Source organism: Lathamus discolor, chromosome 22 (genome assembly GCF_037157495.1).
Source record: "Lathamus discolor isolate bLatDis1 chromosome 22, bLatDis1.hap1, whole genome shotgun sequence".
In the NCBI taxonomy this organism is placed as follows: domain Eukaryota; kingdom Metazoa; phylum Chordata; class Aves; order Psittaciformes; family Psittacidae; genus Lathamus; species Lathamus discolor.
In genome coordinates, this window is record NC_088905.1 from 4,291,665 (window position 1) to 4,413,560 (window position 121,896).

The 121,896-nt window shown below is 51.2% G+C and overlaps 5 protein-coding genes and 3 long non-coding RNA genes across 12 annotated transcripts; 6 read left to right on the forward strand and 2 right to left on the reverse strand.

Annotated features, from left to right (window-relative positions):
• The first annotated feature begins 49,711 nt into the window (after positions 1-49,711).
• Positions 49,712-61,183, forward strand: STC1 (stanniocalcin 1). Its single transcript, XM_065659274.1, has 4 exons — positions 49,712-50,085; positions 52,336-52,478; positions 53,512-53,723; positions 57,177-61,183. The coding sequence occupies exons 1-4, from the start codon at positions 49,968-49,970 to the stop codon at positions 57,463-57,465; spliced, it is 762 nt and encodes a 253-aa protein (XP_065515346.1). The 5' UTR covers positions 49,712-49,967; the 3' UTR covers positions 57,466-61,183.
• A 13,469-nt stretch (positions 61,184-74,652) lies between these two features.
• NKX2-6 (NK2 homeobox 6) lies at positions 74,653-77,001 on the forward strand. Its single transcript, XM_065659187.1, has 2 exons — positions 74,653-74,799; positions 75,956-77,001. Exons 1-2 carry the CDS (start codon positions 74,691-74,693, stop codon positions 76,543-76,545), a joined length of 699 nt encoding a protein of 232 aa, XP_065515259.1. The 5' UTR covers positions 74,653-74,690; the 3' UTR covers positions 76,546-77,001.
• Positions 77,002-77,742: 741 nt separating this feature from the next.
• Positions 77,743-82,451, forward strand: NKX3-1 (NK3 homeobox 1). The gene is made up of 2 exons (XM_065659088.1): positions 77,743-78,108; positions 79,935-82,451. The coding sequence occupies exons 1-2, from the start codon at positions 77,835-77,837 to the stop codon at positions 80,321-80,323; spliced, it is 663 nt and encodes a 220-aa protein (XP_065515160.1). The 5' UTR covers positions 77,743-77,834; the 3' UTR covers positions 80,324-82,451.
• A 1,225-nt stretch (positions 82,452-83,676) lies between these two features.
• LOC136003501 (uncharacterized) lies at positions 83,677-89,388 on the reverse strand. Its single transcript, XR_010608113.1, has 2 exons — positions 88,809-89,388; positions 83,677-84,377 (listed from the first exon to the last, which is right to left on the reverse strand). It is a non-coding gene; the product is annotated as an uncharacterized LOC136003501 (long non-coding RNA).
• A 1,652-nt stretch (positions 89,389-91,040) lies between these two features.
• On the reverse strand, positions 91,041-103,015 carry SLC25A37 (solute carrier family 25 member 37). Of its 3 annotated transcripts, XM_065659104.1 has the most exons (5): positions 102,707-102,766; positions 100,354-100,507; positions 96,265-96,493; positions 95,127-95,183; positions 91,041-94,236 (listed from the first exon to the last, which is right to left on the reverse strand). In XM_065659104.1, exons 3-5 carry the CDS (start codon positions 96,485-96,487, stop codon positions 93,719-93,721), a joined length of 798 nt encoding a protein of 265 aa, XP_065515176.1. In that variant the 5' UTR covers positions 96,488-96,493; positions 100,354-100,507; positions 102,707-102,766; the 3' UTR covers positions 91,041-93,718. The 3 variants fall into 3 exon arrangements, with proteins under 3 accessions (XP_065515176.1, XP_065515174.1, XP_065515175.1); XM_065659102.1 differs by lacking the exon at positions 100,354-100,507 and having other exon boundaries at positions 102,707-103,015; XM_065659103.1 differs by lacking the exons at positions 100,354-100,507; positions 102,707-102,766 and adding an exon at positions 101,321-102,515.
• Positions 103,016-106,910: 3,895 nt separating this feature from the next.
• LOC136003499 (uncharacterized) lies at positions 106,911-109,405 on the forward strand. The gene is made up of 3 exons (XR_010608111.1): positions 106,911-106,982; positions 107,638-107,781; positions 108,794-109,405. It is a non-coding gene; the product is annotated as an uncharacterized LOC136003499 (long non-coding RNA).
• Positions 109,406-109,920: 515 nt separating this feature from the next.
• ENTPD4 (ectonucleoside triphosphate diphosphohydrolase 4) lies at positions 109,921-118,456 on the forward strand. 3 transcript variants are annotated; one of them, XM_065659172.1, is made up of 13 exons: positions 109,921-110,015; positions 111,028-111,145; positions 111,416-111,613; positions 111,824-112,029; positions 112,604-112,754; positions 112,840-112,943; positions 113,516-113,575; positions 113,804-113,958; positions 114,817-114,983; positions 115,187-115,511; positions 116,229-116,314; positions 116,539-116,700; positions 117,374-118,456. In XM_065659172.1, the coding sequence occupies exons 2-13, from the start codon at positions 111,138-111,140 to the stop codon at positions 117,600-117,602; spliced, it is 1,851 nt and encodes a 616-aa protein (XP_065515244.1). In that variant the 5' UTR covers positions 109,921-110,015; positions 111,028-111,137; the 3' UTR covers positions 117,603-118,456. The 3 variants fall into 3 exon arrangements, with proteins under 3 accessions (XP_065515244.1, XP_065515246.1, XP_065515245.1); XM_065659174.1 differs by having other exon boundaries at positions 113,804-113,934; XM_065659173.1 differs by lacking the exon at positions 109,921-110,015 and adding an exon at positions 110,036-110,155.
• Positions 118,457-119,160: 704 nt separating this feature from the next.
• On the forward strand, positions 119,161-121,346 carry LOC136003592 (uncharacterized). Its single transcript, XR_010608159.1, has 3 exons — positions 119,161-119,687; positions 120,140-120,255; positions 120,880-121,346. It is a non-coding gene; the product is annotated as an uncharacterized LOC136003592 (long non-coding RNA).
• Positions 121,347-121,896: the final 550 nt, after the last annotated feature.

Below are 121,896 nucleotides of genomic sequence, written 5' to 3' on the forward strand. Positions count from 1 at the left end.
CTGCTCTCATTCCCAGTTGTAGCCTCTACTCACTAAAAGTTATCACAGACCTTAAAGACCGTAAAATTTGTTCATCATTTATTACTGTGGCTATAAAGCATCAATCTTGCTTGCAATGGCTTTGGCTAATAGCAGTGGACATTTCAAATAGAGACATGTAGCTGGAACAAAGTCTGGGAGACGTTCTCTGCCTTGTTTATTTTAGCAGTCTTTGCTTTCTTCACTGTAGGTGGTGGAGTATTTTTACACCCACTTGCAAAAGGATGTGAGTATTTAGATTTTTCCCACTGTAATGGGGCCATGTGTAAATTTGTGAACTGATTCCTTAATCCTGAACGTGCCACAGACTGCAGAATCCCCAAATCCCCATCCTAATCTCCTCTCCAGAACTGCCTGACCTTTGGAGACCAATGGCTTCACCTTCCTTCTGTAACTGGTCCTGGGTTGGCTGATGCTGTGTCATTCGTCTGCTCTGACTGACCAGTGACGCTTGTTGCTTGAGGGTGTTGCTTGATGGTGGTACCATCAGGTACTCTGATGGGACCTGATTGCATTCCGTGCTGCATCTCCTTTGTATCTTCCCCGGTCTTTAATGGTGGTATCACAGCTATGCTATTCTGAGTTACAAAAACGCAATAACCCATGTGGTACCTCTGTTGTCTCAATGCTTACAGTGTATATTCATCATCATCTTGGCAATGCTGAATATTGTGATTATACTTACACAGGGCTTATAGGTTTAAAGGCATGCTAACAACTGATCAACCACTTTTAATGCTGGAAGGCAATTAATCACCTAAGCCTACTGGCAAGGCCTGCAGCAATGAGTGTATGGTCATTAATAACATCTTGAAGGGATGTGTTCTTAGCGTGTGATGTACATTGAGATTATACTTACACAGGGCTTACAGATTTAAGGCATGCTAACAACTGATCAACCACTCTTAATGCTGGAAGGCAACTAACCACCTAAGCCTACTGGGGAGACTTCCAGCAATGTGTGTCTGGTCATTAACAACATCTTGAAGGGACGTGTTCTTAGCGTGTGATGTACATCGCTGTCTTTAGTGGGCTCATCTTCAGTTATTGTCCTTTTGCAAAGCACTTCTATGCGCAACTGTACTATAAAACGCGGCTGGAATAAGACGCGGTCAGAATCACCTCCTGCAATGCGTCCTACGAGGAGCTGAAATACCCTGCTCTGTCAGAGGGCTTTGAAAGAATTCCCCACTTCCTTTGGCTTTGAGGAGGGGAAGTTGTAAATCTGAGTTTGGAGTTGTTCAGCTCGGGAGCTTTTTAAACATTTACTTAAGGTTAATCACAGTTCCAGGGGAGAGCTATTGTGATTGCTTTTGCATGCACTCGGGTGCTTCTTCCTTAGGAGGATGGAATGAGGGGTGGTGAAGATCCATCATAAAACGAATTCATGTTTTCAAAGCTCTTCTCCTATAATGAAAAGTGGAGCATAAAAAAAAAGGCCCCTCAAAGGCATCTGCCAAGGAAAAAGCTTTCCATTCATGCAGGCTTCAGCATATGCTTTCTCATTTACTGGCCCCAACAGCTGACTCTATCTCTTAGCTAATTACTTAGTGACATTTAATTGAGACCTAAAAAAAGCCCAAGGGGCTAAAAATACTCCCAAACCAAAAGTGCACACACCACTTGTGTGACATTAGCACGGAGCAGCGGAGCGATTCCTGACATACGCTGATGGTACCAACGGGGGTTCGGAATCTCATAGGTGGCAAATATCTCTCTACCTGTCTGGGAACATCTTGTTTTGGGGTACCTTGGGCTTAGTCTTGTAAGGCCTGTAAGTGTTCAGGATCGTACTTGGGACCAGGCTTCCAGTGCAGAGCATGGATTCAATGTGCTATGTACTTCATGAGCATAAATCAAGGCAGTGGCCTCCACGCCAGGGAGATTAACGGCAACAATGGGTGGCAGATGGATGCAAGCAGACAGAAAACCACAAGGAAACAATTGTGCGTGTTGCTCGATCTCATGGCCAGTGGTCTCAGCCCAACCGCTGCCTGGCTGGCTCTAGGAGAAGAGCTACTTGCGCGCTTCTGTACCCACAAGGTCAAGGCCTGCTCTCTCAAGGGAAGCTTTCACTCCCACCAGCCCTGCAAAGCCAGCTCCACTTGAGAGAGAACCCCTCAAGGCCCTTCTGGTCCATGCCTCCCTGACAAAGAGCGTCAGCAAAGCTCCATCATCACAGGCTCTCATTTAGTAACAATAGAGATGGAAAGATGCCGCTCTGCTTGGGCAACGCTTGCTCTGACGGGGAGGATGTGATGAAATCACTGCCTGATTTGTAAACTAACCCAAGGGGAGCTGGAATTATGGAAGAAGAAGAAGTATGAATGGCCCTGAACAGTGCCACTTGGCTGAATATAACCAGACTTGGAGCTGTTGTGCTGAGATCCTCCTTCCAGATTCATATCTGCATAGACAAGGCACATCAGGAAACAGAGCTGGGGAGGAAATAGCTTTCCTGTTCCGCAGAATGAAGATTTCCACCTTCTTCTCTTTCACAACAGGATGAAACTGAGGCATTTTGAAATATTTCATGGAAAAAACTGAGAGGGATTCCAAATGAAATGATAGTTTAGGGACGAGATCACCTGGGATGTAGAAATCCCGCACCCCGCTTTTGCCTGGAATACACGAGGAACCTGAACCTACTCTGTGCATCTGAGTTGAAAACTCAGACTCCTCACCTGCATAACCCACCGGTCACCCTCTTGCCTTGAGCCTTCCTGGTCTGTAGCAACGCAGGAATGTCCTTAGTGTGTCACTTGTCAGCTGCTGATCTTTGCAGTCACCGCGGATTAACTGCAACTGAAAGGTTCCTGCTGAAATGGGAGAGATTATCCAATGTCAGGGTAAAGCATCCACCTTGAATCACTCCATGTTCGAACAATGGCCATGCTTTGCCTCTGAATCCTGTCCTTTGACGCGTGTCCTGCCACCAACCTCCTGTAATCCAGTACCTTTTAAAATGAAGAGTTGTTCTATGCCTGGGGCTGTGTAAGTATGGATGTTATGGATGTAGCCAAGGCAAACCAGTGGGTCCTGCTGCAGGAGAAGAATGTGGAAGCTTACAGGTATCCTTTGGGCACACAGTCTTGTACTTCTGCTTTCCCATCCAGTCTGATTATAGGTGAGCAATTCCTTATTGCTTGGGGCAAGAGTGTGCAGCCGGATGCAGCAGTGTGCATTAGGTCATCCAGGATAACCAGATGAACCTTGACTGCTCATCTCATGGCCGGAGGTACCTTTGAAGTCCAGACAAATGTTCTAAGCAAAAGCCAGCCTTTCTGGCCAACAGGGTCCCTTGTGTGGGTATTTGTGGTTTGTGCTCGGGACAACGCGTGAGCCCTTCACAGGCATGGTCAGTCCAAAGGGAACATAATGTCATTTGTCAGCCCTGCAGAACTCAGCGCTTCAAAAGGACATCGGTTCAGACCAGGAAAGGGCTGAGGATTCAGATCCTTCAAACAATGCTCTCGGACGATTTGCCAGTATTGATTTTCCCACTTGCCTGGCCTGAGGATTAAAGGGACTTTCCTCCCTGCTCAGCTTCAGCTCTGCAAAAGGCACCGTTCTCTTCACAGATAGGACGTCATGGACAGAGGTCCAGTTTGAGCTATTTCCTTTCATGCAATATCACTGACTTTATAGTTTGCTCTGAAAGCAATGTGCTTTTTAACTTGATCCACAAGGCAGCTAATGAGCTATAGGCATGCAACCCAAGCTGGCCTGAATATGAAAACCAGACACCCCAGCAGAAAGCTCCCAGGGCTCCAAGCCTGCAGAACCTATTTAATCCCCTGAAACTTCTATTTACACTTCTTCTGCCCTTCACCCATCCCCTCTGCAACTGAAGGATGTGTAAGGGCTGCATGTTAGGAGTTAGATGTGTTTTCAGCTATCTGTGGACCTCTGCAAAGGTAATGGTTGCATCCATAGAGTGTAATTTGCTCTAGCGGTAGTTAGTGAATGAGGCTTGGGCCATTTCCGTAACTAGCTTTGGGTTTAATCCTTGTTCAGTTTCTGAGTCTGGTCTGAGACTTCAAGATCTTTCTGACTTTCCCCTTTGCCTGCTCAATAGAGAGCAGCATCTGCCATGAGGATGGGGCAGTGTTGGTTAAATTCCCCAGTCCCTGATGCAGAATGTGTTATCAATAGGAGAAGGGAAAAGAAACCACTGTGCTGTCTGGACCAAACAGCCTGTCTGTTGTTTAAACATGGAGCTTGGAAAAGCTCCGTTTTGAATCAGAACCTCCAATGCAAATAAATGGCAGCTTATTTCTGGTGAGCTTCAAGTTCCTGCATTCCCAAGCAGAGCATCCTCTTCTCCATCCTGAAATGCTTCATTGCAGGTTTGAATTCAATACACAAAGAGTTCCACATCAAAAGAGCTGTGATCTCCCCTTTCCATTGCAGACAGAGGAATTGTTGGGCTAAAGTTTTAGGGATACAAGGAGTCGCCTGAATTCTGCCAAGCTTCTTTTGTATTACTGGATACAGGATAAGAAAATCGGTGTCCATTTTAAGGACTCCATAGGCCCCAGCGTGTTAAAGAGTAGGATAAGTGCAGTGGAGCACCAGGCATGTGTCTTCCAAAGCAGATCAGCCCAGTTCTAGGTCATTTTAACCTAGGTCCTTTGTTAATTGTCTATTGCTTTAAATTTGCCTGTTCCTATGTGGGTTGTGAGAATGGCTGGCATCTCCAGCCCATTTCACTGTCTGCCTGTCTCTAGTCAATGTTCCAGCTGGTTTTTATCATAGGCATTTTATAAAAGCCTAAACCAAATAAATACATGGCCCTATCCCTTCACCTCTCTTAAGATTCACTATTCCCAGAGTGTTATTGGTGCTAATGCACATTTTCCTCTCTCAAAGAGCAGCCTCAGTGAACGGCAAACTCACACAGATCCCATTGCAGGCTCGCACATACCAGTGCTTGCGAACCATGGGTGTAACACAGCCTGGATTCTGCATCCTCTGTCCCCCACTGGGACCCTGCCCCAGTGTGTGTCTCACAGCTGATGTAAGGGGCCAGTGTGTCAGCATGGAAACCGCTGCCCGAAGCCCTCGGCCAGGCTGGATGTGCAGCACATCCAGTAAACCAGATCTCCTCTCCCTCCCCTGCATCCCCTTCCCACCAGCGCTTACAGACAGGATGATTTGTAGCTGCATCAGTGGAACTTTAAACCAAGCATTTCCCTGGCAGACCCCTTTGAAATGCCAAGTGGTTTTATAATGGGAAAAGTTAACCAAGAGCTCTTCCATTGCTGTTGTTGTTTATAATCGGGGCCGACAGAAACGTCATCTTGTAATACTTCGCCCACTTATCTTGCCACATGCTTATTCGTACCAGAAGTGGGGATGGGAGGAAAAGAGGCTTCTGTGATTGTTGTTTTCTGACCTCTTCCTATTTTTAAAAGGAATAGCATCCGCAAAGCGAACGGGATGGGTTTAACTCAGCCCAACGTCACCTCATTCCCTTTGTTAGCTCTCCCAGGTTTTGTGTGTACAGTTAAAATAGCCTTGGAGCTGGGATCCCAGGGATTAATGGTGCAGAGCTCTGCCAGGCTTGCAGCATCGTGCTGCCCTCTCCGGCCAAACTGTGCTGGGAAGGGAATGGGCTGCTCTCCATCTTCTTCCCAGTGGGGAATTGCTTTGCACCAGCTCAGGCTAAAGCTCCCGGTCTAGTCATAGATCATCCCATGCCTGATGGGTTCAGCTATAGGGGCAAGGCCAGGAAGTGTGAAGAGTCCTTTTCTATGATGGGTTAGAGTGTACCAGAAATGAAGTAGGAGATGAAGGCAACTCTTGTTGTAATGAGTGCAGGCACATGAGCAGGGTTATCTGCTCCTACAAAGAATAAGGGGAATGATTTGCTGTCGTGGTCTAACAGCCACCCCAGGGGTGACCTTTAGGCTTGGAAACTTAGAATCTGATTCATCCATACGTTGCTCTGACGCAGCCCAAATTCCGCTCTTGTTTTCCAAGGAATCCTGCACCAGCTGGTCACTTGAGGACTGTGGAACCCTACTTCTGAGCTGCACAAGATGGTAGAAAGAGAGGCAAGACGCCTGACACCACAAACATGGGCTATGCTAACGTTGAGTCAAGTCCTCAGGCTTCATCTATTTTGCTCTGGGTCTCATCTACAACACTCACCCAGGGTCCTCATTAGTGCCAATGGAAAAAAAGAGCTTCAGTGCCCGCTGAACCACAGGAACAGATTGAGCTTTCCCAAGCAAATGCAAGGGAAGCCAGCGAGTATAAATCAGTTGTTGGAAAGCTTAGCCAAGTGCAGTGGGAGCTGCTTTGAAGCCAGTCTATACAAACAAACATATATCCATCATTATTTACCACCGCGCTCCTCCGGAATTGCGATGCAAGGGAACACCAAGCTATTCAAAACACATTTCTTCCACTTTATTCTTGTTTATAAATATCTCCTCGAGTTCTCAGGCAAGCTGAAACCCCATCACAGCAGGGATCATGGAACTACATAGAGGGAGTGCTCTGCTTCGGGAGATAGGTATAACATGGGAGAGGAGCAAGTATGAAACGAAGTCACACGCTTAATCAGTTGCAGGCTCATTAACACAGCTCATTCCCATTAGTGCCTTGCCATTGAGAAATTCTTCTTGTGGCTGCATTTACAGGCACGGGCAGCCTTCAAGCTTCGGCCTCTTGGCTTCCATCACTGAGTAAAGTCGATTGTTTCGCTGAGCCAGCAGTCCTTGAGAGGTCAAGGAGAAGAATTAGGCTGTGTGCTTTGATATCTCCCCTTGAGGGACAGGGGTGGGACTGTTCCCAGAACTTTGAGGGGGGTTGCTCACTGAACACTGAATAACCTCTGGTTTACTGTGCTGTGAGGGTCATTTCGATGGCGTTGGTTGCTTTATGCGTGCTGGCTTACGCCTCTGCACCTCTTGCGAGCAGCCAGTTCCTAATCAGTGGTTCTTGCTCCAGGCAACTCCGTGGCTCTGCAGTTCTTATACACCTGGTAATTCTCAACAGCAGCATCCGGCTATCTGCAGTGGGGTTTAATGTCTTGTGTATAAATCCAGTCTTAAATTACACCGACCATCCACCCTCCAGTGAGAAACAAGACCAGTGCGTTATCTGTGTCCTGCGCAAAGGATGGAGTGTAATGTCTGCAGTGATACAGAACAGCCACAGCTCTGTCGTGCTACTGCACCAGACAGATGTGATTGCGGCATCATTAGTGGACAAGCAAGAAAGCAGAAAAAGGTAATTAAGGGAATCTGGAACGAATTCTCCCCATAGGACTGATGATGTGATGGTGACTTAGGCCAGCAGAAAAGCTCAGCTAAGATTTGGGGGTTATTGAGTTAAAATCTATTAAAGGTGTATTTTCACCTCCAGCTGATAAGGAGATGGATGCTCTGACTATAATTGTCCTGACTGAAGTGCTTGTTTGGAATAAATAGATGAGCTTTCATAAATCTGGAGTTACACATGAGAGGACCGCCACTGGGGCACTCGGAACATTATGTTTCCAGCATTTTAAGGTGTCTTGCTTTGATTTTAAAGGAAACGTTGTAGTGGAAATTAACATTTCTTCAGTACTCCAGTTCTGGGGGGGGAAAGAGGAAATTTATGTTCAGTTTGAAAAATTGAAAAGAGGAAATTCAGAAATTGTGGGTTTTTTTCAGGCAAAAAAGTAAAATTCAGATTTGAAACCAGAAATGTAATGAAAATGTTTTCCATTAGGTTTGCATATGTGCTGAAAGCCAGTTTTTAACCTGAAGGGACTTGGTAAACGCAGACTGTCCCAGGCAGGCTGTGACATGAATCTGTAATTATCAAATGGAAATCCATGGCAGCCTGGGTTCTGCGAAAGGAAAGGATGCTGCCTCACAAGCAGGACATGGGTGTTCCCTGGAGAGAAGCAAATAACTGAAAGAGCTCCAGCAAAAGACGCTTATTAGGATTTTACACATAATAGGAACCATTGCACGTTTTTTAACAGGGCACGGTTGTGGCTTAATGGCAGAGACCTTTGGGTTTGTGAGGAGGCATGTTGAAGTGAGACATGGAGAGAGGATCCCTCCAATCTGATGGACATTGTGACCTGCAGAGTCAACGCCAAGCTCCTCTTGGAAGGTGTGCTGCTCCCTTCATGTTTTCCACTTCAATTGCATCTGATAAATAATAGAATCTGGAATGGGTTGGGATGAAGGGAGCTTAAAGCTCCTCCAGCTCCAACCCCTGCCACGGGCAGGGACCCCTTCCACTGGAGCAGCTTGCTCCAAGCCCCTGTGTCCAACCTGGCCTTGAGCACTGCCAGGGATGGGGCAGCCACAGCTTCTCTGGGCACCCAGTGCCAGTGTCATCCAAGCCCCAGGTAACTGAATAAGTTGCCACATGTGCTTATTGCTGCTCTCAAACACCACCCCCCTTGTATTTCTAAGTAATAACTAAGACTGTGGCTTCCACCAGTGCTCTAGATGCTGGTGTCAGAGCCAGCGCTCTGTAGACCTGTTCAGGCTTGTATTGCATTTACTGAAGCTCCTGTGTTTTTCCAGCAGTGGAGATGGAAATGGCTTTTCAACTGTTCAGCTTTTAATAGTAGCACCAACACTTTTCCACCAGGGAAACACCCTGGTGTTCCCATTCAATGGTCCTATGTGTAACTAGACAGTTGTGCCTTGGTTTGCATTGTGGATTTCAACAACCTCACCAGCCAGACTTGAACTGTTTCTCATTTTCATTTCTGCCAGGAATCACAACCATCTCTCTGAACGTTCAGCCTGAAGGAAGCTGGAGGGATCCCACATTGTGAACTGAACCACCAGGACGATATCCATCATCCTCTGAAAGGTAACATGAAGATGTAGCTTAAAGCACTGTCAGCAAATGGCTTTTGCAATGTACAGCTTTCATCAGGTCTATGAAACATGGGGGTTTGATGCTTCTATCACTCTACTAAGCAATAGACAATAGCAAGTTAAGTGTTGTAAAACTGCAGTGCTCTGCTTTTACTCCTCTTTCAACTTTCCTCTGTCTTGTCACCACCCAGGGGAAAGAAACACCTAAATTTAACTTGCCATCTCCTAAAATGATTTCCAAGACTGGAAAAGGGAACTACAATAACTACCATTAAAATAACCTTCTCAGGACAAGAAACACTTCAGCCTTCTTTCCGAGGGCTTCCAAACGATACCCAACTGACGCCTTGCTTGGAAGGGACGTTGGGTTCATTGGTTCGTTCTTTCCTTCCCCTGTGTTCTTCATGCTGGAGGTAGATGTGATGCCTGGGTGAGCAACTGCTCGTGGAACTTCTTCAGTTCAGAAGGATGAGTTAATTGTCTGTTTCTTCCCAGTGCTACTTCATGCATCATATGACGAGGCACATCTGTTCAGTGACTAATGGAAAGAGAATATCCCATGCGTGTAAGCGGCACAAGGCTGCCTCACACTCAACCCTTCTGAGCCTTTTTCGAGGGCTGGTTATGCAATAGATAAAAGGGGACAAATTCATCCCAGGGAAGAACTCTTTTAGTTCAGCTTTGAAAGCAATAATTTGCCTTGGAAAAATAGCCAACATCAAAATAATAACGAGTGCATGTTACTGCTGACAGTCCTGGAGACAAGAATTCTCCATGCACCCAGAGCCAACTTCTCAAGTCTTCATATCTTAGCTCTTACATATGGAAAGCCCTCAGCAGAAGAGGTGGAGAAAGGGAGTGGGAAGGCTTTGTAACACGAAATGCCTCAAGATTTGGCTTTCAGTGAACAGGCATGCCAAGCCTTGATCACCAGCAATGAGGACATTGATGGCACCTTTTGCTGTGTGCTCCGGTGCTGAGCCCAAAGGATCCCGTACAGAAAGAGCAGGGTAGGGAAGAGGGGCCATCAACATCTTCGTGCTGGCTCGGGTGCCAACAGAACACCAGTCATTTGCCTTTTGCGCTCCATATGCAGGTTGTATAGGACATCTCTAGGTGGTGAGGTGAATGGCATTTGGTCTGTGTTGTCTGGAGTTGTCAGTTTAATGATGTAGGACTCAGGGAACAGTTTAATACATAAATCTAGCCGGTAGCCTCATTAGTCCTTGGAGCTTTGCAATGCTTTGCAACCGGTGTGCAATAAAGAGGAAAATAACGTATTGAAAAGGAGTATTTCATCCACTGGAGGCTGGGGAATAAATCCGAGAAAACCATGTATTGAAAGTAATGTATCCGCAGGATTTGGCTGGACTTTGGGATTTGTTTTCCATCTTTTTTCTAGTCACAAATCGTTCCTTGGCAAATTGCAGCTTCAGGTGGGGTAGAACTGCATCATGCCGTTAAAGTTTATGAACCAGTGTCACCAGTGGAGCTCGGTTACTTCCACCAGCTGCAGTGTTGGCCTTCTGCATGTTTTTATGACCTTTCTCATTGTTCTTGATTGCTTGATGAAGACAATATATTCCTTCCTTTGTGTAAGTGACCTGTGATGTCTTTTGTTCTCCTTTTTAACAAGTTAAAATCCAGAACAGAAGTCATCACTGGCATAGCAGCTCCCTTGGGATAAGGGAGGGGAGTACTCCAGGGAGAGAGAACTGTTATGGAACCACAGAGTCATAGGATTGTTTGGGTTAGAAAACACCTTTGAGATCATTGAGTCCAACCATTAACCCAGCACTGCCAACCTCACCACTAAGCTCTGTTCCTAAGCACCACAGGCAGGCTCAGAGCTCATCACTGGGTGTTCTGCACGTGAATCCCCATCCATTGCATGAGGAATTTGGATCTATGGGGTTTATCTCCACCATCTCACCCTCTGTACCACTGGGAACTCAGTGAGCATCCGGGCAGTAATGGCAAAAGCAGAAGAGAGTGACTATTTTCTAACAATCTGCAGTCAGCTCTAATGATTATCAGCCACAAGCTTTAGATTAAGCGACTGCCGTTCTTGTGTTAGCCTTTAACTGAAGCTGTAGCTCAGTACTTGCTGATCAGTGCTATGGAGTTATCCTGCCTGGACACTCCTTTGAGGCACGCAGGCAGCTTCACCGCGTCAGTGGAAAGATGAGGGTAATATTGTGAATGGCGAGATTCCAGTTCTTCATAACTGCAGCCGTGGGATGATTGCCTTTTGTTTAAATGTCAGAGGATCAGAGATGTCAGAGACGAGAAACGGCCTTTTAGATCATCAAATCTGCATCATAGCATGGGAGTCATAGAAAACTGGGGGAAGTGTAGCATTGTGTGAGCATCAGCGTTATCCTGTGTTAGCACTTCTGACTGACATCCCAACCGAACCCAAGTGATGGAGGGGCACATGGCATGAGGTATTCGCTGAAGAATTTGACTGCAAAACACATGTGGCCATACTTTATATTTCACTGTTAAAGTAAGATGAAATATGTTAGGAATGAACATGAAAGAACTTTGGAGGCCAAGCTAATCACAATTATTTCAAGTATAAGCAATGAACCAGAACCTGGATATAAAATATTTCCCAATAGCTATTGTAGTACAACCAGCTGTACTCTGATTCACTTACACTAGTTAGTTCCTGCGCTGAAAATAGCTTTAAGATCGATGCTACTGCTCAGGAAGGAAAGGACTGTGTTAGGTACTAACCAGCACAGCTCTGTTGGCAGCCACACATCCACTCCTACCAGCTGAGAATACAATCAGTATTTCTTTAATATTGATGTGTAGCCCAGAATATCTGTTACCCCTCTTTCCTTACTTTTACAAACCAAGAATACATCTATATCTTTCTCTTCCTGGGCGTCGATCAAGTACAATCTAGACTGTGAAACTCAAGTAGCTTCAAGCAGATAAAGACCTAAAGCAGCCCTGTGTGGCTGCAAAGGTCTCCTGTCCCTGTTGCAGAGATAGTAAGAAGGAAGCACTGGAGAGTTGAATTGACTCAGTTTGTGAGTTCTCGGGCAGAGCAGGAAAGAAAACGTATTCTTCCTCACCCCTTAGTTCACCACCAGATGAGCCTCCCTGTTGCTCGACACTTACCGTGTTCTCCTCATTTTTCCCTGGGTTTTTCTTTTTTTCCATGGGTTAAATCTACTTGTTTTTTATTCCTTTTCATTCTGTGTTTTTTAAAACTGTGCCTTGGCAGGAGCAGGGATTTTCTGGTTAGTAATCCACTTATTTTGTGGTCGAGAAAATAGCTCAGCTAACAACTTGGACACGTTGTTCACTGTCAGTGCTGGCCGCTCATGTGGCCTGAGGAACATGCAAGGAAACATGTCCTTTCGTGTTTAACCCCCCCTTCCCAAACGGAAAAGCGACCCACTTCCGACCATGTGCATACCTTCAGGCTTGCAGGGCGGCTGCACATTTCATATAAGGGTACTTACAGGTACGTAGACTTGACAGATACAACCACAAACACATGCGTATGATTGTCTTTGTCTCTCTGAGGTTCTATAGATGTAGGTGTAGATCTGTGTCACAATCAGACATTAAAACCTTTTAGCTGAAGGTATATTTATTCCTGTAGGTAGATTTGCTTGTAGACTGCACTTTCATCCACTGGAGCTGCCGCATAGCTCAAGCATTGGTTAGGCAAAAGCTCCCTTTTTCTTTTCTCCCAACTTGTGAACTGATGGGAGCATTCTTTTCATAGGCCATAGATTGAGTCAGTATGCCTTTTCCTCAAGGATGAGGAAAAGAAGCTGAACAAATAGCAGCTGTCTGTCAGTACAGCGCACATGATGGCTGTGGGATGTTTGAGGATGTCAGGTTTCATTGGAAAGAACAAGTTTATTTGTGTACATTGTGCTTGTGGTTACCAGAATAAAACTTGCGCTGAAGATGAAGGCTTAAAGAGCAGATGTATCATGGAGTTGGAGTAAGCTTGTCATATAGACTTATGGTGCGTTCTGTAGGTCCTAGATCTTGGCTCCCTCACGCTAGGCACTGCATAAACAATTTGCAGGAGCCTGACTCTTCTCCAAGGAGCCTAAAAAGACCAGGGAAGCAGTTTGACAGAGGCAGAGTTATTAGTTCCTTTCCCCAAGTAGAAAACCAGGCAGAGGATGAGGAAGTGGCTTGCCAAAACTCATATGTAGACAGGGTGACAACCCAGATCTGCCAAGTCTCAACCCAATGCTTTAGAACAGAAGATCAGAGGAAATGGGTGCATATACCTCTGTAAGTACAAGTTTGGAGTCCTGGGCTTGGAGAGCGATGGAATTTGAGTGAGGACAGAATGTGAGGGCTGTAGAAGCAGTCAGGGTTTATCGGCCTGTTGGATAAAAGATGACCAGGTATTATTAATGGCAGTATCATTGGTGAGTGTTGCCTGACTAAAGACCACAGGGCACTAAACCCACTGTCTACACAGGCCATTGCAAAGTGTTCCATGGAAGGCGCGCTGCCACCCGGCATTAGACCTGCTTCGCTTCCTCAGTCTGTCCTTCCCGTCAAAGCTATCATTCATGTTAGCACGTAACGGGGGAATCTCGGCCTTGAATTCATTAGGAAGCCCTTGGAATCCAACCAGCCTGGACAACCAACCTTCTGTTTAGCTGTTTCAATGTACATTTTTATTAGGGAACCAATATGGACTTCCTACAGAGTGATTCATAGGTCATCCCCCTGAGCTGCTGGGGTGAGCCCAATGGTTTCTGGCTTTTCAACCGCATTCACTTACGGACTGTCATTCAAAGACTAATAAATCTGGCTCCAGTCACCAGACTCTGTGGTGTATCTAAGGCGACTGGGGAGTCTAAATTGTTCAACCACTGTCTTGTTTAGAGGCTGGTTTGAATGATGCTTTTCCATTATTGCAGGCTTTACTAATTAGTTTTATTGCAGCGATGCCAGCAAGGGCTGATACTGCAGCGGGACAGCACTAGGCAAACAGAGTCAGAGGTCTGTGCCTGAATCCTAACCCTATTAAGACACAGTTAAATAACTCTCACAAAGAAGTAGAGGGGTGCAATGCTTATAGCGCAGTTGAGGTTGGGTTGGACCTCAGTGCTGGTCCTCTTGCAGATCTTCATCAGAAGCAGCAAACTCCACTTTAACAGAGTGAAATTCCTTAGATTCAGGCAGAAAACTTTGATGTGGTCTTAAAGCAAATCCTCACGCTTGTTTCTTTCAAGGCTTCTCTATAGAGGAACTCACTTTGATACCACCTTCTTGGAGACACAGTAAGCTTTCAGACACACTCAGGCCATGTTAAGTTGTTAAACATTGGAAGTTCTCAGTATTAGTCCTTCTACCAATAGCTGTTATCTTCAGGAAGATAATGAGAGGGCAATAGGCACTGCTTTGGCTTGAAAGCCAGCTCTTGCTCCTTCCAAATGAAAGAAGGCTCAGAAGGTCAGCAAAGCAACAGGGAAGAAATGCCTCTGATCTAACGCTTCCTGTGATTCCCAGAAACGAATAGCTCCCTGGTGCGGCTCAGAGCAGTTCATCTGCCAGCAAGGTGAAACGGAACACTGGAAGCGGCACAAAGGTGTTCATTAAATACTCTACAAATATAAAGTAAAAACCATAAAAAGGAAGAACGCCCCAAGGGCACTCTTAGGAGAGATAAGCAGGATCCCAGCTCCTCGTGGTGCTAGGTATGAGTTCAATTCCTCAGTCACTCAACATTTCTCTCCTTATGCTTTTGACGAACCCAGCTGGGCATCTTAGAAGTTGTATTAAATGAAGCCTGGAAGAGAGCCTGAGGTGTAGCACAGCATCGGGAGGGCGAGCTGGGTGAAGTCAAGTTGGCCATTGCCCTGCGCAAAGGCATTTCAGGTTCCATACGGAAGTTCAAGCAAATACTGCAATAGACACAATTTATTGTAGAGGGATGTTGGGGAACGGGGGGGAGAAGTAACTGGAAGTGACTCGAGAGGCAGAGCATAGAGCTCCTGACATGGACCTGGCCGACCAACCCACCATCATATCCTTTTTTTCCATGTAAATAACATCTGACGATGAAGACAATGGAATTTTACAGTGGTTCACAAGCAAACTAGATTTTCAGGTTCAGTAACATTGCAGATCAGTAGTTGCTGTTTTCAGTTCCCAGGTTAATTTTATGGAATATTCTGCCCTGTGCCAGACTCTAATGAATTCCAAATGATTCCTGCTTTCCCTTCTTTTTTTCCCCCTTTCGCATGTTACTGTCTTACAAAGGAACTAAACTCTCAATTTGCTCTAAGGCCGGTAATTATATGCATAAGCGATGAGAAATCTCAAGCATTTTTATGCAAACCAATTACAGACCTTTCGGAGCAGGATAATGCACTTCCTGAAGAAATACATTAAAAGCTCATTTGAACAGAAGTAAATGAAATAACATCGCTGAGCTACTAAAGGGGAAATTCAAGGTACGGGTTTAGAGGAGAAAAAAACCCTTCTGGTTTCTTTGCGTGGTGTTTTCAGACTGGTTTCTAACGGATCTCGGGGGCTTGTTTTCAAAGCAAACCCTGATACATCAACTTGTTGAACTGACTGTTGGTCTGTATGCAGACTGCCTTGGGTGAAGCACTTTGTAGTTTTAGGGTATGATCTTTGCATTCGGTTTTGCTAAGAATACTTGGGATGAAAGTCAAGCTGATAGGAGGCTCTACAATGCAGTGTTGAGTTTCCAACGCTTGGGAGCATACGCTTAACCTAATGTAGACAGTGCCAAAAGAAGCCTAAAACCTCTGAGCAGATGAATCTGTTCCCTTGGGCATCAGACAGGTAGAACTGAGGCAGAGGTTAGCTCATGTAGGGGGAAAGATTTGCACGTGCATCTCTGTAGGTGCACAGAGAAGAGCCTACAGATGCTTTCCTGAGCACGGTGCTGCTGATGGGTCTGTCCTCACTGTTGAGGGATGAAGAATGTGTAGAACTTCTGCTTGTTGCCTCTGGGTCCATGCCAGGAAAGCCCTTTCCCATCTCCCCGCTTCATCAGGGCATTCATCAACCAGCGCGTTGCTCAGATCGCCCTCTCCACCGCGATTCAGCCTCGCAGCTTGGTTTAATGCCCTGGTAATACGCTTGGGTTTATTAAGCTCCCACATCACCAGGCCCCTAGGGAGAGGGCTGAAGGAGTTGCTGGGCCATTCCTTAGAGGCAAAACACTCTCTCTGCCCTTGTGTCAGGTCAGCAAATGGCCCGGGTTGGTCCTTTTGTGCCATGGTGGCAGCAATCGGAGCCAGGCTGGGAGGGTCTGCAGGGCTGGTTCATATCCTGACTTTGTGGGATCGCAGACCTATGCAGAAGGGGGTCAAGGGCTTTTGCTAGAGGTGGTGCAGGGAGGTTTCTCTGCTGCCTGTGTTCTTCCCTCTGTTTGCATTCCCGTATTTATCACACCAGCGATTTCCTTCGCTCGCCTCATTTGTAATAACGATAACATTGTAGGATCTTGCCCTTTGCAAGAGCAGGAGCCCTTTGAGTCACAGACCTGCTCTGCTGAATCAGAGCCCTTTTCTTCCTTCCCAGTGCTGTCTTCTTCCCATCCTGCCCCCCTGTTCAGGAGCCCTGCCAGGTCCCGAGCGACAGCAGGAAGCCTTTGTGCAGGGCAAGACTTTAAAGGGACAAAGAAAGGAAAGAAGAAAAGGGGGGAAAGTTGGGAACGCAAAGGCAAGGGAAGCAAAGCGCTGCTGCCCTTTTGTGTGCATCCCCCCCTTCCCCTGGGAGTCAGGAGCAGAGGAACCCAAGTAAATGCATGAGGCTTTAACTCGAGCAAGTTGGTGGCATGGCCGGGGGCCAGCAGCCCCCCCTGCGCCGGCTCCCAGGCCCCCCCGGAAGGAGCAAGGCGGGGGTGAGGGCTGAGTCAACAGCTCGGATGCACTCTCTCAGCAGGCAGCTGGGAAGCCCGCTCGGGTTAGCGCGTCCGGGTGGGATCTGTGTCCCCCCGTATCGATCTGTTTTGGATACCAGGCACCAGTGTTTTCATATCCAGTCATGGAACGGGAAGCAGAGGGGTAAAAGGGCTGAGGTGAAGGAGAGTGCAGATGCTGGGACAGGCAGGGGCTGCGGCATGGAGCACGTGAGGAGTCTGGAAGAGGAGAGGGGAAACCTGGAGAGGGTAGAAAATGATGGGGGAGGTGGAGAGACATCAGAGACGAATGGGGCAATGGAAGAGCTGAAACAGGAGGAAGGGAAGAAAGAGGAGAAGAAAGAGACTGCAAGGTCCAAAAGGCCCGGGGTTCATGCCAACAAATTGCTGCGGCAGGGACTTGAGGGACCCTCTCCCTGTGTGCACTGTGCAAGCAGCAGGATTCCAAGCAGAGAATGCTTAAGCCAGGGAGGAAAAAGAATAAGGGGATGATGCAGCAAAGGAGCAGGAGGATGACGCAGTGGTGGTGACAGGCACACAGCATGGGTGTATACGGGCAGTGGACGCAAGCGTCAGCCCCAGGGTGGTTATAAACATCCTGCCTCGAAGGAATCTGCCTTTTTCAGACATTTCAGTCTGAAACTGGTCCAGCTGACATCCCTCCGCAGAGCAAACCCCATAGGGGATCTTTGCCCCTGCTTCCCCCCATGCACACGCATTGTCAATCATTATTGTGGCTCAACACTTTCATGGGTACTCCCCCTTCCCTAAAGCCGTGTTTGTTGTCACAACTGAACAGGGAATTTTCTAACAGCCTTTTTAGGCCTCCTTTTAAACCTCTCCTCTAATGATGCAAAAGAAACTGTCACAAACTCCCCCTTAGCAAGAGAGGGGTGAGATTGCTCGGGCAGATTAGGCAGGCACATTCTCACTGTGTGTGTGTTGCAGAATATGGTCATCAATAGCTAACGCAGGGCTAGAAAGCCATGAGTGTTTCACGAGACACTCAGCTGCTAAGCTTGGTTGCCAGCAACTTTATGTGCGTGTTTATGTATCGGGACTGAAAGAGCACCCTGGTTTTTATTGCCTTATAACTTCTAGGCAATGGAAAGGGTTTGCTCTTAAAGCCGTGGGTAAGGGGTCTGAACATCTGGGGATTTAAGGCATGACCATAGAGAGCAGTAACTCACGGAAGCTTTAGCACTGACATCTCCAAAAGAACCTGCTTCTCTATTGCTTCGCACTGGACAGAGTCACTGGTACTGGTGAAAACTGCTGCCGTAGAGTAGGAATTGCCCACACTCGGTGTTCACAAGCCTGACGGCGTATTTCCTGCCAGAGGTTAACAGCAAGGCACTGACCTACCCGCTCAAACATTGCCCTTACGTTGTAAGGCGGAAGAAATCAGAATGCATCCTCATGGGCAGCTGTGCTCCACAGCGAGAACTGGAGGTCCAGTTACGTTTGTGGTCATAGAGATGCCATCGGTCTCTAATCACATCCTGCTCTGACGCTAAATGGGGTTTGGTTTCCAGTTCTGGGAGCTGGGCACTCAAACCCCTTTGATCAGGGATGTTGTTTGTGTGTCCTCTGAATGCTCGTGTAGGAAGCTGCCTTTTGATGAAGGAATAATAATAGTAATGATAATACTATTGGAGATAGTATAATACAGATATACTAGATATAGATACTGTAAATACTATAATATAGGTAATACTGTATAAATAATGCTATTATATCTGTATTATTGATACTGGGTCCTACAGGTACTTTCCCAAGTGTTTGATTTTACAGTCAAAGTCCTTAACTAAATCCCTGCTGTAGACAGAGCTTCGCCCTTCAGTCCCATGATGCACACTCGGGAAGAGGCAGGACTTGGGATAAATCCTAGGAAAAACATCCCAGCAATACAGAAACAAAGTTTTCAAAGCAGCTTCACACAAGTTCACCAAGAATTTACTGCTTTTCCAGAGCAATTTCCAGCTCTCCGGAGCAGGCTTTTGGAAATGACAGGGATAAAACTGTTCCCCTCTTGGAAGAGGGTACTGGGTGTTGACCCAGAGTCCCCTTCTGACTCTGCTTCTATGAATATCCCCACTTTATACATGGGAAACGAAGGCAGAGAAGACCGAAAGGCCATATCCAACGTCATGAAGCGAAACTGGAAGTAGAACTCAGGTCTCTTCTCTGTGGGGGGCAAGTGAAAAAGACGGAAAACAACAGCACAAGAAAAGTAAATAAGGGATTCGCTCCAGGCTTTTCCTGCCTCTCAGTTCCAGGCTTCCCTGGTTTCTTCGGCCATACTTAAAAGGGATCTTTATCTGCAGCTCAAGAGCAGACCAGCTTTCCCAGCCCAACATCCCTTCTATCCCAGCCCTTCCAAACCTCTCTGTATGGGGCAGAACACCCAGAGGAATGCTTGTTTTGGGCCATTTCACCTGCGCTTGCTTGATGGGGAATGTGCAGCACTTGTGCTGTGGTCACAGCAGCTTGAGGCACTTTGCACTGGGATGGCAGAGAGGAGCTGCCTGCACATAAGAGATTCTTTGAGCCCCATTTTTGCCAAGCCAACAAAATCTGGTTTATTCCCTTGGTCAGTTACAGAGAGTGATCGAAAATGCAAAGTCTATAGACGGAGCTGTGAAGAGTTAGAAGGGAATGTTAGTCCTTGGTTATCACTCAGAAAGAGTTGCAGCCCAAGGTGAAAACAGACTGCAATGGCAAGTTCTGGTCAAATTCGGGTTCTCATTTTGAGGTTACAGTCGCTGTCCTCCAGTTTTAGCATCATTTGGTATTGAAGAACTTGAAATGAAGGCAAATGCTGGTGGTTTAGAGCTGGGTTTGAGCTGCTTATCCCAGGGATGCTGGTGAGATCCTCAGCTCAGGTAAGTTAGAAACCATCACTCCATCACCTTTATACAGCCAAGCCTGATGTTCGTGTGCAGCTTCTCAGGAATTCATTGCGATAACTAAAACCTTCTTGTCCCCGAACCCACAATTCTATTGCATTTGGAGGGGAAAGCAAGAGGATATTGAATGCAATTAGGATGAAATCCCTACTGAGATATGCCTGAATCAAACCCCGGATCAGTGCACCCCTAGGTGTAGAGGGGGAAGCGAAGAGAGGCTCAGCCTGGTCTCCTGACCTGGATCTGGTTTGGAATCGAGCTGTACCCCACCCATGTAATGGGCTAAACCAGAGACATCCAGGCCTTGGGACTGGTAGAAAATGCTTTTGAAACGTTCTTCTCTCATTTTCTTGTATAAACTTGAGTTTTCCAACTAAATTGAAAACACTCATGGAAAGCATGTTTGCCTCAATGTTTTTTCATCTTTTCACCAGAAAAAAAAAAAGAATGAATCCAGTTTTATCTGCAAACAAATAGCGTCAACTTTTTGTCAAAAAATAATAATCACAAACTGGAAAATAATCAGGTTTTGATGCAAAAGTCATAATCTGCCATGGGAAAACCTCCAAATTCCATCTCAGGGCATGTCAACATTCTAGATGAATAAAACAGATACAGGCGAGCTTTAAACTAGCTCGCTCTGGTACCAATAAGAGCGTAGGACTGGCAGTATGAACTCACCGTAGGCTACCCTACCTGCTCCTTCAACAGATACCAGGTACATGCACAAGCTCCTGTCGATACCCTGTTGGAGAATGGCTCTGAGCCATCTTTTCCTTTGCCTCTGGCCAATATCTGCAGAAATACATTGATAACTCAGCAATTAACTTAGTTGATCATCTCCCATTCTGCCTTCAGGACCAGACGTTGCGTGGAGTTGGAGAGGGAATGGTGCCAGTGAAGAATACTGATGGTGTTCACCCTGTTGGGAAGCTTCATTCTGCTTCCAGTGATCTTTTCTTTGCAGCTTCTTCAGTGCAGGGAATCAGCAGGAGGAAGGAGCCGCTGGTTTTGCTTGGTTTGCAATGAGGAGCAGTAGTGCCCCTCTTTTGGGGAACCTGAACCCGACCGATTTGGAGACCATCAGGGGGGAAGTGCTTGAGGAAAGCTGAGAACAGGGCCCAGAGCTCCTCCACCTCCCCTCACTTAACAACAAAGTGGTATTTTCTCTGTGCAGGAAATTGGATCTTAGGCTTTAGAAGCAAGACAGTCTAGAGAGCAATTGCCTCTCTCCTGGCCAGTATGCCGGTAAGTGTTGGCATTAGGCACAAAGAGAAAAGGACAGGAGATTTTCCTATTGACCTTTGCAGGCCTTAGAAAGGCTCCCATTGGTAATGCTAAAGGCAACATACATTATTGTTCAAAAGAGAAGTCCCTCTAGCAAGTTCCTGGTGGATAATAGTGGTGTTTACTTAAGGAAACGGGGTAATCACCAAGGTTATTTTTATTGGGTGCCATCCTTTTTAGCATCCTCGTCCGCAGCCGACGTCAATGTGTGTCATTAACAATGACTTGTAAAAGGATACAGCAGTTGCTAAGGAAACCTCTGTTGCACAGGAGCTAAACAAATAACAGCAAATGAAGCAGGGAGCAGAGGCCACCAAGGGCCTGGTTCTGCAAGTCTTTACCCAATACAGGCAGGCTCGGGCTGCAGAACTGGGCTCTGGCCTTCGTTGGGAGATGCTCAGCCCCTCGCGTGAGAAGAAGTTTGTAGACGCAGGTTGCTCGTCAAAGACTCCTCAAACTTTAATGCATTCACCAGAGCAGATCAAAGGCAGCCACAATAGAAACAGCAGGCAGCTATTCCTGGCCTCTGAATATGATTAATTGTCATTTGAAAGCATCCGTGTAATCTTTGTTGTGATATTAATTTCACCGAGAGATGCTAACAGGAAACATCAATGTTCGTGGCCTTCAATCCTCCGCTTAGTGTTCAGGAAGCGTACAGCAGCGTAGACACCTTTAAGCATTAGAGATGTGTCCTTAGGACGTACCCAGTAATCCCTGTGTGTTTCAAAGAGTGAGAGGTTTTCAAGGCAGGGCGTTCTTGGTGGTAGTGGTTGTGCTTTGATTTATAGGCTGGATGGGTAAGTCCATAGGATCCGTGTTTCCAAAGACACCCTGGTTTAGAGGAGTTCTGCAGAGGCGCTTTGAGATCCTATTGCCTTTGGGAGAGAAACAGGAATATTGGCTCAGCAGAACCTTTTCCTTACGCAAAATCCTGTTTTCTCTGTTTCCGACTAGACAAGAGAGCCGCGAGAGTCAATCTTACACAAGGACCCAGCAAACCCCCCCAGAGCCTGTGGCAGTGAGGAGCAGCCTCGCTCAAGGCAGCTCAAGTGGTTTATTGGAGTTGGGATGTGAAACCAGTTAAGTTAAAGGACTGCAAATTGCTGAGTAAACGTCGATTCCTCAACTGCAATCAAACTTGTTTCAGCTCAGCTCAAGCCAGGAAGGGGAATATTGAGCCTGTGCTGGGATAAGCCCCTGCAACCAAACTAATAGTGACTACTGCGCATTAGCATCAGTGTAAGGCAACCAGTGCTATCAGTTTAGGTTCACCACTGCAAAAGTCTGAAGCAGGCAGCAAGATCTTGACTAAAGGACTCTCTCTTTGCACGTTTCCACTGAAGCCAGGACAATGGGACCAGGATTACAGGGTGTTACCATGATACAAATGAGGCACAGTATTAAGAAAAACAAGTGTTTCCATAGAAACAGCTGATATATGGGCACAGGCAAAAAAAACCCTGTGGCTTAATTTGCTTGTTTAAATGGGAGGGGACCTATTTTGATCCTGCTTAATTGCAGCTGATCTTCTTGCATTGTATTTTCTTCCACCAGTGTCACAGAGCAGCAGGATAAAACTCCGGTGAGCTGTAATCTCAGCTTTGGGAAACTGAGGCAAGGAGCGAGGACTGTGCAGGCTCCCAGCAGCTCATTGCCTTCTCCTTGCCTCAGTGTCACGCATCCACAAAGGGGGTTCTATAGCAAGGAACCGAAAACTAAGGAATGCACGAGGGGAAAACCATTGCCTCACCTGCTTTGCTCGAATAGGGATAAGATCAGGTCCCGTGGCTGCAGAGAAGGGAGGTTGTCTCTTCCCGTTTGCCCTTCGCAAGGTGCTAATGCTGATTTTAAGGTCGCAGGCGAAAGAGCTCCACATTTAGCAAAGCGGAAAAACAGCAGCTAAGTGTGGAGAATCGGAAACCTGATTTGAATAAGAGTAACCAGATTGTAGGAACTTTAAATAGAATGGCAACTAAGGCAATTAAAATGGAAAGGTTCAAGGCACATTAAGGGCATTAATATGCAATAAGGAAATTCTTAACTTGCTCTATCTCCTGAAGGTGAAAGGAGCAGTGCCCATAAAAGCCATTCTTTTAGGGAGGGCGTTGGGTTCATGCATGAGAAAGGCTCAGCTGCAAAAGCATTCCATGGAAAGTTTGGTTACTGCAGGACATGGAGCACGACAGAGGCTTGATAACGAGTAGTGGCAAAGTCATGGAGCAGATTCACATGGAGCTAGAAGAACCTTCATCAGACAGTGATGCGCAGGAGCAAAGTCATACATCCAAGGCAGATGTATAGAGCACAGATAGGGTTCAGTGGTCCATTGCTCTCCAGGGCTCTCCCCTCTAATGGCTGGTACCAGCTAAAAGCGTGTTCTGCAGCAGCTCTGAAATAACCCACCTTCAGGGAGTTTCCTTCCCAGGCTCCCTTGTTAGATGCTAGCTTTGGCCCTTAGACCAGATTATGCCCCTAAATTTAGCCGTGTTTCAGCAGCACATTGTTTGAGTTTCGCAGTTGAAATGGAGATGACGCTTTCTTGGCCCAGGGACCAGCATTAACAGCATCGCGAGCCCAGCAGTTCTCAAAGCCTTCAAAAACCAAATGAAAAATTCCCATTACATATTATCCTTTCTGCACTGGAGGGATTAAAAGCAGCTAGTCAACACAAGCCCTCTATGTCCTAATTAACTCCTTTTCTTGTAGCTTTAACCGAGCCATTTAAGCTCCCAGCATAAAGATGTATTTCACCTAATGCAGCTGGAGTTTTGCCATGGGTACCACGCGGAGCCGGATTACACCTCTGGGCATCAGCAGAGCTGGGCAATGAGAAACCGTGTGCTTGAAACTCTGCAAGGCAGCAACAAATGCTTAGAAGAGGAGCAGCAAAAGGAGCGGGGAGCTGGCAAATTCTCCTTGTTGGGAAAGCAATGTTTCTGTTTGGAGGTGTCGTGGTCACCTCTGGATGAGGAGCAGCGACCACGCGCACTCGTTCTTACCTACACACAGGCTCCAATCCTGGAGTGCTTTGGGTTAGAAGGGAGCTTAAAGCTCCTCCAGCTCCAACCCCTGCCATGGGCAGGGACCCCTTCCACTGGAGCAGCTTGCTCCAAGCCCCTGTGTCCAACCTGGCCTTGAACACTTCCCATGGGAATACGCTCATAGGAACTATTCCCAAGCATATGGTTAACAGGTTAGGTTTAGGCAGCGCATCCCACCTACAGTAACTGTCTTATGCCAGATCCCCCAGATGAAACACTTGTATTTCTCCTGGTGGTGACAGCGCAGGAATCCCCATGTCCCTCCTCAGGTTGGTGTCCAAGGAAAGCTCTTTGGCAGCTTTCTGCACTCATTAGGAGCTGCTGGGACAAACTGTTCTCCCAGCGCTGGTGTTTCAGCTGTGAGATGCAGCGTGCTGAGTGCCTGGCTTAGCTACCAGGACAGGGTTGTCCTGCTCAGACGGTCCAGCTGACTGCCTGCCTCTTAAACATTATGGTTTCTGTGATCTCCTTTTACTCTTTCAAAGGACCCAAATCTGAAACCCCCCAAACACTGGGTTTCCACTCGCAGTGGAAGTTGTTTCCTCAGAGAAACAAAGAGATGTGAGAATAGAAAACATTTACTCCTTCCAGTTGCATCCCAGGTGTTTATTCTGTTGCAGGCTATTGCTCCAGGTTTAATCCTGCACGATGGGAGATGATCCTCCTAGGGATCAGAATTAGGCAGCAACCATAAGATTCCATCCCCAGCTTCTAAAGCATAATAGCACCATAGTTGAATCTGGGATTTGCAAGTGCCTTTGCACTATTGGCCATTCGGTTGCTCCAGAAAAGAGAGTGTTTCCCAAGCGAGGAAGTATCTTCTTGCTACAGCAGGGAAATACATCCCTCCTCTTCCCTTTGGTGTTGATTCCTTTGCTGAGGCTCTCAGTGAGCCTCATTGGGACAGTAAAGACGGAGGGAGGCTGTCCGTAGTGAGGGGAAAAGGGGCTTGGACACAGCCCCTTGGATGTTATGAGTAGGAAGAATGAGGACGGTGCCTGCAGCCCTGCCCTGGGCAGCCTGTTCCACGCGCACCCTTTGGGGCAGGAATTGTTCCTCAGCTCCATCTAAACCTGCCCTGGTGCAGCTTGAGGCCATTTCCCCTTGTCCCATCCCTTGGGAGCAGAGCCCAGCCCCTCCTGGCTCCATCCTCCTGTCAGGCACTTGTAGGGAGCGACCAGGTCCCCCCTGAGCCTTCTCTTCTCCATCTGACCCCCCCAGGTCCCTCAGCCGTTCCCCATCAGTGCTGTGCTCCAGGCCCTGCCCCAGCTCCTGCTCTCGACTTGCCTGCTCAAGCACACGGGTTTCTCCTGGTTTATTATGTAACTTCATTGCCTCGAAGCAAGGATGAATCCCAAAGGTTTTCCCTCTCCTCCCAGCTGCCGTTTGCTGTTCTCTTAGGGAACGCCAAAACCCAAACACAACCCAGATGCGAATGTGAATTCTAGAGACCCTGCTAGGATTCTGCATTGCAGGTTTTAGCTGAGAAACCCGAACGTTCCCATCCAGTGATGGGAATTGTAACTGAAACCATTTCCAAAGGGAGGCACAGTAATGCTGAAGGAGTGGGTAACTAGGAAGTTTTTATAATTGCATCAATTACAGATGCAACCGCAGTCCATTTTGTATTTGGAAGGAAACAAGATAGATGCTCGGGGTTCAAATGTCATCGCATACTTGATGTGAAAGAAGTCTTTTTTGGCCCTGAAGGCTTTACAAAAGTCTCTTCTGGATTTGTCAGGGCATGACATGAAGTTCCTGCTGATTCTAAGCATATAGAATCATAGAATAGTCAGGGTTGGAAAGGACCTCAAGATCATCCAGTTCCAACCCCCCTGCCATGGGCAGGGACACCTCACACTAAACCATCCCACCCAAGGCTTCATCCAACCTGGCCTTGAGCACTGCCAGGGATGGAGCCCTCACAGCCTCCCTGGGCAACCCATTCCAGTGCCTCAGCACCCTAACAGGAAAGAATTTCCTCCTTAGATCCAATCTAAATATCTTTATCTTTCTATAAATATCTTTCATAGCCCAACACTGCGTATAAGGCTCTGAAAATGAAGATGACACCAGGCTTCTCCATGTCGTATAAAGGAGCGACCTCCTGGATTCCGCAGAAGCTGCTGAGATTTCAGAGGGGATGTATTTGTTTCTAATGAGAAGCCCAGCCCAGAAGTAGGAAACTCGTGCAACAGAGCAATTAAACCAAATTCCTCTCAGTCCCTGCGTGCCTCGTGGCAGGAGCTTCCATTTAACCACCCAGGGTCTCATGGTGGGTAACACCATGAGGGGCTACAGGTTTGCGTTAGCTCACGCCGGGTGAGGACGCATCTGGGTGACACCAGAGGGTGAAATGCCAAGGCTGGAACAGAAAACAAGGCAGAAGAATCAGTGCGATATTGAGTCTGAGAGGTAAATTCCATGCTGTGGAGTCGGTGCGTTATGAATCCCCAGCGGGACTGCAGTACTCGCACAAACTCAGGGTGCTGCTCATCAGGTGGAGAATAAGTTCATCGAGCTCAGGGTGTTTGAAGTGTGATACAATTGTGCCTTGAATTAGCCCCCTCCCTTCCAATGACCTTTCTTGCAGCATAGTTTGGATGCTAAGGAGAGCTGGGTCTGGGGCAGAGCAGTTCATCCCTCAAGCCAGGAAGCTGAGATGCAGCCAACTCCGAGGAACTTCTTTTTGTTGGGGGTATTTTTGTTCTTTTTTGGCCCGCGCGTGTTGCCAAGAGATTAGAAATGACCATCATCAACAAGAACAAGAGCCAGGGTAGGATGGGGCTGCCTGCAATAACAGAGGGAGCCCCTCTGGCTGAGCTGGACGCGCTCCTTCAGGGGTCACAGAGGCCAAGGGCTTCTCAACCCTTTGCGTTGGGTGGATGATGTTTTAATGCTGGGATCCTCTGCTGAGAGCATGATCCCACGGACCCCACCTCTCCTTCCACTGGAAAGAGAGAGAGCTTCAGCCGCTGCTTACGTGGGAAGTGACGGTAATGGGAGAGAATTGAATGGAGCTTTAGCTGCCTTTAAGTGATTTAACAGCTGGATAGAAGGAGATGAGGCTGCCACTCAAGTTGTTCCATTGGGTTTAGGGGCTGGCCTGGCTTCCAAGCAATGGAGCTAATTAAAGGGATGATTTATGGTGGTTGTGGGAACCCCAGAGCACCACTTTGGGACCGTTACCTTCTCCAGGCCCCCTTGGGTACAGGAGGTCCAGCCAGCCCCACCATGCGCCATGGGAGGTGGGGGGGCTCATTTGGAGCTGCCATCAATGACACTGGCTTTGTCATATTCACACTTTGCTTTCATTTAACCTGCTGGGGAGACTTTTGGGGCAGAAACACCGTTTTAAACGTCCTGTAGCACCCCAGGGAAGCTGGACAGTGATCTGGGTAACCTTTTGCTCTGACCATGGCCTTCTTTATGTAAGCTAGTACATCCCCATCTGCATGAAACCCTCCTTGTTCCTATGCATTGTAAGTGGGTAGAGCTTTCAAGCAAAGGTCTGAGAAGAATGTGAACCTGCCCAAAGTGAGCCTGCTGGGTGCTCCTTGGGGTGAAAGGTGCTGGAGGAGCTAGTAGTGAATGAGTTCAGTATAAGCACTGTTGGAACAAGTGTGCCCCAAAGCTCGCTACAGGGGGAAACAGCCCTGAAATGGCAGTTTTCATAGAAATCTGGCTTCTCCCTTCACCCCAGTACCTCCATTTCTTGCATTTCTCTCTTGGAAAGCCCAGCCCTGTCCATTCCTTTTGGTGTGGGCAATCACAGAGCTTCTGCTTATGCATCAGAGTTGGGAAGTCTTTGTCCCTGTCTCAACTTTGCACTACAGGCCTTGTCTATGAGCTGTCTGGAGGAGGTCTGTGAATCAATGGAGCATTGTTCAATAAATAATGAAAGCCAGGCACAAGTAGGTTGCTTTTTATAGGAGCCTTTTCCCATAGGAGATAGTATATAAAAATATCTGATGTGTAAGAACAGGGGCTCTGCCTCTACAAAGTGTAATTGAAACGCAGAAGTTAATCACCGCTTTGACAGCCTATCACTTGAAGTCATCTGTGATATCACACGTGAAGCATAAAGTCTCTGTGTAAGATGGGACCTTGTTGTGATTTAGATTCCTTTATGAGCATGCTGGAGGAAGCTGTAATTAACTGCTGTCAGTGTGATATAAAAGTGGCGCTTTGCTTCACGTTTAATACGACGAGATTAAACCAGACCTTTCTGGCGCTCCTCTCTTGCGTTGAAGAGCCAGATCTCTCTTATCTCTTCCATCCTACCCTCAGTTTATCAGAGGTATTGCAGTGCTAGAGCAAGATGTGGTGTCTGTCTCATTCTCAGTGCCCACGCAGTGGTCAGCGTGAACGTAGCAGATGTTCAGATCTCATTGGTACTTGCGCAAACCCCGCAGGAGATGGTCCTGCTCCGCAATCACTGTTTGCTTCTGGTCAGTAACACTTGGTTTCCTCATCACTGTGAAACCAGAGGCAGGTGGATGCTTGCATTTCATGATAAAGAGAATCAACCCTCTGGCCTTTCTAAGCGCCAATGGTGACAAACCCATTTGCTCTTCTTTTTCCAAGCAATTCCTGGTTTTTTATACAATACATCTCTCTTTCAATCCCACCATGAAACTGCAGCCTGTGCCCTGGTATTTACGGCTTTTTCCAACCTTCCCTGAGTCAGCGGTACCCACTGCACATATCCATCAGCTGCAACCTCCTCATTAGTTCATCTGTTTGAAAGATTTAATGATCAGGTACGAAAAAAAAGCCTTAAGATAACACAGCATCGTCTCTGGGAGTGTAAGTGATGTGAGTAATGAAATGTTCCATAAATCATCTTTATTTGCACAGCTGGATGGGACTTGAAGGAACCGGGTCAAAAAGACAAGTACACGTCTTCACCTTTGCCTGAGTCAAAGTGCCTGAGGCCAGACTGCAGCTTCACCTGATACAGCTTTCATCATGCTGCCTTGCAGAGCCTGTCTGGCTAGAGATGCTCTCATGGTACCGCAGCGTTACTACTCCCCATTGCAACAGTGCTGTGTCACTGGCCTCCTACCTTGTCTGTCAAGACTCGATGTTAATGCCAACAGAAAGCTGGAGTTGTCTGTCGTTGCTGGCCGTGTGTCTTGCCATAACTCTGTCTCTGTGTGTCTTTTATACGTTTAGGAGGAGCTAAACGGAGCATATCTGCAGGAGGGGGTGATGTGGCAACGCTCACTTCAAACCCTCATCACCGCAAGTAGGACTTGGGGACCTGCGCAAGTCTCTTTCAGTGATGTTTTGACCTGGACATCACCTATGGCTGGGGGAGAAGTGGAGAGCAGACACATACGAGCAATGGGCAACCAAGTGTGTAATTTCCTTTAGTGACTGAGCAGTGAATAAGGCCTCTGATCGGGGCATTCAGTGGCCGGATCCACACGTCCGGTCTTGTTCAGTTGGCTCTCAAGAAGGCAATTGCAGGTTTGTGGCAGGCTTTAGCTGGGAAGACTTCAGCCAAGCCTGTAAGTGTCTGTTCTGCTCTGCCACCATCCCCAGCAGAAAACATCTGGTTTTTAACAAGCTTGCACTGCACATTCCCATATCTCCAGAGTAAAATTGCATCCATGGATGCGGGAAGGAGGAAAAAGAGTCTGAAAGGAAGGCAACCGGGAAACCACACAAAGGAAGGTCTGCAGCTGACATCGGTCTCCCCAACCCAAGCTGGAGTAGAAAGTCCTGCTCCAAGGGCAGAAACTGGAGAGAGCCTGTGCTGTTTCCAGTGCTGAGCACTTTAATGCACTGGAGCATCAGGATGAATCAAGGACAGGAAACAAGCTGCCAAATGGGGCTCCAAAGTCTTCAAAGGAAAGCCGGGGCAGATTCTCCTCACACCTCTGGTCTAGTGCAAGAGCAGCTGAAGTCAGTGGGTTTCGGTGGATGAGGCCTCGACCACAATGGGCTTTGAACTGCATTTCCAGAAGGGTTTGCAGAAGGGCAATTTCAGCATTGTGTCCTCCTAAATGAGCACAAAATCAGGCCTAATGATGGAAACTTTGCTGAGCAACCTGATACTCCAGAGCCTCCTAAACACAAAAGTAGAGGGATAATGATGGTAATGAAATAGGAGCCATCCTAAAGGCACGATCCAGACTGTGACCAGTTTCATCCGGTCTTTTCTGCCTGCTCTTCACCCTGAATGACTGCAATTCCCTTTAAAAAGGGAACGTACCTAGGAAGTACCTTTTATGTGGTGATCATATGGAGCGTGTGTAGCGGAAGGTGGGACTTCTCTGAGTGTCTTACACAGCAGGTCCCAGGTGAGCTGCTCAAATAAAAGGAGACTTCATGTGAGAAGGGCACTGAGGTACCCCTGAGATGGGCTGTGCTTGGGGGCTCTCTGTAACCCACATAAAACCTACAGCGCCTGAGAAGTGGCTCTGTTTCGGAGCAATAGGAGATGACTGCAAGAAGCCCTTCACGCTCCTCTATCTCGCTCAGGACTGTGTTCAACTCCTGAATTACGCTGGGATCCTCAGTTACCTGATTTACGTTCTCCTTAAGGAAAGGAGATGAAGCGAAGGAAGAAAGGAGAGTGAACGACGGCAGCAAAGCGAAAGGAAAGGAGGTTCCTAGCAAAATGTTTTCTCAGGTGTAAGGAAGGGTAAGACTGTTCCTAGCCAAAGGCATCAAAGGCAGGGAGCCCCCTCCCCAAGCTGTTGGGCCGGTTGGGTTTGGTTAGGCTTGGCTCAGCAGCTGGGGAGTGACTCAGAGTGACAGGGAGCAGTGTTTTGATGTGTAATCCGGAATGGGTAGGAGCCTTTGTTTGGGAACCTTTGCAACTCCCTAAGTGAGTTCATCCCAGTGAGGTCAGTGGATAAAACATATCAGAGACAGGTGAAGAAATCACCCTGACCTTTTAACACTTGTGTTTTTAAGCACTTCTTTAGTACTGCTGGGATTAGTCCTCTGCTGTGTCTGCGCTCAGCTTGCTCCTCTTACCAGCAAGAGGATGCTCAACACAATCAAATGGCTCTGTGGTACCATGGTGGCGAGTCCAGGACCCTTTTCCACAGGCATCCTGCATAACTCGAGTCCTTCCATCTGAGACCCTCCTTTGTCAACTGGCAACAGCTACAGTGTCCCCAGGGAAGGGACTTGCCTGGGTGTCTGCAGTCCTTGTGCTTATGAGTTACTGCAGAGCCAAGAATCAAGCACAGCTCGTTGCTCAACAGTTAAGCCCCACAAATGTACGTGGTTAGGAAGGGAATTTCTCTCCCACATGCGACAGAGGGAGGTTGGTTTGTGCAGGAGATTGGATGACACAGCTTCCCCATGAGCAGGGAATAGACAGGGACACAGGAGACCTCCTCCTTATCCCTACATCCCGTTGACTGAAGGACAGGGACCGACGGCACTTGGAGGGAGATGAAGACTTGTGAAGCGTGGGGCTGCGATTTGGAGCACTTTGATGTTGCTTGGGCTAATGAAGAGAACAGTTTGTCCTGGAAAATGGGAAGTCGGGGTGGGACTGCTGGCTCTCGCTGACCTGTTGTGTAGCACTGGCTAATTTGCCCATTGTCTCTCCCGTCTATTTAAATCCGAAGCTCTTGGGGGCACCATATGTATTTACACAATGGGGCCATGATTTCCATAGTGCTCGTGCTAATTATCCAACACAAATAATTAATGGATGGAACAAGTTCTGGCTCCAGGGTTGAGCTTCAAACCACCTGCCCTCCTTATGACTTGGGGCCAATTTGATTGCAGCAGGGCGAACACGATGCTGTGAAGAAAACCCAGCAGATGATGGAAAGCTTTGCTAAAGAGAAAGGCTCAATACCCACTAATCCCAAACCCCATCAGCCTTCTCCTTCACCTGGGCTGGCTGCATCCTCCTCCAACTGCAAAATGCAATGAGTTGACTCCAAACCCCAAAACCTTAACGCTGTTAAACCACTGCTGGATATTTACTGTGTTGCAAGACTGAGAGTGGCAGCAGCAAGCTCCTGGCTCGACGCCATCGCTTTATTACTTATTACTTATTTTTATATAGCCTTTGGCATGGCGAGAAGTCCTTCTTTAATTATAAACAGGAATGAAGAAGCCACAAGAGGAAATCATACAGTATTGTAGCCGGATAACTGGTACTGCGCTGATTACACAGGGGCTCTTATCAAAGCTGACACAGTGCTGGGGCTGTGCAGATATTGTGCTGGAAGCCACAGGCTGTGCGTGGGAGAGAGCCTCGGAGCGGACGTAGGAGCGGTGTAATCCTGCTGAATTGAGTTCTCCATGGGGAACGTTTGTGTTTCCTTTTTCTCCCTTGCTCCCTCTCTCCCCCTGCATGAAGGAAATAGGGGGAAAGTGAAGGCAAGTCCTGGGAGACGGGGAAACGAGATAAATGTGCAACCTTTTCACTCCTTCCAGCGTGTTGCAGGGCCGGGGAGCGGGGGAGAAATCTCAGCTCCACACAGGGATGAGCTATGGATAGCGACAGTTGTTCATGGAGCCATAACTCTTGGTTCTCGTTTAAGCCTCTCCCAAGCAAGTCCTATGGGCACCTACAGGTCTTCCAAACCCCCTTTATTTTGTAGGGATCTCTATCAGCAAGAAGAAACCTATTGAGCTTCATTGTCTTGTTCTTCCCCTCTCTTCCCACTCCTGGTTACTTTTCCTCGTTGAAGGTCCATAAATAACGGTGTCAGAGCCGCAGGCATCTCCCAACCTTTTCCATTTTTTTCCAGTAGCTCCAGATACCATCTATGGTGGCTGAAGCCAAGCGTTGTGGAGGGTTGGTGATGCTTTCATTGCCTACAATCTCGAAAGGAATAGAAAGCCAGAACATAGTTTTATTGTGCCCAAAGGGGATTCAGATCAAGGGGGTTGGATGAACTTCCTTGTCTTTCTTTGCTCCAAGTACTCCTTCCTTAACACAAAGTAGATAATTTGCTAGCGATTCGGGTGATGATGTGGAGCCAAATTCTTGGTGGTTTCCTTCACTTGGTTCCCCCTGCAGAGAACTGTGTCCTGGTGACATTTCAGCTCCTGCTGAGAGCAAGCGCTCCCGCTGCTGTACCTGGGAGTTCCGTCAGCTCAGGAGGCCCATCAGGATGGAGCAGAAACACCAGGTAGGAGAAGATCCTCCTGAGATTGAATGTGGTGGCCGGTAAGGGATGGGGGAATCACCTGGTTCACAATGGGAGGATTTCAGCAGCTTGGCCCTTCCTCCACATAGAATCATAGAATGGTTTGGGTTGGAAAGGACCTTAAGGTCACCCAGTTCCAACCCCGCTGCCATGGGCAGGGACACTTCACACTAAACCATGGCACCCAAGGCTCTGTCCAGCCTGTCCGTGAACACCTCCAGGGATGGAGCATCATCACAAAGACTTTAGCTCTGTGGCGCTTTTCCCTCTCATCCTCTTGCTTTTAGCATGGGGACAAGGCAATGACAGGCAGAGATTCTGCCGTAGGGAACAAAGTGGGCGCAGAACAAGGGTGACTTTCCATCGCACCACTGGCTCTGGCGTGACACTGGGATGAAGGAAATCTGTTCCACTCCAAAACCATCTGTCCAGAGGTTGAAGCACAACTTCCACTAGGACAGGAGGACACATCCACCTGGGCCCAGCATCTCCAGTGAGGAATGCACCAAGCTGGCAGCGTCAGGAAAGAGCTCCAACTCCAGGCTCAGTAATGGCTCAAGAGAGCAGAGCAATGTCTGTGTGCATTCACCTAAATACTAAACCACTTTCCCATTTCTGCTCCTCTTGGACTGTCCTCCCCTAGCACAGGGGGATGTTGCAGTATTTGGGATGTGGAGGAGGGAATAACGGGAGAGGAGGTGGAGCAATGCAGAGGGCTCAGCACCAGAGGCTGGAGTCAGGAGCTGTAACAGCAGCTGGGGCCGAGTCCATTACCCTGGACCACAGCTTGTGATCTGCACCCTGAGGACGGCAAGTACCCTCTTCGCTGTTGTTCAGGTGATGCAGAGCAAAGCAGCTCAGGCTTGGTGTCATCTCGTTCCACCTGACACAGATCCTCTGTTAGGGCTTTTGTATTGCTACTTTTACCAATGACCATCATAAAATACGAGGTTGGAAAGGCTCTCAAGCATCATCTGGTCCAACCTCTATAGGCAAAGCATGACCTAGCTGGCCCAGCACCCTGTCCAGCCCAATCTTCAGTGTCTAGCACTGAGGAGATTATTCCAGTGCTTGATTGTTCGCATTGTGGAAAACTTCCCTTGGTTTCCTTCCAGCCTCCCAGCATCACTACAGATGTAGGGATGGGATTGGGTCCCAAAACTCATCTTTCTCTCCAATCTTTCTTTTCCAGGGGGATGGAGGGTGTATGGAAAACATCCCACAGTGATGCCTTGCAAGGTTGGGAGCTGGAACTGGAGCTCTCAGTCCCGCACAGTGGGATGCTGTGAAGCTCAGCAGTGCTGGTAGTGCCTAACAAGCAGAAATCAGGCGTGCTGTGGGGAGCGTTGTGTGGCAGGGCTTTATGTAACGTGGGAGAATAGGGGAGCCCAGTGTCTGAGGAGGGAAAATTGCTTATTCCATAATGACTGTTCCGCTGCCTAGTACAGAGTGGAATAATTAGGGTTTCTTTTCTCTTTAATTAGAAAATGGCAAACATAGATTAATCAATTACAAATGCCTCTTTATACTGCAGTGCACTGCAATTAACATTACTTAAATGTGTTAACAAAGTAGGAGGCCTGTATTTGTAAAGCGACTCCTTACTGCTTTTTCTTCCCCCGGATTCCCGGCTCCCAACATGTCTGAACCCTTTCCGTTTTCCCTTTCTGCTCTTGCCCCTGCTCCTCCTGCAGAGGTTGAACCGTCCGAGATGAGATTTGTAAACCATTATGTGCCACATAGTGTTAGTGAAACTGCTCTTTCCAAAACAGCCCTTTCTGCCAGGCTCGGAGGGCTGGAGGAATTAACCCAGGGGAAGAAGTGGGATCGCCACATTCACTGGGGTCGCACACTACAATAGCAGAGTAAAATCCAGGGAATACAATAACTTGATTCATTACTTGTTTCTTATGCCACTGCCAAAAGCGTGATTAAGTCACAAAGAGTTCGATTAGGGACACTTGGTAACAAAACCCCAGCTCCATTGACACGGTCTATGTTCAGAGTACATCTAGTGCTTGTGCTCGCCGCTACAGACCTCTTCCTCATTCGGCATTTAATAGCCTGCGCCACAAAAGTCGTGGAGGACCGGAGGAGGGAGGGCGAGGGGAAGGCTTTTGGGGGGGAGGAAGCTGCCTGCATTCAAGGACACGAATGAAGCAGCAGCAGCAGCACCGCGTGCTCTGGATGGCTCCTGCGCTGCACCCCAAGGATGCTGCCTGCAGGGTTTGCCTCTGGGTGCTCACCTGCGCCCGAGGCTGGACCAGGGCTGGGAGCAGCACCCGTGTCCCCCATGCATTGCTGCCACCTATTGGGAGGAATCGGCTCGCTCTCCCCCCGATTCCCGAGCAGAATTTCGGGAAGAGCCGGGGACTTCCAGCCCCGGCCGCTCGGAGCGTGTCGGTGTTACTGTGCCATGGTGAGGGTTCTTCAGGCTGCACCGTGTTAGGGCATACCCTGTCTATGCACACTGCGTTCATCACAGCATGGAGCTCATGGAAAAACAGGCCCTGCTGTCAGGTCACGTCTTTGTCCAAGTGAAGACTAAGGCAGGGTTCGGTGTTTCGGGTGCTGCTGATGGATGCAGTGTGTTGCCGTGGTTGGCAGTGATCACTCCAGCTCCTGTAGGTGGAACCCCCCCTTGTTCATGGTGACACAAACATGAGCGTCCCCATCTTGCCAAGAGAATCCCATTCTCCAAGAGGTGTTCCCGATCATCTCCCTGAGATTGGAGACAGATTGTCCCCTAGATTGTCCCCTTTTGCACTGCCCTTGGTGGTGGCTGGTCTTTCAGGGGGTGATGGGCACTGCATCAAGTGAAACAGATGCTCCTTCCCAGCAGCATCGCTCAGGAGCAAGCCGAATGCTGTAGCAGCAGCATTCTGCTCGGTGACCTGACTGCCCAAATCTGCCCTACCCAATGGGAGAACACCTACAGTCATGTATGGAGAGATCTCCCCCACTGTGGGTGGCTTCTGGTGAAGGAGATGGACTCTCCAGAGCCCAGTGTTGGTAGAAAGCAGGAGCTCCTGTGCTGTGCTGCAAGCCTGGCCCTTAGGATGCGCTTGGTTTCCACCTGATCATAAAGCTAAGCACACCCTGAGCTACCTGCTGAACCTGGCAGTCCCCAGGGAGGAGCCCTGCCCTCCCTCTGCATGGTTCTCTTTGTTTAACAAGCCAAGATGTGCTCAGGCTGAGATGCAGCTCCTTCGGCTTCTCGCTATCAAGCGCGTGGTTTCAATTTGGGATGCGCTGGCCGTCCTCCCGGGAGGGATGCTTTGAACTGGGGCCGCGGCATGCGGCTCACCGCAGCTCTGCTGCCGCAGGAGTCGCCGAGCCTTTGAGAGCAGAGCAGAGCTCGGAGCTGCCTCCCTGCTCCTGCCCTGCCCCGTTGCGTTGTGAGGGACCACAGCAGCGCGCTGGCTGGGAGGCCAAGGCGCTGATAGCGGCTGGCTCGGGACAAAAGTGTGTGTGGGAGCGGTTGTGTCTTCCGTGCTCAGGGATGCGAAGGCAAAGAGCTTGGTTCGAATGTCACCAGCGATGATCGTGGAATCGATAAGGCCGAGGCAGCCGGTGCTTCACAGAGCAGTGGGGAGTGCTGCCATGGGGGGGAAGGAGACCAGAAGTTGGGATACCAAGTGATGTTCCCACTTTGGAAGCAAATGCGATGCAGTGGTTAAATGGGAGGGACTGGGAATGGGGCACTGGGGCTGTTTGTGCCTCTAGGACTTTGACAATCAGGGCTGCTGTGGTCCTCATTGTGTTCTGATTACATCTGTGCATCAGGGGGATGAGGACAGAAGGCTTCCCCTTGGGAAAAAAAGGTTGTGGAGCACCATTAATGAAGTAAAATCAAGTGCTGGAGGCAGAAAATGTACTGTCCTTGGAGAAAATACACTCCCCTTTGTCTTCCTTGTGTTCACACAGGTTAAGATTAACTTGTCAGTGGGGCTTGTGTTTATCCCCTTAGAAAGAGCAAGGCAAACGGAATCAACACATGCATTAAAGGAGGGTAAAACCCAAGTTTACTGCGTGTTCAGCAGGAACATGTGCTCCCCATCTCATGTAGCTTATGTGTGTTTAAGTAGCTGCTTAGTGTGCATTTCTATAAGAGCTTAATTGGCAATGGGTGATGCTCGGGGAGATTAACTTTGCAGTGTTGAACGCCTTCGATTTCCTGGAAGCACGTTCAAGGCACTAAGTCCTGGTTAGGCCTCTTTCATTAAACACAACCAACAAAGCAAGGGCTATTGAGGATAAAATCTCTCGAAGATGCTCGAAGATGAGAAGGGCTGGATCTGAGCAGCAGGACCTGGGAAGTGACAATCGCTGCTCGGGAATAGGGGCATTTTCCAGCATGTTGAGCCGAAAATCTGTGTTTCTTAAACAGGAAACGTTCACTGAAGGAATAACTCGCATCCAACAAACATAAATAGCCTTGCGCATAGCTTGAGTTCCAGCTCTGTCTGCTTTGTTTACCAGGAATTTGTCAGACAACTGTCTAGGGCTCTAATATAGAGCTGCAGGCAGCTCCGTAATGTACTGCAAGGGAAACTTCATGCCAGGCATCCCTTGCCCAGCGCTCCGCAGCCTGGCCCTGGTGCTGCTTGCTTCCAATTGGAAAACTCACCTGCTTTAGCAGCTTGCAGAAGTGAGTGGGCAAAAACACCGCCGAGGTCACCTGGGGAGTCTGCGGTGGTCCCCTGGCCCTGCACGTGCTGTCACCAGCTCACATCCCATTGCAAGAGGCAAATAGTGCAGAGAGCAGCTCGTCAGTGCAGTGACTTGACACTGAATGTAGGTGTGGAGAAGAGAAGGCTCCTGAAGGGGAGACCTGAGAGCAGCTCCGGTGCCTGAAGGGGCTGCAGGAAAACTGGAGAGGGGCTTGGGACAAGGGCCTGTAGGGCCAGGCCAAGGGGAATGGCTTGAACCTGCCCGAGGGGAGACTGAGCTGAGCTCTTAGGCAGAAGCTCTTCCCTGTGAGGGTGCTGAGGCGCTGGCACACGGTGCCCAGAGAAGCTGTGGCTGCCCCATCCCTGGCAGTGCTCAAGGCCAGGTTGGACACAGGGGCTTGGAGCAAGCTGCTCCAGTGGACGGGGTCCCGAATCCGTGTGGGGTTCAGCAAAGCCTATAGATTTTAAGCCATTTATTCTGGTGAGGACACATGTTTAGAGCTATCCATAGGTTTTAGGATGAATTTTACTGCTGCTGGGTTGCAGGCATCCCCTCCACCCTCCCCAAGACAAGTGATCGTTGTCTCACAAACTGGTTTGTGTTGAAAGGGACCTTAGAGCTCATCCAGTTCCAGCCCCTGCCATGGGCAGGGACACCTTCCACCAGAGCAGGTCACTTCTGCTATAACGAGAAGCCTCTTTCCACGCAGGTAAAGACCCATTGGATAAATGCGGGCAGAGAGCAGGGCTGCCCGGATGCTGAGGCTGGTTTTGCTTTGCAGGCAGAAACGTGTAACAAGTGCAGCTCTATTCAGGCTGTTTTAATGAGGAAGCTGAGGCTAAAAGCCTGCCGGGGGGCTGGGAAGGCAGGCACAGGCCTGGCACATCCTTTGAACCCTTTGGACCAGCAACTGAAATGTACTGAAACCGTTAGATATGAAGCTCCAGCCTTTCTTCCTCCCTCCCTCCCTCTTTTCAATTACCACTTGGTCCCCAGGCTAGCAGCCTGCTGATTCACTCCCAGTGGCCATACAGCTGATGCTTCACAAAGTCTCTGTGTTAATCTAATCCCTAAATAGCTCTGGACTCCATCACAGTCACAGCGGCGATTTCGGTTCCAAAGTGTAATGTTATTCCTGTAACCTCTGAAAAGCCAATGGGCTCCTGGAGGCGTTGGGCAGCTCGGATGGAAAGGGGCTATTGTGAACCCAATTTAACATGCCCTTCGGTATGGACAGGGCATGACCCAAAGGCTGCTGAAGTCCGGGAGGCTTTGGGGGAGCTCGGAGCAGGCTTTTGGAGCAGGGCTGGCGCAGGCTATTCTCAGTTTGTGGCTGTATATTTAGTTGGGATTCTCTGTGCCTCTATTAGGGCCTTTCGCTGCTGCTTGGATCCGGAGGAGCTGAGCAACTCTGCATTCTTTGCATCCTTGCCCGAATGTGCGCTTTTATTCCCGGAAGCCGTGCCGAAGCGCATTGCTGGGGTGAAGGGAATGATTCTGCACATTCTGCTGTGCGAGCCGGTGGCATTGTGCACGGAAAGAACCAAAACTCCAGCCTATATTTAGACCTGGAGCGTTCGCTAAAGCTCCCTGCCTTGATTTCCCTACCTCCCCCTGCTTATTGTTCGCTGCTTGGGGCTATGCCGTTGCTTCAGGAGGAGCCCCAAATGCATACCTGCCCCAGAGGAAAAGCATTCCAACCTCTGTGATGTGAGCTCCTATCTGAGGCTGTTGCATCCATACCTTCCTCAAGTGCTGTGGATTACCCAGCCTTCGTCTTAGGTTTTTGCTCCCCTGAGCGGTTCCAAGTGAGACCTGGCTTCTTGATATGATCTTTGCAAAAGATCTAAGCGGTTTTCACTGATTATTCCAGGCCCTTTTCTCTCTCCTGAGCCCTCTGTGGCAAGCAGGAGGCTTCCAGCATAGCTCTGAAATCCCTCGAACTAATACCTGCAAATACCTGCCATCCACCGTGAGACCTTCTCCGTAAGAAGAGACAATCTCAGCTGAGAAATCAGGAGCTTCCTGGTATAAGATCGCTAAAAGCTTTTCAAAGCTTTGGTAAGCTCTTTGGATTAGCTGTTCAGTAGCTATTACAGCGGTTGCTGTGGAGCAATTGTCTTGATCTGGGGCGGACTGGCCACCAGCCAACCTGGTCCTGTAGCCCCAGTGATAGTTCCCTGCCTATAGCAACATCTGAGATTCCAAAGCCTTGCTCCTGGATCAAAAGCATGGATAGTGTCGTGACAGACAGGGTATTTGTGGGGGGAGACTGAGGGTTTCCAAGCTTGCCAAAAGGTGGAAGAATGAAGATAAAAGTGATGGTAAAATCCCTGCGGTCCTTCAGCCCATCGTGCTGAAGAGTGCCATTGGATTCCAGTTTTCCCCAGGCTTTGTCCAGCCGTGTCTTAAATATCACAAGAGATTAAGCTTCGAATTACTCGTGTAGCTTGTCCAGCCAGGTCTTAAATACTTAGATCCTACCTAAGTGATCGGTGAGCGGCTGGATGCTGCCGCGGTGGGTGCCTACGGGGGTCTTGAGCAGCGGTGGTTGGGGATGGAGACACCCACCCGGGTCCCCTGGGTGGGAAGGCAGCTGGCAGGAAACAGGCCCCTTCCTCAGGGTACAAATAAGCATTTCCTTGAGCACAGGGATTAACAAAGCCTGGCTCCCCACAGACTTGGGCCTTGGGGGCCGTTGTTCATTGCGATTGAAGTTTTTCCATAACAGGGGCATTTGACATCTCCCTCCTTCCTCCCTCCCTCCCTGGAGCTTCTGGTACCCAGTGAGGGGTGATGAGATGCTCTAGGGGTTTGAGTGAGGTTTAGGCTTGTCTTCTAACAACTGTCCTTTCTAACAGCCTGCTTTTGACAAAGGTGATGGGGCATAATGCCCCATGGGGCATTTATGCCCCCATCAAATGCAGCTGAAGGTGCCCAGAGATGCTGATGTGCGCACATCCATGCAGGTACAGTTGGTTTAACGTCACCTGGTTAAATCAGGCTAAAAATGACGAAGGATGGAGTTGGAAGTCATTGCAGACTTCATAAACTTCATTGGGGTTTGATTAACTCAGTGCTTTGGAAGGTTTTGTGGTTTGTGGGTTGGGCTTTTTTGCTTTGTGGTGGATTTTTGGCTTAGGTAGAGCCCAGTCCTGAATTTTTCAATGAGAAGCAATGCAAGGTTAAACTCTGCTATCTTGAAGTGAGGACCGTGGGTGTTGTGACTTGCTTCATAGAGGCAGAGCAGGACCAAAGTCCTGATTTGTGGATTATGATCTAGCTGAGATGTTCATTTCTTGCTATTGGCCGTCCGCTTGTGGATCTGTATCAGTTTCCCAACTGTTACATGGAGAGAAAAGATCTACTTTGTTCTATTTAAAGTGGAAAACATTGGCTAAAACAGTAGCGTTCCCCAGAAAAAGGCCTTTGGTGTTTGTGATGGATAAAGCTGCTGTGCTGGGATACATAAACTAGGAATCTCTCCCAAAACCCTTCAATGTGCTGGCTTGGACTAGGGCAAATTCCCAGTTCATATAAGGCCTTTAGCACGCTTCTCCTGATGGCTGCGCACCAGAGAAGTGACAATCAGAAAAGCCAATCAGTTTGTGGCTGCTCTGGTTTCAGTTTCCATCTGATGCAACTGCAATCTGGAAGACAAATCTCAGTTTGGGACTACAAAGGGATTGTTCTCTCGGGAGATAACACGCTGCTGGCTGTGAAAATTGACGGTCCCGTTTCGTGATGTCCCTGCTTTCCCGTAGCTGGTTTAGAAGCTGCTGCCAAGCAAGCTCAACGGGGGTTGGGGATGCTGTGGTTGCTGCTGAGAGGAGCGATAATTACCCCACCTCTGCTCCTTGCACCTTTGTAAGCTCCCTGAGACTCACCGGTTTGCCTGGACCTCATACGGGTGTTTGAAACTCTGTTCTGTACAATCTGCTCTCCTCTCCCTTTCAGTGAATGGTGTGAGAAAGGCAAAAAACCCTCTTTTAGAGTGTGGGCGCTGGAGCTGGGATCTCTTCTGTATTGGTGTGTGCCCGGTTAGGAAATGGGTGCAGGTAAAAGCTCTCATGGCAAATATATAAAGCACGTAGGGACAGGGCAAGGGGAATGGCTTTACCCTGCCCGAGGGGAGACTGAGATGCGCTCTTAGGCAGAAGCTCTTCCCTGTGAGGGTGCTGAGGCGCTGGCACAGGGTGCCCAGAGAAGCTGCGGCTGCCCCATCCCAAGGCCAGGTTGGACACAGGGGCTTGGAGCACCCTGCTCCAGTGGCAGGGGTTGGAGCTGGAGGAGCTTTGAGGTCCCTTCAACACAAACCATCAGGTCCTTACTGCCCTGACAAGGATCTGTCCTGAAGGATCAGGTCCTTCTCTTGTCTCGCTGGTTACGGCGCTAGCCCGAGAGCTTGGAGCAGCTGCCAGATATTTATGCGAGCCCTTTTCCTCTTCTATTTTAAGACCCGTTTTGATCAAAAAGAGGGGGTGGGGATGGCGGGGGGGGGGGAGAAGAAATCAGCTTGGAAACCACAATGCATTATTCAGAGCTCCCTGCTGCTTTTTCCTGCTCCTTTGCAGATGCCGGTGCGAGGTGCAGTGATGAAACGCGCTGTTCCAATGGAACCTGCTGTAGGAGACGGCAAGCAGAGGACCGGAGATGCTGACTTGTTCTCTACAAAACTCAGCCCTTCTCCCTGTGCTGTCAAGTTAATCAGCATCTCCCTTGGAGGCCAACCCGCAGTGAACTTCAGCCAGACAACACACGCGACTCCTCACGGCACTACTTGCTTAGCAGTGTTGCGGGTTTCACGTCCAAAGCAGCAGATGGGGAGGATAACACGAGTTCTAGAGGGTGGCAAACAGAGCAGAGTTGGGAACAAGCCGTTCGAGGCCTGTTTCCACTTGGATTTAACCTTCCATATGAACTGAGGTAACGCTGTGCTCGCTCCCAGCTCGGGATGCTTTGCATCCCAAGTAGGATTTCATAGGGGTAAAGCACGGCAGAGGAAGCTGCACCATTAATCTCTGCACAGGCTTGGAAAGAGGTGTGCGGTGCTGCCTTTCCCCTCCAGTTACTGCAATGAATGTTGAGTTTCCACAGAGCACGAAGCAAAATCCTTGTGGTTGAGTTCACAGTGAGTGAGGGTACGGGGGATATCTTCTGAGAGCATCACTGGGGCCGTGGTTGCTGTCAGGAGACCTGAAAGGACAAGAGCGGCTGTGTTCCTGATGGCAATCTCAGAGACAGACAGAAAACTCCCATGGTTTTCCAGGTACCGCAGGTGGGTATCGCTGTGACTAGCCCAGACCCCCAGAGATAAAGTGACTTCAGGCATCCTCCAGCCTCTGCAGTCCTGGGGTTGCTTTGCCTGCCGGTCACCCCGTGGCACAGAGACCGGAGGCTGTCATCCCCAGGGACCTTTCCCATTTGCGTCTCTATGTTTCGAGCTGTGCTCTGCTCACTTCGCTGCCCTCACCTATGTGTTGTTCAGCCCTCGGCACTGAACAGTGATCCTACTCCTGACACATCACAGCGGAGGAGCGACTCTCACGTTGAAGGTCCTTGCCAGGGCAGTAAGCTGAAGGTTCAATGCGCTTCGCTGTAGGACCTGTGACTTGGGGGGGTCATAAGGGGTGAAACCACACCACGGACCTCTTGCAAAACGAATCCCAGTGACTATGGGCTGGGAGAGCTCCTCAAGAGCGGAGCGAGGAGCTGCCGTGTCCTTCCCTTCCCCCTGCGAAAGGGCTGCCCTGCGAATCGCCATGGGCATTGCTGCCCCGCTCCTGCTCGCCTTATATCACACCTCGTGCCGAGGTCACCCCGCAAGGGGCTGAGCAGGGAGCGCTCTGTAGACAGGGGGCAAGATCTGCCCAAGGCTTCCTCCACAGCACGCGCACGAAAAAGCAGATTCATGATTCATGAAGGCTCCGGCCGTGGATCTCGCACAGAAATGCTTGGCAGCTTTAGAGAATAGCTGGGTTTATTTTAACCTTTAAGAATGACACCAATTTCACAGCTGTTAATGCTATGTGGCTCCTACGCTTTCCAATGCAAATTACACATGAAGGGCTAATGCATTTTGATGAAGGGGGGGGGGAGAGGCAGAATCTCCATATTAATGTGCCGATAGCTTTGTTCTGAAGTGTTTCATTTTATGCTTTAATGAGAGATCCTTTCTCTGGTTAAGGCAAGCCTTTGCAAGAAACTCTTTAGGTATTTGCTGGTGTCATCAGGCTCTGCAGAAGGGGGAGGGAAATGCTTCTTGCACGTGCGGGATGGGGGGTGCCTCTGTGGCAAAGGCTGTTATGGGAGTCCCACGTAGATGGGGGAGTCTCTGAGTAAAGAGACCCTCACAGTGGGGTTTGGGGTTCACCCTTGCTGCAGCCAAAAGGCTTGGGGGTCTTGATGGAGGGTGGATGATGGGGGTTATCCAACCACTGTTCCTCCCTCTCGTCACCAGTGCCAGCATCTCTGAGCTCTGATTGCTTTGACTGCAGGTGAACAGCCCTGTCACTGTGCGCAGGAGCCCGGCGTTCCGTCCCCATCCTCATCGGCGTGCTTTGGGGTAACCTGCCAAAGCACACGGCCCGGTGTAGATGCGACCTCCTCGCCTCCATGGGCCACGTCCTGTTTCTGTAACTCCTTTTGGCTGGGGCTGGGGCTGGCACATCTGCCTGCTGGATGGAAGGATTAAAGAGCCTCTGACTCTGTTTTTCAGGTACAAATCCAGTCCAAGCCCGGGATATCCATGTTTGGTTAGAGTGGAGTAAAGCTGCCAGCCTGCGACAGCAATGCTTTTAAAGGCCTGTTTCACCTTCCACATATGGGGGTTTTCAGTGCCTGCATAGGCCAAGGTACCACGAATTGAGTGCTGAAAGTTCTTTATGGATGTGCTACGTGATGCACATTTGGTTTTCATCAAAACCCTGCTGAAAGAGGCAGTTGGATTTCCAGCGTAGGATTACAAGTAATACCGGGTTATTATTAGTAATCACTTTTCATCATGCATTGCATTTACAGGATACAAAGCAACCCCAGCAGAAATCTATTGAAATACATAAGTCCTTCTATTAGAAAACACCCCAGCGTTGTGTGAAGTGAATAAATCACGTAGCGGAGTAAAACGAGAAGACCTTGAACTTCCTTCCTTTATGTTTCTGATTAGCTCAAAGCCAAAGGAAGGCAACAGCCGTAACCTTCTGTTGGGCATTAAACAACTGCACCTTCGACACCGAGCGGGCGCGATGCAGTCCAACCTCTTCTGCCTTCGTGCATGTGAACCAGAGGTAACCAACCTCGTGGCTGAATAAGACGATCCTAAGCAGGGGTTTTGCTGTTGCTGTTGACAGGTTTCTAGAGCGAAGGCCAAAGCCTGCAGACGGATCCAAGCGGCTGTGTTGGGGCAGACACCCAGGTAACTCCTCAACTGAATCCTGCCTTTTAGAACAAGTTCTGACATCACTTGCACCGGTGCAGCCAGGGTTATTCATTTGGGCTAAGCAAATTAAAAGGTTCTGCTTTGCCTCTCCCTTACTTTGCTTTCATTCTGTCAGTGTAATTGAAGCTACTCCTGGTTTATAACCCTACGCCGGGGGATTGCATCCAGACAGCGTGTAGTGACGCATCGGAATAATGGTGCAGATGAAGGGCTCATATTGAATTCGGCGGTTATACTAATGTACACCTGCTGAGGATCTGGTCCAGCGGGGTGGATGTGTGCAGGCGGCTGGCGAGCTGTCAAGGCCTCGAGACAGCGCGGGTTTGATCCTTACATGTTTCCCACCTGGAAGTTGTGGCAAGGAGGGAGCAGAGTGCCCGGCACGGCCGGCTCCCTACATAGGTGCGGTGGTGGAAGGGGCTTGGTTGAGGTGTAAAAGCCGCATTGAGGTGGAGGTGCTGTCTGCAGTGGGCTGGGATAGAGGAGTGGGTGATGGAGGGTGGCTCAGCCTGGAGTCCTGCATCCAGCTCTGGGGCAGCAACACAAAAGGGACATGGAGCTGTTGGAGTGAGGCCATGGAGCTGCTGCAAGGGCTGGAGCAGCTCTGCCCTGGAGCCAGGCTGAGAGAGCTGGGCTGGGGCAGCCTGGACAAGAGAAGGCTCCTGAAGGGGAGACCTGAGAGCAGCTCCAGTGCCTGAAGGGGCTGCAGGAAACCTGGAGAGGGGCTTTGGGACGTAAGGGATATAGGGACAGGCCAAGGGGAATGGCTTGAACCTGCCAGAGGGGAGACTGAGCTGAGCTCTTAGGCAGAAGCTCTTCCCTGTGAGGGTGCTGAGGCGCTGGCACAGGGTGCCCAGAGAAGCTGTGGCTGCCCCATCCCTGGCAGTGCTCAAGGCCAGGTTGGACACAGGGGCTTGGAGCAAGCTGCTCCAGTGGAAGGGGTCCCTGCCATGGCAGGGGTTGGAGCTGGAGGAGCTTTAAGCTCCCCTCAACCCGAACCGCGCTGTGACTGCTCTCAACCCCTTGCAGGACCCGTGCCCAGCTCCACGCGGCCCCAGGCACCTGACGCTGCCCCGCATCGCTCGCCCCATCCATCCGCAGTGCCCGGCGCTGCGTGCGGAGCGAGGAAGGGGTGGGGTGGCTGCGTACGTGTGTGCCGCGGTGTCACCGCGGAGAGGAGGCTCCTCTTCTGCTCGGCGGCAGCAGCCGAGCGTTGCTAACTCCCGACGTGATGCAGTTGCTCACGTCCCTCCGGCGCGGAGCGAATGGAGGGGTCCTGAGCCGGCGAAGGGGGGCTGAAAGGTGGGCAGGGATCCAGTTACACAATGGCGGAGGGGGGGGCCTCTGCCCTGCCAGCGGCTTCCAGCCAGGGAGCAGCTGAGCACAAAGCAGTTGGGGATTGACTTCAGGTTCGCTGCTTCTCTGTTCCTTCTTCTCTTTCATCCCCCCCCCCCGCTCCGTATTTCTTAGCGAGGTCGGACACAAACCTCGACACCTCGGGAGCAGGCGAGCAGCGGCACAATAGCGCGCACTGTTCGCTTGAACGGGATCTCTTGATGGCGATGGAAAGGAGGGGACGGCTCGCTAACAGTGCCTTTCTTTTTTCTCTTTACACGTATCAGCCAGGAAACAACCCTTCTACTGGAGGGCAGCGCTTATCCTGTAAGGGGAGCTCCGGGGAAATCTGTTCCAGCGGGTTGTGCTGAGCCTTGAGTAGCAAATAGTGGGGCTTCTCTTGGGGTTTAGTTTTGGAGGGGGATTTTTCCTCTTGTGAGATCCCTGTGGCGTAGGCCTGCTGTTAACGAGAACAGGAGGAAGGAAGATTTTAGGGAAAAGCTTGTCCCTTAATGGGTATTCTTGTGTCCCCATTCCCTCTAAAACATGCCCCTGGAATGGGCAAACCCCCAATCTTTCAGCAGTCCAGTGATTCCTGTGCTGTTTCTGCTTTCCTCCGCCATCACACGGAGTGCAGGGTGGAAGTTACAGGGGGATTGTGGAGTTCCTGATGCCTTCGTTACGGAAAAGAGCAATGGGAATAGGCTCTGGTACCGAAGGACTCAAATGTCTCAGGCAGAAATCAGCTTGAACAAGTCCCCTGCCAAATCTGAGAGCAACTCAGTGTGGATCCATCACTCCTGAAGTCATTTTCCCACTTTTCTTCCCAGGGTCTTTCTGGAGACCTGAAGCCTGATGTTATAACGTTTGGATGTGTCCTGATCCAATACATCACACCATGTTGTAGTGCCCCTCCTGTTACCAAACTGAGCCTCATCCTACAGCTCATCTCCTGTTGTGGCTGTTGGGAATTAAAACAGGTTACTTGGAAAACATGAAGCAGGTACAACTACTCCATAAGGGGGTAAATCAGCCCTGGAATAATGCTCTGGAAGGATTTTAGTGTCTATAGGAGCTACTCGCTACTGATTTTGCCTTCCACTCGGGCTCGGATCAGGATGCAGACGTGCTCGAAGGGCCAGGGCAACGCGGTTTGGTTTGCAAACTACTTTTAGTTCAGCTTGAGCATTAAAACGAGCCGAGCAGGAGGAACGCTCACCTTGGGGGAATGGGGCTCAGAGCTGGGAATTCAGTCCTGTGGAAAATGCGATGTTTCCACTCCAGATAGGACCTCGCTAGAAGGGTGATTCGTCCCCCATTGAAGTCAATGCCAGCGTTGCTTTGGGGTTAATCAGAATCAGACCTTTAGGGGTTATTCCCCCTTGCAGACCGGACCGGTCCTTTTCAGGAGAGAAACCAGAGCGCTTTTGGAGAGCTGCTCCTCTCCCAGGTTCTTTTTAATGGCTCCTTTTCCTCCATGCAGCTGGCTCAGTGTCACCGAGCCGGGTGGGAAGCCGCGTCCCTCCTGTTTCAGTGCATTGGGAACATCTGGCACAGCCGTTGTTTTGACCCCGAGGCAGGAGCACAACCTCACTCCTGTTCCTGTCCCTGTTGAAGCTGACCCCAACCGTGCCAACACGAACGGGGCTGGCGGCTCCTCTTTGGAAGCCATCGGAGCTCAGGGCTGGGGTGAGGAGCCAGAGTGGTCCCATTGCCGTCAAACCAAGGCAAAAGGAAGACAGGGATGAGGTAAAGGAGTGGGCTCTGCTTCTGGAGCTCCACTAAGGAAGAGGCTACTTGTGTTCTCTTTAAATTGCTTCCTTATTGAGTTTAAGGTTTAGCTGCCCATAAACCCGAATGCTGCCCATGGGACGAGGGGGATTTGCGCCTCCACTTCCATGAGGTTTGTAGGCATGGTTCATCCAAACGGACCTTGTGCAAGTGGATGGATGTGGGAATCTGTTCAAGCTGCTTTTCCTTGCCTGGCCCCACAGGGACAAGAGTATTTCCCCTTCAGTAGAGAAGCCCATGGGGATGGCTGAGTGAGATCAAGGTCCCAAAGCAGCTCTCTTGTCTCTGATCTATAATACACGATTTTGAACTCTTTTGGCTTATTCTAAGCTGCAGGAACTTACAACTTTTTATCTAGAAGTCTTCTTTCTCTGCACCTTCCCAAGTTCCTTTCAGCTCTGAGGCTTAATACCACTGCTTAGACTTTCATCCCCTAAATGCCCAGAGCCTTAAGTTGTCTCTGGTATAGAAGAGAATCAGTTCTCTAGTGTGTTAATCCTCATTATGTGCCTGTTAACATGAAGATTAAATCAAGCATTAGGGTGCCTCCTCCCGTTATGAAATCTAAGAGCAGGATTGAATTTGGGGGGGGGGGGGGGGTTGTGGAGGGAGGAAAACCACCTAAAACACCTAAAAAATTGGTTCTTGAGCCTCACTGGGAATAAGAAGCAGCAAACCTCCACTGAAGGCCAGGGTAGGGAGGCATGGCTTTATCGGGAAGGGGAAGATAAGGAGTGTGAGGAATAAGGATGTAGGCACCGAGAGGGTATTTGCATGCGCCTACGTGAGGTGTAGTGTGTTTGGACGTGGGCTCAGGGCTGTGCACACGTGCTTTGGCAGGCAAGAGGCGATGCCTCCCGTCCGCACGCACACAGGTACGTCCCCTTTGCCTTTCCGGGGGGCCAGGGGCAGGCAGTGCGCGGGGGGGCTCGGGCCCAGCCCTATACGAATGCCCCTTCCCAAGGGCTGGAATAGCTGCAAACGGATGGGAAAATCTCTCTTCTTAAAGGGCAGGTGATTTGTTCTTTTGGGGGGGGGGGGGAGATTTCGGGCTGCGCTGTCATTTCCTTGACTCAATTATCCATAGGAAGTCATCCCGCCCCGCTTCCCACCCCACAGATTAACTCGTGGGTTATTGTTGTTTGGCAGGTACTTTTAATTGGCTGGAAAATATTCTTCCTGTGAAGTTGCAGTTTTCTGGGGCTTGAATGAGTCCACTCTGCCATTGGCTCTGCCCAGCGCCTCCCCATTGGCTCCGCAGCCCGCGGGGGGACCGATAAGGGCGGCTATAAAAGCCCTCGGCACCGCTCCTGGTCCCCCAGCGAGCAGGAGCCAGAGGGGCCAGACAGAGCCGGGCTGCAGCACGTCCCCGAGCCTCAGCCGACTCCTTGCTGTCTCTGCCTGGGAGCGCGTATCCAGATCCACATCTTTGCTCGAGCCGAAGTGGAAGAAGAGAGAGGGATACACACATAACACCCATATAAAAAAAAAAAAAAAACCAAACCAACCCAAAAAGCCAAAAATCCCACCCCCAAAAAAACCACACTTAGCGGAAACTTGTCAGAGAATGCTCCTAAAGTCTGGCTTTCTCCTGCTGCTGGTGATCAGTGCATCCGCATCCTATGAAGCTGAACAGAATGACTCTGTGAGCCCCAGGAAACCCAGGGTTGCAGCCCAGAACTCAGGTAACACCCAGCAAGGAGGGCTTTGAGCCTGAACCCTGACGTGTTGAACTGTCTCAGATCTCTCTGCTGCTGATTTTTTTTTTTCCTTTCTTTTCTTTTTATTTCCTTCTTTTTTCTCTCTTTTTTTGTGTTTTTTTTTTTTTTTTTTTTTTGCTTATAAACTTAATGGCTGGTCGGAAGCAATCTGAATTTAAGGGGCTGAATCAGGAGGATATTGGTGCATAGCTTGGAGAAGGAATCGTCCTCCTTTCAGGAGCTGGGGCAGGGAACCGGTGTGTGAGCTGCTTGCAGGATGCAATCCATTCTCTCCCTCCTCCTCCCCCAGCTCCTAAATGAGTTCCATGTACTTTTTCCTCGCCTGCTTGCATGTCTCTTTCTCTCGTCTCCAATTGCAGCCGTACTTTGGTGTTAAATTCCTTGCTTTTGAGGAAGTTGATACAAATCCGTGGCAATTTGACGGAACCATTGTTCTGCCACACATCTGCCTATTCAGAGAGGGGGGCAGAGAGAAACGCGACTTTGAAGAATGCAGTAACCTAGAAACTGTCCCTTGCTAGCGTTTCTTCCCGAAGCCTGCTTGCTATCAGTTCGATGGTACCATAAAACAAACCCGATGGTGAGCTTTAACAAACTTGCTTTTACAATGGAGAGAAAAATTGCTGGCAAGTCGGCTCTGGATGGCTCCACTTTGTGCACTGGAGATGCTTAAGATAAGTTGGACACATTGTCTTGAACAATGGGGATTAAGAATGTGTCTCCTACTATACAGCAAAGATATTAGGGCTCTTAATTTGGAGCTTATTTTAGCTCTGCAAGGCTCTGCAGCATTATCCTAGGGTGTTTGCTCAATTTCCTTTTGTATTTGGTTGCTATAGAAACATAGGGTCTCACTATTGCACCGTGCCTAAAACAATAAAAGCTTAATGCAGACTAAGTCTGCTGCAAGCAAAGTTCTAATTTGAACCTGTGGAAACATAATTACTGGAACGGCTTGGGCGATGGGGAGGTTATGAACTGGGGAAGAGGATGAGCTGACTCAATATTTCTCCCTTCAGGCACGTAAGCAGGAGTGGAGAATGAGGAGGGGTTAATGGGGTGATCCCTTCAAACGCTTTCTGTTTTCTCCTGCGTTCTGTGAAGCTCCCGGTTGTCTGGATGTGTCTTTAGGCTACAACTTAGCTCTCGGGGAGGTGTGTTCTCTTCCGCTGGATGCAAGCCCTCACTTCTCCTACACCTCGGATCGCGACAGGAGACACGGGCTTTGCCTCTCTTCCTAAAGGATGCCTCGTAGCACGAGCTGCAAAAGTCACAACCGTGCCTTGCACAGGCACATAACGGGGAGGGATGCTCAGGAGGTTAAATCCCTCCTAATTTCAGGGCAATCATGTGGCAATACTGCTGATTCATTGTTAAAATGCACGATATCTGCACTAAAAAGGGCAGGGTGACATGGATACCCTCCTGTTCAGACTAACCACTGCCTCAAGGGGGTGAATTGTACATGGTCAGCTTCATTGCCTTTAACTTTTCCTGCCCAAATGCCCCTTCTCTCTGCGCATCTTCAGCGATGTGACCCTTCTAGGCTGTGCTTGCAAGCTGCTGGGTACCAGCTTAGCGTTTAGCTGCTCATTCAAGCCCTTTGTACCGCTGATTGACACACAAACTAAGATCTTATTTTCAGCTGCTTTATGCTTTTTAGATACCTCCAGGGCCACAACCCCAGCACTTCCTCGCCAGAAGTGCACGATTTGTGCCAGTTTATTGGCAGTTGCCGTCACTTCAGTCTCATTTCTAAAGGAGGTTTGTGAACAGGGTGCTGCCAAGCTGCTCCGACCTCCCTTTGGTCTAAGACTGCGGAGAAGACCTCACCACGCAGGGCTCTTCATGGGCCCATCCTCATCACTTCTGCCTTCTTTAGAGGGAGTCTGGGTGGATGCATGCAGTCAAAGTTAGCTTGGGATGGGCCTGTGAGCCTCCACTGAGACTCTATCAGATGTTGCCTCTCTGTTGATCTGTACATAACTGATGGAAGATGTCGGTAGTTGCAGTTTCCATCCCTTGATTTGGTGGTCTTCACTTAATAACTCCCTTTAGCAATGTCTTTGTGCTCTTTTCTTCACCTCTCCCTCCAGCCTTTCAAGGCAATCAGGCTGCTGCTTGACAGCATTGGGCACGACCTTCCGAGCATCGGAGAAGGGGTCGATGGCATCGGGTGCGTGCATCATGTTGTGCCTGTTCCTCTCTCCACAGCCGAGGTGGTTCGCTGCCTGAACAGTGCCCTTCAGGTGGGCTGCGGGGCCTTTGCCTGCCTGGAGAACTCCACGTGTGACACGGATGGCATGTATGACATCTGCAAGTCCTTCCTGTACAGTGCTGCTAAATTCGACACTCAGGTACGGTGTAAAGGGGATGTAATATTGCCTTGCGCCTTCATCTGTGTGTTCTCATGGGGATGGGGTCTATGCAGGCTTAACCCTTCCTTTCTTGCAGCCCTCCCTGCTGCTCAGCTCCTCCTCTGAGCCATCGCTTTGATTTTTGGCTACCAACGCATCCTTCGGGGCTATTTTCTGCAGTACATTTTCCACGTGCTGTATGCTGTGTGTGAGGACTTGGCAGGGAGCGTTCCGTGGGGCGGAGAGCGAAGTTTCCTCTTCAGGAGGAAATGCAGACGTTCCTCTAACAAAGTAAAGCTCCTGACTGTGTGACCTGGCACGGGGCTGGGGTTTGAATTGGAAGTCTTTGGGCCTGGGAATGCACGGCCGCATCAGCCTCTCCAGGGCTGCAGTAGCTCGCAGTGGAATAAATAGGATCATATCAGAGGGACTGTGGCTCCCAAGGGCCCTCTTCCTTTCTGCTTTCTTCCCAACATGTGCTCTCGCTCCCAAGGACAAACCTTAAGAGCTCTTAAAGCATCCTGAGGTCTCGGTGAACCAAGTGCATTCAGTTGCTGGTGCGTGGTGAGTGGTCCAGCCCCATCCCAGCAGCCAGGATTGCCCCATCCCTGGTGCTGGCACTCTTCATGCAATGACTTCCATTGCCTAAATGTTTTGGGAACATCTGTCCTCTCTGGGCTTGTGCATCCCGACTGAAACTGCTATGGATGATAACGGTGCAATAATTCTCACAGACTCATGGAATGGTTTGGGTTGGGAAGGACCTGAAAGCTCATCCAGTTCCAACCACAGACAGGGACACCTTCCACTGGGGCAGCTTGCTCCAACCTGGCCTTGAACACTGCCAGGGATGGGGCAGCCACAGCTTCCTTGGGCTTTTAGGGTCCAGTTCCCTGCCCTGCCTGGTAAGGGACCTCCAGCAAGTCTATGATTGCCCCAAGGGTAACCAATGGCAGGCAGGCACAGGGCAGTATCTCCATACATCCCTTGCTGTGAAATCTGCTGTAGTTTAAGGTTTTTCTTCTGTTTCCAGGGAAAAGCTTTTGTGAAAGAAAGCTTGAAATGCATCGCAAACGGGGTTACGTCCAAGGTGTTCCTGGCCATCCGGAGGTGCTCCACGTTCCAAAGGATGATCTCCGAGGTGCAAGAGGAGTGCTACAGCAAACTGGACATGTGTGGCATCGCCAAGCGGAACCCTGAAGCCATCACGGAGGTCGTCCAGCTTCCGAATCAGTTCTCAAACAGGTACGTGGAGCTTCCCTCAGCTGAAACCCATCAGATGCAATAATGGGAAAGAAATGAGAGGAGCCAAAAGGACTTCACTTCCTAAAGTCCTGTTATAGCTCAGGCCAAGCAGCGCTCTCTGCCTTTTCAAGCCCTTGTTCAGTTTTACCAGCATTCCCTTGATTCTCCCTTTGGTGAATACATTGACAAACATCTCCAGGGGAGAATCCCAAAATGAACTGGACATCCATTGCTTCGAAGCCTGGAGTCTGTTCAAATGTTGGTTCTTTCGGTCTGAACACAGGATAACAGTAAGCAGAGCTCTCCAATGCCAAACCCAGTTCTATCAATGTAGCATCTCCGGCAGATTGAGCACTTCAGAGCTTTACAACCTCTTGCAACTTCCTTCACTCCTTCACATCGCAGCCACCCCCTGCCTTGGGTTTATTTGGCACCTGGTAAATGAGAGCTTGCCCATGGCAGAATGAAGCACAAGGAAAGCTTAAAGAGAATCAGCAAACATGCTCCTCTGTAACCTTATTCTGCCGTGGTCCGGTAGTTTGTATTTCTAGGGATAGTCCTGTGTTCTTAAAGGCCTCTTTTTGGGTTGCCTTCAGCCCTGTTCCTTCTTTGCCTGCAGAACCAGGCACGTCATGCTGCTCTCTGGCACCTTTATCTGAGCACTGAACTGCCCTGTCCCCGTCCTCCAAGGACAAGGGACAGAGAGAGGCTTCAGCGAGCTGCTGCAGTCTGCGCAGTCATGCTGCAAGGGCAGGGATTTCTTCCTCTAAACCCTGGAACAATCAGTGCTGAGTCTTGTGATTGGGATAAAAGGGATCTTCTTGAGCACTTTGTGTAAATATGCTCTAGAATTTGAGTGCAAACAGACCAAGCTGCAATTTAACATGATGGCTGGCTGCGGCCAATGCTACAGCTCCTCCGGGGTGGCCGATTGACTTGATCTAGACACATCTGAACACGCCGGGCCTATCCTAGGACAGATATGCAAGTGATAAATGGATGTTGCATCTCTGACCGGTACCAGTTTATTATGGCAAACTCTACTGTTATATCCAGCAAATCCTGCGTGTGGGAAGGTGAAGATTACTTTTGCGTCTTTCCCCTCTTCCCCCAAGCGAATCGGGAAGAGGTTTGCTTCAGCATTCACCTGAGGGCTGGCATGAGGAGCAGGGAGCCCTGTGGCATCGGAAAGAGCAGTTCAGGTTAATCTGATGGGCTGCAGCATGAAACCAGCCTTTGGTGGGGCCATGGGGGCACGCGTGGCCACTTGGGCGAGGGGGATGCAGCGGTAGCAGCAGCAGTGTTGTGCCTGTTGGTCCGAAGGAGCAAGCCTGAGCAGGAGCTGCTGTGTCCCCAGGCAGAGGGACCTCCTCCCCCACCGCCGCCAGCCCTTCTTGAAGCCAGAGGATATTATGACATGTTGAGTAACAAAAGCAGCAGGATTTCCCAGCTAATAGTTTACATTGAGGTCTCCTAAAGCATCCTGCTTTCCCAGCCCCTGTCCCAACATAGCCACAGAATAAGAATGTGCCACTTGGCCTGGGACACTGAGAGGAAGTAGTTAAAGGTCATAGCATCTTCCTGTGATTTAATCTCATGGCAGGAGCAGGAGGAGAGGAAAGCCTTGCTGCCTTGGCTTGCAGTCTTAGGCACTAGCGAGCTGTTTGATTGCAGCTCCAGCTATGGAAACCACCAAGCTTTATCCGTGCGAAGGAGGTGGAGGCAGCGCAGCAGAGGAAGGTGGATGGGATCTGCTCCTCCTGTCCTGTTAGGCTGGAACTGAGTTGAGCTGGATGTGCGGCTCGCACAGATGTATTCGTCATCAACCACTGCGCACGCTTCAGACCTCAGTGTCAGCCCTGCCAAGCCGTGCTCGCGCTGTGCTCCCCCGTGCCAAAGCCTGGTCCTTTTGTGCTTCAAGAGCAGCAGAAACTTTAACCTCACCTGACCTCCACCGCCTGCTCTAAAGGCCAGAGCTGAGAGTTAGGAAAGAGTTTGAATGTGAACTCTCATTTCCCTCTTCCTTCCCCTCCTCCACCTGCAGGTTATTCTCTTCTCTGCTCCAGTGGAAAAATGTCACCGTGACCTTAAAGGCTTAAAATAAGTTTCCCAACGTCCTTCCAGGCAGGAGCAGCCCAGCAGACACGGGACCGCTCCTCTTCTCCCCCCTTGCCCTCCCTAGGAAGATGCTCTCTTGTATAGGAAAGTCCCACTTGCCAGCTTTGCCCTCCCTGCCCTGTGGAGGATCGTTCCCTTGAGCGCTATTCTCTGCTCAGCTGGGCAAACAGATCAGCCCTGGATCAGTTCCTGGAGCAAGGAATGTGTGCTCCAGGGTGCTGGAAGGCCAAAATGCAGCGGCAGGCTGGAGAGGAGGCAGGCACGCAACAGGGCAGAGCACAAGGTCCTCACTTGTGATTTAAATGCATGGTCACCAATTGTGTGTCCTAGGGATCTATCCCCAGGGAATACATGCATCCGTCAGGCTGTGACCTGCTTCTCCCTCTTCTGGTCCCTTGCTAAAGGCTGTGCATGGAGGGAAGGGAGGGGAATGGTGCCACAGGGATGGATATCTTTGTAGGACGGGTTGCACAACCTCGGACCAGTGGTGTGCTTTAGTCTGTGATGTGGTTTGGTGATGGGCAGAATCTATCAGGAAGATGCAATTGTTTCTCTTCCTAAAGATCTAGAAACTCAGGTTGTTCAGCGGAGAGCAAAGCACACATTGAAGTCAGTTCCTTCTCTTATCTCCTCACTCTCACCTTCTTCCCAATACAGCAAGGGAACACGAAATCACTTCCACTTCCTTCTGCGTCTCGAGCACGTACGTGAGCATCTTCAAGTCCAGGGCATTTGTTAGATGCAGTGGGAATATGTACCTAGTGCACTGTCGAAAATCAATGTCAAACACACCCTGAATGACTTAAAAAACCTGATTCTCAGAGATTTGTTGCTTCAGATCAACTCCTACCTTTGGTTCGTTCATCTTCATAGGATTATGCAGTCACCGAATGGTTTGGGTTGGAAGGGACCTTAAAGCTCATCCAGCTCCAATGGCAGGGACCCCTTCCACTGGAGCAGCTTGCTCCAAGCCCCTGTGTCCAACCTGGCCTTGAGCACTGCCAGGGATGGGGCAGCCACAGCTTCTCTGGGCACCCTGTGCCAGCGCCTCAGCACCCTCACAGGAAGAGCTTCTGCCTAAGAGCTCAGCTCAGTCTCCCCTTTGGCAGGTTAAAGCCATTCCCCTTGGCCTGTCCCTTGTCCCAAGCCCCTCTCCAGGTTCCCTGCAGCCCCTTTAGGCACTGGAGCTGCTCCAAGGTCTCCCGTTCAGGAGCCTTCTCTTGTCCAGGCTGCACCAGCCCAGCTCCCCCAGCATCTTTGTGGCCTCCTCCGTATCCATTGCGGCAGCTCCATCTGGGAGCTGCCTCGGCATAACCGCCGGTACCTCTCGTGCAGGTATTACAACAAGCTGGTGAGGAGCCTGTTGGAGTGCGACGAAGAGACTGTGAGCACCATCAAGGACAGCCTGATGGAGAAGATCGGCCCCAACATGGCGAGCCTCTTCCACCTGCTGCAGACAGACCACTGCGCCCAGGGCCACCCGCGCTCCGACTTCGCCAGGAGACGCATCACGGAGCCGCAGAAGCTCAAACTCTACTTCAGGACCCTGCGAGGTGAGGGCCCGGTCCCGGTCCCGGTTCCGGTCCCGGCGCACGCGAAGCGCGGCTCCGCCGAGAGCGCGTAACGCCTCGGCGCGGCGGCCATGGGTGTTAAGGGATGCTAAGCACGACCAAAGCTCAAGTCTCTCTTCTAGAGGAGTAACGCACCCGACCCAAGTGTACTGTAGCTAGTTTTCATACCGACTAGGACCTGGGTTTAGAGTTAGCCGTTCATTCTTTTCTATTCCTCTCGAAGACAGCGTTTTGCATGGAGCCGTGTTCAGTGTCTCAGCTTTCCCACCATCCAAATGTCTCCATCTCTTTTCTTCCCCACACAAAAGACACCCCCAAGCGATCTTAGTCTTAACTATAACCCTTATAACAGTAGTCGGGCCTTCAGACACCAAACTCTAAATGTACTGTAGCACTAACGCCATTGAAGGCTGAAGATTGGCACCGGGGAGAATAGCTCGTTCTCTCTTGCAGTAAGCTGGTAGGAGACGATAGATGCACTAATAACTATTGCACATCCTAAAGATGTCAATGGAATTCGTGTTATGAATCTGTGCTGGCCATGGACGAATATGAATGTCATATTCCTGGTCTCTTAGTGTCATACAGTCCTAACCCTTCCAACACAGCTCTGTTAACCCACTGATTTGCCAAACTCGCTAGCTGTGGGTGATTTTAGTTACCGTGACCTGGCACCACAGTGCAAAATGAGTTAAATCTGACCCCACAAACACACAGCAAGTCAGGAAAGGAACATTTTGTACTATGGAAATGACTGAAAGAGGTGCCAGTCGATGGTTGAAGCTAGTCAGAAGGTTACATAATCTTGCATTGTATTTAAAAGCTAACATCTATGTACTGTATTTAACTGTCTAAAGCTTTAACAGGAATCTAACAGAAACATACCCTGTCTTAAGACTTAGAGTATTAAAGGTCTTGCTCTAACTGTGGTATAAATAGTTTTAAAATCTGTCATGTACTGTACATAAATTCCACGGGAGGCTGCTTAAAAGGAGCAGAATAGAATAACTTCATTGCATAAACTTAGTTTTGTAAGTTAGCTATTCCTTTTTTTCCTGGAATCAGCATCGCTGTCGTAGTCAAGAGTTCACGTTCTCCTCTGTGGCCTTTTTATAACGGGAGAGAGAAAAATGTGGAGGACAGAAACTGCAGGGCCGGAAAGAAGCCCCTCTGCTCATAGTTAAAGTGGAGGGGGAAGAAGGAAAGAATCGTCCCTACTGGCCAGTTACCGACTCATAGAACAGTTTGGGTTGGAGGGGGCATTCAAAGCTCATCCAGTTGCAACCCCCCTGCAAGGCATCTTCAACTAGATCAGGTTGCTCACAACCACGTCCAGCCTGGCCTTGAATGCCTCCAGTCCTGCCTTGAACGTCTCCAGCCCTATCTCCACAGAGGGGCTGTGGGACCCAGAGCAGGAATGCTGCTGCTGCTGCTGCAGAGCTCTTTGGCCTGACTAAAAGCTGCCTTGGGATCCTCCGGCTTCCTTTAGAAAGTTGATTTTTTGGGGAAGGCAGGAAAACCCCTCCCATTCTCTTCAGCTGCCGAAGCAAAGCAGCGCGCCTGCCTTTGGGAGGCACGATGCTCTCCATCCGCCTTCCTCCCATCCACCCTTTGAGCAGCCGGGCTGAGGAGGAGCAGAGCAGGAGGTCCCATGCAGTAGCTGGGGCCCCCCCAGCCGCTCTGCACAGTAGCCTGATGGGCCTGAGCCAGCCAAACAAAGCCACATTGTGGCGTGCAACCAACAAGGCCAGTTCCACGCTCCAAATCCATCCCGTTAGAGGCCGTCTGCAGAGTGGATGACTCTTGCTCAACCAGTAGAGAGCTCATAAAGGAGGGATCTATTTTTCTTTTCAAAATCTAAAGCAATATAACCTCTTTTTTTTTTGTTGTTGTTGTTTTCTTTCTTTTTTTTTTTTGTTTAAACCACAAAGCCTTTAAACAAGAACTTGCTGCTAATATATTGAAACCAGATGCAGTGGCAGCATTTCTAATATTGCTGTCTTCATTAAATGTAGCCCAAAAGTGCTGTCATGAAATTGTAAGCAGCAAAAAATGTTGCTGACGGTAGAGGGTTGTTGTTTTACTTTATTTGTTTAATACTCTGAATTGTGCCGTCCAGGGCAAGTGAGATGCAATATTGCTTGTTCTTAAATCACAGACTCAGAGAAGAGTTGGGGTTGGTGGGACCTTCAAAGGTCATGGTGTTCCAACCCCCTTACAATGAGCAGGGACATCTTCAACTAGATCAGGTTGCTCAGAACCACGTCCAGCCTGGCCTTGAATGTCTCCAGGGATGGGGCATCCGCCACCTCTCTGGGCAGTCGGACAGGTATATAGAGTCCAACACCAAGAAGTTTTGCAAGGTGAAAACCAAAGCCCCCTTGAATATCCTGACCCTGAAAGTCTGACTTGTACTTAGGAAGCGATCCCAGAACTGTGTGTGTGTGACTTCCCACCTCGTTGCACCTCACGCTGCACTGCTGGGAGATGGGCATTGCTCAATGGGGACGTCTCGCTGGGGTTTGTGCATCAGGTGCATGTTGCTGTGTAGGGAAGTAGTTACCGAAAGGTCTTTACTCGGCTTGGGGCAGCATCCAAACACCACCTGGATGGGTGCACTGGCATTGCAAAGCAGCTCCTGGTTTGGGTCCCCATGGCCAATAAGGGCTCACACCAGCAGAGCTCATTGAGGACGTGGAGCAGCCGCCGTTTTCCATGCAGATGCTCCTCAGGGCAAGTGGCTTCTCTGTTGCTTTGTGCATCCCTTTCTATGAAAACGCAGAGAAGGTTTATAAAGCTGATCGAGGGATCAACTGCTCCAAACCCGAGCGTTAGATTACCCCAGACCCTATCTCCCTGGGGTGGCGTAGCTAACGCTCCTTTTCCAGTAGGAATTTTAGCTTGTTGTCCCCTTCCTTGGTGGGAAGATGAGTGGGAAGATCTGATTTGCTCTGGTACGGTGGGTAACCACGACCTGTGCACACCAGAGCTCTGCCTCTCCATACCAGCACTGCCGTTGAGCACATTGTTGAGCTGCTTTAATAAGTCACTTTTCTTTCCTCTGCTGAAGTAGCAAGGAAGCCACAAGCACACGTCCGCCACATCAGAGGGCCTGGGGGTCCCCTTGCCTAACTTTGGGCTAAGCTGGTGCTTTAAAGCTCGCTCTGATCAGGGGAGGGGATAGGAGGTGCGAGAGGCGCTTCCCATCAGCAGGGAAGGATGCCTGAGTGTGGATGCTTTGAATTGGGTGCAAGAGGTCCCCCGGGGCTGGGGGATGAGTCTCAAGACCACGTCCAGTTATTTCACTGTTGATTTAATCTCGAATGCTTTATTTTTTTAACCTTGCATTCATGGCAAAGTGATTTCTCTCGGGGGCGGGGAGGGGCTTCTCTAGAAACGTTTGCATGATTCTCATTGTGATTTGTTTGCACTTTAGATGTTTTGTGCCATTATAAATTTGCATTATTGTATTTATAATTTAAAGATACTTAGAAGAGGGAGAGAGTTTGGGGGTTTTGGGGGTTATTGGTTTTTTTTTTTTTTTGCTGAGTACTGGAATAAACAGTGAGCATATCTGGTATATGTCATTATTTATTGTTTAAATTACATTTTTAAAGCTCAGTGTGTTCATATAAAGGTTATTTGAAACATATCATAGTAATGAGAAAGATGCAAGTTATTTTCTTTGCTTATTTTTATAATTAAAGATGCGTAACATAATGAGGCCTATGTTGGATTTTCTTCTGCGATGAAATAAAATGTCAAATTTAAGGGGTTTTGGTGTCTGACTCTTTCATTGAACCTTGCTGGGATTGCTGGTGCTGAGAACACCGACAGCACATTGCTGCACTTACCTTTGACTGAGCATCGTGGCTTTTATGTCTCTTCTGGATGCTGAATGTCTTGGGTTTGGATCCTGGGGCTGTGGGTGGCATGAAGGCAGAGTTCATCACTTAGAAGCTGGACAAAACAGGGGTGAGTGTGGAGTAAAGGATTCCTGATGTAGCTTTTCGGTACCTAAACCACCATGCTGAGTATGACCGGAATAATACATCTGGTCTGACCAAACCCTGGACCCTGTAACCTCCAAGGGCACCTGGTAATCCCAGTGCTAATAAAGCTCCTGTGATGGGTCTCTGACAGCAGCCTGACCGTGTACCTGCTGTCATCTTCACCCTGGACCCATTTGTCAATCAGTGCATCCATAACACCGCTGTCTTTGCTGTACACGGAAATGCGCATTTGCACTTCGTTCAGGAAACCTCTCATTTCCAGTGGACCATCAAACCCAGTTTGACAATCACCAGGGAAGATTGGCAGCCTCATCCAGCCTCATTGCTCCAAAAGCTCCTGCAAAGTTTAAACACCATTTCCCCCATCATCCTAGAGTGAGACTTGTCCAAGAGAACCAAGGAATAAATGTCAGCAACACAGCTGGGTTAAAATAAATCTCTGCTTCCTCTTACTTTGGCCAGGAACTTAGGAATCATTTTCACCAGAGGCTATTCAAACTTTGCTGTTGTTGAAATCCCACTTTAGTTGGAATGGAAGCTCATCCTAAGGCCCAATAAGTCACCAAAATCAGGATTTATCATTCTTTGCAAGCAACTAAGCTGCTGTGGTTCACAGCAGTGGGAATCGATGTGGCTTTCCAAGTGGCTTAGGAAAGGATGTCACCCTCTGGCTCTTTCATTTGCTTTTCCATGAGGAGGAATCTCCAAATCACTTGTGGAACACGCGCCTCCCCTCGCCTAACTGTAAATCACTGCCTGCTAAATAACACCACCACCTACCAGAAGCCAAAGCAGCAAAGGGAAGAGGGAAACGCCACGAAACTGTAGGGATACCCATTGCTAGAACCAAAGGCAGTGAACGTTGCTGCTCTTGGATAAAGAATACTTGGGAAGAGTACAGATGCCACGGCTCCAAAAGCTGGCATCCACAGCTCTCCTGTAATGAATAACGGCTATAAAATAATTACTGTACTATATATATATAATATATATACTATAAATATATACTGTACTGTATTAATAGTACATAATGTAAATAACTATATGTACTATAAATAGTACCTATAAATAATTACTGCACCAATACAATGTACTATTCCTATGGACTCTTCATCAATCTCAGCCTGCGCGGCTGCCTCCTCAGCAAGCCACATCCATTCCTGCAGGAGGTAAGGCTTTTGCCAGCCCAATGCACAGAGTCACACAGAAACGCAGGGGGATCCAGAATCATTTTACACCCCAAATTCGGTTTGAAAACCTGCTCATTCTGGGCTGGGTTTTGTTCTTCCCCCCCCTCCCCGAGTGCTAAAACTGAACCCCCAAAATGAAAGGAGTAAACGCCATGAGAACTCCTCAGCATGGCTCAAAGCAAGATCACCTGCAGGAGCCTAATACAGGTTTTCCTTTCTGCTCCCTAATTCAAGGCCCACCTCATGGTTGGGATTATGCATCCTATGGGTTAAAATGTCTGCAGTTCATTGACAGAGCTTATAAAGCAGGCAGCATGAGTCAAGGGCAGGTGTTTAAACCGAACAAAGGTGCTCATCAGGGGGGTATTTGTCATTATTTTAGTGCTCATCTCATTCTTCCTCTCTTTCTTCTCCTCCTTCTTCTCCTTCTTCTCATCATTGGAAAGTTCAGGATACATTTGTCCCTCGTGTCCCCGATTTCAACCCCATTTCTGAAGTGCAACAGCTTCTCAAGGGTTAATGGAAGCAGGGGTTTGCCCTCAAAGCCCGGCAGCAGCAGGGCTCTCCTCAGACCCGCCGCCACAATGCAAGGGCTGTGCAGAAGACAGCCCCAGAAAAGGAAATCTCAGCTCGGTGGCATCAGGGTGCATTAAACCCCTGGTTATCATCTTCAACTGGAACGAATTGCCCCGGAGTTGATGTGATTTGACCAAAGCCCAAAGCCCGTGATTGACCGACGGTCTTGTCTTGGCCTTTTTCTTTTCTTTCCAAAGTTTCATTACAAAACAAGGGGAAAATCATCGCAGCTTTTCCTGGTCCTCACCCTTCCTGCTTGCTCTGCCTGGAGCGAGGGGAGAGAAAGAGAAAGAGCAGGAGAGGAGGAGAGTGAGCGTCGGTCTCTTCCGATGACACTGGGCAAAATGGGAGTGAGATTTGGGAACAGGCTTCGCTTCCTGCCTCCCGTGAGCTGAGACAAATAAAAGGCAGAAAATAACCCCTTCCACAGTATAATAAAGGACATTGTCTTTGCCATCATGATTCAGCCGCTACAACCGGGAATATGAAAGGAGCTTAAATAATAAGTAGGATGCTAAAAATACAATCAAAGTGCAAATTGACTCCGCAGCGGCCGTTCCCATCACGCGAGATGCGAAAGGAAAAGGCAGAAGAAATCCAAATGGACGCGGATTTTGCCACGCTATAAAGCAGGGTCTCTCAGTCACAGGACACCAGGTGATATGAATGCAATTGAGATCTTTCTATAGCTCAGTGTAAAGCAATGGCCAAGACTGTATTGGTGGATTTGGGGAGGTAACACTGCTTCAAATCACTATTGAATGACTGTTCGCGAATCACTTCAGAGGGTAACGCAGCTTCTAACAGTGCCAGGGCAAGGGGGAACGGCTTTAACCTGCCAGAGGGGAGATGGAGATGAGGTCTCAGGATTCGATGAAATCCCTCTTTCCAAGGCCTGACCAGAGGGAGGGGTACTCAGCGGGTGCATAGAGCTTACAGCCGATCTTGTTCAACAGCACAAGGCACCCACCGGGATGACTTTCTCTCAATACATCCGCATTTCCCAAGGAAACGGCTCCTCCTCACCCCCTTCGCAGCAGACAAACCTGTATTTCCAACGGCTCCTTTCCTCCTCTGAAAAGCCAAGTCAGGTGTGAGAGATAACGTCAGGTAATTCCTGCTGTAACCCCCCCCTTATCGCAGCGATGGGGAGGGATCCGGGCAGCAGCAGCTGGAGAACCTTAGGCACAAAATACCTGCGAGAGAGATGAGAGGTTTATCCCAAAGAACAGCAGGAAAAACAAGTCCAACCTGTAGGAGCTCCCGGGAGGAGGAATGTCATTTTGCACACAGATGGGAAGTTTTCCTCCTTTAGTCCTCCTTGGTTTCTATAGCTACAAAGGATGAGCCCTGTCACCTGCACCTCCCCTATTCCCCCTCCAGCCTTTCCCCTGGCTGGGCTGGATGCTGCAGGTCCAGGAGCACAAAGCTGAGATGTTCCTAATGGCTATTTAAAGAGCAAACACTTATTTCATGGAAACCGCGTTCCCTGTATTCCCAAGCTGGGAGAAAATTCCAGTTGGTGCCTTTGAATTTCCTTCAGGGCTCTTTTTCGGCTGCAGGCTTGGAACGGTTTGCGCTGCGAAAACAAATCCCCGCGCTTCTCTCCGTGTGCTGTTTGGCTTGGAGTAATCAACCAGGCTCAATAAAATCATCAGCCATCCCCAGCCAGCCATGCCGAGCCCAGGCACGGAATTCTGACCGCCCGGACCAGCAGAAAGAGCCCAGGCATTTGGTTTTATTGCTGTGCTGATAGTGAATCCTAGAAGGGGGTTTTTCAGGGCTTAAAAAAAAGCCCTTTTTTTTTTCCTGAGCTGTTTGCTGACCTGTTTCACATGTGGTTCTTCGCATCCCTTCTATTTGCTGGCCATGATTTGCATAGGAATGAGGTGTGCGGCTGGGGGGTTCACGTTCACATGTGTGGCTCATTATCTGCAGCAAGGTCCCTTTGATGTAATCCTAAGCACCCCTTTATTCCTCCAGTGAGGAGCGCGACTCCCATAGGATAGACTCAAAGCATAAAACCTTTCAATATGAAATTAATCTGAGCAATAAGAGGAGCACGCGGGTGCTCCCTTGGGGCTCTCACTCCTCTCCATGAGCATCACTCCTCTCCGTGCCCTCACCACCGTCCCCTTCACCCAGCCCGGGCAGGACAAGGCAAGTCTTTCCTTCCCCTGGGCAAAGACACTGTCCTCAGGAAGAAGGAAGGAGGAGGCCGGGAGTCCCGGAAGCGTGCGTGACCGGCGAGGTGGAGCTGCCGTCGGTGAGGCAAGAGAGTCCCAACGACGCACGAGCGTTTTCCTCCTCGTCACTCACGCAGGGACGGGCACCCGAGCCCCGCTGACACCGCCGCAGCTCCGAGCGATGGGGCTGGAGCAGGCAGATGCTTTATCGCTGCATCAGAGGAAAGGGCTCCGGGCAGATCCACCCATGGGGTCCCCGGGGAGATGCACCAGCCCTGGAGCTGGATTCCCAGGTCAGGGAGCAAACTTCCCTTAAGGATGGGGAGTGGTATGTTCTGGCTGAAAGAATGAGCTTACCAGAAGGACAATGTTGGTTTTTCCTCTGGCGTGGAAAGGCGTCCTGCTCTGCTCCCACCATTGTGCCGCTTTATCCCTCCTAGGGGTGGATTCGGAGTTCATGGAGCCCATCGTTAGTCACTAATCAGAGTCAAGTACCAAGGACCTTTTCCTTGAAGCCTTGGGGCCCCTCGGTGCTGGGGTGGGGGGGAAAGAGCATCCAGAGGAATTTTCCACAAATACCCAGGATTTTCCCAGCATCCCGTTTCGGGGCTACTCCAGACACCGAGCCAAAGCTCACAGGTATTTGGCAGGGCTGGAAATTTGGGACAATCCCAGCCCCAAACATCAGCTTTTCCTTATCTTGGTGGTCCACAGCCACCAACCACATCCCTCCTCAATCTCCCAGAAGTTAAAGGTTTCATCTGCCATCAAAATAGCAAATAACCCTCTATAGGATACTCAAACTACTGGAAAAAGCTCATCGGTTGCCATAGAAAGAGCAAAATCTCCTCCATAACCTCAATTTCCAGCAGTTTGCTAAGCAGACACCAACCAAAAGGCCATCGGGACCTGCACACATCCCACGCGTGTGGCCAGGCTCTGGCAAGATGCACGTTAGCGTTTTGAGCATCCCATGGTATTCAGCTGATGGGCTCCATATGAAGGAACGCACGAGTGAATAAAACAGTGGCTTTCTAAGCGACACGTGTGCTCACAGAGGCCTGATGTGCTCTGGCTGCTTCTCATGCAGGCAGCAGCTCCTTACCGAGCCTGGAAATGATGTTTAAACACAGGAATGAGTTGCTTGCACACCATGTTCATCACCCCAAGTGCCTTAAAAGAAGCGAGCCGTGGTCCCAGCTCGCTGCCGCATTCAACAGGCAGAGATTTGAGCTCCCGAATGATCCCGCTCGCCCCTGGGATAAGCCTGAGCCAAGCTAAGGATGGATTTGGTTTAAGCAATGACAAGGAAGAAAATGTGGAGATGCTCTCTTCCAGCAAGGCAAAGCTGAAGCTTGCTGCTAATCCCCACCAAACCCCATCCCGGCTGCTGCAGCATCACTCCAGAGGATTTCTCATGCTCCGGGGCTGTCAGGAAGCGATTAAGAAAGCAAAGGAAATGAAAGCAAGTCAAAGAGTTCTGATCCCGCTCAACCTCTTCCCCCACACAAGCGCTGACGCCGGAGAGTGGGATTATCCAGGGTCCCCTTCGAAGCCGTGCTTGCGTCAAAGGACGGCACCTGAAAGTGGGGAATCGCCTCGATTCCAGCCTGGATTCAAGGCAGAGCGGAGCAGGGGCTGGTGTGGGGCAGAGCCTCACGTCTGTGGTTTGCTCAGCCGCTGGTGCCCCAGCACAGCCGCATTGAACGCTCCAGCACAGACCCAAAGCCGAAAGCCCCATCTCAGAGCAATCGGGCCACCGAAGGGCTGGGTTCTCCAAACCTGCCCCAAAAACCAAGGCATTCTTTGCCTTCCTCCCCTCTCTCCTCCTCCCGGGAGGCTCCGATGTGTTTTCAGCTGGTTCGGCTGCCCTCGGAGCCAGCGCTCAGCCCCAAGTCACTCCCCCCACTGCACCTCCAGCTCCCATTTATGCTGGCAGAGCTCTAAAGATAGATCCCAGTGAAGATTATCGGCCCCAGCAGTATTAATAGGAGGCAGCTGCTCTTTAAAGAGGCTTTTAAATGATGGAAAGAAACTTTGCTGTATTTTTAAAAGCCTTTTAAGTGAGCCAAGCAACCCCTCTCCTTCCCCTGCACCCCCAAACCCACGTGAAGAGCACCCTGAACGGTCCCGTTTTGTCACCCTGCTTGCTCAGAACCATGGTTTGTGTTGGAAAAGACCTTAAGATCGTCTGGTTCCAACCCCTTCCTGTCTGACACGGGCTGGGGTACGGGCTCCATCCCTGCTTCACCCAAAGGGAGGGTTTGTGGAGCAGGGACGGGGTGCCATGGATCAGAGGGGTCGTACTCAAGGTCTTCCCTCCAGCTCTGCAGTGGGGCCATGCACGTGGCACGGCCACAAGCCCTGCGACCAGAAGGTGCTGCCCTGCTGCTGTGTCTGAAGCTCTTTGAATGGCACAAAGGGAAATAACACAAGAGCTTGGTCTTTCCTCCAGCCAGCGCCGGCTGCGGGGCCGTGCTTCAGCCAACGGAATGGCTCCTGAGTGCGACAGCAGCCCGAGAAGAGCGTGAAAGGCAAAGCATGCCTATTGTGAAACCCAGGGCTGCAGAAACCAGCTGCAGCTGCCCATGGCCACATCTGGATGCTGTAGCATGGCACAGGCAGAACCCCCTCGGAGGCTGCACCAGTGGCTGGAGGCAGCATCTCCCCCCCTGTTTGCTGGGAGCAGGAGGAGGATGCTCTGGGTACCACCGGCCCTGAGCTGTGTGGTCCCTGTAACCTCATCTCCCTCTTAACTGGAGTGAAACCTCAGCTGTGCTGCTCAGCCTGAAAATGAAACCTTCCAACACAGAGCAGGCTCCTGCTCAACACTGCTGAGGGCTTTCTGAACCGAAAGGGGAGTAAATACCCTCTAAATCCTTACCTGAAACCAGTGAGTGTCCGTATCACATCCAGCACAGAAGGGCCTGGGGTTTGGCTGGAGCAGGCAGCAGACAATGCAGCAGGGCACCACTGTGCTGCCTGCTGGCCTTGAGATGATGCTCATGCCCTGGGGCAGCAGATGCCTGTGGTTGTTAGAAATAGATCCCTGCAGCACGCTGTTACTTTTAAAGGCCAAACCAGGGCAAAATTCATTGCTGTGATGTGAAAATAGATGAGAGCAAATTGGAGGGCAATAAATGGTGTTCCCTGTGGAAATAGAGGCAGCAAGGCCAGATGGGTGCAAACACCCAGCACAAGAGGGATGTGGGGCGCTTGGAATGAGGCCATGGGGATGCTGTCAGGGCTGGAGCAGCTCTGCTCTGCAGCCAGGCTGAGAGAGCTGGGCTGGGGCAGCCTGGAGAAGAGAAGGCTCCTGAAGGGGAGACCTGAGAGCAGCTCCAGTGCCTAAAGGGGCTGCAGGAAAGCTGGAGAGGGGCTTTGGGATATAAGGGATATAGGGACAGGCCAAGGGGAATGGCTTTAAGCTGCCCGAGGGGTGATGGAGATGAGCAATTCCAACCCAAACCCGTCTGTGATTCTATGATCTGTGCCAGTGCAAGAAGCAGGACACGGCTGCAAGAGGGGGACACGGTCCCTGGGCTCTGAAGAGTCTCTCCCAGCCATCAGGCCAAGACCCACGGAGGAGTTTCTGACCCTCAGCAAGCACAGTTCATGCAGTCGGGTTTTAAGGAGGCTCTTCCTTTTGGCAGCCTTTGAGTTGGAAGCGGAAAATTACCGCGCTCGCCCTCGGAGCTGATGCCTGCATCATTCATCACGGTGCTTTGCGCCTCTCTTTTAAATCGCATCCCAAAGAGGACACCACAAGCACGAGCACCAAGCGGGCTGCTGGGCTTGACCTCCAAGTGCTTCAGCACGTATCCGGCTCCAGCTCAGGAAGTTGCTCACAGCCAGTTTATATGTTTTGAGGGTGGGTAGATTGACAGATAGGAAATCTATGACATGTAATAGCTGATAAAGGATGATGCATTTCCCCCTGCCCTGTGAATTATTTGAGGCTGTGTTTTAGTTCAGTGTTATCACGCCTGGGATTTCGGCCTGTGGCAATCGCAGATGACATCAGAGGGAATGAAAATTAAGCAATTCTCCTTCTTTTAGGAGCTTGTTTAGTCCAGATATTTTAAGTTACATTTTTGGACCAGTATCCAAGGGATCTTGCTGCCATCGAAATAAATATCTCCCATTAGGGAGGCAAAAACAACCCCAAACCCAAGCCCAGCAGATGTGGCGAGCCCTGACGGTTGTTCCAAAGCAGAAAGCAAAGCGATTGCCAGACCCCATCCACCCACTTAACCCAGGCTGTCAAAGCCAATAATAAAGAACACTTGTGCAGCACTTGATGTTTGCAAAGCACGGGGCAGCGATGGGGACACAGCAGGAGGGGGAACCCCTGGGTTTCAAGGGAGGATGCTGAGGTTTGGGGAGGGAGGTGGTGGGGCAGGATTTGACACCCCACTTTGCACCACTGGAAGGCAGGAGGGCGCATCCCTGCGACGCACACTGAGCATCACAGAGGCACAGACCCAATTCCCCCTTCCCAAGGATCGTTTGCATCCCAAACACACCGCACGTTTCCCATCCCAGCTCATCCCTATTTCCCTCGCCAGGGAATCATAGAAGAACAGAACAGTTTGGGTTGGGAGGGACCTTCAAAGGTCACCTCCTTCCAGCTCCTTGCAATGACCATAGCCAGTTTGGGTTTGGTTGCCACCAAAAGCCCCTCAGTCCCCTGCTCCTGGGGCTAAATAACCCCCGGCTCCCTCCTGAATAACCCATCCTGCTGCCTGAGGAGCAGGATACAGCTGCGGGAAGCCCGAGGAGGAGTTTGGGATGCTCCAAAGCTGCTGGTAGGAGGGCAAACAGCCCTGCTGGACCCCTTGGGTGCTGCGGAGGGTGCTGAAGGGCTCCGTGCCGCCCGCTCTGCCCTCACTCAGCACACTGCAGGGTGATGCGCTCCTTTCTTTCCCCCGTTTCTTTCTCCGCTCCCTGCTCAAGCAGCTCAGCCACGGCTCTTGTGCCATCTGCTGACCAAAGGCTGCTGGCTCCATGGCTCCAAATCACCCAGCACTCACTGTGTCTCCCTGCGCCCATCCTCACCCCTCCGGCAGCCCCCGGCTTTGGTTCTGTGATGCGGAGTGTCCGGGTATAGAATCGTTTAGACTGGAAAAGACCTTTGGGACCATCATGGACAGCCGTAAATCCAACCCTGCCAAGTCCGAGCCCTGGGAAGAGGCAGCCCAGAGGCTGCGGGCCCTCCATGGGGAGACTCTGCTTGTCCTCTTCAGCCCAGACACCGCCACAAGCTACTGCCATCATAGGACCGCAGCCTGGCTCGGGTTGGAAGGGACCTTAAATCTCATCCAGCTCCAACCCCTGCCACGGGCAGGGACCCCTTCCACTGGAGCAGCTTGCTCCAAGCCCCTGTGTCCAACCTGGCCTTGAGCACTGCCAGGGATGGGGCAGCCACAGCTTCTCTGGGCACCCTGTGCCAGCGCCTCAGCACCCTCACAATGAAGAGTTCCTTCCTTATATGCAGTCTGAGTCTCCCCTGTTCCAGTTTGAACCCATTCCCCCTTGTCCTATCACCGCACTCCCTGACGAAGAGCCCTGCATCACCTTGCACACCAACCCATAACACACACAGATGCGGGGACACGACAGCCTGTTGGAACCCTGAGGACCACACACTTCCCTATGGAAAACCACGGGGCAAGGAGCCGGCAGCCCCGGCAGCTTGAGGAAGGATGCTCCCTCCAGCTGTCTCCTTAGAAGTGACAGCCACGTAGCGGGGCTGCGATGCTGGCAGCTCGGCTTTGCTCCCTCGGGGGAGCGCTGAATTATTCATGGTGCTTCGCCAGAACAATCCCGTTTAAAAATAGCTCCCCAGCTCAAAAGGCGGCGAAAACCCTCTCACACCCGCCGCTATTTTCGTCTCCCGAGCGTGACACAGCAAACCCCGAACCTCAGCAGCTCCCGCCCGTCCCCAGCACTGACCCGCTCCTCTCGAACCGAGGGTGGAGGAGCAGGGGGGTTTATTCGCTCCCCCCGTTAGGGCTCGGCTCCGGTACGGGGAAGCTGCACATCCCCAGCGCCCAAGCAGAGGGCACTGCTGCCTAACGATTTGAGCCCTGCCGCAGGGGCTTGGGTTAAATCCATCCCGAAACCTCTCCCACCACATGGGACCTTGAAGCTCATCCAGTTCAACCGCGCCTAAGAGCTCATCTCCATCCCCTCTCTGGCAGGTTCAAGCCATTCCCCTTGGCCTGTCCCTATATCCCTTATATCCCAAAGCCCCTCTCCAGGTTTCCTGCACCCCCTTTAGGCACTGGAGCTGCTCTCAGGTCTCCCCTTCAGGAGCCTTCTCTTCTCCAGGCTGCCCCAGCCCAGCTCTCTCAGCCTGGCTCCAGGGCAGAGCTGCTCCAGCCCTCGCAGCATCCCCACGGCCTCCTCTGGCCTCGCTCAAGCAGATCCATAGAACCCCGGGCAAACCCTGGCTCGTCTCAAAAGGGCAAGAACTGGTTAAAATGGAGGCTAAAGGGAGATGCGCAGAAGGCAGGAGGTCACAGCCTGCCCCGCTTTCAGCTGCGCGTGCTCCCATCAAGATGTCCTTCAGCCCAGCCCGCACCCAGGGCCTGCCTCTGCCAGCACAGCGCGATGTGGCCTTCATCCAGAGCAGCGAGAGCTTCCCTGTGAAAGCTTGTTAAAGTGTCAGGGTTATTTTTACCCCGGGGAATGGGGAAAGCAGCGCATTTTTGTGTGCTTCTTTCCCAATGGTGTTTATTAGAAAGCCTCCAGAGGGAATCTGCTTTCCCTCAGCCCATCCGCTGCCATCACTTCCATTCTCTCTGCTTCTCGTTTCATTTCACTGATGGAAAAGGACAGAAAGGGGAAAAGAAGAGGCTCTCAAAAACCCTTTTAAGTTGAGTTTCAAAGCGTTCACAAACTCCTTAGAGATGCCTCTACACACGCTCTGCGCTTGCAACCCCCATGCATCCACCTCCTCCGTTATTCCCTTCCTTCGCACGAGTCAATATTCCCATTATTCCCTCACCCTGAGCGCTTTCAGAGCAACACCTCCTGGCGGGCAGCGTCGGGTTTCCAGGGTTTCGGATGCTCCTCCGACATCGCGTTGGGATCCTGATGCATCCCAGCGATAGCTGCCAGAAATCAGATACTTTGGGAGCTGCGGTTGTGCTGCTGCCATAGAAATCCTCCCGTTTAAACACCCGGCGGTGGCTGGAGGCAGCTTTCTCCTGGTTTCACCTAACCCGGTTAAAGAGAGGAGTAATGTCCCTGGGGAGCGGTAATAACATCAACGGCCCGCTCCAAAAGAAGCCCATGATTTATGATGGATCCTCTCAGGCTTCTTCCCAGAAATCCCCCAGGGGCCTCTCGCTGCCAAACTGCGGTGGCTGAGAGCTCTGCTCCATCCCTGGCACCGCAGGAAGGGCCTGAGGCCCTTTGGATGCCAACATCCGCGGCATTGGGAAAGCAATGGGGAAGCTTCCAGGCATGGGGCAGGGAGCAGGGATGGGGCCGGGTGGGCTCGGCAGCAGGTTTGGGCAGCGGAGCCCCTGCAGCAATGAGTGACAAACCGCACCCAAGGAAGGGAGGGCTGGATGCGACCCATGGGGACACAGAGAGCAGGATGGGGGGCACTAATCCTGCCCCACCGCCGTGTTAAGCTCCGTTTCCCTTCCCTCTCCCCTGACTCAACCCACCCAGCGCTCATCTCTCCGCAGGTCCTGAAAGCCAAACTCCAGCCTCTCCATTAATCTCAGCCACTCCGAGTCATTAGGGGCGGATAAAGCTACTTACCCCAATCCCTTCCTGCCCGTCTCGATCCCAGCCAAGCATTTTACCTTGGCGCCGGCTGCCTCCTGCCATCAACAAGCCAAGGTGTAATGTTACTGTCTGTTTGCTCTCGCCTTTTGGTGGCTTGAGGCTCAAACAAGTCGTTTAAACCTGGCCATGAATCCAGCTGGGGACTGGGAAGGGGCTTTGGGAGCAAGGCGCAGGCTTGGACTTGGAGAATGGGTCTGCAGGGTCTAACCTGGTCCATAAGGAGCATGGCAAAGGGCTGCGGGGGGCACACAGCCACCATGGAGGCTCCTGCCCAAGGGGCTTGGGCTGGTTGAAGTGAGCTGCAGCAGCGTTGTTCCTGTATGGGATTAGAAATGTGGGGTGTGAGAAGGAAGAGCCCCCCAGAAGGCAAAACTAAGGATACTCTGGGTATCCTTTCAGCATCCTTTACCTACCAAGGGTAAAGAGGGCAGGATCAGGCCTGCAGCAAGGAACAGCACAACTTGAAGCCATCCGAGAGCAGAGCAAGGGCTCTCCAGGGGGGAAGCCTGAAGGAAACCACTTGAGCAGGGTCTGAGCTTTATCCCTGCCAAAGGGATTTAGCGGATGCTAAAGGAGGGCTGTGCCGCATCCACACACACTGCCAAACCCTCCCGGGGAACGGGAGCTCCTATGATGCATCCATCCTGACTCCTAATTCCCACTGGAGATCCAGGCACCAAGGGCAGGGATGTTCCATGGGCATGAGCAGAGTGAAAACCATGGAGAGGGGCTGGGAACGCGCCTGTGCATTACCCAGCAGTGAGGGCCGACCTGTGAGCACTTCTCTCCCCAAGCCACTGCATTCATTCCCCTTCCTGTCCTAGCCCCTCTCTTCCTTGCCTGGTTTATTTGTTCAGCCTCCCCTTACAGCCCAGTTTGGCTGTTTCGGTGGTGCAGGAGATACCAGCTGAACCCAGACAAAAAGCCAGCTCTGCCCTGTCAGGGCTATCAGCAAACACCAGCACCAGGAATTTTAATTGACGTAGCCGCTCACTGGGCTCCGATAAGACCCAGCATCACCCCACGGCTGGAGGAGTCCACCCTGCTCCCCAAACCCATCTGGGGGGCCCTAACCCCACTCCATGCCCTGCTGGGGGTCTGCTACTGCCCAAGGCAGCACTGGGAGAGACTGGGAGGGAAGTGGTGGCTCCCACAGCATCCCCCCCTCTCCCTGGCCTGCAGGAGCTTGGTGGTCTTCTCCCCTTATCAGCCCTTATCTCCCGAAGCCGCTCGCTAATGTGACCTTAATGGAGCTAAAATCGACCTGATTTGGTTTATTGCTGTTTAGCCCAAATCCCCCCCTCCTGCTTCTCGCTTCCCCCTTGTGTCAGGAGCATCGAGGGGAAGGGTCTGGCTCCGTCTGCAGGAGCTGCAGGGGGGGGGCAGCGCATGGGGACACCCCCCCGACGGAGGGGCCAGGGGTGGCGCTTGGCCCGGCCGCTACGGGAGGGTCAGAGCCGGGCAGCGGGGCCCGGAGCGCAGACGGACGGCCCCGCCGGCCGCGGGGATGCTGCCCACCCCCTTCTCGGTGAAGGACATCCTCAACCTGGAGCGGGCGGACACGGCCGGGGCGCCCCTCGCCCCCCGCAGCCCCGGCGGGGAGGAAGAGCCTCCGCGTAAGTGATCGGCGGGGCCGGGGGGAGCAGGGGCCGGGGGGTGCCCTATGGAGCCGCTTTCGTTGCCCCGGGGTGGAAAACCGAGGGCGCCCGTTGCATCTTGGCACCCTGCGGGCACGGTCCCGCTGGAGCCGGGGTTCCTCGGCACGGGCCGTGGCGAGTTTCCTCCTTTTCCCCCTCTTTTTTTCTCTTCGCTCACTTTTTTTTCCTCTTTTCCTGCATTTTTTCCTCTTTTTTCCCCAGGGTTTTGGGGGTTTTGGGGTTGTTTGGGGCATTTTCCGGGCAGCCCGGCAAGCATCCCGCGCATCCCCCCCCCGGGCGCCCTCGGGGAAAGGAAACGGCCGCCGGCGGGGGGAAGGATGGATGGAGAGGGGGGGTTCTGCCGAAACCCCCGAATCGCCGCCGTTTCCGATGTCACAGCCCCCCCGTATCGACGCTCCAGAACTGTCCCCGCTGGGGACGGGGACCAACGACCCAAGGGACAATGAGGGGATGCGGCTCCGGGCTGGGCGCCGAGGGGGGATCGGACCGGGTTCATACGTGCCCTCCAGCACCCTGGGTCCCAGCAGTGTCCCCCCCACTTTCCCTGAGCCCCTGCTGTGGCTGCCGGGGGACCGAGCGCATCCCAGGCAGGATGTGCAGGACCCGTGGTTACCTCACCTGCAACACAAACCCCAGCAGGTTAAAACAAACGCAAATAACTCCTTTACATCTTTGCTCGGGTCTGATATTTTCCCCTCCTTCATTCCCAGCCCTTTTCCTTTTGCGGGGTTTGCTTCCATTGGGGATTCTCCTTTCCTTTGGTGCTGCAGGTAAATCCTGCCGGAGATCCGACTGCTGCGGGTACCCCACTTTCCCTGTGCTCCTCCGGGCTGGGGCTGCCATGGTGGCAGCCCCCACAGCAGCACGGTTTGGAAGGACCGAAAGGCGGCATTACCCAAAATCCATGTAACAGCCTAATTCCGTCCCAAAAAGGGGGGAATTGTTGCGAATTCCCATTAAATACCACAGCAAAGTTGATATTAAACTTAGGAATTCTCAGCCCTGCTTCATCTTCTTCCCACGGAGCCCCATTCCCGGCTCAATCCCTCCTTCGGCCACACTCTCTGGGCACAGAGCCAGGCTCGGGTCTCACTTTGGGTTTTCCTTGCCGCAGGACAACGCTTGCTCGTCCCCGCTCTGGAGGCAGGGGAGCAGAGAGGTGACCCCTGCCACCACCCCAAGCAGCGGCAGCGGAGGAAGCCCCGGGTTCTGTTCTCGCAAGCGCAGGTCTCGGAGCTGGAGCGGCAATTCAAGCACCACAAATACCTCTCTGCCCCGGAGAGGGAGCATCTGGCCCGTGCGCTCAAGCTCACCTCCACCCAGGTGAAGATCTGGTTCCAGAACCGCAGGTACAAGTGCAAAAGGCAAAGGCAGGATAAGTCCCTGGAGCTGGCTGCCCACCCGCTGCCTGCGCGCAGGGTGGCAGTGCCCGTGGTGCTGGTCAGGGATGGCAAACCCTGCCTTGGGGGGTCCCAGCTTTACCCGGCCCCGTACAGCGCCGGCGCTTACTCCTACAGCTCCTACTACGGTGCCTATAGCAGCAGCCCCTATGGTGGTAGCTATGGGGGGGGCTATGCTGCGGTGCCCCCCAGTGCCACCCCCAGCAGCCACACTGTGAATGGGAGCTTGGGCATGGCCAGCGCAGCTCAGCACCAGCCCCTGTGCTTGCAAGCCACGGGGCAAGCAGGAATCAGGGCTTGGTAGGTGAGGGCTGAGTGGGAAGCACCGAGGAAAACCCCAGTGCACTCCGGAGCCCAGCCTGCCTCGGGATGGGAGCCGGATCCAGAGGTGTCTGACCCCTGGACAGTGGGATGACTCCAGCACATCCATCCCATGTCTGCAAAGGCAGGGCAGGAGAGAGGCGGATCCAGGGACCCAGGGTGTTTATTTATTCAGTGCTTTGGAGTCTGGTCCTTCCCGCTCGCAGGGGATTTGCTCCTCCAGGCTGCCAGCACAGGACATGAACACTGGATTGCTTCCTAAGGACAACCGGGAAACAGGGTCTGTGCGCATACCTCGCTGTGTGTCACTGTTCTATGGACACTACTGAACGCTTGGAGCTGCTCTGACCTTCTGAGATAGGGTTTTGATTGATGTTTCTGATTATCTTTGGTGTTTATTCTGGCCTTTACTATCATCGTTTGCAAATAAAACCCCAGAATGGTGAAACGGTTTCAGTCGCTTTGCAGCAAAACCTGATCCAAAGCAAAACCAAACACACAACCCCCAGATCAATCCATACCAGTAATTAAACCAGAACGGTAATCACCTTGTGGTCCAAGCCTGGCCCGCATCAGAGAATCCCAGCCCAGTTTGGGTTGAAGGGATCTCATCCAGCTCCAACCCCTGCCACGGGCAAGGACCCCTTCCACTAGAGCAGCTTGCCCCAAGCCCCATCCAACCCGGCCTTGAACACTGCTGGCTGAACAAGTCCATCTCTCTCAGCATCCTTGTGGCCTCCTCTGGATCCATTGCAGGTGAGCATCCTCCAAGGCAGCAGCGCTGCTCCCCCCTCCTCTCACCCAAACCCCCACTTTGGAAGCATTTTGACCCCCAAAAGGACGAACTCACTTAAGCATCATCCACCATAAAAGCTCAGGGGAGCAACAGCGGGGGCAAAGGAGGGGGCTGAGGTTTGGCTGTGACCCCATGGATCCATGGGGAAGCAAGGGCGAGAAGCAAGCAGCCAGGGAGCCGGTGGCAGCCGAGACACCAGGGAAGGGCGTAGACTCCTGCCAGGGATCTCCAATCAGGCCCCGGAGGCTTGGCTGCCGGCCCTACAAATGCGGAGCCGGGAGGGTGGGAAGCCCAGGAGGCTGTGGGCAGGGAGAGGAGCAGGAGCAGGAGCAGGAGCAGGAGCAGGAGCAGGAGCAGGAGCAGGAGCAGGAGCAGGAGCAGGAGCAGGAGCAGGAGCAGGAGCAGGAGCAGGAGCAGGAGCAGGAGCAGGAGCGCCGGGGTGGAGGCAGAGAGCAGGCAGCAGCGCCCCGGCAGGGATGAGCTGCACCCCGGCAGCAGCCCAACACACGGCGCCCATCGCCTCCAGGCCCCGGACGTCCTTCCTCATCCAAGACATCCTCTGGGATGGGGCGGAACAGGGAGCGCAGCCGGAGAGGGGCGAGAGCAGAGGATTCGGCAGCCAGGACGGGGAGCCGGGGGCAGCGGCAGCGGAGGGGAGCAAGGGCAGCTCTGCCCCAGGGCACGCCACCAGGAGCCCTCATCCCGCAGGAGCATCCCAAGCCCGAGGGACACCCCAAGAGGCAGACAAAGGTAAGGAAGTGGAAGCTCCAGGCTGGGGAATGGATCCGCAATGGTTATGGTTGGGTCAAGGAGAGCCTTCTGCAAGGGGCAGGATGCAAACCCGGCTGCTGGAGCCGAAGGAGTTGTGCTTTAAATACCTTGAGTATCTGCGCTCTAGGGGTGGGAAGGGAGGAGGAATAGCAGCAGTGTAATAGCAAACCTCTCACCAGGCGCTTCAAACAGCCCAAAGGACTCAGTCTGCCTAAAATGCCACTTCAAAATGAAACCCAATTAATGCCTTCCTGTGATTTCTCGGGAAATAAAGTTCCCTTCAATGTGGAACGTGCCCAGCAAAGGCACCGTGTGGCTGCCAGCCCAGAGAGGCAGCTTGTGCCCACCCTTGATGCCACCGCAGCCGAGCTCATCGGTGCCTCTGGTCCTTTGAATATCCCCCGTGTTGAATTTGTGCTGTTTGAAGCCCCGATTTCACAGCCTGTACCCCCATACCTGGTTTGCCAACAGTAACCCGCTCCCCTTGCCACAGCATCCCTTCCTAGCACGTAACTCCCAAATTCCTTGCAGGAATAACGTTTCCCTGCGGAAGCCTCACACTGGAAACCACACTCGGGAGCAAATCTCTGTGCCTCTTGCCCCTTGTGCTGCAGCAGCACGAGCACAGCTGGGGCTGCAGGAGGGGACTTGGCCTTTCCTTGCCCAAGCAGCCCTTGGGCTGAGCTGCACCAGCTCAGTTTTGAGCTCCCTGGGGACCGGCTCCTGCTTGCGGCACCAACCCTTGGCAGGGGAAGGCTGGCTTTAAGTTTCAGTGCTGGGAGAAGGGGTTTCTACATGAAAGCAAGCTCCGAAGCAGCCACCAGGCTGGGGCTTCTGAAAACCATTGGAAGCTGCACCGGATCTCCCAGGAAGCTGCTTGTGTAAGGCAGGGCAGCCGCAGGGATTTCAGTGGGACAGCCGTGATTTACGCAAGCTGGGAGTTGAGCATCCGATGTTTCCATCCTGAGCGAAAACAGACTAAGAAATAACTAAAGGGGGAAAACCCCCAATGGGCCTATTCCCGTCCCAAGGTGGGGGTTACACAGAAAGGACCTCACTGCATGAATAGACTTGAGAAGGTTTAACACTCCTATGGGACGCTTCCCAGGGAGCGCAGCACCTTAGTGCCTCCGGTGCCATAAGAAGCAAGGCAACCGCTGAGATGCTGCTTTGGGGCTGCAGTGATGGGTGTAAAGCCAGGCCTGAAGGTTTAAAAGTGCACCCCAAAACTTCTCACCATTGCCTTGGAACCACGAAAGCAAACAGGGAGGGATTTGTTTCCAAAGCTTCCTCACTGCAGCCTGCTCTAAGGGGCACTGATTTCCCATTTCTGGGCTGTCCTTCGTTACCTGAGCACAGAACCTTGCTCTCTTTGGGGAATCTCCCATCGGCGCAGGAGGAGATTTCAAACAAGTGCCTTCGTAGTATGAACTCTGCAATAAAATCCTCCAGAGCCCTTGATGCCACGCTGTACATAGCAATAGCACCCAGGCAGACCCCCTCCACCACTGCAAACCAGCCCTTTAGCCCATCGGAGTCCCTTGAATGTATAGTCCTATTGACTGGCAGGGATGGGGCAGCCACAGCTTCTCTGGGCACCCTGTGCCAGCGCCTCAGCACCCTCCCAAGGAAGAGCTTCTGCCTCAGAGCTCATCTCAGTCTCCCCTCGGGCAGGTTCAAGCCATTCCCCTTTGTCCGAAGCCTCTCTCCAGGGACACCCATCGCTATTTCGCTCTCTGCAAGGGGAGCATCAAGTGATTGGGGCTCTTTCCAAGTGGCTCATTCCCATCTCTTTCCTCCCACAGGCACCCCAGCGGAGCCCTGCCGGTCAGACTGTGCCCCCCCACCGCAGCCCATGGCCCCGTGTCCCCCCAGGCAGGTGAAGCGCTCGCGAGCAGCCTTCTCCCACAGCCAAGTCCTCGAACTGGAGAGGGAATTCAGCCACCAGCGGTACCTGTCTGCCCCCGAGCGAGCCCGCCTGGCCCGGGCCCTGCAGCTCACCGAGACCCAGGTGAAGATCTGGTTCCAGAACAGGAGGTACAAAACCAAGCGGAAAGAGGTGGCCTCCGGCATCACCAGACTGGGCGCGCCGAAAGCGGCCGAGCTCCATGGAGCATCCCTGCTGGCGCTGCGGAGCGGATGGCACTACCTGCCCTGCCTCTACTACCTGAGCGGATGGAGCCCTGGCTGGTAGCAGCTGCTTGTGAGCAGAAAGCAGCCTTTTCTCCTCTGTGTGGTGGGGGGTTTAATCCTGCCTTGCTTCTTCTAGTGTTAATTGAGACCCTGCGCACAGCAATGATCAGCATCTAGGTGCAGCACGAGCCTCTCTTGTTGCTAACAGAAAAGAACCCAAACAGAGCCCCAAAATCCCCCCCAAGCTTTTAATTCAGCTCATTTGATAGCACTGTTACAAGGTGGAACTGCAGCTGTAAAACACTGCAGGTTCTCGGGGGGGCAGAAAGGGATGGCATCTCTGCCATTGACAGCATCTCTGCCATTGATAGCATCATGGTTCATGGGCCCAGAAGGGACTTGGACCCCCCCCCCCCCAATACTCCCGCATGCTGTCAGGCAGCACTACAGGTAATGCAGGTGGCTTTTGGGGGGAACTAAACCCCTTTCTGCTATGAGGGACAGGAACCTGAAGTGCCCGATGGCCCCAGCTCACCCCGACCAAACCCATCCCTCTGCCCCTGGACGCTGAGATACCAACTGCTGCTGCCAGTGCCTTGAGAAGCCAAACCAGCCCCCTTCGGGAACACGGACAATAGCGCAATGACAGATGAGCTTTGCATATCCGGGTGTTGCTGCTGTTTGAACGTTCCCATATGAGCTATTTAAAATAGCAACGGCTCCAAGAGCTCGACGCTCCCAACAGCTTCCAAAGCAGCGAACTCCCTGTTTGCCACTGAAATCAGCCCGAACCCCACGTCAGGACACGGCGACAACAAGAGGATGAGACCTTTACAAGTGGTTTCTTGGTGAGATGATAATTTGCACTGGTAGAAGAGCAAAGATCGGGGTTTTTTTTGCACTTAATCATACTTAGAACTTGAGATGCCACTAAATCCATGGGAGAAAGTGTAAAAATAAATGAGGTTTCCAAGAGAAGAAACACACCGACTGCTTTTTCTCCCTCGTGTCGATCAGCAAAGCTCCGCTGGAACACGTAGAATACCCTGGGATAAAACAGTAGAGGTTTCTTCCCTGTGGAGCACCAGAAATGTCCCTGCGGTGCCTGTTCTGACAGAGAATTCAGAATCACCCTGGTCCAACCGCCTCCCGCAGCAAGGAAATAGAGAATTAAACCAGAACCTGCTTAGATCTGTCCCTTTAAATTATTTGATAATAGTTGGTAATATTATCAATTAATTAATTATCAATAATTAACTGATAATATTTAGCTCCTGCTAAATATTAGATTATTTGGAAGCTGAGCTTTTGCCTTGCCGATAGACTCAGATGGTGCGAGCTCGCAAAGATGAAGCTGCCGCGGGATGCGGGTGAGGGAGGACAGGGAGGAGAGAACGTGCAAACTGAAGCCCTTTGCAGTAGATACTCGTGTGCTCTTGTTATCAAAGCCCTTGCTGGCTTTGGAGGACAACCAGTTGCTTTCTAATAGCCTGAAAGTAACCCTTAATATCTGGAGATACCATTTATCCTTCCAGCTCCTGCTCTCAGATGCTGCGTGCCCCTGGTGCTCGAAGCAGACATCTCCCCTGCACTGTTGCAATGTGTTTCAAACCCGGCCCTGCTGCTTATCCACTTTGCTTATCCACTGCTTAGAACAACAAAATAAAGCCCTTCTGGCCTCAAAGCCAAGCCCCAGCAGGGCACTGGTTCCTCTCCAGGGGGAAAAGGCCCTGCCCAGCCTCAGGATGCTGCTTAAATCAATGCGGAGGCACTGAATGTGCACCAAATACACTGGATTAGCAGCTCTGAGCATCCCGGAGCTGCCCCTGAATAGGGATCCTGGCGCATCCTTTGCACAGGCAGCAGAAGAGCAGCAGGGATGGGCACATAACATTGGGAAGGACTGAATCGGGCTGGGAAAATCAGACCTGAACTGAAAATCAGGTGTAAACTGAACATCTTGGATGCTTCTTTGGGAAAACGTGGTGTAGCTGCTTCTTTTTTCCCCACTGATGGCTTATAACCAATATATGCCCTTGCTGCTTCAACACCCAACTGCTCGCAGTTAACCCCTGGCACAAAGCAAGGCCGGTGCAAATAGTTGCTATTTTTGTACGTACTTTTTGATACCATTTCATCCAATTCGTGTTGTCCTTTGGAATAAAGAGCTCGGAGTCTTTACCAAAAAACCAGCTGCCTCTGTGGGGTTTTTGCCCTGGGTTTGGGGGTTCTTTTGAGCCTGTTTCTGGCCATGGGTGTCCCATCAGCTCCTCCCATGAACAGCTCCTGCAGATGCTGCACCCAAGTGAGCTTTGTGCAGTGAATTGTCCCAAGCACCAGCTCACAAGGTGGGAAATCATCATTCATCGCTGTTTGTAGCTGCTCCATCACTCATGCAGCCATGTATAGAGAGTCTGAGCATCCTCTAACCCCATTTACCATCTGACGAACACGAAACAGGTGACTACTTCCCAAAAGTAAGGGCTTATATAGTGAAGTATCTCATTTATCACCCCGAAATCACCCGCAATCCCACAGTTTAAGCCTGATCCCGGTGGCCTCTGGGGTTTTGCACTACAAGCACCGCTCCCAGGTTTTATTTCTGCCCCTGCCTTCTCCTCCTGCAACCCCATCAGCACAATCAGGGCAGTGCTGGGCTCCATAAGGAGACGGATCCATCCTGGGAGCTGGCGGTGTGAATGCTTCCCCTCGTACAGGGGTGGAGAGGGACCAACCTTGGGCACACACTCCCTCCCTTCTGCTGTTGGCAGCAGCAGCTTTTCCCGAGCGGAAAGCAAAGTGCAAGAGTTACCATTGCACCCAGCTTAAATAGCTTTAGAAGGGAACAAATCGAAGCCAAAGCAAGCATTAAGATGGCAAAATAAGCAGGTTCCGGCTCTGACATTGGTGCTGGTTGGAGGCATGGATGCTGGCAGCAGCTCCGGCTCCTTTGCAGCCTCTGCCATGGAGAAACATCTTGGCTGCATCCCCCCCTGCAGCAAGCACTGCCCTCCCTCCTCTCCTTCCCATCCCTTCTCTCTACAACCCCAAGTGGTTTCTTTATGGGCAGAAGACGGACTTTCAGTCGGTTTTTCCTCTTCTTGTCCAAGCACAAAGCACGAGGACAAAAAGGAAGGGTTGTGCCATTTGGATAACCAAAGCATCGGAGGGTGTTACAGCATTAATCACAGCGGGAATGACATGGGAGGCTTTCCCGCTGATAAATAGCCCCTTGATTCATAAAGGAAGGAAAAATCCCCCCCTAACTATGGGGACTTGGAGTTTTAATGAGCCTTAACAAAGGAGAACTCCTGTTTGTACACAACTAGAAACAGAAAGCATCATTTAATGTCTGTCAATTAATGTCACGCTCCGCCGCTAACGCATCCATCAAGATTAAACAGCTTCTAACGCTGACATAACATTGACACTGCTTTGTGCCAACTCATTTATTTCAAGCTAGGGAAAAAAAACAAAAGGCAAGAAAGAAAGAAAAAAGGCAGCCTTTGGATAATGTAACTGTTGACTAACATTTGCATGCAATAAACCACATACTTGGCACGGACTCGCAGGACTCGGGCCAAGAGAAATCTTCAACTTGACCTACGCAACATTTGCAAAGCAGAGCAGTGGGAACAAGATTGCTACACGGAGCTAAATAGGGGATGGAAAAAGCAAGGACACTGCATCAGGCCGGCGGTTCCCCCTGGTTTTGGTATCAGTACGAAGATGCTTCGGAGGGAGATGAAGAAAACTTTGCAGCAATGAGCACTGGGATGCACCTTTTGGGATGCAGGGATGCTTCCCAAGAGGCAAACTAAGCCATAAAGCACAAGGGTTTTATGCTCTTAAAACCCTTGAGGACTTCCAGTATTTACTATTCTTATTGTAGATGCTCTTATCCACAGAAATGCTTTATCCCCTTCTAATCCAGGTAGAACCTCTGTGGCAAGGCCATCCTATGACAGGGGTTCCTAAAGCCCATTTTGAGCCACTGGACCATGTGGTGCTTCCCCTTGCTCCTTGAGCCATCCTGGCAGCAGCAGTGCCAAAGGGGGGACAGGGAAATGCTGAGTGGCAGCATCATCGAAGCAGATTCTTACCGTGATGGACAGCTGATGGGGAAAGAAAAGGGGGGTAAAACCAGTAAGAAGTGCTTTGGAGATGCGGCAAAACACAGTTTCATCGATTGGCATTCCCATGGGAGACTCCTTTGCTGCTCCCCTCAAAAATCCAAGGCAAATTCCTCCTCTTTCTTCTGTTACGGTCTGGGCATTATTTATTAAGAACAGCCAAAGGAGGAGAGGAACCCACAGCAAAGAGCCCTGGAAGTGCTTCCAAAGCCGTCTGGCTGCAGGAATTTATGGCGGGCCACTCACAGAAGGGAAAGTCAGGAGATAAGAGAAGTTGTTTTACAGGAAAAAGAGTCGGGAGCGAGGCAAATAAGGGTGGGTTTGTGCCGAAGTGCTCAGGTCTTGGAAGAAAAAGGGAACAGGGCCAAGAAAAAGGCTTTTGGAGTCAGGTACTGGGTGTGTGAGCAGATGGATTCAGGCTCCTTGCTGTATCCCCAGGGTAGGAAAGGGACGGTGTCACCATGGTCCCCTCACTACAGCCATGGACCCCTCAGCGATGCCCATCCTGGAACAGGGAGGGGGAAAGCCGTGGAAGGAGCTGCGGCATCTGGGCTCTGCCTCCATCCCTGCGGCACGGGGGAGTTGCCGGCTATGGCAGGGAGAGCAAGGACATAAGGGAGGCTCTGGCTCCCACGGGACATTCCCAGTGGATAGTGCCGGAGCTGGGGGGGGAATCTCTGCAGAGTCAGCAGGGGAGGATGCTCACAGCACTGGGGATGGTTTTCCCCTGTTCTTGCAGCACAGGGGTTTGGCTTTCCAAGGGCCATCAGCCAAGCACGGGCTCCCCAGCTCTTCTCATCCAGAGCCTTTCGGGGCACCCAGATTCCTAGACAAGCAGGTTTATTCCAGGCTCCAGGTGGTATAAGCTTGGAATGAGGCCAATCTCCCCCCAGCCATGTACACCCCCCTTGAGCCCTGACTCCTCCTCAGCCTCCCAGGGATATTCCCAGCTTTTAAGGCTGAGTTTCCAGCGCTTTGACTTGACACCCTCCGTGTCGAACAGTTTGCATCGCCCACGTCAGGGCAAAGGAGGAGAAAGGGACCCCATCCCGAGGAGCCCACGATCCCAAGAGGGGGTAAACCCAAGGATGTCAGCAATGCCTCCGTGGTACTTTTCCATGGCCCAGGAGGCAAACGGGGTCCTGCTCGCTCCGCACCAGAAAAGCACAGGGATTAGCACAAGTCTGTCTGCAAACAGAGCCTGGGTGGGGGCACCCAGCGCTCCTCACCACTCCCCTTGGAATGAAACACCGGGAAAACCGAGCTCTATAGAAGCAGTTATTCCTTTGGAGCCACTTTCTCAGGGGATACAGCAGCGCCCAGGCTTTTGGGGTGGGGATTGGCAGGATTTACCCTGCCAGTTCCTTCACTTCCTCTGCAGGAAGGTGGCAAAAGGCTTCGCGAACATCACCCCATGGGCTGGGACCAGGGCAAAGCGCCCCCAAAGGCCAGATGTTGCCCTCAAGCATGTGCAGATGTTCCCCCCCCCAAGCTGGATCTGGAGCAAGTAGTGGGCTCCCTTTATGCCCAAATAACATTAATCCTCCTTCTAGGCTGCAGCAGCCGGGAGCTCTGCCTGTGCCTATGGGGTGCGTGTGCTGTGAGGGATGCTCACGTACAAGGCAGGGCGATGCTCAGCTGGCAGGCGAGTTTCCATGCGGAAACAGAGTTCTCCCCACACGCCACTGTTCTAATGTGGATATCCACACTGAATCCCCCCCCTTCTTCCCCCTGCCCCCTCAAAGCAAGCAGCTGCCTGCATCCACTTTTCCCCCTAGAACAAGACAGGGATGATTCAGGTCTTCACCCATCTCAATTCAAGAGCCAGCCACTCGGTCGAATTAAAGGGAGATGGTCAGAGCTAAACCAAACCCTCCTAGCCCCAGGACTGCTTCCCAAAGGCACAGCCTGGTCCCCATCAGCACAGGCAATGTGGAACACTGGGGTTTTTCATGCCAACTAATAGGTAAAGGGAGAACTTGGGGGCAAAAGTCCTGGAGCATCTGAGGCATCTCCGCAAGATCTGAGGCACCACCAGGCCGCCTCATGCCTGGGCACCAGGCAGCAAGCTGAGTACCAAGACATCATCTAATCGAGGGTCTGGAACTCGCAGGCTTCAGAAGAGGGACCAAAATCTGCTTCCTTTCACCCCAGTTTTGTGCCCAGGGGACCACTCTTTGCTCTCCCAACCCCAACAACCTGGAGCATCATTATCAGATGACCAATATTTCACCCCCGTGTGCTGAGAGGCGTTTTGCTGGGCGTTGATGGCACATCAACCCTCCTCATCCTCTGTTTGCGCTGGTGAAAGGAGGAATTACTGCAGTATTTATCTACCACACTCTCTTTCACCAGGAGATTCTGCATCTCCTTTGCAAAGCAGCCCTGGGGCACGGCTCCTGCTAAAACCCCACTTGCTAAAGGCACCACAGGGGGCAAAGCTTTAAAGCAAATAAACCAACGGGGATTTAGAAAGGAAGGTGCTTGGTTGAACTGAGCTGCGCTGGGGTCGGGGCTGTGCTGGCCGGCGCAGACCTGCAGCTCTGAGCAGCTTCGGGAGGGTTTGATTTCTTCCAGGCAATAGCAAACAGGCTTTTGGTGTGTAAATCACAGCAGGTGAAAAGCAAAGAGGGGGAAAGGAGAGCCTGGCTTTGCTGCTCACAGGGAGTAAGGGAAGCAAAGGTGAGGATGCTGCACTGGGGATGTATAACGCAGGCTGGGGGTAGGGGAGCTGCTTAACTCCAGGACCAAAAGCCTCACGGCCAAAACCCGGCACTATCTGGGGCTGGAATCGCGTTCACCTCCTCCACAGCCATTCACATCCAGGGCTTGGCCGCTCAATGCTCCGCTGCAGATTTACACCTGCGGAGCCGGGCGGAAAACACTTGCCTGTTCTACAAAGGGATCCCTTGTCTTTCAGAAGGAATCAAGTCTGATGGATAAATACAAGTGGGTTTATTCCCTTTGTGGACAACTGTGGCAGAATAAGATAGCGACTCAAGGTGTGGCCGGAAAGCCTTTCCCTCCGTGGCCTGCATCTTGTCACCCAAGGTAAATACGCACCTTAATGAAATTTCAAGAGGGAAAAGGTGAAAGATTTGCCTTTATGTTCATTACCCTTTAAAGCAGGATCAATATTTGAAGAGAAACAAAGATAATGATCATACACGGTGAACAAACACAGCCTAGATCCTGGATTAATCCAAAGACTTAAAAACCCAGCCACTGGGGCTTTGGCGGCGCAGGGGGAAGCACCCATGTCCATGGAGCACGTAGGCCTTGCACTGGTCCTAATGTCTCTGCCAGAAGGACCCCTCAGATGGCATCCTCACACACTGTCCCAGGGATGCAGCCACCAGCAGCGGCATCATCCACACGTCCCAGGGAGCATTTGGCCTTTGGCATCACGCTGTGTTCGCAACTGATGCTCACGGTGCACCTTCCACCCTCCAGCAAAGCCTTCAGTGGCTGCTCCTCCTTTCACCCATTACAGAGCCCATTTAATCCTTGTAGGCCCTTAGGAAAAATACCACTCGGGAAGCGTATAAATCATGGACTGCACAGTGGCAGGGAACCTATTTGCTTGTACCAGCCCAAGGCTTCAATAGGGGAGCAAGTGCTGAGCGCAGCAAAGCGAACACCTACAGAGCTTCCCTACAGGAAATCCTGCAGGCTGAAGGAGTTGCTACGCTCTATCGGGTACACACAACACATGTGGAAATACCCTCTAAAGATATTGACACAATAAGCTGTCCCGGTTCCAACAAAGCCATTAGTGTCAATTAGAACATCGGATGCTTTCCCAGAGCAAAGCACCAGCCAGCCTGGAGGGAGATGGGGATATCGGTGTCACAGCTCTTGGCAAATGCCACATGCAAATGGGTGGCACCTCCAGCAGCTCATTCCTCCTCCTAAGGAGCCATCCTGAAGGTGATGGAGGAGCTGGGGGGTCACCCTTGGGCTTTGGCTGTTCCGCTGCTGCTCTTGGTACCCACGTGTCCCATGGGATGTCCCCCATCCTGCACGGCTGCAGGAATCCCCTATTTCCACTCTACAGCCATCCACAAGCCAGGCAGATGGCAGAGGGTTAAAGCAGAAAGGAGGGAGCAGAGATAACCATCAACGTGGTGGTTTGCAGGGGTTCCTTCAGCCTTCCTAGGAATCTCAGCCAGCCTCTCTCCATCCAAGGGAAAAACCATCCCTTTCTCCCAGCCACAGCCTTTTCCTGCTGGGAAAACTGGGGCTCAGCCTAGGCTTTCCTAATGTACAATCTCTCTTTACTTCCCTCAATAACCAGCCCCATTCTCCATCATTATTTGCAGCATAAGGCACAGCACAGAAGCAGCACTTCTTGAAGTCAGGAAATGCAAACCCAAACCAGAGAAAACAGACAGAAAAGCTCCATTTACTCACCAGAAGTAGAAGGAGGGCACCCTGAAGCCTTTGGGGTGTTGAGGCCGATTGCAGGTCTCCCTGTTGGGCAGGCAAGGAAAGCTTCTCCCAAGGGCACGGAGCCTCTTCCTACAGGATCTCAGTTTTCCTGGCTCTTTTCCCCTTTATTTCAGCAGATTTCAGTCAGAATGGTGACAGCCTTGAGTAAACCTGGGGATAAAAACCCCTTCACCCCCCTGGGTCTAACAGAGGTTACAGGGATGGGCAGGAATAGGCGCTATCAGCAAGTTTAACCACATAACTCACGTCCTCTGTAACCATGCATCAGCCAAGCACAAAGCCCCCTCCTATGCAGACACTATAAGGGCCATTTCCCACTTCCTGAGAAATTACTGGGAACACGATGCAGCCGAACAGGGATTGTGATAAAGAGAAACACAGGGTCCTCCTCAGCCTTCATATAACCCCGGTATTTAGCGCTTACAAAGCATGCTTGAAGCGCGTTACACACCTCACCCTTCGGGACTACCACATCTTTACTACAGGGAGGAAGGGGAGCTCGGTATTTACTCTGCAGTGCAAACAGGGAGGTAAAGCTGTCAGAAAGGGTTTTGCCGGGCGCAAGGAGCACTTTTATCTTCTGATCTTGTCTCTGCTCATGGGGCAGGGGAGGCAGCAACGCTCCGTTGCACCTCCTTGCGTTTTCAGGGGCAGCTAAAAAGCAACCAGGAAAAGAGAAAGGGAAGAAGAGGTGAGAAAAGGAAAGCCCGTCCTTCGGGGTGAACTGAGGACAGCAGCACCGTGCTGCTCCTTCCTTTTGCATTTGCTTCCCTTCGCAGCCTCCTCATAGGCGTTTGCTGCTGAACCCTGTGATTATCACGGTATTCCCACCTGAGCCTGTCCAGGAGGGGCTGGGGCATCCCAACAAAGGTTCATCAATAGGACTTTAGGTGCATCTCTATTGGCCACACCAGGAACGCGCCAAAATCAGTGCTTCTGTATCACCGGAAGGTGCGTATGCCAGGGATGAGCACCTATTCCAAACTAGAGTGGTAGGAAGCAAGTTCTGCTCCATTCCTTCGTCAAAACTACAAGAGGCTGCTCCCAGAAGAGTCCTTCAGACGCAGCTCCGGAGTTTCAAAGCTGGAGATTCACTCCGAGGAGTTTCAGACCCTTCTTTTTGAAGCAGAGATGATTTCCGTGCCCATTTGGAACAAGGACCATGTGGTTCTGCTGGGTTTATTAGAGGTGAAAAGGAGGGAAAGGACCTGGAGAAGCCCCGATCCTCCTGATAATGTTGGGAAGAATCCAACTGAGAGATAAGGAATGGGAGATGTGGGATGGACCAAGATCAAACGTGGGCTCTGCCTTTGCAGACCCCACAAGTACAGTGGGGTTGTGGCTAAGAGAGCTGGGCTGGCTCAGCCTGGAGAAGGCTCCTTAAGGGCTTCTGTGATTTCGCATCCTGGGCACACCGGAGCAGAGCAACCTGCATCAGACGGAGCTGAAACCAAGCTCCCTGCATGGAGCCACCCCATGGCCAGGAACATCCCCTACTTGGAGCTAAAAGTCACTAGTTTCATTATTGGAATTCTCGGATTCAAACTCACTTTTTCCCTTCAGAGCCCACCTTGGCCAAGCCCTGGGGTCCCATTCACCCTGGGCACAGCTCAGCAGTTCTGATTTAACCCAGTGCTGCTCATCCCAGCTTTCTTCCTCCCGCAGCACCGGTGCTGTGCAGAAACCAAACCCACGAGGGTGCCTTTTCCTTGCGATAGAAGGGGAAGGCAAGATCTGAGGCAGCTTAATGGCTGCTGGGGTTTTCCCCTTCAAATGATGCAGCAAACATGAGTGAAACCTCAGCAAACAAGGAGCTCCCCAGGCACTTCCTGCCACGGAGAGGTGGGGGAAGGCATTCCCAATTGGGAATGCTGAACAAACCATAGCGGTGGCTTTGCTTTGCCAACGGCAGGAGCCAATTCCTTGCGCCAGCAGGGCCGTGTTTCAAAGCCCTTCAGAGGCTCCTAGAGGAGCACAAGCCCGTAACAGAGATTTCAGCTCAGAACCCCTTCCCAGGAGCTATTTTCTTCCTCCCATGCGCTGACAAAGGGCTCGATGTGACTCATAGCGAGGTGCTGAGCCTGCCGAGCGCTCCGGCAACACTAGAAGGCACCATTCCCCCAGGGATCCGGACACCTCCTGCTGCTCTCAACACCCAAGAGCCGAGGAAAGCCACAAGCAGGAGCCTCGAAGGCCAAAAAGAACGAGAATGTTTTATTTCCTTGAGCTCCAGTGATACAACGGTAGCAGCATCTCACAAAGGGACTCCTGCACTGTTAAATACACATTTAAAGGGAACACATTAAATTCCAAGGCAGGCAAAAATATATATATATATCTGTAAAATTAAGAACTGCAGACAAAGATCCTCATCCTCCCTCTTAAATAACATGTGCGTTTGTTGCAGACAAAGCAGCAGAACATGGCTCACAGACCAGGTTAAAGTGAAACTTCACTCGCAAAGGCAAACCCAGAAGGGATGAGGAGGGGCTTTGGTGAAGGGGCTTTCACTGGGGATCCAGCATCACGTACAGCAGGAAGCATTCCAAGCGTACAAGAGACCTCTGCAACTATCAGATGGGATGCTGCATCCCTCCCCACGGAGGATGCGCAGCCAGGACCACCCTCCCTGTCACTCCATGTCAACAGGCTCCATCCCTGCACAAATCCAGCCTTCACATCCCAGCTACTCACAGGTTACTCCAAATAGGAGACGAGGTTGTCCCAGAATAGCCAAGGTGATGTCAGAAGTATTAAAGCTAAGCAGCCAGAGCAAGAGGATGATGCATGGGGGACCGCTCGCCCAGCGTGACTCCTGCTGAAGCCACACTGGACGCTGTCACCTTCCACATGATGCTACAGTTTGCCCCTTAATATTAAAGTGACCCAAAATTGTTCACCTAAAAATGTTTCTGCCTGTCTCAAAAGGAAATATTTGGTGCAGTTCTGGTTCCTGTTAGCGATAACTCCAGTTTCTCAACAGAAAAAGACATCCAAGGCTAAGAGACAGCTCGGAGACCTCCAGCCCCTGCATGCAGAGATAGCTGCGAGCTTTCTCCAGCCACACCACCACCACCAGTGCCCTCAAGCTCACCATTTGTACACTGTTAAGACACAGGGTGCATTTGACACAGTGATTCATTCAAAGTGACAGAAAAAAAGGCATCAAGAAGCTCATTTCACCATCAGCAATGGTACAAGGCTAATTTACACAAGGCACATGCAACACCACCCAGAGAGGTGCGCTTTGATTTACCTTCCCCAAGTAACACAGCAAGAGGTTTAGGTCTGTTTAGTGTCATCCTACCCAAGCTGCCTGGCTGATGGGACACCTCCAGTGACATGTGCCAGCCCAAAAGCTGCCCATCACATTGCAGCTCCCCCAGGGACATCCCTCCCAATGCTGACAGCAAGCTGAAGCCACATCTCCACAAGCTGCCCCATGGAGACGGTGCCGGCTTGAGCCACCACTTCCAGGGAGGATGGAGATGGGCTGGCTGGTGTCCTGTCACTTAGGTTTACACATCCAGGCCCCTAAAATCCCTCACTGGTTCCTGATCACCCAAGTAATTGGTTAAAGGCTGCATTTTGGCTTGGAAATCCCATTCCCAGTAGGAGCAGGCACAGCTTTGCTGGCTACTGCAAAGCTCAGCATCCCACAGCAGCAAACCCAGAGCATGAGGAACCTCTCTAGGTTGTCTTTTTGATGTTGTCTCCCCTCCCCAACAGAGATGAGCAGCAGCTTATTGCCAAACATGGGGCTGGGAGGTGCCTTCGGTTCTGTAGGGCAGAATTCCCTATGGATTTCCCTGCCTGCTGCTGGTTTGGTGCTGCCAGGATGTGACCCTTGTGACTCTGTAGCCAACCTGTAAACAGAAGCCCCGGGTCCCCCCTTAGGGAGCAGAGCAGCTCCATGCACCCCACTTCCAGCTATGGGGATGCGCACGGTCGCTCCGGGGAGCAGGACCGGGGCCTTGGTGGGAAAGGATGAATAAGTTAAGGGAGGATGAGGCTGTGCAGCCACCACACACCACCAGAATGTACCTTTAGAAAAGTAGCTGCAAAAAAAGGACTTTTCTGATTAAAATCCACATTTTTTAAGTCTTCTCCTTGTGAAATACAATGGAATTGTTTCCCCCTTTCCCCCACAATGTGTCCTGGGGTGTCCTTCCTTGCTGGTGCCTCTGGTCCTTTCTCCTCCCCATCCCAAGTCTCAAGGGGGTACCAAGTATCTTGGTACCCCCACAAGAATCCAGGCCACCGTTTGGGGGTTCGATGCTGGAGAATTAAAGCCAATCTGGCTATAAAAATAAATGCTTTTGCGTCTTCCTCGCACAGGATGGAAGAATCGAGCCCTTTTTAAACAGCATCCGGCTGTAAGAGTAGTTACAAACCCAACCCTAACGCCTCTATAGAAAAATAAAGGATAAACATTATCCATCTATTTCATATTCATATAAAAAAGTAAGCTCTGTGACAGGATATTTTGCTTCTTTGCTGTAAAAAAAGCCACCACCCCAGCCTGGGTTGTCCGACCCAAGCTTCGCGGTGAGGAGTAAACTACATCTTCCACTTATTCAGAGAGAAAAATATCAGTCAGCAATTTCACTTCTCCAAAATAAAGTTATTAAATATATATATATTATTATGATGAGTCTTTATAAATCTTTTCATGGAGCAAGGAGGGGAACACGTGGCTGAGGAGCACTTGAATCCCTGAGGAAGGGAGAAGTGGACGTCAGCTGTGAATCCACCACGAACCCGGTACTTCCCTTAGCAGAGACCCAGAGCTGGCTGGCTTGCAGGTACACTCACACACACACACACACAGAGGGGACACGGAGGCTTGCATTCACCCCGGGAGTCCTTCACTAGGATGCTCTCTTCTCCAGCTTGTGCTTTGTAAGAAAGTACTTGAAGAACTCGTACACGGACCACGCAATGGCTGTGGAGGGCATCTGGTAAATGACACGTGCTTGCACCCCCTTGAAACACCCCGAGACACCCCCCAGCTGATAGACAGTCTTGAAGGCATTCACCATGCCCGTGAGGTGCCCGCTGATGTTCACAGAGCTCAAGGCCATGTTCTCCTGCGTGTTGAGCAGGGTCTTGCAGACATCCAGAGGAGTGGTGGCGGCGGCGGCCACGGCCCCTGCCACGGCACCGGAGACGATGTGGGACCGCGGGTTGTACTCCCTGTGCGGGTTGATCTGCTCCTGCATGAACTCGTAGGTGATGAAGTGAATGGCCTGGAAGGGCACGTTCATGGTGAGCTGCGTGGTGTAGCTGCGGTAGAAGGCACCAAACCCTTCCGTCTTCTGCACTGTCCTTATGCACGCCAGGACGGACTTGTAAGGGGAGTTGAACATCTGCATCCGCTGCTTCACCACTGGTCCAGGCGATGGCCACAGGGTGGGCAGCACCAGGCAGGACAGGCACAGGGACATAGGCTTATTAGCTAAAGCACATCTTTCCTGGTCATCCCAACACCCAGCCCTGCTCCAAGCCCCAGCCATCCAGAGCCAACCTCCCCCTACGACATATAGCAGGTATTTCTGTAGCACTGAGCTCCTTGTCAACGGGCTTTCACCAAAAAGCTCCATAGAGCCTCTGCTTCCCCCCAGCCTGCCCAGTGCCTTTAATTCTAGCTAGAAAGGCATTGAGACAGACTGGTAAAGGACCCTCAGATGAACCCATAAGTGCTGAAACACTGACACACCATGAGGACAGGGGCAGAAAGGTGATTGAATCACCTGGGAAGCATAACAGACCCCAGTCCTGAAATGGAACAACTTCCACTGACTTAAGCAAAAGCCAACTCATTTGACCAGGATGTGATTAAAAGGATTTCAAACACTAGAGACATTTTTTCCTTCAGAAAAACCTGATCTTGGGCCAATTCAGAAGCCCCATACATTAACACCAAAGAGCTGGCAGCCCAGCTGATTGTCTTCAATTTAGCTGCATTTTACCCATTAGCCCTCTTCATGCTGGACTCTACCTACCCAGGAAGCACTAGCCGAGTAGTAACAGCATCGTGTTAGTAAAGGGGACCCCAGCTTTCCTAAGACATCACAACATGCCATGCAGATGCTGTGCACCCCCCTTGGCAAGCAAGGGAGAGCAGCCAGGCAGAATCTATCCCTATGCACTGACCTGCCTGAGCTCGTTAAAAGTTGGGCAGAGTCACTAAAGCAAAGGGCTTAAGGTGCTGAGATGGCACAGGGTGTCTTCCCAGGCTAACGGGGTGCAGCACTTCCCAACAGCACAGGGCATTACCTTCAGCAGGATTCATCACTGCGTCGTGGAGTAGCGTGGCCACGCTCCCAGCTATACCTGCAAGACACAAGAGCATCCTTTAAGAAGGACATTCAGAAGCCAGGGCTTGCCTGGGCAGTACCATCTGCAGAGGCAGCAGCCAGCATCATCATGGAATGGTTTGGGTTGGAAGGGACCTTAGAGCTTCCAACCCCCTGCTACGGGCACAGACACCTTCCACTAGAGCAGCTTGCTCCAAGCCCCATCCAACCTGGGTACCGCTGCCTGGGATGCTGCAGCCCAAGGAAGCGCCCAGCAACACGACCCGCTGCCAGTGCAGAAAAACCCCATCCAAAGCAGCCTGGCAGGAACGAGGATCCCAACCATCGCCTTTGCTACTCCCTACAACAACTCCCAAGGTTTTGTCTGTGCAGGAAAGCACCAGGTTCACTCAGCCTGTGCTGGACTGAGGCACGAGCAATGTTTAGCACTGCCTCAGTGCATCCATAATTAGGCATTTTCAGCCGTTTACTCAGTTTAGTTTTAAACACAAATTGCCCAGATTCTGCCAGCATCCAGCCAGCCATTAATGATTGTGCAGTTGGCTCAAGGACGGGCCTCTCGAGCCACACCTTCTCCTTTGATGTAGGTTTCCATCTCACATTCTCTCTTGCCCAAATGACTTTCGGTCATTTCTCATTAAGGCAGCGCTTCACTCTTCCCACTGGAACCAAAAGCCTGTAGCTACTTGAAAGGCAAACCCAGGAAGCACATTGCTAGCAAAAAGCAGCAAGCCAGAAAGCTGTTACATACCCTTAACTGAGGTGGTTGAGTCAAGCGGGAGCTGCCACGGCAGCTTCCCACCATCGCATCGTGTCAAGGACCACCACGGTGGTGGCAGGTACCACACTTGCCTTTCTGGCTGCACCCTGCCTCTGCAGCCCTTCCAAAGCAGCGACCTGCAAGCCTGGGATGACATTTCCATCCCACATCCTCCCATCCAGGCATTCACAGCAGCATTCTGAATGCTGGCTGCCTACAGCAGCCCTTCCCAGAGCAAAGCACAGCGAGGGATGCCAGGCTAAGCACATCAAGCACGCAAGGGACAGGCTGGTAACTGCAAGCTTATTTCTGTGCATAACCCCCCCCCCAGCAATACCATTGGCCAAGTGGCTGTTTCCTCCATGCTGGAAAGTGTCACTTAGAGACTTTTTCATCTTTTCATAGCAGGCAAAGTACATGGCATGGGCAGGGCCAGCCCCCAGCATGGTGACATTGATCCCACGCAAAGGCCTCCAGAACCCCTCTGTCAGGACAATCTTCTTCAGTGCTTCATACACGCCCCTGTACTGGGCTTTGGGGTCCGGCTGCAAGCTCTGCATCCTGGTCTGCAACAAAGCACACGAAGGGAGAGGCCTCAGTTAGCCCAGCTTGAGCGCAACGAGCACCAGGTGGAGAGTGAAAGAGCCACAGGACTCCCGGGATCACGAGCCGGCTCCATCACTCAGTCCCCAGTTGCACCCACGCCGCTATTCAGCGCGGCAAGATTAAGTTCATGCTCCCATTGCAACACCACAACGTTACGAGGCCGCTCAGACAAGCGCTCAGGAGGGAAGTGTAACCTCTGCTCCTGTTTCTGCAGGGAAAACACAGGGAATTAAGCTCGCGCGGTCGTTCAAAAGCCTGGGTGAAGAAATACAGTTAGGTCTGTAATTGCCTCTTGCTTACAACACTCCCAGCTCTCTGCCCCAGCTTGTTCCTCCTGCTGTTGCTCAGCTGCCTGTGACACTTGTGTGCAGCGTTTGTCTGACCCATCGGGAAACAGCTTTCCTAGAAGGGCGAGCTGAGAAAACCGGGTACCCACAGTAACCCCCCCATAGAGACAGGTAAAGGGCAATGGAGCTGGTGCAGGGCCTGGAGCACAGCGGTGATGGGGAACGGCTGAGGGGCCTGGGGGGTTCAGATGGAGAAGAGAAGGCTCAGGGGGACCTGATGGCTCCCTACAAGTGCCTGACAGGAGGATGGAGCCAGGAGGGGCTGGGCTCTGCTCCCAAGGGATGGGACAAGGGGAAATGGCCTCAAGCTGCACCAGGGCAGGTTTAGATGGAGCTGAGGAACAAGATTTTGGAAGCCAGCATTGCTGCTGGCCCCCAGATCCTCCCATCACCCTCACTGCTGCCAGTTAGGCACCTTTTGGTCTGCTTCGGGCTTCTGCAGGCTGATGCCATCACACACCAGCGACACCCAAAGCCCCTGCAGGGATGACGCCAACCGGCAATGGTGTTCGCAGGGCACAGACACGAGCTGCTTCCCACCACCAACAGGAGAGCCGCTGACAAGGCTTAAACCTCTGCGAGCATCCCAGCAAGACCAAGCACATGCAGAGCATCCAAGATGCAAAGGGCTCTGGTGCTCCTGCCGGTCTGCGATCCCAAACTGAAGGGATGCAGCCTTCAGTGCAGCTTCACACCTGGAACCACAACAAGGGAAAAGCCATGAGAGAGGAGTGTTCAGCAACCAGCAACACCAAACCAATGCTCTCTCAAGCAGAAGCTTGGGAATTGCAATGAACAGGTCCCTGACACAGCGGTTTGACAGGAAGGATGCTTCCCACACCATCAGCTGGGACACCCCATCCTCAGACTGAAGTTCCCCCTCCCATCAATGTGGTAGAACACAGGCAAAGCAGCTCAGTCCACAGCCCTTGAGAAAGCAAGGGCTGCCCGTGCCACCTCCGCACTTCCTCATGGGGACTCATCCCTTCAAGCTTATCATTTCCCATCAGCAATTAGCCGGGAGGTAATACTACAGCCAAGCTTTCAGGCAAGACTAAGCCAATAAGAAAGGTTTGGACCTTTGATTCCCCAAACCGCTCCAGTCACTGCAAACTGCAGCAGTTTCAGATACACCTTCTAGGACCAAGGAAGAGCTCAGAGCCCAGTGCAAGACTTTAACCCAGTACAATAAAACCAAGCGATGCAAGCAGCAAAGCAACGCTTTGAGGCTGAGCCAAGCAAACTGTTGTATTTGTAGTAAATAGCCTAAAAAAAGGGCACAGGAATTACATCTGCAAAGTGACTTAGCGCGGCAGACTTGAGCATCAGCCAGTGTCCACGACAAGGCATCAACCTACAGCAGGGATTTGGCAGCCTCGAGCAAAGCTTCCTGTTTCAGAGCACTAAACGCATTGTAACCTATGAACAGCACTGGAAACAGACCCAAAGGTTGAGGAAAACCCTCTTGTAAAGGCAGCAACAGCACTGGGTTATCTTGGAGCTTAAAACCAGGCTTTAAATCCAGCTCGGAGCCACCTCTGAGCAGGCGCAAGGGTCTTGAACCCCTCGCCACGACTCCCAGCGCATTCCCATCCTATGGATGCTCGTCAGGAGGGGCTGGATTTCATGATGCTGCCAACAAGCTCCCGGCAGCGGCTCCACCGTCAGCGTGACTCAGCAGACCCACCACTGCCGAGCTGGTCCCATCCAGCCGGGACTGGGCTCCGCTTGGTTTCAACTCTTCTCTGCTAGTTTTAACTTGAAGGCATTGCTTCAGAGGCCAGAGCAGACCCAGAGATCCCCATCTCACCCCGCTCTGCTGCTGGGATGCCTTCATTTAGGCACACAGCAGCTTCATCTCATCAGGAGGGGAATGAGGAATAACCACTCCTTTAAAGCAGTAAACTACCAGCCCAGCCCTGGGTATCTCCACCCTCACTAAGGATCCAGTTGCTTTCACATCACGAGGGATAAAGGTTTTCCCACTCTAGAGGGATCACTCAGCACCCCAGAGTGGGTGGGAAGGGTGCTGGACCCACCTAACCCACGCATGGGTCTGCAGTTTGCATCACCACCAGCACAGCCGGGTCCACCAAGTTTATTGTGGTGTGAGCAATGATTTGCCATCAGCTCTGCAGTCCTTACCCCCCCCATCTCCTGCCACCTATCTGAAGCCATCAAGTTCCTCCAGGAGCCTCACCCCCTGTTACCCAGCCAAGAAAACACTTCTCCACCTACTTAGATTAATCCTCATTGCATAAGGCACTGACAACCACAAGCATCCTGGTAGTCCTGGTTTCAGCTTGGGCACGAGAAGCAACACCAAAAGTCACGGCTTCAGGTCCATCAGGTTACCTGTTTGTGGACCAGCGCTGCCTGTATAGGTGCTGTTTGGGGAGAGCACCCAGAAGCACATCAATAGCCCAGGGTTGGTTTCTACCTAGAGCTGCTTTACTAACAGGAGGCAGGTCTCTGCATACTCTCCCAAGGGTCACGGTTTGACATGCCGCTGTACAAACACGCTGGGATCTCATTCGCCTTTGTTTTCCTTCCTGGACACAGCATGCGTTCTCCAAGTTCATGTGACAGACAACCAGCTCCCCGAGGCTAACAAAAGACACGGAGAGCACAGTATGCTTTGACCAGGAAACGAGCAGTGTTTCTGCAGCAACCTGGGCAGATCCTGCTGCCCACAGAGGGCTTTGCTGCTGCACGACCCAAGCCACACTCGAAGCTCTGAGCTCCCTTTTGTTGCCCCCAAGCAATGTGGTACCCACCCCTGTCTGCAAAGGCCCACGGAAGGGGAATACAGGGCCAGCCATGACTTTCCAGCACCCAAACACTGACACAAGAGGACCTCTGCATCCAATGCTCCTCCTGGACCTGCACTGGATGCAGAACCTCCCACCACCAAACCCCAGGCAAGCATCACAAACTCCAAAGCCTAAATAAACTGCAGTAAAACAGCTCACAGGAGCTCATCTGCCCTGCTCAGTCATACTCATGTGCTTTCAAGCTGCTACAAGCAGGGAAGCTCCAAAGCCTCTTTGCTCCAGGCAGGTCACCCATGGTTGATTGTCCTACCTGAAGCCATCAAAACACTTATTCCATCCCCTCCCACCAAGCCTCATTGTACCCATCCTTTCCTGTCCATTCCCCTCTCTGGCATCACAGATGTAGGCTCCATGTTCCTCCTACCCTTCAGCCTAGGAATTCCCATTATAGTCCAGGACCTCCCATACACAAGCAGAGCAGAACAGCTTACAGACATCTGGTTGCACCAGCTTGGGGAGGAGCAGGTCAGGCTTTCACAGGTGACTGCAGCGTGGTTGGGGCTGGAGGCAGGACTTTGTCATTAGTGCCACAGCGAGGAAGGGAGGCTCAAGCACATCCAGTGTCCCATCAAGCTGCTTGAAGCAATCAGCTCCCATGCGACGACAACTCCACATCCTCCAGGCAGCCACTTTACCCACCTTGGGAAGCCAGCTCCAACAGCCTTGCAGGGGAGCCACTACACAGCTTAAGAGGATGCTCCAAGGGAGTTCTCCTGAAGCTCCCCTGACGAGAAGCCCTTGACATGCTGATCTCTACCATTCATCTGGAGGCTGACCAGGCTTGCCAGGACAGCTACAAAACAAAACGAGCCTAAGGACTATGAGGCACTCATCTAAAACCCTACAGCCAGCGCTTTAATACAACCATTAGGTGTATGAGACAGAGGCCAGCACATAACCAAGGCTGAAGTTGCATAGGGGTCTTTACCATCAGAAGGAAAAGACACCAAGCAAGTCTCAATAACCACAAACCTCCAGGTTTAGGTGGTAAATACAGCCCGTAACACATTTCCCCTCTATAAAGAAACAGAAACAGTGCTGCAAAACACACAGCTAGCGATGCCTTCAGTGGCAGCACGTTATCACAGCCTGCAGGCAGGGATGCGCGCCATGGATTTACACGTTACACAAGCACCAACAGCACTTCTGGGTATTCCCAACACTGCCACACGAGTGCCTATGAGCTCCACAGAGGTCCATTGGGTGCTCTCTTAGCCACTTCCCTTGACTCACCTCACCAGGACACCACCATCACGGCCCTGCCCTACCCCAGGGATTGTGCAAGCACCTGAAGCAAGCCATTTCCCAAATTCAAGCATTTTCAGTTTCTCTTTAGGAGGAAATGGCTTGCTGGAGCCAAAACATCGCCTCGGCAGCCAGGTGCCCGAACGCCTCTTGCTGCAGCATTCACAACCCCTGATCTCCTCCTCGGGCTCTGCACAGCCAAGGCCGATCCCGGTGAGTGTTATCCACAAAGTCAGGCTAAGGAAGGAGCTTTGCTGCAGGAGGAGAGCAGTGCATCTCCCACGGCTGCTTTTACAAGCCTCCAGTAGTGTTTGGTTACTCCCATTACAATAAAAAAAGCCCTTTTTGGGTCAGTTCTCACCTTTCCCCCATGGACAGAGCAGCAGTGAGCACCCATCATCACAGGGCCCAAATCCTGCGGCTCCGGATTCCACTCTGCCCCAAACGCATGGGCTGACCTTGGCCACGCTTCAACGTTCTCCCAGTGTTTTATCAGCTCCGGAGCACTTCAAGGCAGTTGCTGAGCGGGATTAATCCCGGAGCAAGGCATTGCCCCGGCGCAATCCCAGCACCGGCGAGGGAGGAATTCACTGCCCGGGGAAAGCAGCACTTTCGCCTTCCTCCAAAGCACCTCCCGCCCGGGAAAACCAGGCACGGCTTTCGTTTTCTCCCTCTCCCTATTCCCTGCAGAGGAAATGCCCTCTTCAACCACACCAGGGAGGCCCGAGTGACGCTGCTCTGAGCGTGACTTGGCACAAAGCACCCGGCTTGTTTGGGACAGGAGCCAGGCTGGGCTCAGACCCTGCACCTCAGAGCAGCCCCAGCCCACGAGCCAGGTCCAATGGGCACAAACCCAGAGGGAAAACAGAGGAAAGCAGCAGAAAATGTTTCCTTTAAGTGCTTATCGCAGCACATGGGCAAGATCTTCAGTGCCTCAAAGCAAAGGCATTTCCTCTCCTCTCGCTACTCTTTCAGGAACCCTGTATTGGGAAGAGGAGAATTAGAGCATCTCCTTACAGCCTTTCCTGAGTGGACCACCGAGGATCCATCGGCACCAGCAACACAGCATCGAGGGCGCTTGGCTTTTCCCAATGTTTCCTCTCTTTTAAGACCACGCCGGCAGGGCGCAGAGAGGAAATACCCTTCGTGATGCTTCCGACTAGGCTGGAGACGCTGCGAAGCCCTCCCTCGTGTGCACCCAACAGCACGCTCATTAACATCGAACCCAACCGCCAGCAGCCACATAGACCCCTTTGTAAAGCCCTGACCCTGATAAGATCACCATGGCCACGGCACTGGGGTGGCAGGAGGTCGGCTTCACGCTGCTCGCACCCATCCTCGTGTGTGGATAGACACAACACCACCGGCTTTTCCTATCCGGCCTTGGGATTCCAGCACTCCAGGAGGGAAAAGCTGCTCCAGGAGGGCACCGGTGGCATCTCTGCCCCGGGGCACGAGCACCACAAGGACTTCGCTTGCTGCAGCGGGCCTTGGCGCACACCTTTGCACCGCGGGTTGCGCAAAGCTCACCGGGGCCGAGGGCACGGGCGCTGCCGGGATGGCGCTTCCATTGGGGGGACCCTCTGCACCGCAGCACCCCGCCTCTCACCACCCCTGCACCTCCCGCACACCCCCTGTACCCTGCTCCCCGCAGCGAGCATCCCGCACACCCCCTTTCCCCGTGCACCCCGACACCGGCAGCCATCGGAGCACCTCCCCGGAGGTACCGGGGGCCTCCGCCACGCACCTTGACCGAGTCCACCGGGTACATGACGGTGTGCTCCATGATGCCCGCCACCGCCCCGGCTACCATGTGAGTGCCGAGCGAGGCGCCGCTGGGCAGGCTCTCGTACTCCTCGCCCTCCATCGGCGGCACCGGCGGCACGGCGGCAGCCGCGGGCGGGGGGCCGGGCCCCGGGGGAGCGGCCGCGGTGCCCCCCACTCCGCAGCTCAGCTCCATCCGCCCGGCACCGGCGGCGGGGGGGGGGGGAGCGGAGCGGGGGGTAACGGGCACGGGGAGGGTCCGCACGGAGCCCCGGCGCCGCCCCGGCCCCGCTTTAAAGCCGCGCCCGCACCCGGCCCCGCCCCACGCCGCGCCGGCCAATAGGAAGCCGCCGCCGCCGTTTCCCTCCGCCCCGCCGGGCGTGACGTCACACGCCGCCGGGCACCGGTCGGGTATGATTGACGGGGACGCAGACGAATAGAAAGCAGAGGCGGGTGAGCTGGTGGAGCGTGATTGGCTGCTCTCGGGTGCGGGGGGCGGGACGGGTGTGCAGGCGCGCTAATGGGGGCAACAGCCCGGCCCGGTTTGAGGCGCGCGGGCCTCGTGGTCGGAGCCGGCCCCGGAGCTGCGCCCCTTGCACCGGCGGAGACCCCCGGGCACGGCCGGGCAGGAGCGGGGTCCCCCGCGGCACAAGGCCCTCACCGGGGGGTCGGGTCCTGCGGTGCTGCGGCTGTCGCCGTGTCCCGTCAGGATGAGGCCCCGCATGGCGGAGACGTGGAGCGGGCTGGGGTGAGGGGAGCCCCGGGCAGGGACCCCTTCCATAGAGCAGCGTGCTCCAAGCCCCTGTGCCCAACCCGGCCTTGAGCACTGCCAGGGATGGGGCAGCCACAGCTTCTCTGGGCACCCTGTGCCAGCGCCTCAGCACCCTCACAGGGAAGAGCTTCTGCCTAAGAGCTCAGCTCAGTCTCCCCTCGGGCAGGTTCAAGCCATTCCCCTTGGCCTGGCCCTACAGGCCCTTGTCCAAAGCCCCTCTCCAGGCTCCCTGCAGCCCCTTTAGGCATTGGAGCTGCGCTGAGGTCTCCCTTTCAGGAGCCTTCTCCAGGCTGGACGACCCCTCTGTATGGGTTTGAGCCTCACCATGGGGAAGGAAAACTTGTGGAGGGGCTTAGGAGACCTTTGTGCCCTTCCCTGCAATGGCTTTTTGCATCCATCGTCCCTCTCTGCAGCTCCCGCCCCATAGCAGAGCCATCAATCTTGGCCTTTCCACAGGAGGATGGAGCTCACCCCATGCCCCTGCACCCCCGGAACGCTCCCTTTGTAACATCCCTTTGTCCCACCGTGAAATCAGCCCAAACCAACTGCATTTGATGCTCTTAAAGAGACAGAGGCAACGGCGTCTTCTCCAGGCACAGCGCTGCCTTCGTTCCATTCCTTCTGGAAGGATTCCTTGGAATTCGACCTTGCTGGGACTGTGGCATTGCGTGGCCTGCTCTGCAATCAAGGTTAACCATTCGCGTGAAGCACCATGAGACTGCAAAACAGTTTGTGGCTGCTTGAGCCTTGGGAAGCACGTAAGGAAAGCGGCCTCTGAGAGCCCGGAAAAGCAGGAAAATGAAGTGCTTGGATGTCCCATTAACCATGGAACGAATACACGTGAGGTGGGAAGAGCCTGGTTTGTTCTCGCCCAGGTACTTGGAGAGGGGCTGCAGCATTAGTATGTGCTGTCCTCATGTGCTGTCCTCCTCCCTCCCGCCCTATGCTTGTCCTGGGAAGCCTCCATTCCCGGTGGGAACACGACGTGTGACTTGCTCCCGATTGATTTTGGGTGTCTGGTACCCAGAGCAGAGCTTTTATAGCAGGTGGGAGAGATGGAGCGAGAGATGGAGCCGTCCTCCTCCCTCCTGCCCTATGTTTGTCCTGGGAAGCCTCCATTCCCGGTGGGAACACGATGTGTGATTTGCTCCCCGTTAATTTCGAGTACCTGGGACCCGGAGCAGTGCTTGTATGGGGGGTGGGAGAGGTGGAGCGAGACCTGGCCGCTGTCCCGCGTGTCCAAGCTGTGACGCTGCCATGGAATCATGGCGATCCCATGAGAGCAGGCATCACCAAATGTCCTGAGAGCTGTAGGAATCAGAGACTATAGAAAGCCCTTCACCAACACAGGCTTTAACACAAGGATTCCTAAATGTCTCCTTCCTTTCCCCTGGAAGAAGGCCCTGGATTATCACAGCTTCGTTTCCATGTCCCTGGCCCGGTTCGATGCCACATTCCAACACTGTGGAGCCAGGGAGCCACGTGCACACACATAACTCCGGCAGACAGCGCTCCGGGTGCTCGCCCACGTCTGCGGGACTTGAATCAACGCCGGGCACAGGAGCTTCCTTTTTGTAAGGCAGCCGTGTTCAAGGAAATGCCTGAGCTCTGGCTGCAAGGGGAGCACTTTCCAGCATTGCTCCATGCAGTTTATCTGGGGTTTCTATTCCATAAACAGCCATCAACAGGAGCCAGTGCTTCTGGCAGGGCAGAGGAGGGTGGGGAAATTACAGTGTCACCTTAATGAGCCCTTTCCCCTACAGTCTTAGGTCTGGCTCCCCGATAAGCATTAGCATGAATCAGTCTGAAATACGGTGCTGGTTCCAGGTAGGAACAGGTTATAATTTAACCCTGGGGAGCACGGGCACAAGGAATCCTTTCTGCTCCTGCTCTGTGCCCCAAGAGCCACCCTAGGGCACAGGAAGCTGCTTCAGCCAGAGCTGTCAGAGCAGAGGTGCAGGGGTTTCCCTGCATGATTTTCTCATTTCGTGAAGAAGAGATCAAATCATTCACCATTCGTGGAGGCACAGTGGGGCAGGGAAGCTGGTCTGGCTTGTGGTTTTGTTGTGTCACATGCCCTGCCGCAGGAAAAGGAACAGCCCTGTGTCTCCTGGATGGTTTCCTGCCATCCCTGCCTGGCAAATAAGAGTCATCCCTTGCAGAGCATCACCAGAGTGAGCTTGATTTACAAACCCTTCCTTTGAAACAGGTCTTGTGCAATGATTCCCTTGCTGCCTCCCAGGGCACCACCACAGCTCAGTGCATCCCATCCCTGTGCTGGAGCTCCCCAGGTCCCTCCGCGAGACCCAAACTCCATCACAGCAGAGAAGCAGCAAAGGACAAAGCTATTTATGCTGCTAAGAGCACAACGTGGCTGCAGGGTGCACGGAGCACACTCATTTCTACACCAACAAGTCGATGCAGAAGACACCATCGCAATCTGCGCGTGAGTTGCATCACAGCAAGCAGCTAAAAATGATGAATCAGAGCCACAGATCTGAGTCCTCACTGGTGCATAACCTTCATGGGGCCCGTGCACCGTAGGGCAGCTTTGAACCAGCAGAAATAGAACCCAAGACCAGAAACATGATGAGGAACGAGAAATAACCTGCAAATGAAGGGAAATGCGCTTGGCTTTCCTAAGACCTGGCCCAAAGAAGGTGTCTGCAGCCCCCAGGCCATCTGCCTGGTGCTCCACAGCTGATTAGGAGCACCCAGTTTGCTTATCCTGGTCCCTCGCTGGACAGGAGGTGCAGCACAGGGCTGCACCCATGGTGATAAGGCAGGAGTGTCCTCCTGGGAGGCAGCCACCTTCTGGAACCACACAAGCTGTGGGTTATCTACAGCACGCAGTGGGAGGGATGTCATTTTCTTCTTCACTTTCCAAATGTACAAGCTCTCTAACAGCTGAGCAACGCCTTGGCTTAGGGTGTGTTTAGCTGCCACCATCATGGGGCTGCCAGCAGCGGTGGAGAGCCATGGGTGCTGAATTGGGGTGAGGAAAAGGCACCCAGGCTCATCAAATGCTTTGTGTTGGAAGGGACCTTAAAGCTCATCCTATTCCAACCCCTGCCATGGGCAGGGACACCTTCCACTAGAGCAGGGTGCTCCAAGTGCCTCAGCACCCTCACAGGGAAAAACTTCCTATTAGCCCATCTTATGATGTGGATGCAGCCCCTTCCTGGTACACCAGCACTCGGCCACCCCCAGCCCCATCCCTCCTTAGACGTGTTCAGTGCTCAAAATGGATTTCAATCAACAACTCTGGACCAGTTTCCCTGGGAAAAGGCAGCTATGGGGATGCTGCACTTGCTGGGAAACCTGATGTGTTCCCCTTTATTTCATTGTCTCCATATTAGCCAATGCCACAGAAAATAAGCAAGCAATGTTGTTTTGTCTTCAGGTTGGACTGACCCACTTCTGTGAGCAGCAGTGTAAAGCAGCCCCTGGTTTTAAGCCCTTGCTGAGCACACCGAGGTGCTGGCAGGTGAGTTAATGCTGCAAAAGCAAGAACATTAATCCCTGCTCTGGCACACAACTCAGAGCATCTCTTTTTGCCTTGATTCCCCAGCGCTCCAGATTCCCAAGGTATTCATTTAATGGCCAGCATATGCATAACAGGTTTATGTGTAACAGCTCAACCACGGTGTATTCGGTTGATGCCAGTGAGGGCTGTGAACATGAATGCAAAGGGAATTAGAGGGAATTGGGTCCTAATGATGCTGCGGGGTTATTCCTGTGCCAAAACAGCCCAAATCTGAAAACTCAGCATTACAGCTCCACAGACAGATCCAGCACCCATTAACATTTATGCAACCTCAGAGGTAAAGGAGGTGTGGATGCGAGGAATTTGGCCTCTGGGTTTTATTTCAGTGCTCACATAATCTGACCTATTTTACCATTACCCAGCTCCATGGATTAATGGAACAGGGAGAGGCGATACCCAATGAGCATCATGAAACCTGCCTTTTGTGTTACTTCCCGGACCAAATTCTTTTCATCAACTCGCCTTTCTGGTTTGAAGCCCTGGGGAAACAATGGGGAAAGTGCTTTGGGGTGAACTGGTGGCACTGGGCAGAGGAGGCTGAAAGGATGCCACGAGGTTTGCTGGGGTTGGGTTGTTTTGGCTTTGTTTCTAGCAGTCAGCAAAACCAGATCCAGAAAACAGGAGGAAACCTCTGGCTTGGTGAGAGGACATGTTTAAAGCTGGGAATGATCCTGCTCTGCCACCGATTCCTTGCATGGCCGTGGTCAAATGGTTGAATTCGGATGGGTTTCACTTCTGGGTAAGGTTTTGTGTGACTCGAAGAGAGTAAGGATGAAAACCAGGATGAAATGAGGCCTCTGCAAGCAGGGCTGTGGTTGGGGGGCAGTCATAGCCTGCTGCCACAATGCAAGCAAATGAAAGATCAGCCTTATTCAGAGGGTTGGGCTGTGGAGATGGCAAAATGGGAAGAGGGATGGTTTGAGAAATCAACACAAACATACAAGAAGAAAAGCCCATGTGGGAGGCACAGCCCAGCCCTGCCTCCTGCACATCACCCTTCACACCTTTGCCAGCCAAGAACCCCACTGCTTGCCCTCCATCAGCAACAGCCCCTGCTGCTGCCCTATCTGCTCGCCCCGGTGTCACACCATGGTCTGATACTGAGAGGGTGCGGTGGGGTGGGTGATGTGCTGCCCCGAGATAGGGGCTGGGCACCCTGCACGCACCTCACTTGGGCCATCAGGGTCGACCCAAACATGTCCCGGGGGTGGTTTTTCTCCTTTGGAAATGGCACCATCAAGCTGCTTTCGCCAGGGAGCAAGTCAGAGCAGGGATGGTCTCCAGAGGTCCATTCCTACCCTCATGATTCTGTGATGGTTTTAGCATTATCCTCAGGATAATGGAGGGGGAATAAAGCAGGATTTGGTGCTTGGAGGAAACCTTCCTCTTGTGCAAAAAGCTGGGAGCTCTTGAGTATCCAAGCCAGAATCCCAGCCTGGTTTGGGTTGAAGGGGCCTTAAAGCTCATCCAGTTCCAACCCCCTGCATCTGGAAATGGTTAGCATGCACAAAGCCAACTCTCACATTCCTCCTGGGCTTCCCTTTTGCCGCCTGCAGGCTCTGGTTTCAGCAGCAGCTCTCCATTGCTACACATTCTTCACTGTTTCTAACACCCGTTGCAGCCCAAAGCCTGTGGGTGACACAGAAACCACTCAGTCCCCCTCAAACCACCCCCCAGAGCAGCTTTTCTGGCTCTGCTTTGATGGCAGTGCTGCCTTTTATTCCTTTCCTTGTTTTCTCTCTTGCCCACAGAGCCCTCGCCGCTGACATGCTCCTACTTGTGCCTTTGTCTCTGGAGATGACGGAACCGGCTGCAGCAATGACTTTTGGGTGGAATTCAGCTTGGAAAGGGACTGAGGGGCTGCCCAAAGCCACTGGGATTTAGCCTGTGCAAAGCCAGGATGGGTCCCCCCAGGCAGGCGGTTGAATGGCCACCATGCTGAGAGAGGGATGCCCTGAAGGGACATTTGCTTCTCATCCCATGGGACAAGCATCTCAGCACCTTCGCTGGGCTGAACCCATAGCAGAGGTTTGCTCCTTTGTGCTGACACCAGCTCCAGTGGCTGCCCCAGGGTTCTGTGTTTCTCTTGCAAACCAAGGGCAGGTCTAAGAACTCTTTCTTCCTGGGGGCCTTGTCATTAACTCTATGTAATTTGCCATCCCAAAGCACCTGCTTTTTTTGCCCAGGGTCACATCCAGCCATGTTGGGAATGCCTTGCACACCTAACACAGCTTTCGCAGCAAGTTAATACTGTCTGCTCCGCTTTGGTCCAAACTATCAAGGAATATATACCCACAGGACCCCACGGGGAGAGGTGAGGCCCCAGCCACGCTTTCCACCAGGTTATTGCTGTTATTAACCCATTATAAACGTCTTCTTTCCCCTTCTTTGACGGCACCCTGGAGCCGTGCGGGCACAAGCTGTGCTGCCGCTCAGCGGCAACGAGCAGGTTTGCCAGCGCATTTGCAGCCCCTTTAGGGCAAGGAGAGGCTTTTTGCTTGATTTTCCTTAACCAGATTGATTTATTTATTGCTTATAAATATTTATATGCTCACTACCGGTGCTACAACCGTGGTATATTCATAGTATATAATGAAATATTTATAGTTATGTATTTATACTGATAAATTTATGTTTTAACGTTTATATAAGCATACTTATGTAGCTTTGTTTGTTCATGTGAGCAGTGTAACCCATTGCCATGCTCAGCCTGCAGCGCCTGCCCTAAGGCAGGCCATTATGAATTATATAGCGCTGAGCATCATAACCGACCTATAGCTCAACATGACCCCTCCCTGGCCACGCCCCCCCGCCCCGTGACCACGCCTCCTTCACGCGTGGCCACGCCCCCGGGGGAATCCCTTCCCCGCCAGCTGCCGCGCCACGTGCGTGCGTGCGTGCGTGCGTGCGTCAGGTCCGGCGGCGGGACCCGGAAGTGGCGCCGTGGCCGGTTGCTATGCGGCGGGCGGTGCGGTGAGTGCGGCGGCTCCGGGGTAGGCCGAGATCGGGCCGGGCCGTGCGGCCTGCTCCGGGAGGAGGCCTCCGTTCCGCTCCGTTCCGCTCCCCGCCCCGGGTTGCGCCCTTGGTGGCCCCTCGGGGTGGTGTCTGTGAGGGTGCGGTGTGTGCGGAAGGGCTCGGAGACCCGCGGGGGGCGGCGGGACACGGGAGTGAGCCCTGGGCTCCCTGTGGTTGGCTTTAAGCGCCGCTGGTGGCTGATTGCGTCCTGTGTCCTTGAGGGTGGCAGCGGAGTGGCGGGTGCGGTGTTACAGCAGGGTGCTGCTGGCCGGGCACGGCGTTAAGGGTGCTCAGGCGCTGGAACAGGCTGCCCAGGGCAGGGCTGCAGGCACCGGCCCTGCAAGTGCTCGCACACGGTGTAGACGAGGCCTCAGCGCCGTGGTGGCCTTGGCAGGAATGGTTGGATTGGAGGAGCTTAAAGGTCTCTGCCAGCCTGGTTGATGCTGCGATTCTCCCTGAGCTGGGTCAGCTACAGCAGCGCCCTGGGTCTGTGTCCAGTCAAGCCTTTGAATGTCTCATAGCATGGGGACTGCACGACCTCCCTGAGCACCCTGCTCCAGTGTCCCAGCATCCTCACAGGTTTTCCTTGTGTGCAGAGGGAGTTTCTTGTGGTTTGGTTTGTGCCTGTTGGCTCTCATCCTCTCGCTGTTCCCAGTCAGTTTGCTTCCTTTGCATTCTCCAGTCAGGTATCTGTATGCATTGATGAGAACCATGCTGTCTCCAGGCAAAACAGGCCCAGCTTTCTCAGTCTCTCACCATGTGAGAGATGCTTCAGTATTGTAGCCATCTTTGTGGCCCAACACTGGTGTTGGTCCAGCAGGTCTCTGTATTTCTCCTTATTAAGGAGCCCAAAACTGGCCCCACGCTCCAGATGCAGCCCCACCAGTGCTGAGCAGAGGGGAGGGATCACCTCCCTCGACCTGCTGGCAGTGCTGGCTACAAGCTCATCTTTGTTTTCTGTTTAATTCAGGAGCAGAAGAGCAATGGCTTTGAGAATGGCCCCTGTGCCTTGTCAGTGTGAGGTGACCGGCTGATGCTTGAACACCAGCTGGTCTGCCTTTCTGCTGCTCAGATCCCAGAATGGGGAGGTAAGAATCCGAAAGGAATGGTCAAATTCAATTGTGGTGTCTGTTGAGTGAAATACAGGGAACCTGAGCATGAATTCCTGGCAAATCAGAAAGTCAAAGGTGGGAATAGTGTCTTGAGTACGCTCTTGAGAGTAGGAGCATAGTGAGAGCAGAGCAAAGTGAAAAGCTGTGTGGAGCATCTCTTTGTCCTGAGCTTGTTTTGAAATGCAGTGCGCTGCTTTTTGGTCCTGAAGTCCATTTTTTAAGCAAGTTCTCCTCTTTGAATTGTAGGATCAGCATCTCGTGTTTGCTTCCTGCTTCTTGGCACTTCAGCATCTCTCCGGTGGGATGCCCGCGGCTTCTCAACACCACCTTGCGACAGATCCTGGTGATAGGAATTCTTGCTGCTGCTGTCTCTGTGCTTTACTACTCCCTGGTGGTCATCCGCAATAAGTATGGGCGTGCACACAGGGACAAAAGATTCCACAGGTGAGAGCTGGAAAGGGCTGAGGTGTGAAAGAGAACACGCACGAATGGGGTGGAAAAAGTCTGAGTCAAACTTCCTGCTTTCTTTACAAAGCTTTCTTTATCTAAGGGGACTTTACTTTATCAATACTTCAGCCTTCTAATACCTTAGTCGGAGGAAAAGCTTCCGTATGGAATTTAATTGCCGTGTAATAATGCTTAGTTTTCTCCTAGGTATCTTGCCCGAGTGACTGACACTGAAGCTACAGATACCAACAACCCCAACCTGAACTATGGAATCGTTGTGGACTGCGGCAGCAGTGGTTCCAGGATTTTTGTGTATTGTTGGCCAAGGCACAATGGGAATCCACACGATCTGCTGGACATCAAACAGATGAGGGACAAAACCAGGAAACCAGTGGTTATGAAAATTAAACCAGGTACTGGAAAGAAGTTAACTTGAGCTGAGGTTTCGTAGATAGTTGCCTGTCCTGGCATTGCTTTGTCCAACGCCATGTTTGAAGTGTCTGGATAAAGGCCGTTTGCAAGCTGTCAGTGTGGTCCCCCTCCAGGTTTCTTGGGGCTTGGTTTGCAGAGAGCTTTCTTCAGCTTTAAAGCTTGAAATGTGCCATTGATGGGCAGGAGGGAGAGGCTTCACTGGAGTAAGACGGTTGCTGGTTCAGTTGTCAGTTAACTCAGTTCTGTTTGTATTGGCTTTCTGTAAAGCTCTTCGAGCCAATTATATAAATACATACTATATCTAATACAGGGTTTTGTTTGTTGTTTAGAGGATTATTGTTAACTTCATCCTTATTTCTGTAGTTCATTTCCTGCCTTTCTTAGAGTCGTGGAGTGGTTTGGGTTGGAAGGGACCTTAAAGCTCATCCAGTTCCAACCCCCTGCCACGGGCATGTTTGGATTTGGGTGGTTGGTTTCTCCTCTGTGTGTTGACTGTCAAGCTTTTCCAGGAAGTGCCTTGAGTTGCTTCAGTTTCCCATGTCTCTCTTTCACCAGGCATCTCGGAGTTTGCCAGCTCTCCTGAAAAGGTCAGTGATTACATTTCTCCACTTCTGAGCTTTGCTGCCCAACACGTGCCACGTGCAAAGCACAAAGAGACTCCTCTTTATATTCTGTGTACTGCAGGAATGAGGATTCTGCCAGAAAGGTTATTGCCTGTTGTATTTTTAGCATTTAGAATAGCAGTCCTGGTGTGTGGGGCTATTTATAACTGCTCAAATGTAACTTTGCAGCCAGCAGAAGGCAATACTTGAAGATCTGCTCACGGATATTCCTGTGCACTTTGATTTCCTGTTCTCGGACTCGCATGCAGAGGTTATTTCAGGGAAGCAGGAAGGTAGGTCAGTGTTGGGGAAATTACCTTTGGATTGGTTATTACTTTCATGGTCCAGGTATATTGGATATATTTTGTTGCTTCTTAAAATTCTGGGTTGGTTGAGAGACCTTATTCCTCAATAGCAACATATGGAGTGTGGAGATGATCATCTGCTGGGAGCTTCTAACTTGTCTAAATGTTTTCTAATTAGCACTGAAAATAACTCCTCTGTGTTTAGCAGGAATTTTAGGCCATTTTCTTGGCTTTAGGGAGGGAGCCACGTAGTGGGAGAAACTTTGCAGGGGAAAATGGTTTCTAAAGGAGGGATGTTTCCATGTGATCAGCTGAAAAATCACTTTAAAATCAAATGTGCTTGCTTGTTCTGAAACTCCCACGTCAGGCTGACTTTAATACGGTGAATTAGGAGTTTTATCATAGCCTTGACTTGGGAGAGAACAGCTAGAATAACTTCAGGAATGTTTAGCTTCTGAGTATTCTATATAATAAAATATAATCAGTGATATATCTTAACACATGTGCAAAAAAACCCTTTTTGTTTCTAAGAGGAGAAACATGTTTTCTTATGCATGTAGGAGTATATGCATGGATTGGCATCAACTTTGTTCTTGGAAGATTTGAACATACAGATGATGGTAAGTATCTTAATTGTGAACTGGATTTTAGAAAGGCCTTGGGTACCTTTCCCTGATGCTGGTCTGGTTTTAGACCGAGATGTCAGTGAATAATGTGTGTGCAGCTAATGTTGACTTCATTTGTTCATTTGTACCTATTGCTACAAACAATAAGCTAACTGGCAGTGTACTGCTGCTTCAGGCCCACCCTGGGTGTAGTTCTCACTGCCTGTTTGCTGTTGTATGCAGAGGATGAGGCCATTGTGGAGGTGCATGTCCCAGGCAGTGAGAACCAAGAGGCCATCTTCCGCAAGAGGACAGTGGGTGTCCTTGACATGGGCGGAGTGTCGACCCAGATAGCGTACGAAGTCCCTAAAACTGTAAGCTTTGCCTCTTCACAGCAGGTTATTATCTGTGCAACTTTCTTCTTTTCCTTTTGATTTATTTTAATGCATACTTTTTGTTGTTTTCTTTGTGTTGAGTCTTATTCTTCACGACATCACATTCCAAACCCCGAGGCATGAGAAGATGGCAAATCCGAGTCCTTCATCAGCTGAGCAATTCATTTGTGTTTTGGTCATTCAGAAAGCTTGTTTCAGTTAGTATAATTTGCCACATGCGTTCTGTGTGTGTCTACATGTGTGTTAAATGTGCTCTGCTTAAGAAAGTGTATTCTGGAGTCTCTGGAGAGACTAGGAGCAGATTGCCTCAGGCCAGTGTGAATTAGAAATAGAGCTGCAGACAATTGATGCTGACTGTTGTATGGCTCCATCTGAACATAAACCAATATAAAATAGGCATTTGGTCATGGAACCTGTCCAGGTTCCCAGACAGAGAATGACAAGAGAGTCACACAGCTCTGTGAGGTTTGCAGTGCTAGTGCTGGTTTTCATTTCCAGCGTTGGGTGGAATCCATGCGTGTTCCATATGAAGTGCTTCTGCTGTACATCTCTTAACTATCTGAAAAGCTACTGCAAGTGACTACTGTGTGGTATGTGAGGAGAGCAGAGTGACTGCCAGGTCTCCTGAAAAGCTTGAGAACTCCAGATTGGGAAATGAAGAACTGAGATTAGTACCTCCTTTTTCATAGGAGAAAATACTTTAGTGTCCATAGGAGCAGTCCTGGCCTTTGCAGTTCCTTGAGTATCAGCAGTAATAGTGCAATTGACATCCTTTGCTCTCCCTATGAAGTAGAAAGTAATGTTGACCTGTAAAAAGGTTCATATTGTTTGTACCTAATCTTGGTGCTTGTGTTCCTACAGGAGGAGGTAGCCAAAAACCTACTTGCAGAATTCAACTTGGGCTGTGATGCTCACCAAACTGAGCACGTGTATAGAGTCTACGTCGCAACGTTCCTTGGCTTTGGGGGAAACGCAGCACGTCAGAGATATGAAGACAATCTATTTACCAGTACAGTGCTTAAAAACAGGTAGGTGGCTTGGAGTTACGGGTTCTGTGCATCACCAGGCTATAACTTCCTAAGTTAAATACATTTAGTAAAGTGTCCTGATGTAAAAATTCTACAGTGTGCAATGCTGAAGTATCTTTAAACGAGACTGGTTTGATGCTTTTATATCTCAGAGCTTGATGTTTCTGATGTGCAGTTGTTGCTGTGCTTGCTCTTTTATACAGACTGCTGGGCAAACAGACTGGCATGACTTCTGACTCACCCTACCTAGATCCCTGCCTGCCCCTGGATGCTCAGGATGAGATCCAGCAGAACGGACAGACCATGTATTTGCGGGGAACAGGAGACTTTAACCTGTGTCGGGAGATGATCCAGCCCTTCATGAATAAGACTAATGAAACACAGACATCTCTCAATGGTGTCTATCAGCCTGCTGTGCACTTTCAGAACAGTGAGTTCTATGGTTTCTCGGAGTTCTATTACTGCACCGAGGACGTGTTACGCATGGGAGGAGATTATAATGCTGCTAAATTCACTAAAGCTGCAAAGGTAAAGTGGCCTGGAGAGAAACTTCTAATTCAACACAGCTGCTCTGTAAAAGCATTTTATTCTGATAGTCTTGCCCCAAACCTTTTCCTTTAAAGATCCCAAATCCTTTTACCCTGAAATGAGCTATCATAGGGAATCTCTTTTCCTCTTTGGTTTTCCTTTTAAGAGTACTTGTTTTAAGGCACAATAGTAACAGTGACTGTAGAGGGGATGGGATTCATGGTAGTCAGCTCCAGGAGAACTATTGATAGTGGGACAGTCCATGCTGCTGCCATTCCTTGCTTCCTTTTAGGAATGGCTGCGTTGTTAGATACAGATCCTTTTCCTCTGGCTTTATACATTTTGTGCCAGTTTCTGGGGTGTTACTCCTAACAGGGTCCATCTGTTGGGGACACTTAAAGTAAGGCTACAACATAAAGTAGAGATTGCTTTTTTTTTTTGTCAATGCCCTAAAAATAAGTTGTCTATTTTCCCACCTCCAAGTATGTGCCCACAGAGTTTAAGTGCTACTGAATATATTAATTTAACCACAAATGGACCAAAGTGTTGCAGAAAACGCTGTGAAATTTGTGCTCTGACTTATTAACAGTCCAAGGGAACCTGTTACTTGTTAGTTTTCATTTTGGTATTTACAGAGTGTCTTATCTGGTGGCATTCTTCTCTTCTCAAGGCAGAAGCAATGTTGAAATCTTTCTGCTTTCTTTTCTTCCCTTGAAGGATTATTGTGCCACTAAGTGGTCTGTCCTCCGGGAGCGGTTTGACCGTGGTCTTTATGCATCACATGCTGATCTCCACAGATTGAAGTGAGTGTTTGTGTTTCTACAGCAAATCCCTTCACACAGAGTTGTTAGAAGAGAGGTCAAGGTCATGTCTGACTGATCCATGTAATTAAATCATTGAAAGTGTGAATATAACCTTAAATATTGCATCAGCCATTAAAAGGCACTGATAATTGTGTCTAATTGTGCTCCCCAGTCCTCTGGGACTCTTTAACTGCCGGTCTGACTTTATTCCACTCTTTCTATAGGTACCAGTGTTTCAAGTCTGCGTGGATGTATGAAGTATTTCACAGTGGCTTCTCTTTTCCTGTGAGTTACAGCAATTTGAAAACAGCTCTGCAGGTTTATGATAAAGAAGTGCAATGGACCTTGGGAGCCATTCTTTACCGAACACGGTTTTTACCTTTAAGGTAACAGTTCTTTTCTGAGATGTCCAGAAAGAGCACATGGGTGGAAGGTGTGGGAGGTTTGTGAAAGGAAGAAATGTGGTTGGCAGGCTGAGAGAGCTGGGCTGATTCAGGCTGAGAAGAGAAGGCTCGGGGGAGAGCTTAGGGCAGCTCCAGTGCCTAAAGGGGCTACAAGAAACCTGGAGAGGGGCTTTGGAATAAGGGCCTATAGGGACAGGCCAAGGGGAATGGCTTTAACCTGCCAGAGGGGAGACTGAGCTGAGCTCTTAGGCAGAAGCTCTTCCCTGTGAGGGTGCTGAGGTGCTGGCACAGGGTGCCCAGAGAAGCTGTGGCTGCCCCATCCCTGGCAGTGCTCAAGGCCAGGTTGGACACAGGCTTGGAGCAAGCTGCTCCAGTGGAAGGGGTCCCTGCCCATGGCAGGGGTTGGAACTGGATGAGCTTTAAGGTCCTTTCCAACACAGACCAGTCTGGGATTCTGTGGTGATAGCAAAGGAGCTGACAGATAGGGGGAGACAAGATGCTGTTCCTGGTGCATTATATATAACCTCAGGATGTATTTCAGGTAGCTCAATGAATGCTTTATAAAGGCTATTCTGGCCATTTCCTGTGGTGAAATAGTTTGGGGACGAACTTAGATTTGCACCTGATGTCTGTTAATCCCTTTCCTTCTTTTCAGAGATATCCAGCAGGAAAACTTCCGTGGAAATCACTCCCACTGGAGGAGCTTCTCCTTTGTTCACAATCACTATTTGTTCTTTGTGTGTTTTCTCATCGTGCTGCTCTCCATCCTGCTCTACCTGCTGAGGCTCAGGCGCATCCACCGGCGGATGCTGCGCAACACCTCCTCTACTTCCCTATGGATGGAGGAAGGCCTCCCACCACAGAAGATTGCAGGAGCCTTATGAGATGCTGTGATGGAGAGAGCTTTTCTTGGACTTGCTACACAAAAAGCCATTTTTGCCTCAGGGTTCCTCCTTTTTGTCCCTTTAAGCCGTTGAAGAAGCAGGATGTCGTACAGAAACATGGGAAAATGGGGTCAACTTGGCTTAGTCTCATTAGACAATATTTGCCAAAAATTACCTTTTTCTTTGAAATATTGCACTTTTGTGTGTAATGGGATGAGCAAAAGCCTCGTCCTCAGTAAATGAGTAGCAGCAGCTTAAGCTCTGTATGGTAAGAGAATGAGTGTGAGTCCTCATCCTAGGGGTGAGGCTGCGAGATACCGTTAAGGTCGGATGAATGAGGACTGTGTTCAGTTTCTTTTGCAGCTTCCAGGACTGATATCACTTCTCAACTCTGAGCCTCTCCTCCGTCAAAGAAAAGGAAGTGCAGGGTTTTCCAAAGCAGTAAGAAAACACCTTTTAGGACAGCTGACCTGACTTTTGTATTCTGGAATGAGTTGTGTGATGGAAAAGAAGAATCTCTTGTACCCAATGCTGTGCTTCCACAAAACTGCTTGAATCAGTTTTGTTTCTTCGGGACAGTTTCCCTTTTGTCTTGGAAGCTCAATCCTCGTAGTGGCAAAAGTCACCACTTTTTAATCCTTGATTTCTCTTTCATAATCACTCGGAGATCTCCTGACGCTCCAGTAGGTAAAGAGAACTGGAACATGCCTGAGCTTTTGTTTCTGCTAGAGTAGACAATGCACAGTGTCTTCTTTGTTTGGAGTACGATGATTTGTTAATTTATATTTTATTTAAAACTCTTGATTTTACTTGGAAGTAAATTTGTCCATGATTAAAAGTGGGATTTATATGAACTTTGGGTGTACGGATGTTTTATTGCATGCTATCACTTCTGTTCTCTGTGGGCCAACCGGCACCGCTTTCTCTTCTAGCAGGTGTGAGAATGCTGGAAAACTGGGTGCTGTTTTCACTGGAGAACTGGACATGTTGATACCATGTTTGTCATTAAGGTACAGCTTATTCATCTCCCATCTAGGGAGTTTGAGTTGTTTTATTGTCTCCTTTTGATACGCTTGCTTTTGCCTAGGACTATAGGGAACTCAGGCTTGATCTGCTGAACTGCAGCTACGTTCCTGCTCCTTCCATCCAGGGTCTGGGAGATGCACTCACAGGATTAACTTTCAAACACCGATGGAATCTTGAGCTGAATGTTCAGAAATACCAAACAGCACCTTTCTTTTCCTAAAGGATTCTTTATACCTGGCAAATCCAAGCACTTCCCAGCCTGTTCTGCAGCTTGCTATTTTTTGAGCAGCATCTGAGTGAGCGCTTAGATAATCCACCTCTCACTTCTGCTGTCTGGTACGAACCTGTTGCACTCCTAAGCTGATAAGAGCTATCAGACAACTCCCAGTGCCAATTGTTAGAGAGCCTCTGCTTCCTGCTTTAGAGATATCCAACACCAGAGCACAGAGCCTCTAATTGCAGGCTGAGATAAAGCAGCCAAGGGCTGAGGTTAGTGGTGAGGTGGCGAGGAGGTATCAGTGTGTGACTTGGCAAAGCCCAGGCAGATGCCAAGCATCTCTTAGCAGAAGAGATAATGTCTAAAATGCAGCAAGGACAAAAGACAATGAACAACTTTAGTATTGATTCTGTGATAGAATCAACTCTTTTTTATTAACTAATGGACAGTCTGGGCTAAAAAAAGCCATTGTGACATTGCTATGGTGAGAAAGGGATCAGGAAAATGGGCATGAGTGGCCAGGAAGCTTCCCATGTAGCAGTGACTGCTCTGCAGTGTACAGGCTTTAGTTTGTCCTTGCCTTTTCTGTGCCTCAGGCTCCTGGCACTCTTCTCCTGCTGCTTCTGGTGGTTTGCTTTAGGAAGAGCAGAATGAAGATGACCAATTTCATCCTGCAGTGATGAAGAGATCAAATTAGTGCATGAAGAACAGATTCAAACAAGTCAAAGGCCTGGAAATGTGAACAAGCCTGGCTTCAGTCATGCAAAATAGGGCACCGAGCCCTGGTTTACATCTGTATTTTTCCTGCTCATTCAGCTAGCAGGAGGTAACTGCTGGAGAAGGTGAGCAGAAAGTGCTTCAGAACCCTGGCTTCTTCAAAACCAAAGCCACCTGCCTCTTCCCTGGTTGAGGACTGGCTTTCCTCACTTCCTTAAGGTCTTTAGATGCATCCGTGTGCACAAGAAGGGGCAATTTGTCATGGGGTTACTGGGCTCTGGGCCCCACGTTCCACACCTTGGGCTGGATTGGGGGTGGTTTTCTTCCAATAAGCTCTTTCTTCTTGGAGTTCTATTGCTTTGGGCAGGTTTTCTCCTCCATTGTGTCTTTATGGTTGTGGTGCTAACAGAGACATGAGAGGGAATGAGCTGAGTTAAACAGCCCTGTCTCAGCTGTTTAACCCATGACCACACACTCTTTAACCCTTGGAGGAGCACAGGGGTTGCATACACTGGGAAAGCAGGGCTGGGACCCTGTTTCCATCCAGCAAGCAGGGAGTTAAGCCCCTTGGTCTCAGGCCACATCAAGAAGCAGCTGAGTTCATTAAGTGTCCTAAAGATGCACAGGAGAGAGCCATCATCCTCATTAGGAGCAAGAGCCCATAAAGGCCAGAAGAACAAAGGGCTGAGGAAGGTGAGGTGGTTCTGTGCTGTTTGGATGTGTTATTGCTTACCTGAGGTGTTCCAGCTTCTAGGCAGAGGTTTTCAGTCCTGGTGGAGAAGGGGTGGGATTGTGTTTTCCCTGTGGAACAGTGGGGAAGGTGCAGTAGAAGTGGGGTGGGATGCTGTAGGTGGTTTTAGTGCTGTAACTGGGATGTTCTTGGGGTTGGGGTATAGAAGAGAGAATTTTGTCCTGGGCAACGGTGTTTTAGAAGAAAGGACATTAAAAACCATCTTTGAGGTCCAGCCTGGCCACCAGGGCACTGTAGAACAGGTTTGTAGTGTGATCAGAGAGTACCTCTGTGCATTGAGCACCCTGCAGATCCCTCTGCTCCCATAGCCTTGCTGCTGGTGTGCCTGTGAGGCCAATGGGATGGCCTGAGGGGTAGGATTGGGATGGGGGAGCAACCTGCTCCTTGTGGGCAGCTCCTCTGTGGTGCTGCTCCTTGATGGGGAATGAGACTTTGGTGTCCACTCCCCATGCAGGGTCCAGCTTGGGCCATGCACCCTCCTCTGTGGTGCAGCACATGGGCTGTGCGAGGCCCTTCCTTTGAGGGCTCTGTTGAGTTCATCACGTTGGTGTCTGCTCTACATGAAGGGAAAAGGCAAAAGGAATCCTGCTCATCCCACTCTGGACAAGCCCGCTCCAAAGAGCCTGCCCTAAGCAACGGAGGCAGCGTGATTCCTGTAAGAGCCTCAGCAATGCCTGTTTTCACTCGGCGCCTGCTCTTGGGCTCGGATTCCCAGCTCACAATGGTAATGTTTATCTGTTTGTGTCTCTTTCTGCATTAACATGCTTTAGCTTCTTTCTCCTGCTTCTCCTATGCACGATTTCCTTTCTCCAGGTCCATTAAGGACAGGGAAGGGCATGCAGAAAAGCACAGAGGGGAAGCAAGGGCACTGCTCTTTGCCCTATCCCAGTGACCTGGGATGGACAGGTGAATGTCACTGATGCTTTTGGCTTCATGGCCTCTTAAATATATCACTCTTCTCTTTGTCACTGGGCTTTTGTGTGTGGGAAGCATTCAAAGCAAATAAGGCCAGATGTGGTCCCTAATGGAAGAAGTGGTTGGGAGCCCAAAGTGTACAGGGTATGATGGAGAGGGTGGAAACAAAAGGGTTTCTGTCCCTGCAGCCCTTATGGAAGGGGACAGTCAATAGCAGTGGTTGATGGCACAACTGAGCTGGGGCACCTTGTTCTGCTTGTCCCATTGTTCCTGCCATTGTTGCTACCAAATAATGCATGAAGCTCATTGAAAGCCCAAATGAGCCTCGTGAGGACTCGCTGTGTCCCTGGGCACCAGCCTCTCTGTGTGCAGTGTGCAGGGGACCTGCTCCTGACAGGGTCACCCTCCCTTTGTTCAATGGGTGATAATCACTTTCTCACCTGCTTGTGCTTGAAGGCTTTGGGATTGGCAAGGATTGGTGCTGGGAAGCTGCTTGGCCCTGGGTTAGTGGTGTCGCAGAGATGGCAAGTGAGATGTGCTGCTGGAGATGCTCCTTAGAGCCCTGATCTACAGCAGCGAGCACTCAGCACACTTGTACCGCACAGCATAGAAAGGAGCTGAAGACACAAAGGTGATGTCCAGGTGTTCCTGAACTCCAAACGTTTTCC

Coding starts and splice junctions, on each gene's coding strand:
- ENTPD4 (XM_065659172.1), top strand. Junction 115,512..116,228: donor AATTCACTAAAGCTGCAAAG/GTAAAGTGGCCT, acceptor CTTCCCTTGAAG/GATTATTGTGCCACTAAGTG. Junction 116,701..117,373: donor ACACGGTTTTTACCTTTAAG/GTAACAGTTCTT, acceptor CCTTCTTTTCAG/AGATATCCAGCAGGAAAACT.
- SLC25A37 (XM_065659102.1), bottom strand. CDS start 102,919: ATGGAGCTGAGCTGCGGAGTGGGGGGCACCGCGGCCGCTCCCCCGGGG. Junction 96,494..102,706: donor ACCCGGTGGACTCGGTCAAG/GTGCGTGGCGGA, acceptor GCTTTGTTGCAG/ACCAGGATGCAGAGCTTGCA. Junction 95,184..96,264: donor AAACAGCCACTTGGCCAATG/GTATTGCTGGGG, acceptor TGTGTCTTGCAG/GTATAGCTGGGAGCGTGGCC.
- NKX2-6 (XM_065659187.1), top strand. CDS start 74,691: ATGCTGCCCACCCCCTTCTCGGTGAAGGACATCCTCAACCTGGAGCGG. Junction 74,800..75,955: donor CGGGGAGGAAGAGCCTCCGC/GTAAGTGATCGG, acceptor TCCTTGCCGCAG/GACAACGCTTGCTCGTCCCC.
- NKX3-1 (XM_065659088.1), top strand. CDS start 77,835: ATGAGCTGCACCCCGGCAGCAGCCCAACACACGGCGCCCATCGCCTCC. Junction 78,109..79,934: donor ACCCCAAGAGGCAGACAAAG/GTAAGGAAGTGG, acceptor TTCCTCCCACAG/GCACCCCAGCGGAGCCCTGC.
- STC1 (XM_065659274.1), top strand. CDS start 49,968: ATGCTCCTAAAGTCTGGCTTTCTCCTGCTGCTGGTGATCAGTGCATCC. Junction 50,086..52,335: donor GGTTGCAGCCCAGAACTCAG/GTAACACCCAGC, acceptor CTCTCTCCACAG/CCGAGGTGGTTCGCTGCCTG. Junction 53,724..57,176: donor CCGAATCAGTTCTCAAACAG/GTACGTGGAGCT, acceptor CCTCTCGTGCAG/GTATTACAACAAGCTGGTGA.